This window comes from Nyctibius grandis, chromosome 2, assembly GCF_013368605.1.
Source record: "Nyctibius grandis isolate bNycGra1 chromosome 2, bNycGra1.pri, whole genome shotgun sequence".
Taxonomy (NCBI): domain Eukaryota; kingdom Metazoa; phylum Chordata; class Aves; order Nyctibiiformes; family Nyctibiidae; genus Nyctibius; species Nyctibius grandis.
The window spans coordinates 93,446,463-93,590,641 of record NC_090659.1 but is presented as its reverse complement, the minus strand read 5'-3'; the positions used below and the strand labels follow the sequence as shown (position 1 = coordinate 93,590,641).

Sequence of the window (144,179 nt, the reverse complement as noted above, 5' to 3'; positions counted from 1 at the left end):
GCAACAGCTTTCTGAAGCAAGTATAAATACGGAAGGTCTCGTGGGAAAAGCAAGGAGAGTGCACATACAGCAAAAAGAAAAGCTAGGATGAATGAAAAATAAAACAGTGGGAGTGATTTCCTTACGGCTGGTGAGTACTTGTTTAGTTTAGGACAAAAGGTATTATTGTAAAATGCATTAGCTAGCGTGTTCTAACTGCTACCTCTTAACATTCACATTAAAGAATATTTTTAATTTTAATATATTATCATATATTTAAAGGTACGGCTCAGACTGAAGTGAAGGCTAATGAGGAGCTAACTTTGCTCTAGCTGGCTAATCTGGGCTAAAACAGTTTTCCTTGTCTAGATTAAGGGCACAGGTCCGTGACTGCAAGCTGTTGTAGTAACTGATCAAGTTGCCCCTCATCAGCTGATCTGCAGTACTGGTTGAGCGCCTACTCTTAGCTCATCATGACATTGAACCCACATGATTTCCCAAAGGCGACCCTGATGGAAAACCCGAACCACTGTTTATGTTAAAATGCACAAGACAAGTAGTTGCTGTGGCCCTGGTAGGCACTTTCAGCAGAGGATCTGAGTAACTTTTGTGCCACAGGTACATCTCTTGATGCCATGAGGTCTGGGATCTGGATCACTCATCAGTCCTTTGATGCTTTAAGAGTCACAGCAGCTATGTGAGGCACTGCTGACAGGCAGTCTGAATAAAGCCCCTTTCTCTATCTAATCTGACCAAGCTGATGTAATGCACGATACGAGCCAGCATCTTCACGAGATAGGAATCTAGGAGCTGCTTATGTGGCTAAGCCTTATACCAGACACTGCCCAGTAATGTCAATTGGATGGGGGAATTAACCAGAGGAACAGTCAAAGCTCTTTGATTAAGGGATTGCATCAATTGTCATGAGATATGTTTGCAATAAAGATCTGTGGTTCCTGCTAGTAGGTCGGTATCAGCTGTGGCTAAGAACACTATCTTGCCATCTGTTCTTGGCAGGAATTGTACAATCCTTTCTTTCAAGTCGCAGATATTATTACACTTACTCAGCCTTTGTCAGCTCAGGACTTGACCATTATAATGCTCCCTGCAGGATGCTGCTCACTGTGACCATCTGGAAAGAGAAGCTAGATCAGTACACAGCCGCTTGCTTATTCAGTAGCATTTCATACCGCAAATGTCTTACACATCTGCCTTATCGTCTGTCCCGGCTATTCATTTGTGGGTGTGGTAGGAGGTGTTGCTTTGAATCCATACAATGCTGTGCATGCACACACGAAACTATGCTAAAGGAACATTAGGCTGCAAAGTGGGGTACGCCTGGGAAACATCAATATGAAAGTGGAGTGTGAAATTTCTTGTTTAGAGGCTTTTCAAGAACCCTCTGGACTTTGTTAACTGTATGATAAAGGAATATTCACACCTCCTGTCTTAGGCTACATGGGCACAAACTCTCCCCACCAACTAGTTCCCTAACTTCTTCCTCCGAATTGCCCTCAAGCCAGATTGCTGTGATAGCCTCCAGTCACTGTGAATACACTGGCCACCCACCTGTCACAAGACCTTGCCTCTTTCCTTGCACAGAAAGGATGGTGCCCACCAAGTGAGCAGCTGTTCAGTGTTTTGTTTTTCATTGTTATTCAATGCAGAGCCCAATGCCCCGTTGACCACATGTTATCCAAGCCTTTCTCAGAGGCAGATTTGTTCCTTTTCTCATGGTCCCTTCTGTGCCACTCATCACTACTATCCGTTAGTAACCAATTTATTCTCATAGCCTTGTTTGTGGGGGAGTCGGTGCTTTTATCTTCATCTTGCCTGAATATGGTTGCTAAACTCCCCTAGGGTCTCACCTGCTTTAAGCATGCTTCAAGTCACAGATATTTTACACTTACTCAGCCTTAGTCAGCTCAGCACCCTTTCACAAGCCATCATGTACCAAACACACTGCAGAGCTGTCATCCCTGCGGGCCAGTTCCAGCTCAGGGCCGCAGCTCTTTCCTCCCTGTCACCATGTCTTGCTGCTGGTGGCCAGGGTGGCTCTCAGTGCACGAATGGAGGACATGGCATCTGTCTCTCCTGGCCTTTCGACATTGCCCCATATGGTGTCCAGGTTGCATGGAGAAGGAGGTGCCCACCCCAAAGGTAGAGGAAACAAGCACCGGCACAAAGATGGGAGGTCATGGGGAAAGTACCAGAGGACCATGAGCCTTGCAAGGAGAGGAAGGGAGAGAGGAACAAAGACTGTGACTGAGATAAGGCCACTGGCTCTGTGGGCTGGGATGCTGCAGAGACTGCACCAAGGAGTAGGAGGAGAGGCTGGGCGAAGGATAAATAGCTCACAGGTTGGAAAATAAGAAAGGCTGGAAAGGTTAAGAGACCAGGACAAGAAACCAGGTATAAGAAAAGAAACAGAGCAGACACTGGGAGAGGCTGAAGCATGTTCCCCACCACGGTCTTGGACAAAATCCATCCTGGCACTCCTCTGCTGGCAAGAAACAGCTGTGAAACTCACCCACAAACCATGCTATCATCCTCATCTTCTTGCTGGTCCAAGGATTGGATGGCAACCTATTGCTGCTATCAATTATTGCCTCAGATCAAGTGTCTGAGTCACTTCAAGTCTTGGAGGATCAATCTACCATAGACCACATCTAACCTACTGGCTTTTCAAGGCAGATCTTACCTGTGGAGACAAGGTAGAAGCTAAAATTCAATTCACAGTGGAAAATCTTTGGAGCTACTGCCATACTATGTTCCTGGGTAGCGTTCATGTAAGTTGTAGTAGCAATGAACACGTAGCTCTTCGGTATGCAGTTACAACTGTGTGAGGAAATCACACAGTCTATTTGCACAGCCTGTTAGCTGCATAACTGGTCTTTTGTACACAAAATCTCTGATTCAGCAAGTTCTTTAATCATGTGTCCCACTTTAAGCATGTCTCTGAAAATCGGGCCTTACATCATGTATCTCTGAAAAATCAATTTTTGTAGCAATTTGCAGCTTTTCCTGTCATTTTAACTCTCTTGTTGGATTTGTCTGAAATTCTGTGTCTGAAGCAGAACATCAAGCAAACATAAAAGTTCACAGAAATTATTATGTTTGTCAAACAGTTATCTTTTCATGGCTTAAAGTGACTCTATCGCCGTTTTCCATTTTTCTGCAAAAGAAAGGACTACCACTGTAAAAAAAAAAACCTGCTGCTAAAACTACCCATTGTTTGGGGTTTTTCACCTCATTTTGGTTAATGGGAATAAAACTAGACACCAGAAAAAGACACACTTTACAGGATCTATCTACCTCTATGTCTTCTCTTGAGCTCCATACACTGTATGGGCACACCGTATAGCTTCACACGTTTGTTTGCACTTCTCAAATACGCTAAATTGGCATGATCCCACACAGCCTATCATGTACTACATCCAGCCACACGGTGAGCGATTTGTGCCACTAACAGTTTTATATCTAGTTCATGTGCACAGTACAAGGCTAGTGATTCAATGCTGTCTGCTGAGAAATGGGAAAAATTATCTGTATTATTAAAACCTAGCAGTTTTCCTATGCATTTAGTGATGATATTTTTTGACTGTAGTTATCTAAAATGCATCCTGCCCTCCTGCTCCTTCTTATGTGCATGACAGCCTTCATTGTTGGCTTCCCCAGAGAGGATTGATTGTACTTGGGTATCAGAGAGCACGTTCCCAGGTCTCGGGAAGTTTTTTGAAGGCAGACAGTTCGTGGCTCCCCTGGCGACTCTCAGAGGATGTATATGCCAGTCGTGATGGAAAGAAACAATGACCTCTCTTTTTATCTTCAGAAACTCTACAGATCTGTCCATGGAAAGCCAATTTGGGAATCAAATAACCTTTGCATTTTCTAGGCTGCAGCCTGACTAGGCAGAGAAGGAGGAAACCACTGTCAATAAGTGCAAAGCTAAAAATAGGCAGACCAAAAGCCTCAGCCAGGGCTCTGGAAAAATTCTGAAGGTGGAAGTAAGAGTTATTTATAAGGTTGGGAATTGAGAGGGAGAAAGAGGTCAGTAGAAGACTTTATTTACGTAGTTTGGGTTCCAGAAACTACTTTCCAGTGCACGCAGCATCATTAGGAAGTGTTTCTGCTGAAGGCCTGAGTCCTAGCTACTTTTTGGGCCTACACAACCTGCTGTGCCGTGTCAGGAAGCAGGTTTTTAGGCACTCCTGGTATGCAAGAGGGACAGGACTCAGGAGCTGCAACTCTGCTTTTCAGAGCAGAGATTCTTAGTTGCAGATACATGTTTTGCGAAAGCACTTTTTGGAGTCTGAAAGCAGGTTAAGCTGCCTCCATAGGCATGGTCCTAATTGGTAGGTAGGTAGATAGAATTATAGATAGATGTATAACTAAGGTGGAGTCATCTTCTCTAACCTGAACTGCAAAGAAGTGAGTTTTCTAAGTCAGTTAGCTAGGGTGTATCCAGACATCTGCACGATGGCGGGTGAGCTTTGATGATTAGCATTGACTTAGGCCACGTACACTTAAGCAAGTAGTGCAGTGCAATAGGAGCAGATTGAGAAAGGGAGAAGCGGTGCTGAAAACTTGACATTTACACTATATGTTGGTCTCACTCTAATCTCATCCCATTAGCAGACCAGATGTGTCCCTAGGGCACATCTTTTGCCTTAGTTTCATCAGCAAGGCATCCAGCTGGTGCCTCTGAGACCACTCCGTGGCCCACAGCATGGAAAGTGGGGATGCCTGGGGGATGCATTTCAGAAGCACTCTCGCAGTGCACATGAAAACTCTGTTGTAGACACACCCTTAGATTAATAATTTTTATACACTCAAAATAGCCACCATGATACCTATCCCTCAGTCTGAGTAGTTCAGTGCAAATGTGAGGTCTGAGACAAAAACAAGAAGATTGATCTCATTTACATTTCTAAAATTTGAAAAATGCATAGGTTTTCACCTGACATTTTCGAAGGAAATGTATTCCATATGAGATCACGTATATTTTTTCTATCATCTTTACTCTTATAGGTAACGAAAGTATTTGTCTATTTCGCTTGAGGCAGATAACCAGCATGAACAAATTCTGTATTATAACAACTGTTACAATTTTATTTAATGAGAAGTCTTGGGCAAGGTTAATAACAGATGGAACTCCCAGCCTAATGTAATGTAATAAAGTATAAATGACCAGTAAGTGTGTATTTAAATATCTCCTCTTGGGTGTATTTTAAATTGGCTATTTACATTAATTATGAGTTTGATTGCTAGTGAATTTAATGAGGAATTTAATCTAGTTTGCCATATATGAGAAAGAAGGACAACAGTTATGCAGGTGCAGTGTCCTGCTGGGTGGTTCACAGAATCACAGACAGAATCACAGAATGTTAGGGATTGGAAGGGACCTCGAAAGATCATCTAGTCCAATCCCCCTGCCGGGGCAGGATTGCCTAGACCATATCACACAGGAACGTGTCCAGGCGGGTTTTGAATGTCTCCAGAGAAGGAGACTCCACAACCTCTCTGGGCAGCCTGTTCCAGTGTTCGGTCACCCTCACCGTAAAGAAGTTTTTCCTCATATTTATGTGGAACCTCCTGTGTTCCAGCTTGCACCCATTGCCCCTTGTCCTGTCAAGGGATGTCACTGAGAAGAGCCTGGCTCCATCCTCATGACACTTGCCCTTTACATATTTATAAACATTAATGAGGTCACCCCTCAGTCTCCTCTTCTCCAAGCTAAAGAGACCCAGCTCCCTCAGCCTCTCCTCATAAGGGAGATGTTCCACTCCCTTAATCATCTTCGTGGCTCTGCGCTGGACTCTCTCTAGCAGTTCCCTGTCCTTCTTGAACTGAGGGGCCCAGAACTGGACACAATACTCCAGATGTGGCCTCACCAGGGCAGAGTAGAGGGGGAGGAGAACCTCTCTCGACCTGCTGACCACACCCCTTCTAATACACCCCAGGATGCCATTGGCCTTCTTGGCCACAAAGGCACACTGCTGGCTCATGGTCATCCTGTTGTCCACTAGGACCCCCAGGTCCCTTTCCCCTGCGCTGGTCTCCAACAGGTCTGCCCCCAACTTGTACTGGTACATGGGGTTGTTCTTGCCCAGATGCAGGACTCTACACTTGCCCTTGTTATATTTCATTAAATTTCTCCCCGCCCAACTCTCCAGCCTGTCCAGGTCCCTCTGAATGGCTGCGCAGCCTTCCGTTGTGTCAGCCACTCCTCCCAGTTTTGTGTCATCAGCGAACTTGCTGACAGCGCATTCTAATCCCTCATCCAAGTCATTAATGAATATATTGAATAGAACTGGTCCCAGAACTGACCCTTGAGGGACTCCGCTAGACACAGGCCTCCAACTAGACTCTGTCCCATTGACCACCACTCTCTGGCTTCTTTCCTTCAGCCAGTTCACAATCCACCTCACTACCCGATCATCCAGACCACACTTCCCCAGTTTAGCTGCGAGGATGCGGTGGGAGACCGTGTCAAACGCTTTACTGAAATCGAGATAGACCACATCCACAGCTTTACCATCATCTATCCACCGGGTTACGTCCTCAAGGACGTAGGCTATCAAGTTGGTTAAGCATGACTTCCCCTTGGTGAAGCCATGCTGAGTGCCCCTAATGATCCCCCTATCCTTGATGTGCCTAGAGACAGCACCAAGAACAAGTTGTTCCATCACCTTTATGGGGATGGAGGTGAGGCTGACTGGTCTATAGTTACCCGGGTCCTCCTTCTTGCCCTTTTTGAAGACTGGAGTGACATTCGCTTTCCTCCAGTCCTCAGGCACCTCTCCCATTCCCCACGACTTAGCAAAGATGATGGAGAGTGGCCTAGCAATGACTTCCGCCAGCTCCCTCAGCACCCGCGGGTGCATCCCATCAGGGCCCATGGATTTATGGACGTCCAGGTTGCTTAATTGGTCCCTGACCCAGCCCTCATCAACCAAGACAGATTCCTCCTCTATCTTGACTTCTTCTGAGGTCTCAGGGGTCCAGGGCTCCTCAGGACAGCCTCCAACAGTATATACAGAGGCAAAGAAGGCATTCAGTAACTCCGCCTTCTTTTTATCCTCTGTCTCCAGGGCCCCCACCTCATTCATCAGTGGGCCCACATTGCCTCTAGTGTTGGCTTTACCTGCAATGTATTTGAAGAAGCCCTTTCTGTTGTCCTTGACCTCTCTTGCAAGGTTTAATTCCAAGGAGGCCTTAGCTTTCCTAGTTGCCTCCCTACTTCCTCTGACAACAGACTTATATTCCTCCCAAGTGGCCAGCCCCTCCTTCCACGATCTGTACACCCTCTTCTTCCACTTGAGTTTGCCCAGCAGTTCCCTGTTTAACCATGCAGGTCTCCTGGTACCCTTCCTTGACTTCCTACCTGCTGGGATGCTCGGAAGAAGCAGTCCTTGAATGCTAACCAACTATCTTGGGCCCCCTTACCTTCTAGTACCCTGTCCCATGGCATTTCCCCTAGCAATTGCTTGAAAAGGCCAAAGTTGGCCCTCCTGAAGTTCAGGGTTGTGATTCTGCTAGCTATTCTGTTCCTGCCACATGAGATCCTGAACTCTACCATCTCATGGTCACTACAACCAAGGCTGCCCTCAACCTTCACCTCTTCAACCAGACCCTCCTTGTTAGTGAGGATAAGATCCAGCAGTGCTCCTCTCCTAGTTGGCTCATCCACCATTTGCATCAGAAAGTTATCATCAACGCACTGGAGGAACCTCCTGGACTGGGGATGGCTGGCTGAGTAGGCCTCCCAGCAAATATCAGGGTAGTTGAAATCCCCCACAACAACCAGGCCCTGTAATTGCGAGACTGCTCTCAGCTGCCTGTAGAAGGCCTCATCACCCTCCTCATCCTGATCCGGTGGCCTGTAATAGACAGCCACAACAGTATCACCCCTGCCAGCCTGCCCCTTAATTCGCACCCACAAACTCTCAACTCGCTCCTGATCCGCCCCTGGACAGAACTCAATACATTCTAGCTGCTCACTCACATAAAGAGCAACTCCACCACCTCTCCTTAGCGGCCTGTCTTTCCTGAACAGGACATAGCCATCCATGACCACATTCCAGTCATGCGAGGCATCCCACCAAGTCTCTGTAATTGCCACTAGATCATAGCCCCCCAACCGAACACGGATTTCTAACTCCTCCTGCTTATTCCCCATGCTGCGTGCATTGGTGTACAGGCATTTCAGGGAGCGAGCTGGGCACACCGGTTTCATCCCAGATTCACCCCCTGATTTCACCCCAGAGGGATGGGAGGCCTCCTGGTCTACCTCAACACTAGAGCGTTGCCCCAGTGGTGCAAGCCCAGCTACCACCCCATCCCCCTTCGAATCTAGTTTAAAGATCTCCGAATGAGCCCTGCTAATTCCTGTCCCAGAACCCTTTTGCCCCTACGACATAAACCTTTCCCATGTATCACTGTCACGCACAGTGACACGTGTCACTCACTCACACGAGGTTTGAGTGGACCTCCTTGGCAGTGGAAGGACACCTCTGAGAAGCTGCCTGTGCAGAGGAACATCAGGAGGAAATGCTGGGACAACCAGCTTCTTGCCCAGCTCCTGGATGAAATCATCCACAGCATCCCATGGAGGAGCACTAATATTTCAGTGACCTGATTTACTGCTTGCCCTCACAAAATGATTGCACCGGCACAAGTGAAGGACAGTGGATTGCGGTGTGGAGGTGGGAAGGAGCAGCCAGGGCAGAAATCACTTAAATCAGCTTTGCTGCATGAGGAAATGAGTGAGATAAGGAGCGATGAGGTGGGATTGTCTCTTGCTGAGGCTGGAGCCTGACAAGCAGCAGTAGTCCTTCAGCAGCTAATTTAACAGTCGTCTTGCATATCAAAAGGACTCACAGACTTTTGGAGTGCACAGAATAAATAATTGACACATCGTGAAGGGGACTGCCAGGTCTCAGCCCTCAAGCTGATGGGAATTAGCCTCATTGGAGGGGATGTTTGCAAGGCCAGATCATATGCAATACTGATGCTAAGTGATTTGGCCATGACACAATGCAGAAGTTAACGACATGTCAATATTTTGTTATACCATTTTACACTCTGCTCTTCATTAAACCCTTTCAGTGTCTGAAAAGTCTTTTCTTCCTAGTCATTACTGCACTTGTTAGAGCCCTCCGTCCCCGGCAGCCCGGTTACAAGGGTCGCTTGCTGAGATGGTCTCCCTATTTTCCTGCTGGAACGAAGCAGCTTGCTGGGAAGTGTGTAGGCAAGAGGGACCCAGCAAAGGCCATTTCCACTGTGAAGTTTCTTGGATGTTACAGCGTTTGGGGGTGAAATTATTTTTTAAAATAAAGGCTCAGGCTTTTAAGGGGTAGGATCCTGCAAAGGGCACCTCAGAAACAGGATGGGTTCAGTGGCACTGACTGGTTTGTAGGTAAGGTCATGTCTTTGGAGGGGAAGTCTGGCTGTACAGCCGTTGTGCAGGAAAGCCTGTATCGCAGAGGCTTCATTTGCATTAGCCTGGGGACAAACGCTTCACCGAGAGAAAATCCCATGGCAGACTGTTTGGTCAGAGTCAGTGCCTTGCTGCTTGACTTAGAGCGTAGATGAGGTATGTGAAAATAATCTGTGAGTACAACAGAAACTGCAGGGAACAGCTGTGAACTAGTAAGGCGGTGAGTGAGGCTGGTCTATGAAATTGCTGCGTATCTTGATCCGAGTCTTCACTCCCATGCTCTGGATCTAGCTGCACACACCTGAAATCTAGATGAGAGATTTTGCCAGACACCTGAGCCAGCAGGAAAACAGATTCCAGTGGAAGTAAATCCACAGCCCCCTGTCTTTGTCAACTACCTCTGCATCGGAAAAAGGAGACAAAATTTTAATTTCTCAGGGACAGGCTATTGGATCTGGGAGATCCTGAGTATCACAGTGGTGACTGCTGAGACCAAAAACTTCTAGGGATACAGGGCAAAAGTACCCTCCATCACCAGATCAGGGGGCTGAAAGCTCGTAGCACCTCTTGCTCACATCTCAGCGATGCAAGCCCTCCGAACGCAGCGTGCTGCTGCAGCCAGCTCCCAGCTATGGCCCCAGACTGCAGCTGTTCCTGAAGAAAACAGCCCAAGTCACTGCCTCCACCTGGGACTGGCCGGGAGCATGCCCCAAAGCCTGGCCCTGCATGCCATGCATACCTCAAGCCCCCTGCAATTAATGGCAGAGGCTGCTGTGGGGTCAAGCCTGTCCCATTAACTGCTAACAAACAAGCTGGCAAGGGAGGGGACTGGTTTTTGGCTTCCTTCTGAGAGGGAGCTTAACGTAACTAGATACGAAGACAAAGGTGACAAGGTCATTCCTGCTTTTGGCGGCCCCAGGTCGCAGCTCTTTCCACTGGCGCTGGCTCACAGCCTGTGCTGACCGGGGACCCCGGTGAAGCCGCTGCATGTGCCTGGTGTCCATCAGGGACGGGGCAGGGAAAGACCATGCACTCATTCATGCCATCCCCCGAAGACAGGCCATGCTGCACACCACCTTCAATAACACTTGGGTAGTGCCTGAAGCTTTGGGAAGAGTTTGAAGAGGCTGATGTTTTGGAAATAGGGAGGTCTACTTAAAGAATAGTACCGTAGCTGGAACCTGGATGTGCTCCGCAAGACTTAAACCTCTGGAAATCGCCACGTTGCAGTCTGTACCGCTTTCAAAGTCCTGGAGCTAAGGTCAGAGGTGGTGTTAGAGGTGATGTAGATTACCTGACGTTTGGTTGAGATAAACAAATGATTGGGAAATTGTCACTTTATTAATGAGCAAGCCCACTTTACCAAAGTTTATGGGAACCTAAATACCGTCAGCGAATATATCCTCCCAAAACACGTCTGTATTGTTCCCTGTACAGGTAAAGACCTAAAAAAAGGACATGGGGAGATAAAGTGACTTACTGAAAGTCATACAAAAGACCCACTGCCTTGCTTTTGGCATTCAAGCCAGGTATGCACACTGGGAGCAGTCTCACCCCACGTTCCTTCTGTTATCTGAGATGAACACCCCTGACGCTGAGCTCTCTGGAGGTGTCTGTGTCTCCCCTTTTATTGCAGAGGGAGCCTTATCTGGGTACATGGGAGGAACTGGAGACAACTGAACCTCTACTGAGACTCTGTCCAGTACCCTTATAATGATATTAATCGCCATTCCCAACTGTGCTATTCTGTCTGGGATCAGGATTTAGCCTGTGATGGAGCACGTTTGCATTTCATAATCTGCCTCTGAATTCTAACAATAATCCACTATAACCACTGTAATAGACTCTTCAAATTAAAATGCTGTTTAACAGGAAAATGAAGTTCTAGAAATGTATTGCAAAATTAGAATTACCCACAAAATAAAATAATTTTGACATGACATATCTGGCTGCAAATTTGCCTTGCAACAGAAATACTCATAATTACAGTAATTTGCAGCTCAGCCTCTTACTGTAGTTATATGATCCCGTAATTGCTGAGTTGCCTGCAAAGTGCTGGTTGTGCTAGCTAAACCAGTTTGCTGCTTTGAAGGAACACACTGTGAGCCAGCTCCAGTGCGTCCTGAAGCCATGGAAAACTTCCCAGAGACTGCAGTGAGCAGCGGGCTGGACCTTGAGCTGAAAGGGAAGATATTCAACCTCCTGCAAAACGGTGTTTCTGTAACATTTGTTCAGAAGTGTGGAATACTGGGATGGAGAGAGACATTGGTTCAACTGTGTAAATCAGCCTCTACTATAAATCACTGCATCTTAACTGAGTAGTTTTCGGTTTATACCCATACAAATAGAAAATACCCTAGTCAACATGATGGATAAAACTCTGGCCTGTAGTTAGGATACAAAGCTGTTGGTTTCCTCAAATTCAGAACTGAATGTTCACTTCCTAGAAGACAGAATTAGGAGAGGTATAATTCAATAAATACTACTTCTCGCTTAAGTGAACATACCCCCCAAAAAAACATTGAATATTTGGGCTCTACTGTAAGTAATGACCTTGCGAAGACAGTCTGTTTCTGCTGATCACATCTGAAATGGCATAACCCATGGAGGTATGTTCTTAATAATGCCAATGAGCAAAGAACTTGCATAGGAAAGGAGAGCCCGAGGTTCAGGTCCTTGATCCCAGGGCAGCATCCGCATTTAATGTTGGGTAAAACACAAAATGCATCCTAAGATCCTCTGTTCCCAAACCCTGAGCCTTCAAAGCCATCCTCAGCCTGTCCTACCACCTTGCTTCCATGAACCTGTGTTGCAGAGTGGTTTACATTCAGCAAGAACAGAGACTGCACCGCCTATGGAGCTATGGTTGTCTCCGGGGATGTGGACACTGTGGGTTTGAAGTCCTCTAGATTGAGGTGCAAAGCGATTTTCCACCTCCTAAGTCCTCTTACAACCAAGCTATCAGAGACAATCTGTGCTGCATGGTCAGACCGGACATAATGCTGGTGGAACCATAACTAACAGTTTGGGGTTTTTTTATAAAGAATGAAAACCAGGGTTATTTTGAATAATGAATACCACTGTTTAAGTTATTTTGCTTCTGGGATGTAAAATAAATGTTACACTCCACCTCATATTTTATGATACTAGATAGAAACAGAGAAACTTGCAACAGATAGGTTTTTACATTTACGCCAATGTTATAGCCATGCTTGTTCGGTTATCTTTATTGAGTACAGTGTTTGAACGATAACTCCTCTGTTATCTAATGTACGTCGGTAATGATCACCCACTTATGAAGCACTTACTGCAGCCAACAGTATGAGATTTCTCCAATAAAATTCTGAGACCAAGGTTGGCCAAGTACCAACCTAATTCAGCTAAGAGACATAGGCAGTAAGAACTTTCTGCTGTGCCTGGGGAAGAAGCAATAACAAGCTACTTAAGAGTTTAGGAGAGCAAAAAGGCCCAGTGTCATAACGCCTGTTAGCAGCCTGAATCCTGCTGCTGATGGGATGTCTGCCTGGAAATGCCCCATCCATCCAGGCTCATATGTTATAGCACTTCATTATGTTCACCGTAACTTAATACCTCCTACAGCAAGCAGGCTCCTAGCACATAAAAACGTAACCACCTTGCGTGGACTCATTGCTATGATGAATCCTGAGTAGCGTGCCACAGTATTTTCTACTACAGGTTTTATGGCCGTTGGTTACGAATACTAGTAGTATTACAGAAATTGAATATGGCTATTCAGCTTGTGTAAATCCTTTCAAAATACTATTTCAGTACTATTTCAGACCTCTGGAAGGAGAGTTCAGATGCATGTACTGCACATTTTCCCTTGCAGCGGGCCAAGCAGGGAAGCTGCCCTTCAGGCTTTGCCCAATATGTTCTAGAAGTTTGTTCCTCCTTCTGACCTCGCCCCACCAGGCTTTTCTCATCACTTATGTTTAACTAGGTTTTCTGTCACTGTAGTTTGAACAACGCTGTACATCACTGACCCTCCTGTCCAGGAAGGAGTCCAACTTCAGAAGCCAAGACAGCTGGAGCTGGAATTTGGGGTTGTTCAACCCCACTCTGCAATGAACCCTTTTCCTCCCTGATCCACACCTGGAGCTGCTTGCCCTTCTTCCCCCTCATCTCTAGCAAGCCTTCACCTCCTCCTCGCAAGCCCCAGGGATCAGGTCTAGGATGCTGCGGGTTGGGAGGAGAAAGATGAAGTGAGATTGTAGTTGCTGCCATGCAAGCAGAAGCAGGAGCTGCAGGGACAACTGCTGCTGCTGAGAGGGCCAGCTCCATCCTGGCCAGTCTGTCCTCTACAACACAGTGGCAGCTCATCAGTCCAGCACATGCAGTTAGTCTACGGCAAGCGCTGTGCCACTTTCCTTTCAAGAAACAGGCCGGGGCAAGGGACCTGCAAGCTGTCTTCAACCTGCAAGCCCATGGGCAAATGCCTGCGAACAAGCCCAGTGTTTCATCTGGAAGTAACGGATTGTAGTACAGGAATATGGGGATCCAGAGTGTTCCTGCAAGCTGCAGCAAGCAAAATCGCCCCTCCCTCCTCCCTGCATGCACACTGTCATGAACTAAATGTTGATGCCATCAGTGATCAGAGCAGCGTGCAAGCTAACGGACCAGCAGCAAGAGATGCACCACTACCACCTCAAGAGAGAGACCTTTCGGAGTAGAACTTGATCGAGCTCTGTCTCTATTGTCAAACTTTTTTGTTTCAGGTAGGTCTTTGGGGTGGCAGGAATCCAAGTGCTTCTTTCAGGATGGCTTCTCCATCCTCTGCCCCATCTCTTTTTTATTTTGTAACACCCACCATACCTGCAGTCTTTAATTGCAAGTACCTTTCTCCCACCTGAAGAGCTGTCAGTGCTGATTCCTGGTGTCTAACACAGTGGTTCCTATACAGGGAGACACCGGTGCCTGCAAAGATGGAGTCAGAGCCCACAGACAGGCTCTCCAATGTGTCCCACAGTGACCTGCAGCACGTGATACCAAGGATCCGCCTTCTCAGCAGTTTTCTTGGCTGTATTCCAAACCCTGGCTCAAGTTTATGCTTCTCCATGGACAACCAGCAATCACTGCATTAAGTTATCATCTTGTATCATCTATTTTTTCCCCCTCTCTTTAAAAAAAAAAAGAAGACAGAAAAGAAAATCTACATGACAAGAGGGTTGTTACATCAATAAGAAAAGCAATAAAAACATTGACTTTATGGAGTCTTCTGCCCTGGGCTGTATGTTTTGTAAAGCACTTTTTCAGTCAGTGCCAGGCTGGGTTTACTAAGTAAGTGTGATAACCAGATGCAGATAATCTGCATGTACAACAAGATGAATAGCTGGACAGTGCAAATGGCATTGATTTTTGTCATACTTAATTAAAGTTATTATTCTGACCTTAATGCTTCCTTAACTTTCAAAGCAGTGCATGGTGTTTTAGCTCGATGGCTTCCTGGCCCCATACTGCTCCTGTTCAAGACAACAGGAATTTTATCATTGGTTTCAAAGGGACTGAGCTCAGATCAATGGTGTCAATAGCAATTGCACCATGAGGCTATTCTTTTGGAAAAATGAGCTACCTTATCAGGTTACTTCTGACCATGACATACCACGGTGCATGTGATGGCACCAAATATTTGCCATGTGACATCATACGGCTCTGCATGTTTCCTCAGGGTTTTCACAGGTAGTGTGGCAGCGAGTAGATGCACAGCTGGGCTCATTGTCAGGTGTCCATTTCCTCTAGATCGAAGCCAAAGTCCAAATCTGTTGGCAGTGACTCTGTAAAATGTGGGTAGAACTTACGCTTCTGTGGCCAAAGGTAAATTGAGTCATTCTTTTTAATGAAATGTTCCTTAATTGCCTTTATTCCTTTGAACAGCACAGTAAATAGAATATATATTTCATAAAGAGATTATAGAAAAGGAGAGATGCCAATACAGTTATATAATCTTGCAAACCCTAAACCTGAAATTGCCTTTTGTTTGCTGTTTTACAGCGCATCTTTTCTTCATGCCCTCTATAGCTGACAGAATAGTGTTTGTTTAAAAAAAATATGTGACAGAAAAGACCATGGGAAAAAATGTATTGTTAAATCTCAGGCAACCTGCGGGAAGGCTCAAGCCGGGACTGTCAACACATACAATCCCAGTGCAATGTCTGCTCTTTGCAGCAAAAGAAGGCAGTGCGGAACTAAGCAGAAATTAATTAGAGGACTGAAAGAAAAGAACAGAGCAAATTTTATTTCTTTCTAATCCAAACCCAGTTGGCAAATACCTGTCTACTGTACAGGTGGGAACTTTGTAGTTCCCACCTAGTGAAAGCTACAAACTAATTTACAGTGAAATTATAATTTTGTTTTGAAATCCCAAACAAAACTCCTACTGATTTCAGTGGAGCTAGGCTTTCATTTGATAAGCTTATCTTGTGCTATTTCAGCACTTCAAGAAACCAATACTAGTATTTTTTTCCAAATCATGCGTTTCTTGGTCTGTGTATTTCAAGTAACCCACCATAAACACTGTGAACATACCATGTGATGATATGTATTTCTCAGAGCTGTGGGATGTCATTTTACTGCTTGCCCCTCACCAGAGACACACTAGATAAACCAGGCAAAAGACTTTTGTGCACCTCTCCCATCGTAAAGCAAGACCAGCTCTTAAACTGACCTTTCTGACAGGAGATGTGCCTTGAGATTGCTGAACTGCTCAGGGCTTAAAGGTACCCACAGGCTCTGCCTGCAAATGCCTCTTTGTTTGGCTCAGTTCCATCAGAGAAAAAAAAATTGTGCCACACCCCATCAGATTCACCCAAATCCATTTTGGATGCTTCAGACACTCCACAAATGAAAGCAGCTCATTTTGCTATTGCTAAGCAAAGGTTTGCACCTTTGATTATGAGTTGGAAACATTGATATGGAAGCAAAGCATTAAAAAAACCACCCAGAAACTTAAACTGTGTTTGATAGCTGCTTATGCCCATGCTGTCACTTAAACTTTCTTTGAAGCATGACGTTAACCACAGGAGCCTAAGCCAGAACTGGTCAGCAGCTGGTTTCTGAGGTGCTGTTCTGTTTGGTATCCCAGCCTTCCCAGATTGCCATTGCACTCAACAGTATCAGGGTTTCACTGTGTGCCAATGAACCTTAGAGATCACAGGATCCTTTCTTCTACTAAGCTACTAAGGAACCCTGCGCTAATTTTGCAAGCCTTTAAGCATGCTTTAAAAGTGGCTGGGATGTGGGATGTACAGCCAGTGCCAGGCTTACCTTCCTGCTCCGGAATGAGACTGCCCTTCCCAGATGGCATGACTTGCACAGAGAACTTCTGATAGTGTCATAGCAATGTACACATTGCTTATCACACAGAGAATTACATACAGAGCGTTTTGACAGCCTCTGGATTTGTGGGAGGCTAGCGCTGGCTTTCCATAGAGACGTTACGATGTTATGGTAGGTGTGGGGCTTGGCGTGTCACCTCCCCACCTACCTTACGTCAGTATTATAAAGTCATCATCACATATGCTGCTGTATTAGTAATGGCTATACAACCACCCTCCACAGCTGCTGCACCGCAGGGTTGCAAGCTGGTCTGCAGCAGGACTAGGAGAGCCTGGTACCCTGCAGCTGTGTGTCTGTGAAATGTGGGAGAGCTATGACTATAGGGTTTTTATGCAATATTCTTAGCTTATCTCTGTTTCTCTTACACTCTTCTCTCCATCCTCACGTCATATCAGGAGTGAAAGTTGCACTATAACCTTTCTCCTCTACTTGCACTAAGCTTGAACTAACTAAAGGTGTTTGGGACCTCTAACTTTTTGTCAAATACACTAAAAATCACATATTTTTCAGAAATATATATAGCTGCTGGGGTTTGGAGAAAAAAATGGGAAAAATATGCACTTGCAGAAGTTTCAAATTTTTTGGAAACTAGGTTAAAAAAGTACTACATTAGATGTAGGGCTTCCACTTTCTACCATGCTGCTGAACAAAAGGAGTAAAATGGTCACAGCACTTTATTTATAGACACGGTGCTAGGACAGTGCTGCTGGGCACCTCGCTGGCAGGGGCACTTCTGCTCTGTAGAAAATGCCTTTCATCAGCAGGAACCTGGTCTCCATCGCTTCCCTACAGTAACGTTTCTAGCTACCGGGCATGCTGGAAACAAGAGGCACAGGATTAAATGCTGTCTGTGGTATGTTGCCACCAAAATTTGGGTATAGTTATAGCCACCTTATTAACTCCCTGAAGGTATTCAAGTGACTTGATGGGGTTTTGCACAAGACAGATGGGGTTTTGCACAAGACAGAACAGAGTACTGCTGGGACATGATTTCTTTAGATCAGCTGAGACAGAGGCTCTAAGACATCTGGTATTCCCACAAAACTGAATACCCTGGGATTTGTTGCCCACACTCTTTGTTTATGCTGTCTTTTCTACTAACTTCTTAGGCGAGCAGGTAGTCTGTGTAGTGTCTGCTGCCTTTGAACAAGCAGCATTCCTCTCACAGCACAGAACAGGGACTGGTTTGGGATTTTTTTTTGCTAAATATGCACTTTTGTTGTCCACCAGCAATTTAACAACTGATCATGTGGCTTTCATAGAAACATAGAATGGTTTGGGTTGGAAGGGACCTTAAACACCATCTAGTTCCAACCCCCCTGCCACAGGCAGCGACACCTTCTACTAGACCATGTTGCTTAAAGCCCCATCCAATCTGGCCTTAAACACTGCCAAGGAGGAGGCATCCACAGCTTCTCTGGGCAGCCTGTGCCAGTGTCTCACCACCCTCACAGTCAAGAATTTCTTCCTAATATCTCATCTAAATCTACCCTCTTTCAGTTTAAAACCATTCCCCCTCGTCCTATCACTACATGCCCTTGTAAAAAGCCCCTCTCCAACTTTCCTGTCAGCCCCCTTCAGGTACTGGAAGGCTGCTAGAAGGTCTCCCCGGAGCCTTCTCTTCTCCAGGCTGAACAGCCCCAACTCTCTCAGCCTCTCTTCATAGGAGAGGTGCTCCAGTCCTCTGACCATCTTCGTGGCTCTCCTCTGGACTCGCTCCAACAGCTTCATGTCCTTCTTATGTTGGGGGCCCCAGAGCTGGACGCAGTACTCCAGGTGGGGTCTCACAAGAGCAGAGTAGAGGGGGAGAATCACCTCCCTGGACCTGCTGGCCATGCTTCTTTTGATGCAGCCCAGGCTTTCTAACAAATCACTGGCTTAAAAAATATAGAAAGAAATAACAACAGAGCAGAGAGACTGTAAGTCCTGTAAGACTCTTGTGGAGATCTCTGCCAAAGTAGGTCAATGCGTTTGCACATCAGTTTTAGTAGAACTGCTGGAAGATTCCTGAGAGGGGTAGGAATCTGAAATTGCTTTATTTGTTGCTGGCTTTGCAATCTGCTTGGACGTATTTAAAGAAGTCGTTAAAAATATACTGAAACAATTATTATGGCAACGGAGACAATAGCAGTCATGTTGAGAAGAGAAGCAACATGTTCATATCATTATGCAAAGCTCTAAATGGTTCCTTCAGTAGGCTGCAAATGTTTTTTCATTTAATCCCAGACATTTCTCATACCTATTATAATTTTTAGCCTTAAGAATTAACAAATTATGAGAACTTTCAGAAGCCCACAGCAACATTCATCATCTTAGAAAAAATTAATTTACCCAGGATTTCCTCAAACAGCAGGAGAACAAATAGAAAATTTCTGGGAAGTTTACTGAAAGATCTGCCAGTCCAAATCCTGGTCTGTATCTAGGAGCCATAGCATTTTCTATATCCTAAATATGCATATGACTGGATGTGCAGGTTTTGATAAAATATTGTTATGCTTATACTAACTTACCGTGCAAATTCTTTGGTGCTCTAATATCTTTCTCTCAAACCAGTATGTTTTCTACAAAGATTCCCAAATATACTTCTCTTTTCCCAGTCTCTTGTAACTAAATTTAATTTCTTGGTTTTTCAGCTTTGCTAAACAGCTACAACTGATAGCCAATTATAATTTTTGAGCTGTGTTTTAAGCCAAAGAGCTGGATTTAGGGCTCTGGAATGTAAAAACTCAACCAGGGCATTTGTATCACATGTGATTGCAAGCCTTTCCTATAAATAGCCGGGGCAGGAGAGCACCTGTGCTTTTTCCTCCCCAGCAATTTGATGGATAGCTTTGTTGGCATCTCTGCAATAGACACTACACTAAATTCAAAAAAGAGGCTGAGTCAGTCCTAAGTAATGGAAAGCATCCAAATTCTCCTTGGCTTTGATTCTAACAGAGAAAGACATCATTTTCTTGTCTCCTTCCAGATTAAACTCCATTCCATTTTCTGCTGCCCTCAATGTGCACTCCTGAAAATCCCACAGATGCATTAACATTCAGTCAATGAGATACTTCTAGCAGCCAGACTACTACAATGTTTAGGTTCTTCTGTAGTTGCAAGGCCTTGATTTTAGCCTGCCATTACAATGCATAAACTGTCTTTAATTTTGACAGCCCTGAACAACACCATCTTGACAGCCTGTAATGTCTTGTACCTTTGCTAGCTGCACCATCCTATCTTTAAGGCTGCCACTTTGATCTTCTGTTGTTTCCTGATAGAGAGAAAAAATTCATAATCACCACCCAAATCATGAAGAACCTGGACTTTCACGAGTCCTCATGGAAATTCATGAGGAATCTTTTCCTTTTCAGCGCAGATTGTTTAGAAAGTTCTCAGAATGCGGGTGAAAAACCAACATTCACATGTTCTTTCTTCCCCTTGTGCAGGATAAATAAACCACCCCCAGCTGGTAGCGTAACCCCAATTCCACGTTCAGGCACTGGGGGAGCAGGATGAAGGGAGGGATAGTATATCAAGGGCAGCATGAGAAGCAGGTTCAGGCTGTGAACATAAACTATATCTACTGAAAAGATTAGATGTGAACCAGCTAATGTTGTCGACCTCTTAAACCCTCCTCTTGAAGATTTCACGCTACAGAAAGTACAACCTATTTTCTTGCCACTTGCAACCTTTGGTTCAGTTGCCTGCAGACTCAGGAAGATTTGCTGCCCAAGTTTGTGGCGGATCATGTTTTCAATGTTTTCTTTGCAACCTCAAAGGGCAGGAGTATACTTGAGGCTGGAAATGGACAGCAACAACAGCACAAGCTTTAGACTGTGCAGACTGCTGGCACTATTTGGGTGTAAGTCATTCTGATATATTGTGATATTCTTAACCTAACTTTTATGAGCCACCTTGCATATGCTAACATATGCATTAGCTCAGGACAAGCTCACCAACCAAGAATTTACCCCATCACTCAAGCGGCTTCTACTATCTGTGTCAAGCTTCAGATTACTACACTGCTGAGAGTCCCCAAGCTGGTTTAATGGTAGCTCATGTACATCTGTGCACACCCACAGTTGTAGATTGCTTGCTACACAATATAGTCAAATGTGTTCAAAAAACTACGTGTTAGTTCTCAGTGGCCTTTTTTCTGCTTAAAATTCAGTTCAACTGAAGTAATTCAAGGGGGACCTGAGCAAACATAGAGCTCCAAAGGGCCAGGTTCCCTGAGAAATTACAGCTCACCTTACTTAAACCCCATCAAAACAGCCGAGATTGGTTACAGAGCACGCTCCTCCAGATTTGACCAGTTCGTGTTTGTCCACATTTCTAGCCTGATTTCCTCAGGAAAGGTTTGTGATTGCAGCCTTTATGCAAGCACACGTACATGCACAAATGCGTGTGTACATTTGCATGTCTATGAATTTCCCTTCTCATCACTGTCCATCACCTACTAATAACTTTGAAGCTCTCAGTCACTTCCAGCCAAATCTGACAGCAGGGCAGAGATTTCTAACACACTTATTTCCTATGGGTCTGTATAAATAGGCAGTTAGTTAATGGATAAAAGCTCTATTAGTGTATCAGTAGTCCTGCAGAAAAGGTGTTAACACCTATTAGATACCAGAGACCACGTCTATACTCCTACACTAAATTTTCCAGGACCATTTTCTGCCATTAAAGGCAGCAGACAGTGAATAGCCCATGCCATGTACTACTAAATGCTCTTGCCCTCCAAAACAGGGTGGCCAAATTCAAAGTACCTGCTGGAAAAAGTACCTCCAGTCTTCATAAGGGCAAGAAGGAGGACCCGGGTAACTATAGACCGGTCAGCCTCACCTCCATCCCCATAAAGGTGATGGAACAACTTGTTCTTGGTGCTGTCTCTAGGCACATCAAGGATAGGGGGATCATTAGGGGCACTCAGCATGGCTTCACCAAGGGGAAGTCATGCTTAACCAACTTGATAGCCTTTTATGAGGACGTAACCCGGTGGATAGATGATGGTAAAGCTGTGGATGTGGTCTATCTCGATTTCAGTAAAGCGTTTGACACGGTCTCCCACAGCATCCTCGCAGATAAACTGAGGAAGTGTGGTCTGGATGATCGGGTAGTGAGGTGGATTGTGAACTGGCTGAAGGAAAGAAGCCAGAGAGTGGTGGTCAATGGGACAGAGTCTAGTTGGAGGCCTGTGTCTAGCGGAGTCCCTCAAGGGTCGGTACGGGGACCAGTACTATTCAATATATCCATTAATGACTTGGATGAGGGAATAGAGTGCACTGTCAGCAAGTTCGCTGATGACACAAAACTGGGAGGAGTGGCTGACACAACGGAAGGCTGCGCAGCCATTCAGAGGGACCTGGACAGGCTGGAGAGTTGGGCGGGGAGAAACTTAATGAAATATAACAAGGGCAAGTGTAGAGTCCTGCATCTGGGCAAGAACAACCCCATGTACCAGTACAAGTTGGGGACAGACCTGTTGGAGACCAGCGCAGGGGAAAGGGACCTGGGGGTCCTAGTGGACAACAGGATGACCATGAGCCAGCAGTGTGCCCTTGTGGCCAAGAAGGCCAATGGCATCCTGGGGTTGATTAGAAGGGGTGTGGTTAGTAGGTCGAGAGAGGTTCTCCTCCCCCTCTACTCTGCCCTGGTGAGGCCGCATCTGGAATATTGTGTCCAGTTCTGGGCCCCTCAGTTCAAGAAGGACAGGGAACTGCTAGAGAGAGTCCAGCGCAGAGCCACGAAGATGATTAAGGGAGTGGAACATCTCCCTTATGAGGAGAGGCTGAGGGAGCTGGGTCTCTTTAGCTTAGAGAAGAGGAGACTGAGGGGTGACCTCATTAATGTTTATAAATATGGAAAGGGCAAGTGTCATGAGGATGGAGCCAGGCTCTTCTCAGTGACATCCCTTGACAGGACAAGGGGCAATGGGTGCAAGCTGGAACACAGGAGGTTCCACATAAATATGAGGAAAAACTTCTTTACGGTGAGGGTGACCGAACACTGGAACAGGCTGCCCAGAGAGGTTGTGGAGTCTCCTTCTCTGGAGACATTCAAAACCCTCCTGGACGCGTTCCTGTGTGATATGGTCTAGGCAATCCTGCCCCGGCAGGGGGATTGGACTAGATGATCTTTCGAGGTCCCTTCCAATCCCTAACATTCTGTGATTCTGTGATTCTGTGAAATGGCCTCGGCCAAAGTTCTCTCCCAAACTTTGTTCAGGACCCATTTGTGAGACTGCTATGGGCATAGGCCAGCACCATGCCAAGCACCAATTGGACAATTTGACAGTACAGAGGATCAAATTCAAGTGGCCAGAAATGTTTCCTGGGACTGTTTGATTTAGTACAGCCACAGGCAGAGAAACTCCACAGGAAAAGGGTTAGGAGTGCCCCATCCACAAGAAAAGCTTGGATCAAGGTCACTACCATATCAGACAATGGAGAATCCAAGTATGAAGTGCAAAACCCTGGGAAACAGGCCTCATTAAATCTGTTGCTGACAGAATGATTTGTTTAGCTGATGGCACCTTATTTAGTATTCACTCCCACTAGCAACCCATTTCAGATACGATATAGCAACTCTCAGCCCCGGATGCCAGATGCATGAGTTGTTTTTTTTAGCATTCATTTAGCTGTTCATATTTGGTTCTCTAGTTTGTTTGTATTAGCTGCCACCATGATCGTTTTTTTGAGACACTGTAATTATGTGCACCTTTATTGCTTAACATGTGAATCAGATGATTTACCTTATTTGCTATTAGCGATCATGACAGAATTCAGACCATGACGTGCAGAGCTAAAGCACGGAGATGTTAAAATCTTAGACTATGAATTCTGTTAACCAGCAGCTGCAAAGTCTCATCTTCCACAGCACAAAGAGAGATAGAGGACAAATACTGAGTATCTGGATACTGGATATCTGGAGACCAGCCTCCTGCAAGAATAAACAGCTGAAAATTGTAGCAATGCCGAGAAAAAGATTAAGATTCTGAGGAGATGGAAACTTGAATGCCCAGGAGGACTCTGAAAATTGCAAGCTGTAGGCTCCATCTCTTGGGTACCAAAGTACCCTAACATTCCTGCTGCAATATTATTAACATCTCCTGTTTGTATTTCAGTGGCACCTAGTGACCCAAATCCAAGACTGAGCCACCCAACTAAAAAATGAATGCACACGCACCGTGAGTCTATGATGTGTGTACACTCTTTCCAAGAAGAGAAAGACTCCTGCGAAGGAAACTCTCTTTGCAAGCTTTCTTCTTTCTCATAAGTACACTTGTTCCACAAACAACAGCAATAATGAAACTCGGCTGCCTACAAACTTTTGTCCCCCATACAGAGCACACCTCCTTCCTTCCCACTTCATCAACCCTTTTCTCCTCACTAGAACATCCCTCCCCTTCAAGCTCTTTGCTCACGGGCAGGGACGCAGGGTGGCTGGCCGGAGCCCGCAGGCTGGACTGCGATGCTGTGGCCACTGCCGCCCCTAATGGCCATGGGGATGCCTGTTGTCCCATAACAGCGGTGCGTTAGGACTTTGTCCTCTCCCAAGCTGTAGAAATGGATGAACTTTAGGGCCAGCATACCTTTGCGATCTCTATCCCAGCCTGAAATCAACCAACAGGTTCAAAGTTATCAAAGAGATGCTGACAGACAAGCAGACAGACGGACAGCCAGGCAGAACAGTTGCGTAAGCTTTGTTTCCTTAGGAAAGCATGCTAAAAAAAGAAACAAAATGCAGTATTCACTCATCATTGTCTACAAAAACACTGAAATCAGCTATTTAACACTTTGTAATGAGCATAATGGCTCAGCAGAGTTATTTATTCTGCTTGAAAAACCTGTTTCTAGGCCTCAGAGGATTAGCTGAGAAGCAGCATAACCTCTCTGTGACCCTACCCGAGAAGAAGCTGGTCTAACTGGAAGTCTGAAAGCAGTACTTTGGAAGTGGTGGCAGCTATACATAGATGTGCTAGAGCTGATCTAAGCTAAGGGGAAGTTTTACAGAGAAAGAAAATAATCTAAGCATCAGAAAGGAGAAAGAGTTAAAAAAAAAAGGAGAAGTGAAAAGTAGGATAGAAGACAAATGAAGAAAAAACCCCAGAATCAGAAAAGCAACAAATGCATTTCGGTGTGCTGAGGAACATGGTATATAATTTAAATGACAGGTTAAAGGTATGTTAGGACAGTCAATAGAAGCTGAACAATGAAGAAATTAGTAGAATATAGATTTGGTCTTCTTAACCACTTTTAAAATCAAGATGAAGCACCACCGCCTCCAAATGCAGTGGACGCCAGAGCAAAGAAGAGCAGACAATGTCTGCAACATGAAGCCAGGGCTGAACCCACAGATCTGTTTCAATCTACCTGTCAGCGTTTGGTTTGGGAGGTCATGTTTATGCGCACTGTAGCAAGCTGTCCAGTTTTGTGAGAGTGAAGACAAGAAACACAGGAAGGAGCTCTTGGCTGCCCAAGCCAGGGTGAACCTGGCTCAGAGCACCCTCAGCTAATGGTATCTGACAGCAGGGAGATGCAGAAGGGTCAATTAGCAGACACTGAAAGCACCACCAAGCTTCAGTTAGGAAAAAAAAAATTAAAATCATATATGTAAATAATACAATATTATATCCACATATAAAACCACATATATAAATATTTACATATATGTATATGTTTATACACATAGACATATTTATCTATATGAAGAATGTGATTTTATCCCCCAGCATAATTTTGAGGAATAAAATCACACTCTTTCCTGCACTGGATAATCACCTGTCACTTTAATCCTGGTAAGAGCCTTAAATTATAGATTATTGTCCTTTGCCAGATAAGAGTATTGTATGCATTAATGGTAGGTATAATCTTACAGATTATATGAGCCCTCTCTTGATCAGTATAGGATTACTCTCTACAGGAAATTCTTTAGTATTTTATCCTGGCTAAATTTGAGTGTCCCTGTAATTGATTTTCAATCACTTTCTCATGGGCTGTATTTCACTGTTAGTGTCCAATGTATCTTAAAAACTGTTTGTTCTGATGTTCAGCCTGAATATTCTTTTTCTTAGGCCATTGGCTCACATACCTCCCAACTAGGTCCCACTCTAGGTCCCTACTGAGAGACACATGCTAGACATCTTATTACCCTGGGTTCTCCTAACAGTCAATGGAGAGAAATGAGCAGCTCCAGAGGATGCAGAGGTTGTAGGTGAAGGTTCCTGTTCTCTATGAGAAATTTTACAGCAACACTTCTAATTCAGGTACCTCAATGGGGGTGAGCTGAATCTGCATCTGAAATACCACCCCCCTCCTTTAAATAGTCAGAGATTAGTATTGTTTGATTTAATGCCTCCACCTGCAGACACTTGCAAATCAAACACACATTATGACCGAAACTCCAGCTTTTTCCAACATCATTTTTTTTGCATTTCTCTGGACTATTTCCAGTTCTCCAATATACTTCTAGTTCCAAAGTGTCCTTAAATTATTACAATTCCTAGGGTATACCAGCAACAGCATTGTAACAAATGTCACCAAACATTAAAAATGTTCCATTTTATGTTCCAAAATCATATCTAATTTCGTGTTTACTAAGTGTGTGAACTAAGCAAATGTACTTTTTCTGGAAATACTAAGTCCGCATGTTATTTCCTGGACCTGTCTGGTTTCCACACCACCTCTCATCTTCATGTCTGTGAATTTCATTTGTATCCTATTAACTTCTTCCTCTATGCACAAAGTAAAAAAGTACCGTCTCCTGCAGCCCACGCCAACAGGCAGTTGTTAGAAGTCCTGTCACCAAGGATTCCCCTTTGACCATCCTCGCTAGCTGCTGAGAAGACACCTGTCAATGCGACAGCAAGTGCTCTGGAGGTTTCTGAGCTAGATTTAGCATGTGTGTTGACCATGATTTGTCTATGCTTCCTACAGATGGTTTAAGAGATGACTGAGTCACTGGGGAGACACTGGGCAGGGGGTGTTAGCTACAGGAAGCAATTCCCTTGCTTCCAGCGTCGCTGTATTTTGTCTCACGGGACAGGCACACTGACATACTGCCCCTTATTCAAGTAGGACAGGCTACTTGAGCAGCACAGTCTGAGGTGTCTTTTGACACTATTTCTGCCTGTCCTTGTTTATTATCTAAGAATTCACCTGGCAGTGAGATGTGGCAAGTATCCCCAATGGTTTTAAACTCTCATCGGTGCTTCCATGCCGAACTAATAAAGGTATTAAGACTGAGCAGGAATAAAGCACTTTCTAATCAACAGAAACATGCTTTTTTGTTTGATACCCTATTTAAAATAGGCAATTTTCTGGTCTCTTACTAACAACAGTTAAAATGCCTTAATGACTGGTAAAACTGGAAATGAGGTAATGTGGCTTGATCCTAAAGCAGTGAAATATTGCAGGGCTGGCTTTTAAGCTAAGACACAAAGCTTCTATCAGACAAAAAGTTAGCATCTTTCGAAAAATATTGGGGAATACCTGGTCTGGCAGCACATGGCGTAACTTTCTTCTAGATAAGGACTGAACACTGTTACCAACTAAAGGTTAACATAATCCTAAGGCTCCATAAGACCACACCTCAGCACATACCTCATCTTTTTGTCTTCTGAGCCTACAAATATTTACACATTTAATGTTAAGTTTTTAGGGGTTTAGTGACCAAAAGTTAATAGTCAAAGGGACTATTCACATGACTGAAGTTAAGCCTCTGGCGATGTGTTTGAACTGTCAGGACTTTGCACATCTTTTGTTCTACTGAAATTGATAAAGGCAATTTTCTCTGGTGCTTGAGCTGAAAATCCTAAATCTGTTTCCCCGCTGAATTTTGTCACAAGGACATTTAATTTGACTTTTCAGGGCTTGTCAGTGTATGTGTGCAGAAGCAAAAGTGTCACATACAGTAATTTAAAATACAGAGATAATCAAAGACAAGATGCCTGAAAAATTACAAAGTAGGGAAACAAACCCAAGACGTCACAGAAGTGGAGGAATTAAATTTACTATTACTGTGAATAAGTTTTTATGTCCTTTAGCAGAGAAATAAAATAGTATGGGTGATTTTTATTATTGGAGTTATGGAAAAGCACACCAAGTGACTACTCATAAAAATTGTGCTGTGCTCTTGACCAGTCTGTGCTTGTTTTCAGTAAGCAGTTCAGTTACACTACGACTAATGCATATAAAAACCAACGTTTAAGTTTGCTCAAGTATTGTCCAACAGAAAATTCTGGATTTGTGCAAACAAATATTTGCTTCCACATAATGTTTTAGATGGGAAGAAATACTGTTGACACAGTTGAAAGGGAGATGAAAATTAGATACACAAGATTCAGACAATTAAATGAGTTCAAGAAGGATTTCTCTGTACCCTTCACAACTAGGACAGCCTATCTGCCTCCAGTTACCATGTGATAATATGACAAAAATTGTGTGGCTGTGCTAAATACTAACTAGCTACACATTCTGCTTTTCCAAAGAATTCTGCATCGAACAAACCTGGTGCTTCAGGGGAAAAAAAAATATCCAAAAATCTCCTTATTTATTCCTAGCCTGAGATTTTAAAGATTTGTGCCTCATCACAACAGACACATTCACCCTGATCATTCAAGAAAATCACACATAAATTGCAGAACTCTTAGACACTACAGAATTACCAGTGTAGTCAGGGGACACAAAGTGCATTCTTAAACAAAGCATTTTCCTAAGTGCTTTCCTCTATCAGGGTTAGGATTAGTCAAAAGAAAACCATTCCTCACAATCTTTGGGACTGAGAACTACAAACTAAGAGCTCACATTTCCAACACTATTAAATAGTCCTGTGCAAATGTTTATGATTAATTCATAAAACCTAAAACTAATCTAAAAAACTGGCTGACTTGCTACTTTGCTCATAGATTTTCCAGAGGTAAAAAAGGCAGGGTCTATTTAACAACTGGACCATTTTTCAATGATTTGATCATCTATTTTATTTGATCTTCACCTTAATTATATATACCACTTGGCTGACTAATCAAAGATCAAACAGTTAACAATCTAAGACCTGTACTCTACAAACACTTAATTAAATAAATGATCTCAGACTACAATGGAACTGCATCCATTACAGTTGTAGATTGAGGTATCCGAGGAATACTTTCCAGAACTTGGTGCTTCTGTAAGATGCAATTTCATCAGATGACTGCAAATGCAATTGAAAATGGAGAAGTAAAGGAGAGCAAGATGATAACAGTGATAAAATCATGGTGGTCTTTCAGCTGGTAATCCATCAGTCACCGCTGGTGAAGGATTTACTTTTAACCCTCGCTCCTGCAATACAGTGCACACAGTCTATACACCTATAGTCTATACAGTTTAAAGTGATGATAAAGCTTCTAGAAGTCTTTCATAAAATCTGAATTTGAATGCAATCCCCATTAAAAAAAAAAAAACAGACTACCTACTTGGCCACATTCCCCAGTGCAGGTATAATGAATACTTTAAAACAACTTTTCCAGATGATCTAGAAGGATATGATTTCCTGTATATTGGCATTGGAGTAGACCTGACTAGTCTAAAGGAAGCTGATTTTTTTAAAGATTGCTAGAATTGTTGATTTCTGCAAGCATTTATTTAATAAAAACTTATGAGAAAACTTCCCTTTCCAAGAAGTTCAACATTATTTCATAAGAATTAAAATAAGGACTGAAAAATGTCTCAGTAGGCGTTTTGGAATCAGTCAGTAAACCCAATCAACCAACTAACCAGCCAACTAAAAACAAAACAAGAAAGGAAGATCAAGACTTGACTTGAACTTTCTAAGAAAATGCAGAAGCAGAATTACAGCTTTTTCAGAGCTGAAAGGTGAGAATTTTCTTATGCGTACTTTTCTAAGAAGGAAGAAAAAAATTGCATACATCTTTGCAAATCAACTTTGAGACTACAGTCAGCAATATTAATGAATACAGAAAAGCGTTCTGTCTAAAGTAACAGTGGCAGCTTCATATCATAAAAAAATTCTTTTCATTAAAGTTCTTAAAAAATTATTTATGAAGCAGTCACACGGGATTTAAAACACACATCAGACTGATTTCCCATGATTCTGACTGTCTTGAGTAAAAACCCTGTAGTATTCCTGTTTGTTGGCTTCATAATTACTCTGTACAAAGACATACTACATATGCTAGGATGACCACATACAACTGTGTCAAATAGTAAAGGAGACAAAGAAAGAAAATATTAAAATACTGCTTCTTCTGGTATCCTTGCAGAATCTGTGGTGGCAACAAGGCTTGTTGTTTCCTGTCTGAAGAAACATGTATTTACACTGTGAAGATCATGTTCTCTTGCAGTAACCTGAATGATAAGGTTGAAATAAGAGTTCTTCCAGACACTCACTCTCCCTACCTGGCAGCAAGGGCTGCATCGAGCCCATTGGTGCTCGCTCATTTGGGAAGCATGTAGGAGATGCAATCCAATGGGATTCCTCTATACTGGCAACCTGCCCACAGTCTTCAGTCTCCAGCTGAGGTAATGACGGGATTGCAGGACAGTCTGCCCTGTAGTCATGAGCGGTGAACAAGGTGCTGTATCCATCCAGTGATGCCACAAGCACCTCTGGTTCCAGCTAGTCGATTGACACAGTTCATTAAAAAAGAGCAGGTGGACTTGTTTGGAATAACTATTGGGTAATTTCACTTACCGGCCATACGCGAAGGTGGTCAGTTGTGTTGTGGTTGAATTTTGAAATGTCTAGTGTTTTGTAAATGAGGTATATGATGAAATTTCTTTTCCCACTTTGAACTACAACTAAATAACATAATTAATAACAATTAAATTATCAATTTCAATGGTTTAATTTTAATGTAATAAACCTTAATGGATACAAAAAGGAATGAAAATCTTTAATTTGAGAATCCCATTTTCATGCTTAGACTACGGCTTACAAAAAATGACAGACAAGTGTAAGCATATACCTGATGAAAACAGATAAGCAAAGTAAAAAAGGTGCAACATGATAATGTTCTTTTTTACGAACAGCATTAAAAAATTAATTTCAAACCTGCCATTGCAGATGTGCTTTGTCTAGTCTAGAGCATAATTTGGATTGTTAACTGACCAGTGACCACATTATGCAGATAAGTTAACACTTACCTAAATTTCATTTTTTCTTCAGTTTCTCTTGTATAAGAAGACAACTGCATGGACCCAATTTAAGGAACTGTTTCACATGCTGTATTAAGAAGTTTATAGCCCAAAAGACTACCAACTATTCAAAATTAATATACGTTAGTGTGGGCAAAAGCAAACATTTAACCAATGACAATACTACTGTTTTAATTCTTTTTCAGGCTTGTTGACATCTATTAGGTGCATACAAACTTTATAGCTCAGTCCTTCTTGAGTTATTTTTGCACAGATTTTTAAGGTTAGAAACAGATTCATCTGTATTCATAGCCTATGTCCTTTAAAAGTAGCTGGATTATGTTCAAACCTTCAAAAAATCATCTTTGAGCTGCGATTAATCATAGAAAACTTAATTCCTCAAGAAAATTGTTCTGGGAAAGTTACAAGCAGACAGAACAGGAATTTATAATGGAAGTTGGCTTGCAACCTCGGGCTCTCATCACAAAAATGTTTACACATGTGAGTATCTCACTAAGGACACATATAAGGCCTCAGTGTTGCATCAAGCAACACGACGTAGACAGATTGTAAGCACCTCTGTGATGCTTTCCTGAAATCTGTGAGGGTTACATGAAGGCTCCTTCCTGTAGGGAGCTCACGTTCAGGTAGTATGGTCTTCAAGCTGTTCTATCTGATTATCAGTTTTTAAAAATAATATTGTTCTGCTCTCAGAAAAGGCAAAATCTTATTTAACTACACGTCAATCATTCCACAGTATCTGTATACAGGCAGTGTCCTAGAGCCACGGAAGGAGCAAGGGTTGCAAGTCTACCTTTCAGGTACCTGGAGACCCAAGCTGAATGTCTGCATTCCAGACATAAGAGTAATTAGGCTGCAAAATCTGGGATTTTCTCAAAGCCACCCCTGTCCCCACACCAAGTGAGAGCTAGATAAGCTAGGTTAACAGGGAGTGGCAAGATGGAAGGGTGAAATTCCGGAACAGGCAGCAAAACATCCCCCTGTGTGCGTGACCTTGAATCCTCACCTTTTTCACAAAGTGGAGCTAGAAAACAGCTTTTTTAGTACCTCAGTGATTAAACGCCACACACCGAACATGGGAGCCTCAAATCTCCTCTCTGCCTGAAGGAACTAACATTTACATCTCCCACAAGAACTCTCTAATGACTCAGCTATATGATATAATACCTCAGACTCTCACAACTTTTCTCCCATTAAAGCTCTACTACTCTTCATGATGTGCTTAAATATTCACTGCAGCAAACACCAAGCGTTTTTTTTACCTCGTCCCCTGTTGACTGTCCTAACTAGCAGACTTCACAGTCAGGTTACAGAATTAACCTGAGCCAGTCAAGTCCTGCGAACATTTTATTATTCCATGCAAACAGGAGCAATTTCAAAGCAGCAATGTGAGACACCTCCACCAGCTCATGGATACCTGTGTTTGGAGACAACAATGTGCTGACAGGAGGTAGGAACACAAGCAGCTCTCTGGGCACTGGTGCACACTCTACCACCAGGCTGCTGGAGAAATGGGGGAGAAGGTGCGAACCTGTCACCCTCTCCATAGGAAAGCAGGATGTCCAATTTGTCACGCTCTGAAAGTGCCCCTGGAGAGGGTCCTGCTGATGGGAGAGGTGGAGCAATGCTGATGGTGAGAATCTGCTGGGTTTGTGTGGTCAAGCGATATCTGCCTACCTTTTGGGCAGCTCTGTGCACGCTAACAGCCACCAGGACGCGAACGAAAATCTCCCGGTGGACATGCACGCATGGAGCATCTTCAGAGATCAGATGGTTATTGCTCCACGATGACGAGAAGCTCAGTTTGGGATGGGGGAGAGCTGGAACAGCCCTGCTGTGATGGGTGCATCGAGCTTGGCCGCCTGGCTCCGAGGAAGGCCATGTCGTCTTTCTTCCCAGGCAGGATCTGAAAGAGCGAGGGAGGATTTCACCTCAGTTCTGTTTAGTAACTTAGAACGGCATCATTTTTGGAGCAGCGCTTCAGTGCGTCGCCTCTCAAGCTCTCATCAGAAGCTCTTCCAAGCACACATACACGCGGCCGTGAATGCAAAGCACGCTTTCACCTGATCCAGCCGCCTCCGGGCGTCGTTCCCCCCCGGCACCGGTGATGCCCCCGGCCCCGCCACAGCCCCGCGTCCCTGACACCGTCTCGCCGCCTCAGTGCACGCCCCGACACCGGGCTCGCACCTCCCGCCCTGCCGACGGCGGGTGCCGCGGTGGCAGCACCCGGGGCCTTCGGTCACTGCCCGGTGACACCCTCCTCTCGCCCCGGTGCCCTTCCCGGCCGGCCGGCTGAGCGGGGAGAGCGCCTGGGGGTGTGTGTGGGGGGTTAGGCGGCCATTTCGGGGCGTGAGGGGAGTCACCCGCGGCGACCCCCCGGCGGGAGGGGCAGGGGGGGCGAACCGCCGGGGGCACAAAGGGGAAGGTGGCACCCGAGCGAGGCGCCTCCGCTCTCCCCATGCGCTGGGGTAAGGAACGGCCAGGAATATTCTGGACCGAGGGAGGGGAAGAAAGAGAAGGTGATGAATAACTTGAATAAATCTGCAAGGGAGCTGAGGGGGAGGGAAGGCGGCAGTGGGTCATGTGAAGCACAGTCATGCTGCGGGCCCGATGAACAGGCACAGAGGGGCACCCGGGGGGACGACGCGGCCGGGTGTGTGTGGGGCGCTGCCCGCCATGGCCACAGCCATGCCCCCTCCCCACCCGGAGCGCCGCCATGCGGGGACACCGCCCGCCCTCCGCGGGCTCGGCGCCGCTCGGCAATTTCCGCCACGCGAGCCGAGCCTATTTCCGTTGGCCGGGGCCAGACGGGCTTTATGTCTGCCAGCGGGGCGCGCATGCGCGGCGGCCGCCGCCATCTTACGTTGTCTCTCGCCTGCCCTCCCCTTTGGCGAGCTTTCCCCTCCCCCCCGCAGCCCGGCGCAGCGCCCTCCCTCCAGCGCTCCGTGAGGAGACGGGGCCGGGCCGGGGAGAGACCCGCGGCAGCGGGGAAGCCGGGAGAGACCCGGAGGGAAGAAAAGGACGGGGCAGACGCGCAGGCGGGAGAAGGACGGATCCCAGGCGCGGTTCTGCGGAGGAAGAGCGGGTGCCGCCTGTTATAAAGGGGGAGGAGGCGGAGGGGGAAGGAAGAGCGTGCGGAGCGGAGCCTCCTCCAGAGACAGCCAGACACAGAGGGAGGAGAGAGAGGCTGCCTGGCTGGCTCCCCCTTTTTCCCTCCCTCCTTTTCATGGACTCTCTTGTTGGGCTGCTGCTGCTTTTCTCCCCTCCTTATTCCGTCTCTTTAATACCCAAAATGATTCAGCTCCATGGCTGCCACTGACGGGGATGTCCCTGCCCGGCTCAGCCTGCCGCTGCCGCCCTGCTGTGCGCCAGTCCTGTACGTATCTGCGTTCCTACTACTGCTACTACAGCGGTGATGGCGAGGGGCGCCGGCCGCCTCGCCGGGCTGCCCTGAGGGCCCGCCGGCTGCCCTCCCCCCGCTGAAGAGGTGGAGGAAGCGGTGGCCCGGCGGCGGCGCCCGCCGTGGGGAGGGCGGTTCTGCCGGCGAGCCGCGGCGCCCGGCTGAGCCGCGGAGAGGAAGGGGCTCGCCCCCGGGGCCGGTCGGGTACCGGGGGTATTTCCTCCGCCCGCTGCCCACCCACCCCCCCCGGGAGAGGCGCAGTCGGGGGGCGGGAGGGGGCGGCCGAGGAGGGGGGTGGTGGTGGAAATCAAAAGGGGGTGGGGGGGGGGGGGAGGAGAGAGGGAGAAAGAAAGTGAATGGCGGATGATTGGAAGTGTCACATTCAGAGGCGCTAATCTAGAGGCGGCAGAGGACCGGTCCTCGCCCCCTCCCTGTCTCGGAGGGGAGGAGGAGGAGGAGGGGGGTGGTTAGCGGCGGTGCCGAGGCGCCTCAGCCCGTGCTCTGCGGGAGCCCGGAGGGGGGGGGGGGGGGGGTGTTGTGCGTGGTGTCTCTCTGCCTTACCGTGAGCGCAAAGCTAACCGTGTCTGTCTGTGTGTGTGTCTGTCTCTCTCCATACCGGGGGACTGCACTCTTAAAATACACCCGATACAATGCACCAGACTGACTCAGCCGCAGACATTAGTGCTAGGAAGATGGCGCACCCGGCAATGTTTCCTAGAAGGGGCAGCAGCAGTAGCAGCGGCAGCAGCTGCGTTACTGCTCCCACTGCACCAGGTACCGGCGTTGGGAGCGCTGCCCTCTCCGCCGAGGATTATCAGCCGCCTTTGCTGGTCCAGCCGCCGCCTTCATCTCCTGCAGCATCTTCATCAGCGGGTCCACAGCCGACACCCCCTCCTCCACAAAGCCTGAACCTTCTCTCGCAGTCTCAGCTCCAGCCACAGCCTCTTGCACAGACCGGAGCGCAAATGAAAAAGAAAAGTGGCTTCCAAATTACCAGTGTGACCCCTGCCCAAATATCAGCTAGTATGAGCTCTAATAACAGCATAGCTGAGGATACAGAAAGCTACGATGACTTGGATGAGTCCCACACTGAAGACCTGTCGTCTTCAGAAATCTTGGATGTTTCTTTATCCAGGGCCACTGACTTGGGAGAACCTGAGAGGAGCTCCTCTGAAGAGACTTTAAATAACTTCCAGGAGGCAGAAACTCCTGGGGCTGTTTCTCCCAACCAGCCTCATCTTCCTCAGCAGCATGCTCCTCTGCCTCACCACCTACAGCAGAGTGTTGTGATCAATGGAAGTGTTCACCCCCATCACGTTCATCACCACCACCATCTTCACCACCACCATCATGGACACCATCATCCGTCGCATCCTGGGGTGGGCAGTGCCCCGATTTCTGGAGGACCACCGCCCAGTCCATCATTTAGAAGACTATCAACAACTGGAATCTCTGACAATGCTACATCAACTGCACCAGTTTCTGCTGCATCATCCACTGGTTCCCCGGCATCTGTCGTGACTAATATCCGCACTACAAGTACTCCTGGCAATTTAGGTGTAAGTCCTGCTACTGGAACTAGTACCTTAAATAATATGGGTGGTGGCAGTTCTAGTGTGGCAAGCAGTGTGCTTGGTACTATAAATTTAAGCAACATCACAAGTACTGGTAATGTAAATGCTTTGTCTGGAACTAGCAGCAATGTTAATGTGAATATCTTGAGTGGTGTTGGCAATGGTACGAGTGCTTCCTCTAGTGTCATTAACAATGTTACTAATCCAACTGCAGGAATGGCAGTGGGATCAAGCCAGCAGCAGCCTGCATCTGGCACATCAAGGTTTAGGGTTGTAAAATTAGATTCTAGTTCTGAACCTTTCAAAAAAGGTAGATGGACTTGCACTGAATTCTATGATAAAGAAAACACTGTTGCAGTTTCAGAAGGAGTAGCAGTAAACAAAGCAGTAGAGACGATAAAACAAAACCCGCTTGAAGTGACTTCTGAAAGGGAGAGCACCAGTGGGAGTTCTGTTAGCAGCAATGTAAGCACACTGAGTCACTATACAGAAAGTGTGGGAAGTGGAGAAATGGGAGCACCTACTGTGGTACAGCAGCAAGCGTTTCAAGGTGTGGGTCCGCAGCAGATGGATTTTAGCAGCGCTGCTCCTCCGGCAATTCCAGCATCTAGTATACCACAGAGTGTTTCTCAATCACAGCTTGCACAAGTCCAGCTGCATTCTCAAGAAGTAAACTATCCACAGCAGAAGCCAGGGGTCCAACCTCCTGCACAGGCCAGTCTAACCACTGTTACAGGGGTTCAGCCTGCCCCAGTTAATATACTAGGTGTATCCCCATCTATGGGCCACCAGCAACCTGCCATTCAAAGTATGGCTCAACAGCAGCTACCGTATTCTCAGCCGGCGCAGCCTGTGCAGACTTTGCCAGTTGTACAGCAGCAGCAGTTGCAGTATGGACAACAGCAGCAACAGGCAGTTCCTACGCAGATGGCCACAGGTCACGTTAAGCCGGTGAACCAAAGCTCTGTTACCGGGACTATGCCAGACTACATTCAACATCAGCAGATCCTTCAGTCTCCAGCCCCTGCCATGCAGCCCAGTTCTACGGGAGTAGGAGCAGGGCAGCCAGTTCCCGTTGCTCAGGCACAGAGCATGCAGCCTTCAGTACAAGCACATCCAGCTGCTGCCCCAGCTCAGCCTGTTGCACATGCTCCAGCAGCGATACCAGGTGTTGGTACCAGTGGTCAAATGCTGAATGTTGGGCAGCAAGGAAGCGTAGCCGCTGTGGTGCAACCACCATCTGCTGCAAACCAAATTCCACCTCCAGTTATGCCGTCAACGGCTGCTCCTCCATCTTCACAAGTAGTGCAGCCTGTGCAGACAGGAATAATGCAGCAGGGATTGCAGGCTAGCGCTTCAGGCCTTCCTCAGCAAATGGTCATTGCTCAGCAAAACACCTTGTTACCTGTACAGCCACAGGCACAAGGAGTGGAATCTGTAGTCCAAGGGATGACTGGGCAGCAGCTGCCTGCAGTTAGCCCTATACCTTCTGCTAGTACTGTTCCTGCACCAAGTCAAGCTGGTTCAGCTGTGCCTCCTGGCATACCTTCTGCTTCTATAGGTTTGGGACAGCCACAGAATATAGCACAAGCTTCAGCTGTGCAGAATGGGAATTTGGCTCAAAGTGTTAGTCAGCCTCCCTTGATATCAACAAGTATAGGTATGCCAGTGGCACAGAGTGTGCCCCAGCAGATACCGCTAAGCTCTACCCAGTTCCCCGCACAATCACTAGCTCAGTCAGTTGTAAGCCAAATCGAAGATGGCAGACGCCCTGCAGAACCTTCCTTGGTGGGTTTACCTCAAGCTGCTAGTGGCGAGAGTGGTGTTGGAGCATCAGCCGTTTCAGATGGTGGTAGCAGCAACGTGCCATCCTCTGCTTCCCTCTTTCCGCTGAAGGTGCTACCATTGACAACTCCCCTCGTAGATGGTGAGGACGAGAGGTAAGAGTGCCTGTAACTTTATTAAAAGATAGACTGATAGTTTGATTTGCACTAACTTGCAGGTCTCGTTACAGCTGTTCTGTGAAATGAAGCGGTGTGATGTTTTTCTCTAATAAGAAATACTGTTTCTCAGGTCCCAGCGTGTGTAGGTATTATGTTAAAATACTTGTTTTCTTCTTGAGGGGGTGGGTTGTATTGATTATGCTCTGAAACTACTGTGTGGGTGAATTGTGTTTAACAATCTGTGACAGTGTGTATATTCCCATTGTATAGAGGAAGACAAAAGAATACTGTTGAATGTGGGTATGCTAGTGGTGATTGTAGTTTAGATTATTTATTATAGTATTTATTATACTGAAATAATTAATATTTATTGTTAGGTAGATTTTTTTTTTTTCACAAGCCTAGACTTCATCCTGCCTCAGCTTCTCTTTTTCAAGTACTGACTTTACTCAGGTTGAACCAGTTGCGAGCCTGTGGTGTATGTAGAAGCCTTCTCTTTGACAGCCAAGAGAGGCTTTAGGCAAATGAGTATGGTGGGAAAAGGGAGGTTCACCAACACTGTTGTGGCTCTTTAAATTGAACTTGGGGCACTTTTGGTCTTGGTGGTTTTGCTTCAAAGCATTAATCCATTGTGAGAGCTGCTCAGGCCTGCGAAGGGGTGGTGAGCCTTTCAATCTGGTGCACCCGTTCTGTGCAGTCAGAGTAAGGAACTGCACGTTCTCCCACCTTCACCTTTTCAAATAAATGACCCCTGGCTGGTCTTACTAGTATGTGCGTGTGAATATTCTCATTTCTTTGCCAGTGTGTGCAGAGAAGCTGTATCAGTTGTGAAAGGGTCTTGCGTGTGCAGGCTGAAGCAATCCGAACAGCAGTTTTAAAGTGCAATTGTTTGATACTAATTACACGTGAAAATTCCTCACCGTATTGACCTCTTGTGATATGTGTTTGCAAATGGTCGGGAAGACTGTGGTGGTTCTGCCAAAGAACTTCTTGTCTAAGAAGCAGCAACATTAATTGGAGAAGTAACTTTAAGATAAATAACCTGCCTTGAGATTGTGGGAGAGGACAGAAAGAACACTAGAAAAGAAAAAGTGAGACTCAGATGAGGAGAGAAAATAAAGCACTTAACACTTACGAGGTGGGAAAAATGCCATAGCAATAGGAGGTAAAGTACTTCTTAAATATCTTCTTGGTGCCATAACTTAAATCAGGAGTAATATCAGTGGCCAAACTTTATGTCAAAAAAAAAAAAGGTTGCTGGGAGAGGCTGGATTCTTTTCTTAATACTGAAAATACTAACTCTATCAGCAGTCTCTGATTATGTTGATCAGGAGGTGTTGACTGCCTTAGTGGCTTTCATCACGTCTTTCTAAGATGCCAGAGAGCTATAATGAGTAGCAGCTTGTCTTCCAGGAGTGCTAGAAGACAAGTTCCAACACTGTTTCTGATCATGTTTTTTTAGTCAATAAGTATGTGAAGGTGGTAGAAGACAGATTGAGGTGTTAAAGCCCACAGTGTCACCATGATGCTACTAGCAGTCAATTTTCTCAGAAACGTTTTTTGGTTTTCCTTCCTTCGATCTTTCTAAACCAGGACACTAATCCTTCTCTTCGTGGGTCCCGTTTGTGGTGGTGGTGTGTTGTTTTGTTTTGTTTCTTTTTTTTTGTTTTGTTTCTTTTTTTTTGTTTTGTTTGTTTTTTTTTTTGTGTGTGTTTTTTTTTTTTTTAACCAACCAACTGAAAAAGCCCCCTAAGCTTTCAGGGCATCCTAGCTGAGTAAGAGAATCAAACTCATTGATAGTGTTTTGGAAGATGACATTTGGCACATGACTGTACCCTGATTTTAAGAGCATATGTTAGCTGTTGGTAGTTTTTCCAGAATGTTTAAATCCCTCAGGGTAACAATAGCCAGAAATACCTTCTTCCTCTGTTATTTGGCTAGCCAAAGATCATATCCTTTCTTCCCCCGTGCACATTGCGTCTTTGTTCAATCTGTCATCTCCAGGTAGACTACACTTTTGTTTAGCTGCAGTTGGAAAATCATTTAGATTCTTTACATAGAGCAGGATATGACTCTATTAAATGGAGACCAAAAATAATTGTGTTTTTTTTTGCTTGTCAGTAGTGGTCAGTCACTTTTGTGTACAATTAGATAATTTACAGCAGGACTTCTCCCTGTATATCTGCCTGTAACATTAAAAACTTAGTCATATTGCTTCTGTTTCTGCTTCCAGGGAATTTCAGGGAGAGGTATTATTTGTATTGTCATCTTGACTGGAATTGCTTTTGGTCTGGAGCTCAGACCTCATCCCTCACTAAAGGTAGTGCAAGATATGCTGTTATTGTGCTTGACTCCTCACTTCCCTGGCCATCAGATGTTTGTAACTAGGGTTCTCTTGGGAGTTTTTTGCCTGTTTGTTAGATCATTCCCTCTTTTACAGGAGGTAAAGGGTAGCGTATTGTAAAAGTACATAAATGTTTAAGAAGCAGGTATACTGTAAATATGTGTGTATAAAATCCCCATTTCTCTCTCTCTCATGTGCACACACGTATATCACTGAAGATTTATATCAATACATCCCAAGTGATTCTAAACCTGGCAAGGGAAAAGGTAAGAGAAAGAAGTAAGTGATGACATAATTGGGCCAGTGAAGAAGCTGTAAAATTCCATTTAGTGTGCCTTTGAAAAAACATCTGACCCACGTAATACCTTGTTTAGATTAACACCCAGCTTTCCGTTAAACCTGTATACAATTACGTTTAAAGATGCACCAGTATCTTTAAGTCTTTAGCCCTGTTCAGTTTTTAGAATGCCATTTGCAGCTTTTCCTATGCCTGTTATCAGGGCATGGCCTTTTAAGTATAGACAGTGTGGAGTGTATCTGCTTTGAAAACTGTAACCTTTATTTTCTGATTTTTTTTTTTTAAATCTTCACTATGACTTGAAATAAGAGATGTTAAAAGTGAAAAAACTGGAAAATTAATTTGCAAACTACTGTTTGTTTGTATAGTTATAGTTTCTGTATTTAAAAAACCCCCACAAAACAAAACACCCCTACTCTTAGTTCTTCTGACTAATCTTTCTTCAGCCTGTTGGGTATGCTGTAGATGTTTGTATGTGGGTAAATTCATCATCTCTTCTAATACTTCAATCTACAAAAATGCAGGCTAGTTTTTTTGGATGTTAAGTATCTTTTTTTTTTTTTTTTTTTCCTTAGCTTGAATCATGGTATGCATTCATTTTAGTGCATCATTCTCATAGTTTCTTGGTTTTGCAGCAGTTACCTCAATTTATTCAGTTCAGTTATTAAATCCTGTCAATTTTAGACATGGTCTTCTAAGCTTAGTATTTCATTGCTCAAGCTATAGGAGAGGATTTCTTTTATTTTTATGCTTTTGATACTTAAGTATGGAAAATACATATTTATGTTGCAGTGAATTCTTTTGTATATTTATACTTAGTGTTGCAAAGTCAGTTTTGCATCTTTCTGGACAGTGTTTTATTATGCTTTAGATGCTTGCAGTAATATTTTGTACAGACTTGTATAATTCTTAAATTACCTGTGAAGTGAAAACTTAAAAAATCAATGTATTTTACAGCATTTATAAAGGCTGCTGGAAGTGAATTTAAAAATAACTTAATCGGAAACGTTGTTTACCATTACTCAAAAGCAGATTTTGTGAATGAAGGATAAGAGAACTAATAACTATCTGCCTGTCCTCTACAGGAAATGCTGTCAAGTTGCTTTCATCATTTAGTCTGATGCAAGTTGTTTTGACCTGCTTGTGCATTTCATCCAACAGTGAAGCAAAAGAGAAAGGAGGAAAAGGTGATAATAAATATGTAAAACTGACATAGAGATTTGAAGTGTATTCTTTACTAACTGACAATCTCTCACAATTTTGTTTTTGAAGAGAAATTTTTATTAAAAGATCCCTTTACAACTGGACAGAGGAAAAAAAAAAGTGGAGGAAATGTTTTCTGCATAGGATGTGTGTTTTGGCTTGTTAAGTCTGTGGAGAGGCTGGAAGATTAAAGCTGAATGTGAGAATTAAGAGACTTGTGAACAGCCTTTGAGAATCTCTAGTAGTAGTAACTAGTACTAGCTTGTAAAGCAAGAGTACGGTCAGGAAACTGGATGAATTTTCATCACGTATGCAAGTGTGTAGTACGAAGGTTGATCGGGTACAAATGAGATTTTTAGAGATGTAATTGAATACTTGTTGAAGATGTTAGTAAGCAGTAGTGAATGAACATATTAAAGTAGAACTGGAAGTTTGGATTAAACATTTTTGATGCGGTAACTATTTTGCATACTTATTTTGTAAGCTGTTTTAAAGTTTATATGGGCTTTTTTATTTGCTGTAAGTTTTGCTTCTGTGTATTTGATGAAAAAGGGCAAAGATACTTTTAGAAGATACTTCACAACAAAGGATTTGTGGTGGCTTAGCATAGATTTGTGGTGGTATTTTTTCTAATTGCATCCTAGGGGCAGTGTTGTTATTTTCCAGTTTTTGGATTTTAAACTTGCTTCAGAGTCCTGCCACCAATTTGAAAATTGCATATCTTGAGTTCTAGGAGACTGACTTTTAAAAAAGTCTCTTCGTATCTTCAATTTGGCTATTTATGGACCTTGAAAAAATAGTTACCCTCAGTAATGGCAAGTCACATGAGTAAAAAGAGAGCACTTCGGCAAAGAAAATGTGGTTGCTGTTGTGTCACGCTGAAAAGTCCAGCTTCTCATTTTGTCTGGTGAAATAAAATACCTACTGTTGGCAGAACTGACTGTGTTATCTCTCTGCTCTAAGTACAGAACAATGAGGAATTTAGGGTCTGCATCTTGTATGTCTGCTGGCCAGCTGTAGGTGGCAACACCTGTTTGGATGGACCTTTTTCTGGTATCTTTTATAGACACATTTTCTGCATGCCATGATATGCTTTGAACTAAGGATTGCTGCGGTGCTTGGCATTGTATTGTCTTCAAAGACAGGAAGAACCAACAAATTTCAGGGGGTTGTAAAAGCAGAAATTGAGCACTTAAGGCAGGTTGTTGGAGATGCTGAGAAACATACTTTTTCAAGTTTTGGCTGCTCTTTGGAAACTGTCAGTGTATAGGCAGACTAAATAATCTATGTATGTGTATGTAAAAAGAAACAAAATATTTAAAAATATTTCATGTGGAAAAGCAATCTTTGTTACTATCTCAGGATTTGCATTCTTTACGTTACAGGCTGATCTGCAAATTAGAATTATCCCTTTGTCAGTCTGTGTATTGGCAGTGAAGTGTTTCAGCCTTTACAAGTTACTGTGATCTAGAGAATGCAGCAACAGAGTAATGACTATAACAGTGGTAAGCTAGCAAAGTGATGAGGACGGGAGGGGAAAATAATTAAAAAAACCCCAAACAAACAAAAAAAACCACCCCAAACCTCCCCAAAATGTTAATGTACCTTGCTTAAGCATAAGTAAAAAGACGTATGGATAGTACACCTATGCTATAAAAAAACCCCTATAATAATGCTGTTCACTTTACAGCGGATAATAAACTAAATAAGCCTTTTCAGACCTGTCTCTAACTGCTTAGGAAGTAGATCAAGTTGTGAACAGTAGTATTGGTAGTACAGTCTTTTAGCAGAAGAAACTGCACACATGAGTATCAGTGTAATAATAGGAAGTATATTCTTGGTATGACCTTTTTGGGAATAATTTGTGAACTGGGTTTGCAGTTTGGTGTAGGTGAAACGTAGACAAGAATAGAAAAGAATAGTGTGTCTTTGTTCTCATTGATTTAAAGCACTGGTTCTTTTCTATTCTTGATTAATTTATGAGACTAAAATGTGCTGTGTGTAATATGTATTCTCCTTTAACAAATGTCAGAAAACTTTTTTTTAGAAGTAGGCCTATACCTTTCATTTACTGCACTTAGGCCACCAAAGGCAATGCTATTAAGCAAAAGCGTGCTTTAACAGCATACTAAGCAGGGACTAAGGGTAAGATTATTCAGTAAATTATTTCATGGTAATGATCACCGTAAATAAGGAACTAGTTTATTCTTTATGTGATTGTACAAGAAACCATAGCCTAAAGCTAAGATGGGAAGAGCTCTTGAGTGACTGGAGATACCACTTTATTTATTTTAGCCTGTTCTAAAGCATTTACAGAGTTACGAATAGCATGATGGAAGTGCAGCATAATGATGGCATCAAATTGGAGCTCCTGATCATCCTTCTGGCTTTAATGTCTTGCAACACTTCAGCTCTTGGTCTGTCTTTGGAATTTGCTAACAAAGATAGTAATTGTGCTATAGTCAGTTGTGGTGTAGAAACCATTATCAGTTCGTTTTGTGCAAGCCTCCAAACACCTATTATGCATTATCAGTGCTTGAAGCAGGATTTGGTTTGTGGTTGTAGTTATATGCAAAAGTCTTCATCTTCTACTGAAGCTGGAGAGACTTTCTTGAGGGAGAGATTTAGAGGTTATAAGTGTTTGGCAGGCAGGGATTGTAATGATCCGGTACATGCAGGTGCTAGAGAGTATTGCCTGTGATAGTTTAGGTATTTTGTCATTGTTGGTTACCTTACGGGCTTAATGACTTGCTCGTACCTAATAAATGAAGACTTCTGACTTTGGTGCTGTGCAGAAATTACGAATAGTACTTATCATAGTTCAAATACAACATTATGCTTTAATAACTGAACTTGTTCAATTTTATGAATTTTTTTGCACTTGCAAAGTAGAATCTTGAGCACTTGTTTTGGTAGAGTAGAAAAGTCACAGTAAACTTCTTCACCGTTTTTCTTTGAGCAGGCAATTCATTTGTTCTTACACTTTCTTTAAATTATTTTGGCATTATTTTTTGTAATTCAGAAATGACTCCTGAATTTTTTCTGCTCCACAGTCTTAGGATACACTTAACTGATCTTGACTTCATCTAAGCTGTTTTAATGCTGTTGGTAATTTAACTTTTTTTAACTTCAGTTAGTAACTTTCCAGAATTTCACTAGTGTTTTTATCACAATATTTAAAATTGGAGAAAGTGTACATTAAGCCTAAATATTACTACTGTAGTTTAAAATAATGCTGTATGAATTAGTAAAAAGACATTTAAACTGGGCTGTATAAACATAGGCATATGGTTTTTGTCTGAATGTTGCTCCATATGTATATATGAAGTTAAGCTTTCACTACTGTGCTAAGCATGAAAAATTCACGTGTAGGTATGTCTATATTTGGGCACTTAAGTCAGTGTGTGGTGTCATGTTTTTTTTAAATGTTTTTTCTTTGTGTTAAAGTGTTATACTGCTTTCATGAGGTGTGCAGTGTTGGTGAAGCTTCATATATTGAGTACATTTGACGATCAGGACATATATTTAAGTGCTATAGGCATTCAAGCTTGAAGCTCTTGTCCCAGTTTATGTTTCTCCATGCAGTGCAGGGCTAGCGAAGATCCAGGAGAGTCAATGTTAACTTTTCTTTGTTCAGCAGAGAACTGCTGGCTGAAGAAACTACCCTTTATTATTAGCCTTTCTTGCTGGGGGTTGTAGGTAGTGTACAAGCTGAAATGGGTGCAGAATTTTGAAAGTACGTTAGAATAATAGAGTAGGAAGTAAAGCAGTTTGAGGGTTTTTTGTTATTAAGGATTAAAAGTTTAGCACTTTTTTTGAAGATGACTGTAATCCTTGTAGAGGAACAAATGCAGGTACCACTGATGTTTGTGTTTTCTCAAGGAAACTTTCAGAAAACTGTGCATTGGATTTATTTTAATAAAACTTAAGGAGTATCTTGATCATCTGTTTATATACTTTTGAATAACCCATTCTTTTCAGTATAGTGGAGGAGTACGGTTTTAAAAGTCACTTAAACAGGCAGCAGAAGATCTGTAAGTTTAGGTCTAACAAAGATATGGATGGGCTCACAGTCTGTTAAAAAATTTAGACTATTTCTAGTAAGGTATAGATTTGATAGCAACTGGGAGTTGTTTGTAGAGTGTTTTCTAACCTACTCCTTAAATGTGCTAAACCACTTGGCCAGGCAAATTGTTTGAGCTTGTGTGTGGCTAAAGTACTTGTCCAACTTTCTTTGTATGTCTTTTGGGTTTTTTTTGGTTCTTTTAGCATCGATATCCAGCAGGAACTTTCAGGGCACTGATTTCTTCATGTGTATGAAGATTTGAACTTCAGCAGTTGCTTAAGCAACAGTATCAAAGTAATACTAGGGACAGTACTGAAAGCTGCGGAAAATGTGGATAAGCATTCAACAATAGTCTTAGTTTCTTATTGCATTTAGCGGTAGTTTTTTTTACTACTATACTGAAGTGCTTAAGGATGAGTTACGCAGATAAGGTAATTTCAGCACGCAGTGCTATTAGTGTATACTTATTTCTGTATCTTCAGTGTTACACTTGGTTCATTCCTGTAAGATCAGAAGGTGCAAATCAAATGTAAGTTACACCATTTTTTTTTTCAGACATTCTTTTAGGTGTAATCCATTGTCTCATGGGTCAGTAACAGTCCTAGTTATTGGTAACTGAGTGTTAATCTTTGGTGCCTACATACCTAGTCAGCAGTCCTTTTAATTGCATAAAGTGTTAAGTTTCTGAGCTTAGTATCTGTTGAGAGTTGCTTGTGCTTGGTTTAGAAATGGTATTTTCCTTTAAATCATTGTAAACAAATGTGTGGTATAGAAATACCTTTTAATGTTTTTTTCCAGTAACTTCAAACTCCCTGTGCAGTGTAGAGGGATGACATCGCTCTGTCAAGATGAGAGAAAACTTAAATGCCTTTTAATCTTCATCTGACCTTCACTTCATCCAACTCTCAGTTGTGTGTAGATGAGGGAGAGATGATGACTGGCAGTCATAACTTACATATAAGAAACTGTAGAAATCAAATAATTCCAAATGTAACCATACTAAATTTGTGTTTCTAAATATTTAGTGCTGTTGTAGCTAGTAAAGAAGATTATGATTAAAAATAAAGCCAGTAACTCATGTATGATTGCTTTGACTTCTATTGTGACTGCAATTTTGAAATATTTCTCTTATTTTAAAGAAGAGGAAGTGAAAGCTGCTCAGGCAGGATCTGAATTGTGAGTGAGTTGTTTGGCATATATTGCCTATGAGTTGGGATAAGTGTAGTTTAAAAAAAACCAACCCAGAAACAGGCCCCCCCCCCCCCCCCCCCCCCCCCCAAAAAAAAAAAAAACCCAAAAAACAAACCAACAACAAAACCCTCTCCTCCAAAACTTCTGTAGATTTCCTGGAAGATTATTTTCGGCTTGGTAATTTTACTGGATGTATGTAGATGTGTCAAAGTATCATAATGTGTTTTTATGCCGTGTGAAAAGATTCCGTGTTTCTCTGAGGAAGTCTGTGGACTATAAACTGCATTTTAATTCTTACTTCGAGGTTGAGCTTGACAGAAGTAGGGTGCTTTCGTTTCCTCTAGGATTTTGTGAGGGTTCATGCAGCAGTGCCTGCCCTATAGAAAGGCATGTAAAGGGAAGCAGAACAACTGAGGGTGTTTTGTGATTGTTGTGTGTGTGGAAACTAGTGCACGGTATTAATTGTCATTGTCCCCTGGTGTCACTTGCAGTACAGGATTCTCAAACTCTGAGTGTCTCTGAAATCTAGCAAGGAAGGATTTTTGTAGTAATAATTAGTTTATATTCAGCATTATGGTTTGTTTATGTTACGAACTGTTTAGTGAAAATCCTGACCTGGCCTTAACTTGAAATGTCTACTAAACATCTTGATTAATTTTTTTTTTGGAAATTCTTTGGTGAAAAATTCTGAATGCTGCGTATCTGTACCCATGCATATGAGAACATATAAAGCTTAATTCTTTTTTTTTTAAAAAAGAACCCTAAACAAACCTGCTGGTGAGAGAAGGAGCAATTGCTGCTCTTACGGTTTCATTTATTGCATTCCTACAAAATAAGACCAAGTGAAAATAAAAGGAACCATGAGTTAATGACTACATATTTTAAGTACTTGTTAAATAATTTACTGTAGCACTCAAATGAATTCAAGGTATAAATGTACCTCTTTAATCTGTTGAATGAGGTTATTATGTTAAGAATGGATCAGCATATTGCACTGCCAAGTCTGTCTTTAGCAGGCCTAATATCCTAAATTGGGTGAAATGGCAAGTTACTCATAAATGTTCAGGGAATGGTGCAGGATGTGCATGTGCCTCTATGTTCTTTTCTTTCCAAGTTTGCGAGACTCTTTCCAATTCTGTAATTTCTTGTGAAAGGGAGGAGTTCCTGAGCACGTTATTTCATTGGAGAGAAAGGAGGGAGGAAAGGTGGTATGAAATGTTTATAATGGTGGTTTTGATTTTCTTCTTTCTTTTTGCTGGCGGGCAAAGGAATTTTAATTTTTAAAATGATATCAGGCATGCGTGTGTTACAGCCAAGTATATGCAGTTGTTGGCAATACAGCCTCTTCTTATTTATGGGTTAGTAGCTAGAAGGCCTGTTTGTGAGTTGGGTCTCAGCTTTGCTGGCTGCTTTATAACAAAGAGCAGAAAAGACGATCCTGAAGGACTTGCTGTCTGATGTCCATATAATTTCTGAATTGGTTTTAAAACAGTGATGCTTTAAAGCAGGAAAAATCTTAAAATGTTTTTAGTGCTTCATGAAAAAAACAGCAGCAAAGCAGGTTAGTAATCCATATATTCCTGTAGAGATGTCCCCTGTTAATAATGAAGTACACCATCCCTGGTATACTGCTGCATTGAAAATTGAGTCACCCTTTTGCCATGAAAGCATGGATTAGCGTCTTTTGTAAGGTTTCACTGACTTTGCTCTTGGGATGTGTAGATTCTTAGTGCTGCTTGCTTATGCTGGAGCATAGTGAAGTAATGCAGCAGCCTTTTTGTTTCATTGGAATTTAACATGGAAATGGTAGATCGTGATTTGCATGAAGGTATTTTCAGCTTCTAGAGAGTACTGTGATCTGTGGAAGGGGAAAAATAAATATTAACGTGTTATAGCAGACAGTTGTGGCTAGCAGTAGTTATCTTCACTTTCTGTGTTTGTCTGACCATCAGAATCGGATCTCTGGGTATTTTTAATGTGTACATTTACTGTCCAAATGCTTAAAATATTTAGAACATGCTTTTTAGTGCCTATGAAGCTATTGGATGAAAGTATTTTCTCTGAAAGCATCACAAACAGTCCTCCAAAGAATTCCATAAAGGACATCAAATTGTGTTAAGTGTTCATATGTATTTTCAAATAGAAGATTGTCTTGATATTTACTCACCTAAAAAGTGTTTAAGCAAGCTGTGCAGCCCTCCCTCTTAATATGCTTTAGATGGAGAGATATTTAAGGAAGCTTGCCTTTTTTTAAGGTTTTATTTTTAAAAGGAGTTCCTTCCTACTCCAGCCTCTGAACATGACTAAACCATTCTTAAATGTTTCAGGAACATGTACATTTTATGAATATCTAAAATGTTTTATTAATTTTTATGTTTCAACAACAAAAATCCCCAAAACACTGGGATACCTTTTTGTAAATGATGGGAGTTTGCATATTATATTAGATGGAAGATCAAGTCAGATCAATGTAAGATCCATGCAGTTATCCAAAATCCCAAACACCCTTTCTTTCTTTCTTTTGCTTTGGCTTTTAAAAATCCTATAATTCAATGAATTTATAGGTACTCTGTAGAATTACTTTCTCAAAGTTGCTGTCAGATAGCTCTGGAACAAAAGTGCTTTATGATAGGCACTAGACTTGCTGTCTGTGATTTAAGAGGAAAGTTGATAGCTTCTGGGTTAAGTCTGTAGCCTTTGTGTATGCAGACGAGTCTTCCCATAGTTTTGTTACTGTGATCATTAGAACAGTCATGCTGATTGCATTCGTTGAATAATATTGCCATGTAGCTTTGCACAATTTGGCATAGGCAGCTTGGCAGTGTGAGTCCTGTGTTCAGAAATGTTCAAGTGTAAGTTTCAGTTTTCTGTAGTAAATTGTAATATGTATATGTAGAGCTTCTGTAAATTATATGCTAGAACTTCTTAAACAATGCCTTTTCTACTAAAAACTTCAGCTTTCTTGGACACCATTGTTAAAGATGTAACTATAATATGAAAAATCTTATAATATGAAATGAGTATCTTCTGTAGCATTTTATATACTAAATATATACTCTATCCTAAGGTATACATTTATAATGAAGTTATTAAAATGATTTGACTCTGTGCTAAATACTTCAAGCATGATGGGTGAACACTGAATATTTTGATTTTTGCTCATCTGTTGAATGTTTTCAGCCACTGATTTGTTGTCTGCTTCTAATGAAGAGACAAGATTTAGGAAAAAAAAAAAGCCCTTTCAGAAATCATGAGGTTGCTGGAAAGATCTAAATTTTACTTCAGAAATAAGAGTTAAAAGAAGTAACTACCATTGGTAGTCTAATCTGCCTAAAGTGACCACAAAAGAAATGTACCAAACATAATTGCTGGGAAAAGCAGGCTTTTCCTTTATGAAAGAAGATCCAGCCATGTCTGAGTACTATTTAATTACAGTGTCTGTCAGTGAATGTGACTAGTTTCTGTGAGATTGTCCTTAAGCAGTAAACAAAGGTTGTTTGTAATCTCAAACTGGTAAGAAATGGTTTGAAATGCGGTATCTTGAAAAGAGATTTGCAATTTTTTCCGGTGAAATAAGCAGTTTTTCTCTCTGTAAGTATATTGATGTTAGTGGGTTGAATTAAGATTGCACAGACATGAAACATGAAAATTAAGACTATCTCTTCAGTTCTGGCTTTTCTGAAAACTAAAACTAAATAGAAATTGGGTTTGAAACATGGCAATGAGCACGTAAAATGCCAGGATGGCTGCTGCTGACTGGGCAACTTGGTCTTCTTGAAGGACATACTTGTGTTAATTCATCTAATCGAGTAATTGATAATAGAAGAAAGAGCTGCTGAAGAAGGGAGCTGCATAGAGCCCTGTGAAGAGCTTGAAAATCCTGAATTGAGGTTTGCATTTTGGAGCAGTTTGTAATGGAAATTTCTGAACTTTAGCATTCTACAAGAAAGGTATCTAGAAATGTATGTGCTTCTCTTATCTTCAATACAACTTCTTGGGAAGGAACAGAAGAGTTTCTCTCTACTCCCTCTTGATGGCTTATGGCCAGACGCCTACTGCCATAGGAAGAAGTGACTAGTGGAGAAGCTTTTGGCCAACTAGAGTGGGTTTTGTAGAGTCTGGCTAGTATGGCCAGGTGGTGTGGGAATGCTGTATATCCTTAGAAGTGACTGTTTTAATTGATACTTAACTGTTGAGGCCAGCACCTTCCAGAATTACAAGCAATAGAAGCAATTGGTTGATATTAATTGTAGATTTACCAAGTTAGCATGTTTTATGTGCATGCAGGTTTGTGTGCCGGTAATTCCTTTTGTCAGACTGTGGGAAGACCTACTTTTGTATTATTTTCCCTTCTTTGTTTTCCTAGAGGGTCACTCTTACTTAACCAGGAGCCCTTTGTATTGTCCTGGTCTAGGTTTGCTTGCTCCTAGTGTCTGGTGCCAGCAGGAAGCGGAGCCAGTGTTAGGGCCAGTGGCTTTCCTTTTCTCTTACTTGACACATACATTCTCCAAGTACAAGAGAGTGTCTTATCTGGTCACTTTTGTCTGCCTAAGGATTTACCACTCTTACCCACTATTACTGTGGTGAATTAATATGATTAAGAGTTCCAAATCTGTTGCCAAATGTGCCAAATGGTCATTTGGTTTTGGTGTGGACAGATACAAAGCCCAGAATGTCCATCTTGTAAATGAAATGAGTACTTTAACTTGAGCCTTTGAAAACAAAAAGCTAATGAGTTAAGGCCTACAGTGTTGCCGGAGCTTGTCTTACAACATCTCAGAATTCAATTGTGATGTTGTATTTTTTTAAATGACTAAAGACGGGCTACAGGGATTAGAAAGAATTCAAAATGAAATGACAAAGTAATACCTAAATCAAGAAACAAATCTCTAAAGCTGAATTGTAAACCTACATCAGACTTTTGATTGACACAATGACTTATAAGGAGCCTAAAGCTATGATAACATATCCACTTTTTTGTACTTTAAATTATAAATGAGAACTAGTTTAGAACAAGATCTGGACCTTACTTGCCCTCAAATAATTTGTGAACAAAAGGACACAGGTAAAATGGCCTTGGCTAATTTTGAGAAGGGCTTTGTCTGTGGAGCTCATTGCCACAAGATACTGTGGAGGCTGAGAAGTTAGCAGCACTTGAAGGAAAAAAAAATATATGAGTACAGGTGTGTTATGTATGCTTATGTAGAAAACTATACAGAAATATAATATTACATGGAAAAGTAATTACTTTTGGCTTCAGCTTCTAGGACTACTTCTAGCTAATTCGGGGTAAGCAAGGACATCTTTTTGAGACAGATTTTCTGTATCTACCTCTTTCACTTTTTGCAGTGACTTATGAAGTATTGGGTGCTGGCAACTGTTGAAGGTGGGATACTGCTCCATACCTTCTTATTGCAACCTGGAAATAAACTACAACTTAAAAGATTTTTTTTTTTTTTTAAATTTACACTTTATTGGAAATAGAAGTATGAGGGCAGGAGAGGAAACTAATAGAGTCAAATGGAAAAACACAGGTACAGAAGGCCATACCCTTAACTGTTGTTTGTAGAAATGTGAAATGATCGCAATTGATCCCATGGCTACTAAAGAGCTAGCTGGGATGCAATGATGTGTTACTGACTTTATGGAGTAGCAAAAGTTTAGAGGTTGTTGCATCCTTAAAGTAAGGAAAAGTATAACAACTGCCATACTCTTTCAAAGCATAGGTCAGAAATTAAGATGTCATGTAAGCAGAAGCAAAATATTTACAGTTTCATTAACCGCAAAAACACTTACTCACAATAGTTATTTTTCAGGAAGCTGTTCTCGTGCTTGAAAAATGTAATGGTCGGTGCAGCAATGGCTTAAAATAGCATTTTGGATACTGTAGCGCTGGCATTAGAGCCCCATTGGCAAACATCCAGGAGGCCTGTAAAAGAAGAAAAATGCTTTAAATGTTAAAGCTTCAAAAGGCAACTTCTGATGTTTAAATTTTCTAAAATTTTAAAATTATATGCCTATTTAACAAAATATTAGAGAGTGAGCTTAAAATCCTGTAAAGAGTCACTTGACAGAAACAATTCTTACGGGCAGCACAAAATAATCAACTCTGTTATAGGAGTGAATGACGGGGAGCTACCTGTGAAGAATTACTGAAGTTGTAGAGAGTGAAGTGGTAGCTGCACAAGTGAGGTAAAAAGAAATAAACTTCAGCAGCTGGATTTTTCCGTTCTCCCTGCTTGTGTATTTTTCAAATGCATACTTGTATGTCAGGATACACTGTAGGCCTTTCTATGGTAGTTCTTAACCACTAAACATATTTATATGTTTGTAAATATGTGATGGAATTGAAGTATGTCATTTGTCCTTTTGCAGGACGCTGCAGGTACCAGGAAGAGGGATGGCTTTTAGCAGCCTCCTTCCCTGCTCTTCCCAGAGTCATCCTTGGTAGTTGCATCCTGCCTCAGGGGAGGAAAGATGCTTTCTGTTGTGATAACCTCTCTTAGAGTATCTGTGGATAACTCCATTAGCTGTTGCTAATGAATGAATAGGCAAGTAGCAAGCATTTAAAATTACCGGGTTCTCAATTTTACTGCTGCCTGCAAAGGACTCTGAATAAAAGATGTGAAATGCTTACTGCGCTGCTTCTTCCAATTCTGTCAGGTAAATGCTGTTACCGAAGTTGCTCTGAACTGTCTTCATAGTTAAAAAAAAAAAAAAAGAGAACGTGACAGTTCAGCTTGATTAATGCCCGTGTGGTTGCGTTTGCTACCAGGGCACTAGTAGTAATTTTAAAGAGTGGTACCAAGACTCTGAGATCTGGCATAACTTTTTTCGAAACACTCCCTCATCACAGTGCTGCTTTTTCAAATTCTTTAAGTAAGTACCATTGAGGAGGAATTTGACTTTACGCTACTAATAAATTCTGGAGCACGTTTTTCAGGACTTCCAGGTTTCTGGAGTTGCTGGCATATCAGATGCTCTGCAGATCAGCAAGCATGTCAGAGATCACTAAACCCTGAAGGAGACAAGTAGGCTACTTAGGGTTTTTTTTCTGACTTCATTAGAACTTCTAGTTTGTAATATATTGAAAATAGCTTTCTTTTCATTGTGTTGTATTTGTTTTAATCCATCCAACAGCAGAACACTTACACAGAGTACAATGTGTATATCTTGTCCAGTCTATGGAAATGAATGTTTTACTTAACGAGTTTGTGCTTGGACAAGACCTGAATATGGTCACTAAAAGAGTACCATTGTGGGAAGGACTTAAGAAAAGCCCCAGGTACCTCATCTGCCTGTTTCTCTCCTTATGGTGTGGCTATTTGCTATATATTAATATTGTATTTGATCTACAGCACCTGTTCCTGGAATCCTACTTCAGAAGCTGGAGGAGTCTGCAGACTTTTCAGGGGTTGTTCTTGGTGTTTGGAGAGGATGTTTGATTAGATCTTAAACTGGAGTGTGATGTGGATTATACACAAATAATGCAATTATGTTGCAAGTTAGCAGTAAAATGAGTAACAAATTTAGAAACGCAGGAAGCCTGTTTATCTTGTTTTAAATAGAAAAAGTTTGGCAAAACTTCTTCTTTTTTAATTAATCGCAATTACTAAACCCAATAAATTAAGTTAACATTTTCTAGATATCAAATACAAACTATCTCAAATGTCCCCTGTTGGCTGCAACATCAGGTAGCATTGGAGGGAATTAGTGTGGTTGGCTTAAAATACAACATTCAGAAAACAAGGTAATATACTCCAAGTCATTGTATGGCATGTAACTAATGTATAAGACCAGTTAGCAAATGTGGTTTTGCTTAATGTTAGTGTCTTGGCATGAATTTCTATGCTTAATCCATTTTTTTATCTATAACCTGTTCTATGTTCATCTGGATTATCTTCCCATTGCCTTAATGAAGCATTTTGAATATGAGATTAGAAAGTGCTGTATAACACTAAAATAGGATTAGCCAAATGTTCTGTTTACACTTTGCTGTTCAGGAAATTTATTTCTTCCTCATGCTTGGATAGTCTGTGTTTGAAATTTGCTACATATTATTGTCTAGGTAGTACTGTAAAATGCTGTGTTTATGGGAACGCTACGGTGAGGAATTCTTCAGTTAGTTTTGAATATCTTAAACTTCTCAGGAAATGGGTATAGAGTTGTTGGGAGTGGAATAAAATACCCACAAAGAAACAACAACCATAATCCGTATTATATTAGTGCTTACCACGTGCCACATCTTGCTCAAGTCTACTGGAAGAGGGACAAACATGAGCATTTTACATTCTTGGAAGATAAACTGTGTGCTAAAGATTGGGGAGGGGGATGCAGCCACATGTATAAACTAGTTAGCTGTAGCTTTACTCTTAAGAAAATGTACTTGACCCTCTCTAAAGTAACTTTGTTGATTCCTCTATAAAGCATCCTAGGAGAAAGGGTCTGAAGAGGTTGGTGACTTTATTGGTCTGTGTGTTTTGGACTTGATCTGTATCATGAAGACAGCAATTTGTATATCGCTGAGCAATGCAGGACAGCGGGGTATTTGAAGCTGAGGAGTAGAAGCTTTACTGCAGGGGAAAACTATGCTCATGAAGGTGATTAAGTAGCCAAAATAGAGGACAAAGAAGTGCTGATAATCAGAACTAAAAGGAGTATGTTCTTAAGAAAGAAATCTTCTGGTGGGGAATGTTTATAAACACTGGTGGGTGAGGAGGGGCAGGTAGGAAGACAAACCCAAGTCTATGGACTGTAATATATCCTCTTCTTCCAGACATTACTCTGTAATAGTATATGTCGTTATAGCCCTTTATTTTAAGCTGCTGTACTTACTTAGTATGTTTAGATATATCTAATTAGACTGGCTAGCTCCTCTTTCAGAAGTGCAAGTGTTAATCTTGTCTTTTTATCTTCCATATTTATGGTACTGTGGAAACATTTTTTGAGATGTGTATGTAAGAATTGTATGTGTATGTGCTGCTTCCCACATAAAACAGGCTATGTCTGTGATGAACAGTTCAACAGTGTAAGGGGCTTAACTGCTCTGAACTAGCCAAGTAATTCTGTGGGACACTGGCTGCTGGGTTGGATAAGTTTATAAATCTAATTAGTCTAATATCTTCGTGCCAGTAATTTTAATAGGTGCTTTTTGCAAAAACTTCTGTTATGCAATCAGTTATGATTTCAGCAGAAGTGTTTGCACTATGCAATATTGGTTGTTATGCTGTGGGGATGGTTGGAATGTTATTTCTGCTGGATGAGGACTTAAGGTAAGATGCTCCTGATACTCTTTAGTTAGTTAGAACTAAGAAGTGTAAGTGTTGACTCTGGCCCTTGAAAAGAATTGTCACTGCTGTTTGCGTTTTGGAAATGATCATGCTTTTGTAATTAGGGGTTTGAGACTAATGGAAGAAAATGGTAAAAAGGGATTGCTGAGTTTCTAGTATTGCCAAGTATTTAGGTCCTTCAGTTTGCTTAATTGATGTGGCTTACTTTTTTAAACTGTATACCAAAAATGGTACCAAAGTTCTTTTAAGTTTAAAAAAAAAAATCATGTAAGTAGAGTAAGGATGAAGACAAAGCTCAAAGGAAAAAATAAGGAAGCCAGAACAGCTCAGTGCATAATTTGTACTGTATAAATTGCTTTGAAATAGTGACTCCTGATGTCAGTGACTCCTGATGTCAGTGCCCTTAAAAGAAGCAAAGGGGAATGGAAACACTTGCGTGTTATGTAGATCTCTACTGAAAAACCTGTTACTTTTGTTAGGACTTATTTTAAAATATGAACTGCTAAAATCCAGAAGCTTTAGGAGAACCAGATGCAAAAGAATAGAAGTAGAATTTCAGTGATTGTATTTACTAATAAATGCATTATTCAGTGGAATGAGATGGAAATGCAGTATTTTTACATTGTTTGAAATTCATACAGAAAATACGAACTGTTCTAAGGACTGTGGAACCTGATTCAGATACTTGTGTAATACTGTTTTTCTATTTTGTTTTGGATTATCTGATCCCTCATGTTATTTAAGCTTTTGGAGTTGCTGCACAAAAGAACCTTACATCGCATTCCAGCATCAAAACAAGCTGTTAAATTCTTTTGTTTGTACTAATAGTTTTTGCCCTGTAAAGGTTAATATAATCGGTTCAAATAATTAGCTGTGTAACAGAAAGCCTACTTAATAATTAAAAAAATCCCAACACCCAAGTTTTAATGGATGGAAGTCCCAGCTGCGAAGGGAGATGGACAAGTAAATATTTTCCTTAACTTTTTAATTGATACTTGATCATTCTTGCAATCCTGCATAGATCTAGGAAAAGGATTCCTAAGTTATTTAGCATTTATGATATGATCGTTATTTCTGTGCTGTATCTAGGCAGGATTAATTTCAAAGCCTTTGACAAATGCTTATTGTTTCTAGATATTTGGAACCCTTTTTTCCCTGGAGGAAAAAGAAGGGTGATGTAGCCAGGGAAGAATTTTCATAGCCGTCTAGAAATTCATTGAGATTTTGTACTGCAACTGCTTATTTATGTTGTGTGGGGTTTTTTTTTTTTGACTTAATGGCTCTCTAAAGGAACATTAGCAAGAGGGGGGGAAATGTGAATTGCCATGGTTTAACACAGAGTTGATTATATTAGTTCTTTGGTGCAAGAGATAGATGAGAGGTTCAATGAACCCCCAAAATAGGGATCTGGATACCTTCCCCTTGAGGACTCTGATTTTTCACAACTTTGACTTTTGTTTGAGTAGTTTCTGAAACTTTTTATGTCCTTAAGGTTTTTAATAATGTAGCTTTAGCTGAAAACATGCATGTACTTAAAAGAGTTTTTACTGAAGCCGGTGGGATTATTCATGAGTCATGTTACATCTCTTCTACTGTGTTTGCAGTATAGTGTTTTCTTTATCATTAATATGGCTATTAGTTTCTAAAAACTAGAACAGACGTCATAGCTTTAAAAAAATCTCCAAATCTTTGATGTTTAAAACCTTATTTGATAATACATAATATAGAAATGTAATATGAAATGCCTGTGATAATTTCAAAGTCTTTGGCCCAGTTTAAATAAATCACTGTCTTTAAAGGGTCCCAAGTGACTGTAAATGTTTACTTGATAACTAGGGAGGAGCAATTTAGTCTCCTTATTCTGCTTATGGATTTGAGTTAATACAACTCAACACTTAAAAAAAAAATCCAACCCCAAAACCAACCAAACAAAAAACAACCAACCAAAAAAACTCATGCTAATTTTCATGCTTCAAGAGGGATTACATTATTTACTTTCTTGCTCTGTTGATTTATTTAGTAGTTCTGGCATGTACTCTCTTCAAATACAATGTGTGCCATCTCTTCAAGTCAATAAAAAATAGTGTCCCTGAGTATTACTTGCTATGTTTGCTCTTTTTGGAGCTGGCTCTTTGAAGCTTCTGTTTCTGTTCACACTTTCTTCTTTTCATGTCTTTTGGTGTTTCCTGGGTAAATTCATACAGATAGATAAAAGAAAATTCACACATCTTCTGTAGCTATCTCTTGGCTCTCCAGTGTCAAAACAAGTAGTTATAAATTAAAAAATACAGTTATTGCTCAGATTCAGGACTGTATCAGTTGGAGAAGAATTTACCATCTTTGGTAAACGTTTTACACTCTTGAAACTCAAACTTTAAGATGCAAGCTTTGTATGTGATGCCCTAGTTTTGCTGTATATAGATTTTTTACTTACAAATCAATAATAGACTGTTCCTGTCAGTGAAGGTATGGTATATTGCCTGGAAGAGGTTCTTGACAAATAGAGAAGGGCTTCCCCTAAATTGGGAAATATCAAATTGTGACGCATATATAAACAAGAAAGTTTACTGATTTGATAGTGAGGTGTCAGAATGGTATGTTAAATATAGTTACTTAATGGCCTTGTGGCACATTGTGCTTCACTGAATGTGTGATAGATCCTGTAAAGAAAAAGCCTGCTTTTCCAAAAATTAATATACAGGTCTCTTAAATGCAGCTTCTGTTTCCCATAATGAAGTACAAGTATCATTGCTACCCACCTTATAAAAAAATGTGCAGGAAGAGGGGAAGGTGGTCTGTTAGTTGCTAGCCCTGCTTGCTTCCAAGTCTCGGAAGCTGGTACGCTGGAACATCTCACAGCTTACTATTATTTTGTAGCTTGTTACTCCCTTCTGCTAGCTGACCCTGCATTGAGCAGCAGGGCTGGACTAGGTGATCTCTAGAGATCCCTTCCAACCTCAACTAGTTGGTGATCCTATGATGGTAAAACAGGAACTGAAGGCAGTGCTTCACTAAAACAGAGATAACTTTCTTCCTCCATCACAGAACTGAAACCAAAAACCTTAAATATCTTAAGTTGATGTGTAGACTGCAAGCCGGACTTGTATTAGTCCTCTTGCAGTTAGTTCTTGTTTCTCTAGAACACCTTTAACTTATTTCTGACACACATGTGCATTTTATTTAGATATTTTTTTTTTCTATAAACATTTTTCAGGAAACTTGATGTAGATACTGCTGTAAATTCCAATGGCTGGCTTGTTTCAAGCAGCTTGCTTCCTAAGGTCCCTTTACCTTTCTCTGATTGCTGTCTGTGTCTTTGCCTTCCTCCTCGACCTCTTAGTTTGCTTTATTTGAAAGCTTCAGATGGGATGTTTTGGGAAGGGAAAAGGAAAGGAGGTATGGTGGATTCACCATAGTATTTTGTCTCTGTTAAGCCCACAGTTCTAGCACTGTTTATTGTCCATATTTAGTTTATTCTAATACATTACATGATTGTCAGTTTGACTTAAAAGTAGCAAGTTTTAGCAAGCTATAGAATTTACGTACAGTTTTATATCTTAAGTGTTTCTATGGTGAATTTCTGTTTTGATTAATTTAATTTACTACACTGCAGTTTGAAGCTTTCTGTGAAGTAAAATTTCTAGAAGGACCATAAGGAAACTTACTGTTTCTTCTGCGATCTATAACTAATAGCTTGCCCATAAGACAACAACCCTTTGTTGCCTTACAGGCAGATCATGCCCCATTTCCTGGCTACTTCAGTCTTGGAATCCACAGTGCAATCAGCAAAGCTGCCTTGAGATCAACCATTTGGGATTGAGAGATTTTTAATTTTGTTATGCATATTTTTGGGAGACTTCTAAGGAAAGAAATAGTATTGGTTTGTTCTTGTGTTCCAAATTCCTTTTCACTGGTGCTTGTAGAGGAGGACAGAAACTTGAAGTAAAGAACTATAAAGTTTGACAGAGTATCGCAGGAGAACCTGCTGACCTGCTGTTGTCTGTTTACCAACTCTTCCATTTTTCGTGGAATGCTGTTACCCCATTGCTTTGGGCAGCAGCCTACAAGCTTCGCTGTCAACCTGTGCAGGCTCTGAAACTCCTTCCAGAGGAAGCAGCAGCTAGGTAGGTGTAGATCATCACACAAATAGAGAGGCATATCCATTGGACTTGCTGTATGCATCTTGGTAAGTCTCAAGTGATCAGTCACTAGGCCTAACGAGGTACTTTAGACTTACTGTTTCCAGATATTCTAGCATTGGACAGTTTCTGTTCATCACTTTCCTTTCCTCATTTTGTGTCTTCTGAGCTAGTAGAGAATGTGGCATAAGTGCATGATGGGGTGAAAATAACATGCTCAGACTTTTGTTATACTAGTAATTCAGAACTTGTTAGGTTTTTTGTGGTTGTACTTTGGCCGGTGAGCAGACCAGAGAAAATGGATGTGCTTTTGAATCCTTGTTCAGAATTTATTCAAACTATTTTTTTCCCTGTGTGTTGAATTGCTAAGTGGCTTTGGTAGATAACTTGAGGCAAAACACAGGTGGAGGAATTGGCAACTGCATGTCCCTCTTCAAACACTCTCTCTTGAACCTGATGATTACCTTTTTGTGAGCTTCTCTGAAACTTTTTGAACAAGCTAGGATGTTAAGTGTTAAACAGGAGAGAGCAGGTATCTGTAAGTCTGTCTTCCCCTTGCCAGGCCCTGTATTTTGGGGTCTGATTATATCACCATGACAACAGGAGTTTCACAAATTACAAGCTTGGTTTCCCATGATGCATTTTCAAGACATATTCGTGTTATGGCTGAGAAATTGCCAATATTTCAAATGTCATCCTGAATGTACCTTGATGAAAATGAAAGCAAGTCTAAGGATAAAGTCAGCATGAGAAACAAACCAGTGATTGTAGCCTCCTAATTCAGTTAAATTAACTGACAAATCAGACTCTAAAAGTTTTCTCTGAGGTTGTAAACTATCTGAAAACTGTAGGAAGGTGCTTTTTTAGATCCACAGCATAGGAACTGGGGAAAGCTCAGCAAAACTGTGTAAAGAATTCTGTTGCAGCAGAAATGCAATCTTAGGTTGAGAACTCCTGAATTCTTCAACTAGCCTTTTAGCTAAGATTTTTTTTTTTATGTTGAATTCTTTCTAAGGGAGTATGCACTACCTTTCATAAATGTTTCATAAATGTGGTTTTGCTTCTATGGAAATATTTTGAACTTTGGCTTGTGTTATGTAAACTAAAAATAAGGTAATATATAGTGAAGGGCATTTGTTCCTCCCCAGCCCCAGAGGATTGGGAAGAAACATTTTTTTCCAGTGTAGCGCTCTTGTACTTTTGACTCATCTATTGCATTCCATTTTATTGCAGCTTCATGTTCTAATAAAACCTCTTTGGTTTTAGTTGATTCTTTATTTTATGCTGTCTCTTGGATGGTATTTATTCTAGCACAGACTAGTCTCACTTCGTATTTTTCTAAAACGCACTTGTATTGGTGGTCTCAAGGGAAGAATGCTTCTGAAACTGAGCCAAGGATACTTCAAACTGGGCACTCGAAACCATTTGCAGTTGGAGAACACTTTCAAAACATTCGTCTGTGCTTTGGTTGGTTTAAAGGGGAAGGGATCTCTATAATGTTGGGTACTTAAAAACTGGGAACTTAATGTTCTTCCCCAATACAGGCAATTAAAAGAAGTGTGGGGAAGAACAGTTATATCTATTATATCTATATTCTTGACAGGGCCTAATTTCTGATAAACACTTGATTGCCAGCTCCGCTAAGTGCTAATGTATGCATTGATCATGCAAAAAAAAGTGCATGTACAAATTTCAAGTTAAAATTGCATTAAAGTTTCGAGCTGCAAATTCAACTGATGAAGCTCTTTGAAATACAGCACAAATAAGAATGTGTATGGGTTATAAGTTTTGAAGACTGAAAGTTGTCTTTCTGTGAATCCCTCTACTTTGATTGTTTAAACCTTGATAATCTGATTTTTCAGAATTTCCATTGTAAATTTTCATGCTTTTTATTTGTTTGGTGCGTGCCTCTCTGCTAGAAGAGCTTTGGTTTCAGGGTTTAGTACCCGTGATGCCTTTTAACTTTTTTGCACAGTGATGCCAAACATTTTTATACTGTCCTTCATATAGCCTAAAGTAGTAAAATTGAAGTAATAACAAAAAATGTTTTGCCAGCTTTGCATATTATTTAGAAGGTTAAATTTTAATGTTAGCAGCTCTCTTGTCAAGCATAGCAATCGCTGCTTTTAATAAATGTTCTCACCGGTAGACATTGTTGTATGATATTAGAATGGCTGTTAAATATTTGGCAAATAAAGGTGGTGTGGAACAAACTGTATTTGAACAGTCTTTAAAAACAAAACAAAGAACATATAGGCTTTCATCAGATCGTGAAAGAAAAGCTGAATTGTACTTAAAAATAGCATGGCTGATGCAATAGTCAGGCTAATGTGGAAGCCTAAGTATTACACCCATAACATTGGCTCCAGTCCTGCCAGTGGCTTCATAAATGAAGAAAGTTAATGCTTCAAGAGTGTTCAAGTCAGTAGAGTTCACTCCAGTCAGTGGTTCTACTACAGGGGGAGAGTAGGATGTAGGAACCAACCTTAAAAATTTGACTTTCAAGTCTGTTCCCTGCTCCTGCCATGGGTATTTTTGTTTATTATTTAAGAAACAAACAAGAAGTTCCATGAATACTGGAGTTAAAATAAATAAATAAATAAATAAATGGAGGGGCTGTGTGTAGGGCTTCTAGGGATTTCCATCAGAAGTCTATTTGCCTGTGGCACTGTAGTTATCCTTTTTGTATTGCTATGCTGCCCTTCCCTTTGCACCCAATGATTAAGTTCTCATATCTCTCTTGTCTGCCTTCCCCACTGTAGTTTCCTTTTGTGTCTTTTGGCTGGCTGCCTGCCTGAAAAAAACGGGCTGGGCTGCCGCGCTCTCAGGTTGGGATGTGCTACCTGGATACCTAGTCGTTGTCCTTCAGAATGGGTAGTACTGGGGTGCCTCTTGCCATCCCTTGTCTTTTGCTTGTGGAGGCAGAAATAGGACTGTGCTCATCTACTCCCGTTACTTTCATGACAGTCTCCTATTCTTTGAGGTGTCAAACTGGATTTAAATAGAACAGTGGGCTTCAAAAGTTGTTTTGTAGGGAACATGCAGCAGAAGTACTTGGTTTGTTATGTTCTTTTTCTTTTTTTGTTTTGAAGACCCAATCAAAATTGAAATAGAACTATGTGTAGTGGGCACAAATCTTGTGGAGTCTGAGTGGTTTGTAATTGCAAGCCAGTTAAGTGCAGTAACTAGAAATTTGCAAGTTTATGGATTTTTAAACTGTATATAAACTAAATAAATTTCTAGTGACTTTTAGTCATTTACTAAACTGAATAATTCTAATAAAATATGAAGACGAGTTTATTGTTACAATAGCTATGAGCCCTCTTTTCCTATAACTTGTAGTTTATTGTGTTTAATGTTAGCTGCAATTCTGAAATGGATTGTTAAACTTGTGTGAATTTGGCTTCCTCATAGTAACTGGTTCCTCCCATTGAATCGTGTACTTTTATGACTAGGCCATGTGGAGGTGGATTACTGATGTCCTTGTCCATAGTGTCATGTTTTTACCTCAGATTAACTTTGTTTACGCTATATATTCGTGCTCCAAATGAACGTGTAGTAGTAGTTTAAATTTGCCTTATGATAGACGGAAAACAGGGTAGCCAGATGATACTGACTTCTCTGCTCGCTGATAAATAGACATGATTTTTTTTACATTAATATTTAGGACGCTGCTCAGAATAACCATGTGCTCTGATATAAGTGATGAAGAAGAAGGAAGGAGTATGTGTTGTGTTAATGCATGCTAGGGAATGGGTGGGGAAAGAAGACATGAAGTGGTGGTCTGTAGTGGGAAGAATGTTAAGATTTACATTTTGTCTCTTCACTTTCCTTTTGAAATGCTTACACTTTCTCAATAACATCTTTTACCGCTGTTTATTAAGTTGCAGTTAAAGATTCATCATATGTTTGCATACTTTTTTTTTAGTCTATACTCAGTATTATTTTGCTACAGTTAAAGAGCTCCAGAGACTGTGAAGCTCAAAAATCTGTACAGTCCAGTCAATGATTCATTTCCTTAAAGGCCAAGGTTAAATTATTGGCTCTTTGAGAACAGTCTTTCAATGTACGTGCTGCTAACAGGTGTTCAAGTGATTCCATGGGAGTTGTGGAGTATACCCACCCCCATGCCCTCCTCCTCCTGCAGTGCTCTCTGCCCCCACTTCAGAGATGAGAAGCATCTTCCTTCAGTTTTGTTGAATGCAGAATATATGTTTCATTGCACATTTTGGCAATAAACTGCAGTAAGTGTGAAAACCAATTACTACTCGATTGTAGTAATAAGAAACTATTGATATTTTGTTAGTGCTTTTGGTTTTTCTGCTGCGCCCCTTTTTTCCGTCTATGTATTCGAAATGTAGAAGAGAAAAAATTAATGAAAATATTGAGTCATAATATCAAGGTATATTGCTGGAAAAGGAAACTTTTGATTAGCATAGGCTTGAATATGCCATATTTCTGAAACCTGCATTCAAGTTGTGGGAAAAAAAAAGTTTTAAGGCCATATTGCGGTGTATCATTTTAGTCCTCATCTAAATACTTCTATAACTTCTCTCCAACGAATTTGTGGCGTTGCCTATGGAAGTACCATTAGAATGCATTTTATTGGATACCATATATGATTCTTCTGTCATGCAGGCTCCTTAAATATATATGCATGCTTTATTTTATAAAATAGAATGAAAGAACTTGACTGGTAAATGGCAATTCCCTGATGACTTGAAAAATGGACATTAAAAGATTTCCTGGGCTACCAGACTGTTACAGTAAGTTGCATCTTGAAGTATGAAGTTGGCAGTTCTGTTTGAAGAATTTTTCTGTTGGGCTGGAGTCTACAATAAAAATAGTTGAGAAATAAAAGAATAAAAAATTTCTCGATGTTCACATGTAAAATTATGTACATGAAATATTATATACTTCATGTATACTTCATGAGTATTATATACTCAATATAATGCTTGTCCAGCAAAAAAAAAAGGGGAAAAAAGCAGTTACGCAATATTAAACTCCGGTCTAGTTTGCAAAATGCTTATGGGGATTTCACTTATGCAGATATTAAACTATGAATTAAGAATCATTTAAAACTTGGGGAAATAGCTGTTTGGAAGAGTAACTACGCTTCAAAAATACAGACTCATTCTCAGTTGATTTCTATATAATGTAATGCTTAACTACAGCCTCTAGAGAAAGGATTCTGAACACATGCCAACAATGAAGGACTTTTATTAGGCATCTGCGTTGCAGTTTTCTTTGTTGGCTGTGTCAGGCTTTGTCACATGCACTGTGCTTTCCTTTTTGTATATTTCAGTAAACTAGAAGATGGAGTTTGACTTAAATTAAGAGTGTGTAAGAGAGTTTTCTAATACGAACTTTTTTGCATGTAGGAGTAACGGCAGCATGGAATGCTTGTGAGTTTTTTTTACTTTTTTTGATAGCTAGAGAGCCATTAAGTAGAAAACACAATCATTTGCATATAATATATAGCTAAAATGTGAGAACTTTAATGCAGACCTCTCTTGGTCCTGCTGCAAACTAATTTTAGAATCTTGCCTTAAAAAGAAGATGTGGTGGAAAGGAGCCTTGCTGGTCTTTTAAAGGAGAACTGATCTTAGGAACTTACAGGCTTACATTTTATTAAATATAAGAACTGTTTTGAGGAAACACTGGCCTTTATGTTTTGGCACAGAAATCAGATCAGGCAACTCATTTCATGCTAAAAGAGTTATGTCAAGAACATCTCTGGTGTATGTTGTTGTCAAACTTGCTTCAAAATAAACTATGCACATTGTAGATATTAATCATATACAGAATTGTTCAGTAATGATTCAAATGGTGTTTTTTTCAAGAGGGTTCGTAGTGTCTTGCGTGTTTGCCTGAGTGCGTGGGAAGCTCTTTATCTGACCTGGATTGTGTTTATTTTTGTCAATGAAGTCTTGACTCAAATGAAGGAAGGAGGGTCCTGTGAGATTCAGTGTATGGTTAAACACTCTCCAACCCAGATCAGTCAGTGGGGTAAGTTTCTATTTTGGTACAGATGTTCGATGTCTGTCTTTTTCCCTGTTCCGAATAATTTTGTGAAAGCAGTAAGCCTAGGCTAGAAATAGGTTTTTTTGTTTGTTTGTTTTCGTATGTATTTTTTAATGTATGACTTGATACTGTTGTTTTTCTTCTTGCACGCAATCTAAACCAAGTGCTAATATTTCAACAGATACAGAATGACAGTCAAACACTCACGCTGGTATGCCTGTGAAGAGGCACTGCCAAAGTTAATTGTGTCTAGTGCAAAAGCTGGGAGTTTTGGCTGATCAAAGAAGGTAGGTGTGAAGGTGCTTGCATGGAAAGGAGATACAGGGACAGCTCAGTGCAGTTTTACTTAAGCAGAGCCAAATGATACCTTTCAAATGGCCTTTACCTCAGCTGACTTATGAACATTTTTATTGTAAAACTTGTGGTGGTCTTATTCCAAGTTGTATTTGAGAGAATGACACAATTCTAATTTGATACTAAAAAATGGATGAATTTGAGGCACTAGTCCCATAAGACAGTTAAGTCAGGAAATCTTCAGAAAACATTTAATTAGCTAATTAAAGACAGCATGTTTTGCTTGGTGGTAGCGGTACAAGATAATCTAGAATGCATTTTTCATGTACTGTTAACACCTACTAGGTAAAAATAAAAAATGTAATTCTAATCTAAAACATAAGCGACTGCACATGTTTAAACTTGAATCTTGAACCTCAGAGTCAGACTATATATTGCAGAGGTATCATGGTGTGCTTGCACATCATTTGCAAGTCATGACTCTAAATTGGTTTCTGTCTCCAGTGTCACCAGCTCGTGTTAGACAAAAATAAGCCTTAGTTGCATCACACACTTCTTAGCGCTGGAGAACTAACACAGCTTACAATAGCATTTGACATCAGTTTGTGTCTCAGCAGTAACAGTTATTAGAAAACTCAGTCCAGTTTTGGCTGTAGAGTTCTTATTGCTACTGAAAATGAGGAAAGGATCAAGCCTCTTGGTCAGATTATGCGCTAAATTTGTAAGCTCTAGAGTCAGGAAGTTGTTTAACATAAAAGATGTAGAAATTAGTATTTGATATGGAAAGTAACCTAAGTGCCTAATTCTGAAATGCATGTTTTGAGTACTTTCCAAAGCAGAGCTTCTTAAAACTGGTGGCTTTAAAAAAGCAACTCATTTGTTTAGCTTTTATTTTCCAGTGCATCTGTGATGCCCTTTACTAACATTAATCTATTAAATATATATATTTGAGTAAACATTGTAGGAAATGGGTGTTTTTGCTGTATTTGAGTTCTCCAGAGATCCCAGACACTAGAGGAAAGTCATGAAGGAGATGATTAAGGGTCAGAAACCTACAGAGAAAAGCCTTGAGCTATTCTCACCTGAAAATTCAGTTTGGATCTCACCCCACCCCCACCAAAAAAAACCCAAATCACAGGTGTCCAGTCCGGTGTGACTGTTGAACAGTTCTGGAATCACTCCTCTTAACATTGCTTATGTTTAGTGTTTCAGCTTCCAGATATGCAGATAGACTGGCTGAAAGACCCTGACCAGAGAAGTGTAGGAATTATGTGAAGATTGAGAACTCAGTAAGAAAAATTATGCTTAAAAAAAAAAAAAATGCAAGAAATTTATGTAAGCTAATTGCATGTAAATGGAATTGAATTAAATCAAGCAAGCCATGTATTAAGAGCTCGAACAGAAAGTACAAATACACTTTTAATATTAAGAAACTACAAATTTTATGTAACTTCTTCAAATAAGTACAAGGTAGACATAAGTACTGTAACCTTTGTTGCTATAGTTGGCTTTCTTAAGGAGGAAAAAAGCGAACATCCTGGCATCATATGATGTCTTAAAACCACTGATTTTTTTTAAAAAAATTTAAAATATTGGCTCATGCACTTTGCTCAAAAGCATAGAACTTCCCTGAGGCTGAATGAAGGTCTGTCTTTATGACAGAAATGTGTATTAGTATCAGTAAAGTCAGTTAATCTGATTTAAAATGTGGTTTTGTTAGGCCAGGGAAAAAAAGGCTTGCTCTCAACTGTGCTTGGCATACAAAGGTGACAAGAAGCAAAACGCATGTTAATAAAGACATTTTAAAATATTCTTGCAATGTAAACAGTTTTAAAAATGAAAAGATAATTATAACATTGTTTAACAAATACCCATTTCTTTAATTGTATGAAATTGATGCGTCTATTAGTGGGAATTATTTTTACAAGGTAATATTTTCTATAATCAACAAGTCATTCAGTTTTATACCCCTACTGTTTTCCTGCTGTTATATATATGCCAAGACATACTGGCTGCATTTCTCAAAGGTGTGTTGCTGTGACAGCTATACACAATTCTGGAATTCTCTGTCATTCTGAGTCCAGAAAGCTGTAGCTTTTTCCCGCTCCTAAACTGGCAATAGGAAGACTCTTTCAGGAATTGATACCTGTGTCAGTCTTGAGTACGTATTGTCTGGTGCCTTGTCTGATAATCTAGACAATGCTGTGGTGCGCTCTGGTTTTTAGTAGGCCTTTAAAGAAGTTGAGCACGAAACATTTCCGGAGAGAGGCCAAATGCTTTAAAATAAATTCTGAAATTCAGAAAGTCAAGATTCCTACCATTCTATTTGTCTGCAAGTTTACCTTTTAATGATGGGTTGCATGACACTTAATCTTTCAAAGTCAACACTTTGATCAATGGTTTTGCTGCCTTTTCTCCATCTTGGGACTTGATAACGTTATCTGATATAGCTGTTGTAATGCTCAATGACTTCTTCCCTTCTCTCAGTCAAGTCCCCTCCTCCTCTTCCACCCAAAAAAACCAAACCAGGAAGTTTTGGGAAACTAGTATTTTTTCGTAGTGTCAGTAGCGTGGAATTTGAACAGTCAGCCTTACATCACTCCTGTTGATACTTTAATATGCATGTCATGTTGGTGCTAGTTTCCCGGAGAAAAATGCTGTACTAAAATTTGTGTTCTTACAATGTTTATTTTGAATAACAGTCCAACTGGATGCTGGTGCATAGATCCTGCAGTGGGTTTGCAGCCTGCACGTATTTCTAGAGGTATGGCTAATGGCAGCAGGGCAACAACTACTTAACCTAGAACAAGTTTCATTTTAGGAACTGCAAATAGTCCATATGGCTAGTTGCACTTTAAAATAATTGCATGATGCTTTAAAATTTCAATTTGAGGGTTGGGAAGTAGTTTATCTAGCTGCAGGTAACTTGAATCAGGTGTGGCAGTTTGCATTTTGTTTCTATGTTCTTTCACTTGGATCCTGTAGTTGTTGGAGCTGAAGTATTAAAGAAAAAAAAGTATTATTGCTTATATTCTATACCACTTACCAAATATATAGATTCAGTTTTTTGCTTATTTTGCAGATGGTATTCTGTAGAATTTACTCACAACTGTTTAAATTTTTCTTTACTGGCTATTGAGCTTCTGCTCACTGATGCAGAGAAATGGGGATCACTCTTCACTGGCTCTTTAATTAGTGAGTGACAGTAAATCATGCCATATAGCGAAGGAAGGTGGAAGGAAGCACTGAAGAGAGTTTTCCTCCCAGAATGTCTATCAACAGTTAGGTCACTATGGAGAGACATTGCACAGATTCCTTTCTTTGCCCAAAGGCGATGAGAACGTTGATTATAGGATTCCTTACCATCTTCTGTATGCTCACAAACAACTACCAGTGTCTGTCCTGACTTCATCTATATCTGAAGATCATCAACATACGTTGTTCTTGTGTCATCACAGCCATATCTTCTTCCTGCTCCAACTAGAAGGATCCTATTGCAGCCTGCACTTGAGGTAAATCAGCAAACTCTACGGTACAGTGACTGAGAAGAGTTGTATTTTCAGCTCCTTAAGCTGGCTTAACATCCCATCTCAGTAGTGTGAATCACTTCTGATGATTGATGTGAGGCAATGAAAAAAACCTCTCCCAAAATTCCCATAAGAGGGATTCAGGTATATTCTAGACCTCTTTTCCATTCTTTTAAATCTTTAGAAGAGCAAAGGAGTATTTATTGGCATTTCTCATCTCAAAATGCAGAAAGTTGTACTTGTTTCAGCCTGAAATACATATCTCTATATAGAAATCAATCATGCCAGTATTTTTGATAGCTAGAACTCAAAAATTACCAACCTAATTTTTTCTTTAGAGTTCAAGACAAGTCTGTTCAAGGGAAGAAAGATGTAAGAGGATAAAAATTGGAAGTAAAGGGTTCTCCTTTTCTTGGAAAGGAGAGATACTATGACCTAAACATAAGGAAAGGAATTTAAAAACAAGTTATTCCTAACAGCATGTTTCAGACTGATCTTCCAAAAACTGTTTTGTTGCTCAGCTATTTCCATGAGGAAAACATCAATGGACAAAGTCCTCATAAATACATTTTTTTTTTTTCCTTAAATTTTACATTGGATCTTTGTCTCTTCTACTGAACTGCTACATGAATAGAATAAGACCAAGTAATCCTCTCTTCTACACCCCTGAAATGTCAACAGGTGATTTCATACTGTGCAGTATATTGAAGGTGATCTGGAGTCTTTTTTCCAGTGAATAGGATCTTTCCCTGGTGAAAGAGGATTTCTCAAAGGCAGCCTTATCTTGATACTACCTAGGCCCTAGGCAGATTCCTGTTTGAAAGGAACCTGTAATAAGCAGGGTCATGCTGCTTCATCTGGGTTGATGTGCTCTGATACCTTCTATTGCTTTGAGCTGGAAAAGAATATTGATTTCGGAAGTGTTAGTAGTGTTTGTAGGCTTCAACACATCACCTGAAATTAAGCCTATAATGCTGTATATGTCATTGTAGTTATGAATTGTAAATAAGTATTAGCAACTTGAAAAGTTCCTGAGATTCAAAGTATGGCAAGTTATCTGGTAAAAAAAACATTCTATTCACAAGGGAATCGTAAGAAGAAAAGAGCTTTTAATTATACTGCCCTTTAATGATAGTTTCTTAGCCTGAAAATACAGAGCAGTAGAAATTTGCATTGGACATGTTGTTTATTGTATTTTCTCTTATTTTTATCTTGTATCCTCTACCTTAGCGGAAGAGGAGAGTATAAACGTCATCATGGAGACATCTGTTGGCCAAGTACATTTATGTGTGTGCTGTTCAGTTTTCTTTCCAAACAGAGAGACCTTCTTTCACAAAAACTTGCATATAGGATGAAAAGACTGAACCTGACTATCTAACCTTTGAAAGTTGATCTGAAATAATCAAAAAGGTAGTGTTTTGTTAAATTGAAAGGTATAGGAACACATCTTGGTCTTATGTTTTTAAAAAGTAATGAAATTCCACTAAAAGACAATTCATCCTATTATTTCTATGAAATGGTCTTGCTATTTAGAGCAAAACCTCTTACTTAGATTGAGATACTATCACCATATTCAATGTCCTCAAAGTAACCAAGAAACAGAGTATCTTTCTGCATGCCCAAGCAGTTTCTCTGGAAGAAACTTGCTGATTTTTCTGTTTTAATTACTGTAGGATCAGGTTCTGTCCTTGATGGCTTTATCTGTCACCTGTTTAAAAAAGAAAGGAAATTTTCCTGCCAGCTAACTGCAAAACTCAAAGGTGCTTTTTTAAAAATATATTATTGCTGTGGTTTTAATGACAAAACCTAGCTTTTTTTTCCAGCTTCTTGTATTATTTGGAGCACAATGAAGAAAGTTTCTTTGAGGAGGGGAAAGCTTATAATTGAAGGACAGATGAAATACCTAACCATATAAAGCTTTTTGTTTAGATGTGTGCTCTAAAGGAGAGGATGAAGAAACACCACCAAAATTGCCCCAAAATGAATTAAGTGAAATTGCATCAAACATAATGAGTAGCATACCTTCTTGATTAACTATTGGATCATCTTCTACCTGCTGTCTTGAGAGCAATGAAGAGCACTGCAGATAAAATGAGTGCCTCGTCAGAGGCACACAGCTCAATGGTTACCCTACATGCAAATACGAGACACTGTGGCTGTTGTGTAAAAGGTATTGCAATGGATAATAGCCAGTAAACGTATACATGAGCGGCTATGCATATAATTGTGTTTTAAGTCCAGTGACTTCTGGCTCTGTTCTGTTGCGTGTTGGCTTCATGCTACTGATAAAATTCCACAGGAGTCTTACCAGCTCTCAGGATTTGTGAAGAAGAAAATTTGATCTTATGCATTATATTTTTGTTGTTCACGTAATGACAATCAACTCTAGGACATCTAGGTTTTCAGGAAAAAAGAGGAATATTCTAGAAATCAGGAACTTGGTTAGGTTCTTAGCTTCCACAGCGATCATGATGTGCCTAGGTTAAGTCAAGAGGTTGTCACAAGATCATTAAGCTGTTGTCAGTGTTTGATCGATCTGATTTTGCAAATAGAGTAGAAGACTTGAGATTGGAGTAAAGCCTTTACAGAGGAGTTGGGGTGGGGTTAGGAAGTGGCTGGTGAGGAAAACATTCGGGTAAGTATGATCGTTTCTTCTTAAAGAGATTATGGGGAGACATTCACTGCATTGCAGGGGATGCTATTTTTAATTCACTTGAGAGAAAGTGAACAGAGGAGAGATTTGGAAATTTTTTCCAAGAAATGAGCACTTAAATGTGTTGGGTTTGTTCCCCCCCCCACCCCCACCTACATCTACTTGTAACAAACTGCGAGAACTTTCTGGACAAAACATCTTATGATTTATCTCATCTATTGGTAGATGTCTTAAAAGTCTTGAAAGTTCACAGCTCAGCACTTTGGGTGGTTTTTTTTTTTGGCATCAGCATGAAAAACTGCATGTCTAGTACTCATCTCTTGTCATCCCTCCCCTATTGCAGTGACTGTGTATGTCTCTGTGGCAGAAAATGAGGGAATGCAGATCATTATTCAAGAAGTTACCAACTAGCACTTTTCCTTCCCCTCCAGTCTTTCTGCCTCCCTATCCTGGAAGTATGGAGTCCCTGCCTCAGCCTACGGCTTCATTCTTTTTCCAGCTGCCCACAAAAGTAAAGAACCAGTGTGAGAGTTTGAAGAAAGAATCTGCTCAGAGGACTGAGTCTCAAGCAAAAGCTCCAGGTTGCAGACTCAGAAAGAAACTTCCTTTGGGGAAGGATCTGCTTCCAGGATTTGCTCGTCTCTTTTTCCTTGGGCAAACAGAGTTCTTGAAGCAAACAACAGGGTTGCAGGTAGGTAGGGCCCCTTTGAACTGCCATCCGCTCAGGTGTGGAGGATGGACTTTATGCTGTTTCTCTATGCTTTTTTTTTTGGTTGATGTTGTCTTCCACTTCTGTAGGCTGAGAGGGAAAGAGTGTGAGCAGTTTAAAGAAAAAATGTGGGGGAGAGAGAGAGGAGAAAAAAATATCCTGGGCACTTGGAAAGAATATTTTTATGCGTCTGTATAAGCTTCCTGTCTGTGGGTCATATTTGTACTTCAGTTCTTTGAAGCACTAATTGTATTCTTCGTCTGACCCTTTTCTAGATGGGAAACTAAGTCAAGAGCAGAAACTGGTGGCTGGGGCCAAGATAAGGCCAGTGATTGTATATGGCCCATAGCCACACAATATTCATCTCCTCCCTGTCTCTTTACACCAGTGCTAGGTTTGAATGCGCAGTAAGGTGAAAGCTGCCGATGGGTTTGAAATCTAACTTGATTCCCAGCACTGAGAAGTTCCTCAGTTCTAAATGTGTAAATATGTTCTTCCTTCAGAGGAGCCTGTGGCTGCTGGGTTTGTTAAGTCTTGTTTCTTTGTCCACGTGAAGGAAATAGACTGGGATGCCCTGACTAAGGGGGTGTGCTTACTAACCCACATGATCGTCAGTCCCTCAGGTGCAGACAAGGGGAATCAGTAGAATCAGCTCAGGTAAATTCTGCCTTCCTTGCTTCACGCTGTGCAGAGCAACAGCGTCTTCCTTGCAAACATCGGTAGCCCACAGTCAGACCTTTCTTTCTCCAGCTATGTCATTGCTGGCACAGGAAGCTTATTCTAAATTTCCTTTTGATTTTTAGCAAAAGGAATCACTTGAAAACTGGCAATGAAATTTTAAGGAGATTTTACCAGTTCCTCTTTCATGCTGAGTTGAAGTCATTTGGAACTATGTTACATGCATTATTACTTTGGTGCATCTTGTGACTCTTCTCTCCCTCTTCATTCCCTCCAAATTGCTTCAGGACACCTTCTAACCTTTACACTGCATCACAAGCCTTCAGCAGAAGATCTTGAAGAGCCATTTGTGTTGCTGGAAGATGACTGGGTTTGGATCTTGGCCTTCCTTAAGCAGGATCTCCTGACAAAAATGGGATTGGGAAAGAAATGACTCCTTTTTCCATCACACAGAGCCACCCTAGAAATGGAGGCCTAGGCAGAAAATTACTTCTAATGCATCATTTTTAAGGAATTCGTTTGGCCTCCCATGGTCCTTTTATTACAATGTCATAAAGATGTCTTTTATAAACCTAAACCTGGTATCTTCCTGTTGGAAGATCAAGTCAATAAATCCAAGTTTAAGAGCTTACAGGTCTAATAATGTGATAGGATCTTGCTGTCCCCTGCATAGGAGGTGCCACATGAATCTGTGAAACAGGGTTCTGCTGTAGTTCAGACTGTTATATTTATAAAGCCTTTTCTACTTATAGTTCATTTATATGATTAGAAATCATATTAATAAAGCTTCTTTTGAAAATGGTATTTAATCAGGCTTCTACCTCTCCAAGTTTACTTAAAAATAAATTTGAACCAAAAATGTCACAATGGCAATATGGGAAGTAGTGCATCTTTCCTGTGGTTTTGTGTCAAGAAAAGGTACGTTGGAAGTGTTGAGAGCTATGAAAGTGGAAAACCATTAGATTTTTTTTTAAAGAGTGAAAAGTTGTTTGTTAGAAAGCAGAAAGCTTTAATTGTTTTCCCCCTAAGGGAAACTTAGTATAGTCAAACTTAATTAAATGTCTTCCAAGATCTCAAATAAAAACCTTATGTTTGGCAGTAGCGAACAACACACGCGCATGCCCATGTACTTTTGTCCTTTTCGCTATAGGAAATTAGTTTTGAAGAACAGGACTTATTTTTAATGTTCAGATTAGGAAAGGGGAAAGCTTTGTTCTGAAGCTGAGTGTGAGAAGGGGTGGCAGGAGGGTGAACCGAACCCCCTGGCAGTAGGTAAAGAGCACTTTTATTTTTCCTGTTTTCTGCTTCTGGCAGTTGGAGTAAGCTACTCAGATGCTTGTGCTTGAATCCAATTAATTTCTTAAATCAGTTACCACAAAACATTGTTTTTTGACTAATGCCTAGATCTTTCATTAAATTCACCACCGTATTTGAATTGTTGAACAGTCTTAACACAGCCCTGAGGCTACTGCTTCATGGCAGTTGTGACTTCTTACTATGCTGGAATGCATTGCAGTCTTTGTACATTCTAAAAATAATTGTTCAGATGGTGCTGTTTAAGTACATACTTATGTAGTGAGCCTTTTTCACTGGACTTTCTGAAATTTGGCTCTGTGATGGCTTTTTAATATCCTTTTTTTTTTTTTTTTGCTGTGAATATCAAACTTCTTTGTCTTGCTGCTTCTGTGGTTATCAAGTAAAATGCTAAATTTATAACCTGGTATTTTTAGAAAACTGATAGATATGTATGTTAAACTATGCAACCACAGAAACTCTTGTGAACTTTGAAGTTTAAAGAGAATTAGTTTAACTCTAATGTATCAAATTCAATATGGTTTTTTAATATGTGGAAATATATATGTGATGACCTTAAAATTGAGTAGTTGTTACAGGTGCAGGCATGAATTGTGTGCTGAACAGGAGTAATCTAGAAGTTATAAGCTGAAGATCTGTAAGTCTCAGAAATAAATACTAACATCTGTGGTGAGAGATCTGTCCCAGCAGTGCTTTTAGTTGAAAATACCTGTTTTTCTAACTTCTAGTCCATTTAAGGTTTGGTATGTTTTGTGCCTTCCTTAATAGGTATACTTGCCTCAGTCACAGTTTTTAGTCATTTGTTTCTGCAGTGTAAGGTAAATTTAAGACCATCAAATACTTATGAACGCAAAATACTTAGTGAAATAACAGGGGCACTGAGAGCTGTTTCTAATGTTACTGTCTCAGTTGCTTTACTCCCCCCCGTCACAATTAGGGGGAAAAAGAAAACAGCAACCCAAAAAACCTGTTGCTTTTCTACAGTCAGTATTTTGATACTTCTTGTCTGTCAGCCTTGTGTTAGCGTGTTATTATCATGCTCTGAGTTTTGCAGCTGGAATCCTGGGTTCTTGATACATCTTTAGAGCAATAGCTCCTGTCTTTGTGTTACTAAATAATAAAGATTTCTAAAACCATTTTCTTGTTTATATTGTACTTAACATAATTATATGAGTATCTTCTGACTGACGCCAGAATGCCAGGAAACATGGAGAAACATATGATTTTAGAGGTTTTTAATCCCCAATACTAACGGAATTTCACAAGGTAGACTTGTAGTGTTCCTATTTTTCCTCTTACTCCTTTTGAGATTCCTTGAGCATTTGAGCTACCTAACTCACTTTACGTAATCCTGTACATCATCTTGACCAGATGCCAGCTCCTCCTAATTGTTTCATAGCCAGTCAATAAAATCCTGGCTGTTGACAGCTCCTTTTTCCTGTCCCAGAAGGGTGCTCTCATTTAACCTGAAAGATTTGCTTTATTCTTTCCACCTTCTAGCCACTCTCTGTGGCTTATGTTGCAACTAACTCTGTTACAGGATGCTTTGGGAGTGAGGAAGCCGCCTGTAAAGATCAGGAAATTAGGGGGAAGATTTTGCTACTTCAACCAGAGCTAAACCATTTGTGTGGGATGCTTTGTCAGTTCAGAGTAGTTTAAGGAAGGGAGATGTATCCAAAAATGTGTTCCTGTTATAAATCAGAAAATAGTCTTCATTTTATAAAGAAGAAAATGAGAATAAAGAACATAGGTTCTGGGGTGTTTGTATGCTTGGCAGTGAGTGAGATGGGTAACAAAACATCAGCAGTTTACTATGAAGTTCTGAAAGTCAGACTGGTTCTATCAGCAGTGGCGTGCTGTAAGTTGGATTTCATTTCTCCAGTCATATTTGCTGGATGTTGGGATTTGAGTGGGTAGCAGTGACAGATTGATACCTTGGTTTGCCAGACCTCTCTTATCAATCCCTGAAGGAATGAATGTGATTTAAGGGTTAGTTTAGAAAAGTATTTTTAGTTGGAAACTGGAAAAAGGCATTCTCTGAAAGCAATGGTAACAAATGGTTGAACCCTTCCAGTTTTGTTTCTTGCATGGACTCTCTGAAGAATTGGTGGCTGCAGAACTCCTAAGCCAAGTCCATAAGTTGCTATCAGGAACATGAGGTGAGTTGGTGGGTTGTTTCAGGAGTTGGTGGGTTTTGCTACTTAAGAAGCTGGATTTGTTAAATGGCATGGAAGGCATTATGAATTAATTATTTAAAAATGGTTTTGAAGACCATATTAAGTTCGTGTTTCTTTTACTGATGAGAGTGGCATTTCCCTGATCACTTGCTAATTATATTTGAAGAATATAAAATTACTGTTCTAATAAACAGTCCTATGTTTCATTTCCTTGCTCCACTCTCATACATGGGTGGCTTTCCTTTTCTCTCTCCCTGGTAGAAACTGATGTTTCTTGCTTTTTCTATGTACTGATTGAGTGGAGGTGAGGAAAATGTGTGGGTTTTGGGCTTCTGTTACAGAACATTAAGTGAAGAAATCTGTTTTGTGCAAATGCGTATTACTTTTATGGGGGCAAAATAATTTTATTTATCCTGATGGATGGTTGTAGAAGATCGCAGAAGCAGAGAGGCTTATGGCTTGGGGTGGTTTTCTTCTTAGTAACTACTTCAACAATTTCAACTTTACCAGTATCTGACCCCCTCTTGCCAAATTCAGATAAAGATATCATCTGTAATTCTGAAGTAAATAGCATTTGAACAAATAACGAAACTTTTATGATTTTGTGATGATATATTTAATGGGATCATAATTGCCTTATGAAGATTGAAATGTGATTTAGGTATATTTCCCCAAAATTTAGCTTTGTGCTGACTTGAACTGAGGTTTATTCATCGGCTGGAATTCTCATTTAGAGCCCACATTGAAGTCATGATAACATTAAAGCAGAAAGGTTGCCAGCAAATGTATGCTGCTATTCAGGGTATGCAGTTCTTAGGAATTAATATAACTTTAAGTAATCTTCAGAATTATTGGCATGACATAGGGGGAAATTAATTATCTCTCTCTTTGGTTTTAGCTTTTTTGGTGAAAAATGAAAAGACTTGTCAAACAGTGCTATAGCGAAGCTGTAGGTTAAACAGCAGATAAGCATATTTTTGTAGCTTTAATACTAGTAAAAATATGATGGAATTTTCTGCAGCTTATGCACTTTTTTCAGGATGTTACCTTGATTAAAATTGGTTTAACTGCCTAGGCAGCATGAGCTCGCAAACTTTTTACTTCTTTTTTGGTAGGAGACCTTTGTTAAAAACACAAGGTAAAATACACTGTTCTGTACCCCTTGTGTGGGGCTACAGAAAGAATGGAAAGACTGTTTGGACGTGTAATTTTGCAGAAATTACTGACAAATAACAGATTCTTGCCAATTTTTCCAAAGCTTGGTTCCCCATGGTTAAGGGAAGGCTTAAGTCATAAAATCAGGAAATCTCAGCTCCTTAAGGTAGAAGTTTAATTCTGTTCTCTTTTGTTAAGTTATCCCACAGCTGTATATCCTGGCATTTACCAGGGAGGGAGGGTATTACAAAAGGTTAGGAAATACCATTTAATGTGGAGTATTAAGTGAAGTAGCATGTGAATGTGAAACATGGATCTCTGAGACATGGTGGAAATGACCTTGAATGCACATAAGCTGTGACTTGGGAAAGCATCCTTATCCGTTCAAGCGTTTCAGGGGAGGTTTCACACACCTGCTGCTGGCATGTGTTTAGAACTTTTCAGAATAGTAGAATTTGAAATACCTTTTAAAATGCCTTCCTGATCTCTGGTAGTACTATGCATTAGAAGGGAATGCATGAAAAATTAATTTGCAAAATGTTTTTTGAGTATTTGTATAAGTAATGGAGAGATGAAATCGGACTGAAGCACGTAATAGTAAATGAAGAACAGCTGACTTCAGCACAGTTGCTGTGTCCAGATGGGATGTTCCTGGGTGACTTCAGCACTGCAGAGAGATTGAGACTGAGTCAGATACTGGAACAGCGCAGGAACTGGAATAACAAGCAGCCAGCTAGTGCAGAAACTCTCCCTTAACAGGCAGTGGGCTTGACAGAAAATCACTTGCAGCGACTAAGCTTTCCCCCCACCTTGTAAGCAATGAAACTAGTAAAGTCTGGACTCTAAAGATCTGTAGTTCATGTGGTTAGTTTCTCTGGTGTCTAATAAAGTACAAGCACTGATTTGAAGCTTTGTTATGCCTTGGGCACTGGCTATGTTTATCACCTAATAGTGTCTAAAACAGCTGAGTTAATGCTGCAGCTTTTTTTAAGGGGAAAGTAGGGACAAGTTAGAAGGGCTCCTGGATTTGTCCACTCTTAAAAAGCTCTTAAAAAGTTACATAAAGGTATCTTTGGAAGCTGTTAACCCTCTGTTGGATCTAGTTTAAATTAGAAATAGGTTAAAAAAATGATAGGGACATAAGAATAGGGACATTCACAGAAAGACCTTACATTAGTTCCTTTCCTAATAAATTAAGAATCGTTGTAAAAATGAGAATGTGCTGTAACAAACTTTTTAGCTTTTCATGTGTTAATTTCTTCTAGGATACTATAGAGGTAAAACTAAGAACACAACTAATACTTTTCCTACATTGCTTAATTGGTCTCTGAACTTTTTTAAACAGTATTTACAAAGCACCTGATGAAATGATTTTCTTTGAGTATTTTAGGGAACAGTAGTGCTTTCTTCTGTTTTGTATTATGCTGAGGAGTGTTCCAAGAAATTATTTCTGTATTGACATTTTTGTTCCATTTATACTTATATGGGTGATACCTTTGAAGTATCTGTTCCCTTGTATTCATGCTAAATTTTATCTTTTTTTTTTTAGCTATTCTTCCCTATACTTGCATTCACTTTGGAGACTTCTCCTAGACTTCTCCTTGTTGAAAGAGTGCATGAGTCAGGTCTGTGTAATTATTCCTTTTTAACTAGCTCAGATCTCATTTTTTAATAAAGCACTTTTGCAGATGAGAAAGATGAACAGTAATATAAGTTTGTTCAGAGAATAAATGTTTAAGAAAAATGAAGGAAACTTTTGTGCCCATATATCAGTCCTCATGTTCTCCAAAAATACATACTACTTGGAAGACTTGAATATATCTCTGTGGCTAGCAGTCAAACCAGTGCTTCCAGTGTGGCAGTACTTCAGCTGCAGGGCATTTTGCTTGCTCTCCAGGTAATCTTAACACCCAAATTCTTGCTTGTAGTTGAACGTAAGTTGTTGTCTCAGATTAATTTTCTGCCTCCTTCAAAGACACTTCAAAGATGTAATCTTGGAGGCAATATAATAATGATACAAAGGACGATGTTCCTTGCCCATTCCTTACAACTTTGCACATTAAACATTTTTCTAAGGGCTTTAAGCCATGTATGAATGGATGAGATAAATCTAGGATCTTCACTTGCCTTTACACTTCAGCAGTGAATGGTTTATATTGCCACATTTTGTCACCTTGAACTACCATCTGTTTTGTGTCCCTCTTGGAGCGCCTACTGCTTCAAAATCTGGCTTGCTCTGTGATTCAGTGTGCTGAATCTCCGTTCTGCCTTTATGTCAATACTGAAGTGCATGCAAGATGTTGTGACTTGATGAGCTGTTTGTATTTGTTTCCTTGCACAGAGTGCAGAATTTTAGATTGGAGATACTTGAGAACCACATTGTATAAGGCCTTGGTTCAGTGAATAGTCTCACGAATTCGACTGGCATGCGAGACTCGGTTATTCTCAGGACACTTCTTGGAACGTTTTTTTGGGGACTGCACTGGAGTAGATCACGTAGTGACTGGCTTTCTGCAAGGCGGGTGTTTTTGTGCCTAAACGAGCTTTTTTCTGATCTAGCTAAAAGCAAATGCAATAAAACTGCCAGAGTCCCATATTTCTTCTCCCCTTCTTCGCTCCTGTGTTTCCTCTTTGATTTCTGGCACAATGAAGAGATCTTGTTTACTTAGCAAACTCCCCCCACCCATTGGAGAAACCTTGCATTTTACATAAATCTGAAAAATTCCATTTATTTCAATACGATCCATAACCAAATTTATGAAATACACTAATCTTGATTTTTTTAAAAAAAAAACCCTCGACCTGTATAAAAATACAGGAATTTACCTTTTAATCTGGAATTATAGTGACTGTAATGTGTTATGAATGCTTTTTCCACCTCTCTCCTCAAATCTATACTTCACTTTAGTCTGTATAAAATAATTCAGGATGTAATTCTTTTCCCCTTTTTTTTTTTGATGCCAAGAAGGAGACTTTCCTCATTAGATGAGACACATGGATGATATTTCAGTACAAACATTAATTAATTTGGTTTATAAGGCAAAGGTTTTTATCTACACCCCAAATGAACTTGAATTTCCTCATTCGCACCCAAAGTTGAAAATTGTTCCCTCAAAATTCTGACTTAAGCACAGGCTGTCATACAAGGATTTCATTAAGACAAAACTGCCACCAAGGTGGAGTTTGAGACCTATAATATGAAGTACGATATATGATACAATATTTCTTTTTCTTAATGTGACACACTAATTGTCTTCAAAGACTGAGGATTCTACTTTTTTTTTTTCCCCCTACAACTTGAGGTTTAAAAAGGAATCATTCGTACTTGAGAGCAGTGTGAAGCTTTGCTAGTGATGACCTTCTAATAAGCCCTCTGCCCTTGTTGCCTGTCTTATTTAGCACACTGACCTTATTTTTTTGACTGGGTTTGTAGTAGTGTCTTCCTCTTGTAAAGGTAGTAGAAAGATTTTTAGTTAAACCTTTAAAAGTTTGGGTTTTTTCTCTACTGTGCTGTTAGTGACAGCTTCAGCTGTGAGTTTGTGTTAGCCTTTGGCTAAATTAAAGCATTCTTAATGGTAAGGGAACTAAATATGTATATTTTAGTGTGTTATATACAATTTTATGCTCTTGTATATAGAAGAAATCAAAATAATGTCTTTCCAACCCATGAGTATTATCTGTGTGAGGATTTGCATGTATATACACAAATATGTATATATCAGGTTACAAAGGGATCTGTAGTTGAGTAACACTACATTGTGTATTTTTTTTACACTGAAGAGTTTTGGAGGTGGTACTGTATATTGTGTGACATATTGAAGGGTGAAAGAAAAGTGCTAAACTACACTCTGTTGTCTAAACTTATTTAAAGAGCTGTTTCTAGCACTAGACACTCATACTGACCTTTAAAAATGAAAACTAAAGCCAAAATAAGCTCAAACTAAAGCAGCTAACATGTGATTGCCTGCAGAAGAGAGTCTTAAGAGTTCTGTGAGGATCCAGGGGAAGCTATTCCTCTGGTTACAAGGAGGGCAGGTTAAGGATGCAGATGACATTTTAAAGTGAGGACGTTCAGTGAGAGAGGATATTGTTTTCTACAGCTTCAAAAACCGTTACTCTTGATGTCTTTTTAAGTGCTCAGTAAGTTGAAAGCATGAATTTATATCAACTTCAAACTCCTGCAGCCTGTAAGAGCATGTTGGAGTAACAGGTATATTTTTCTGTGCAAGTGAGATTATATGTCTTTATCTGTTTATTTCTATATAAATAGATATGTCTATTTCTATAGATAGACACAGTGTGTTGGTGCAGAATATCACTTTTGTAAACAGCTTTGAGGACTCAGAACTTTAATTTCTTCATTTTGACTTTAAAGTCCACCAAACCCAGCATCTAATCATTAAATAGGTAAGGGCTTGAAAATAATTTTTCCCCAGCCTTTCAAAACAATATTAGACTACATTTATCTAGTTATTGATGATTCAGCACTAATGTGTAGCTTGAATGGTTTTAGCCCCACAAGGAGTGGTGATTGGTCACTGCAGTGGTGGTGTTCCTGTCACTAGGCAGGACTGTAGGAAGCTTTTTTTTGCCCTCTGTTACTCCCATGTGCTGCTTTTTTGGCTTGACCTGAATGCTCTTGCCCTGTAAGAGAAGTGAGGTTTAAATGCTGAGCACAGACTGATTAACAAGGCGTTGTCAGTTAATTATTTAATTTTAAAATAAAGTATTACCATGGTTTTGATGGTCACTGATTTGCATTTTAAATAAAAGATGGCTTATGTAAGCAGTATGGATTTTTAAACCACTTGGGGTATTTGATGGTTTTAGTTCTTGATCTTAACTTGTGAAGTTTAAAGAAGTAAGTTGCTGAATCTGCTTGCTCATGGTAGCTGTTGCAGTGATGAAGAACAGATACGTTACTAATGTGTTTAAAGATGAAGGCTGTAAATGAATATGAAGAGTGTGCAAGCCTGGTTCAGAACAAGTATTTGTAAATGAGTCTTTTTAGAAGGGATTTCCTTGTGTTACAAAACAACATTAGATTTACTTACCAGGGGGTGGCTTTGCTACTCCTATGGCTTAGTACGTGAGTGAGCTAGCTTAGTGAAACCTGGAATAAAGTGGGGTAGGGCTTGAGGAAGGTGGAATCATGTCCTCTTGGAATGGTAATGAAATAACATGACCTGCAACTTAAATTTTTCTTGATTTTTAGATATCTACGTGTATCTAAAGATAACTTTTCTAAACTTCAGATATGGTGGACTTGAGTATTTCTCAATCACAACTGTAACAGTATATAAGACCAAGATCAAAGGTCTCACTGGAGGGAAAAAATTATTGAAATCCTTTTGCTTTAGAAGTGTATTCGAACGCTGAAGTGGCTCTCCTGCTTTTGTGTTGTACTTACAAGAGCATCAACTCAAGATTTCTGTCGAGTCCTGAGGCCATCTATAAAAAGATTTTTCATAAAAAGATCTTTCATTCATCTAAGAACTCAAGAGGATTCATTAATACTACTTTAATTTCCTGTTTGTGGGGAGGGCATAAGAACTCTGTATGGCGTTAACAGAGGACCTGTTACTGCACTGCAGCCTCCCTGAGAGGTGGTTACTGAGTTTCTGTAAGGATGTTGCGGTCCTTCTGGATAGCCAGGTACTGTCTAACACTGTTACCTTACCACTCGTGGTACCTTACCTTTTAGGGATCTTTGTCTTGACTTACGCTCTGTGAGCTGATGTGCCCTTGAAGGGCATGTCGGTATTTCTCGTAGACAGAGTTGCCTGTTGTATTTGTCTTACAGATTATGAGGTACCTTCTGACTCTAAGTATGTGCTTTTTTGACATCACTGTTGCTTGGAAGGATGACAGTGCATAGAGCAGCTCTTTTTCCCCAAATGCTGTGTTAAGCAGTCCTGCTAGTGCTGTTAAGAGGGTCTGTTCTAACATCTCAGCGGGAGATCTGGGGGGCTCTCCTGCTCTCTTCCTGGGACATATCAACAGCTTTTGGATTATACTAAACCTGTTTGTTAAGCAGGTCAGAATAGGTGGTGTAGTTTGGGGCATGTGTAAGGAGAAGGGAGACACAGGCTTCCAGGAGAGGCCTGGGAACTCTCAATGATTGTGTAGGACTTAGTACAGTAAACACAAGTACTCCAGGTTTATCTTGGCACCCCCTCCAGCTGTGTATCTTTTGTGTGAAAGGCTGTTATTCATGTTCCTGGAGGCCAGAATAAGATAGAGAAGTTTATTGCTTGCAGATGGTGCTTTGCATGCAGAAATATGTGCTTTCTGCTTGTACAGATGCATGACTTAAAGAACATCTTGCACAGCTTGGTCATAACTTTTTAATTGTGCTAACACAAATCTGAGGCTGGAGTTCTTGTTTTCTACCAATCCTTTTTCTAGAGCTTATTTTGATGTTACGTAGATCAAATAAAAGTTCTTAGCAGATTAGTTGTTACAATAACGGAACCACAATTTACTGAAGTAATTTACTGAAGTCTTGTTGACTGTTTTTTAAAATAGGACTGAAAGTGTAAGTGAGAATAGGAAATGGTCTTTGCTGAGCCATAAAGATTTTGTTGTCCTTCCATCATACATATACTTTGAACTAAGTATTGTACTCGTGACTACATGGAAGGAGAATCTGCACAAAGAACAGTTAAAATAATGTTCATGTAAGTATAACAGATACTTGGTGATGTTAAGTTAGTAATTTCCTCTGTAACCTGAAGGGTGTAACCATAACACTTTGACTAGGGATGTTTAAATTTGTGTTTCTCTGATCAACAACACTGAAATTTATGAAATTCTCTTAATTCTTTAATATTTCCTTCTGAGAATTTTGGGCCATGTGTAACTTATGTGTATCTAAAGATACCTTCTTGAAAGGCCTCTTCATGCCTTCATGTTGTTATCACCATGATATCCAAGTTCCAGCATAATAAGATGTGCCAGGACTTAGCATTAAATTTGGTCCAACTTGTTATTTTATTAGTGGAATTAAACCAGTACAAATTTGACACTATGTTATTCTAATACTAAAATTATCCCAGTATATCAGTACGTGAGTAATTCTTCATTGACACTGATGGTGCATGCTTTGTTTCCTTTCTCTTTCTTTTATTTTTATATTGAAAAATAATGTGGTTTTATGATATGATTGAAAAACCTACGACTATTGTCTGAGTAAGCATAAGTAATGTATTTAAAAAGATCTGTCTTATACCACTTCCTCCTGTATTCCCTGACTCTCCCTGGAAAAATTCAGAGATGTAATCTCCAGAATACCTTACATTAACATGAAGATGGAGTTGATGTGTAGTCCGTTATCCACAGAGACTTCAGGCCTCTATGATGCCAGGTGCTGCCATTGTATAAATGTTAAATGTATATTGTTTCATAAAACTATTTAACCTGAGGAAGCGATTATTTAAGTTAATTATTCTACTGGGAACATGTTTTTACTAATATGGTGCATGTTAAATAGACATTGTAGGGCTGGAGAGGTAGGGAGTTGTGTCCTTTCTCCTCAGCCTTACTCTGTCTACTTCTAATTCTTGCTATTAGCCATATGCTTTAAAATTTTAAGAGTGTTGCCTTAGAAGGTCTTTTTTTTTTTTTTTTTTTTTTCCTTTTTAAGAGGGTAGCAATATTCTTCTGTTTTGGCTACCCACTTCCACTTGGTGGGTAGGACATCCTTGTTGCCACTTCTTCCTCCTTCTACCCCAGCTGTTGTAATGTGGACTTTACAAGCAAACTGAAGCTTGCTCTCTCATGTTCAATACAGAAAAGATATTCTCTGTTCTGGAAACTTCAAAAACAGTGCTAACAAGTCAGTGTTGTGCAAAAGCGGCTTAAATCCGTTGTATATTCTCTTGCGTGGTCTTTGTTGTATATCCTCTTGTGTGTGATTCTTTGTGCTTATGTCCACGTTGAGCTGTAGGCTGCTAACAGTGATGCCACAGCTTCCCTGGTAATAGTACAGGTGAGAAATCAATAATGATGAGGGAAGGATCAAACCAAAAAATAGGGCAATTTATGTTGGGAATGTCTGGTATAACCTAAGCATATGGTTGTGTGGGTGACCATATACTTTCTGAAGCACCATGCTTAGAAAACCTGCCTAATTAATATTTGGGTTAATCTCTAACTAGTAGAGCATTCAATTCCGGATGCTTGGTAATCAGAATTTTTGTAGTCCCACCCATCACTCCAAATTCATATCATTCATCTGTCTATTTTAAAAGTCTCTCTTGTGGAGCAGTTGTGAAATTACCCACTGTTTTGACCTGACAGTAACAGGAATATGTGAGCTCCTCCTGTTGCTGTTCAACCGGTGTGTGGCTGCTTGCACCGTTCAACAGAGATGATGCTTCTGCATGGAAGAATGGGGCATTTAAAATGTTATGCTGACTCTTACTGTATATTTGACCTTTCCATAGCAGTGACCAACAGCGTTTCAGTTCATCATTGCAGTGATGAGAGCACGACTTGTTTGTTAGGTCAGATGTTCAGAGCCCCTCATTGAAATTCAGCTGTTAAATGGTGCTCCCTGTATAAACCCTGCAAGAACCTGGTTTGCTTGCCCTTAATGGGGTTGCCCAGCCATGTGCCCTCACTCAGCTTGTCAGGCCAAACTCACTGCTCTCTTGGAATATGAATTGTTGTATGATTTCTTGCACAAGGGAATGCACCATTTAACATCAATGAAACTTGTGGAGGTGGTGTTAGCGTATAATTCAGTAATAGCAGCTGTTTTGCCAGATTGTAAATTACATCATTGGGATCAAATAATTTGGAAACGTTGAGGTTTTAATTCAAATAAAAGTAAAACTCTGCTTTTTAGAGAAAATGGAAATGAAAAGGGATCTGAAAGAGCTATCGCATCATGTATTGGTAGAGAAGGACAGAATTAGGGTTACTGGCAAAGGTAATATGTGGGAGGTGATGGAAGAGAGCAGCTTTTCAGTTGTAACATAAGAAACACAGCCCTGGTTCCTCTTTGTTCCGCTTCCATTTTCTGACTAACTAGCTTTTTCTTATATGCATGAACAGATTTGCATCTTGGCAACTGCTGTGACAACTAGTAAGGAGAGAGAGCTGAGTTCCCTCAGCTTCTAAGTCATAAACTGGTACTTGGCAAATTCCAGTTAAAGTCTTTAGTTTTTCTTCCTCTACCTTGCTGTATAATTAAAACCTCAGCTTTCTTGTCATCTCCTGTACAACCAAACCTCCCATACTTTTTAATCTCTTTACAGTTCCAGTCTTTGACATGCTAGTGGTGAACGAGTATTTTGTCATCCGATGATTTGGATAATTTATCAAAGGTTAAAAAATCTGTTCAGTGTTAGTTACGTGTGTAATTCTGTGACTTGTGAAGTAAAAGAGTTCAAAATCATTTGTTTGCTGATAGTGCTACGCAAATACTGTATGGTAGATAGTCTAGTTGCTTAGCAATAACATTAACAGTCATGAGTGTTTATAAAACAAATATAATATGATATGGTCAACAAGGTATGTGGTGCTTTTTGTATTACTTAAGTGTCCTGATAAACGTTTTCCAACAGTTATTAGGATTACACATGAGCAAGCACCTGACACTTAAAAGCAACAGCTTGAGTAAGTAAATCTGATAAATGATGTGCTTGTGTTTTTTAATCTAAAACCCCACAACTTAAAACAAGTGGTGAACATGATGATTTTCCAAACACATTAGCTTTGAACTTTGAAATGTTATTTTCATGGCTTTGATAAATACTCTTGGAATGGCTTTGGATGTTCAGTCTGGAAATACTAAGGGTGATAGGTTATGTGATGAAAAGGCTTGTCTCTGTGTGCACAGAGAAGCCCTGAGGCACAGCGGCAGGCAGGGGAACCCCGGTAACCTCGTCAGAGAAATGAGCCCCCTGACATGGCTCTTGCCAGGGCTGTCACTGGAGATCAGCCCCGGGGACCTGGTTGACAGACACTTGATGAGTAAATGGAGAGGCTCTGTGGGGTCAGCTTGCAGATTGGGAAGGGGGGGATAGGGTCACCATGTGACTTATTATGGGATGCAGGGAAGATCATTTTGGAATTGTACACAACTCAGCATGGGATACTTAGAGGAGGGACCAAGGCTGTGGAGAAAGGAGGGATCAGGGTGATTTTGAGGTAGGGACCAAGGCTGGAGAAAGGAGGGATCAGGATGATTTTAGGGGAAGGAACAACTGTGGGGAAAATAGAGGGGCAAAGGGATCAAGTAGGCTGGTTTTGTGTAAGCAGGTAGCTGGACAGTATGTTTGTCTGGACATGCCCTGTCTTCATCGGTGCAGTCTGGCCTGTCACTTCATTAAACTCTGTTTCTAATTGTTTTCTTGGGTAAGGTGCTACCTGCTGCATGTGCCTCTGGGCATCTTCATGCCAGCAGCTAGAGTCAGACCATGGGTGACAGGGGCCCGTGTCGCTGGGGTGACTGAGGGTGATTGTGTCGGTGTGTGATTGCTAGGGACTGTGAAGCAGGACTAGCCAGGGAGTAGGAGAAGAGACTTGGGAGCAGCTGTGAAATCCAGGCAAAACATGCATGCATCTGCAAGAGACAGCTGGAGAAGCTGGCTACTGGGGGAACTGGGGGTCCAGGCCAACTGGTGGGGACACTGTTGGGTCTGGGGTGTGGCTGAGACCCCCATTTGTGTGTGTATCTGTGCATGAAGTAACCGGAGGCAAGAGGCTCTGGGAGCTGGCTGATGGGTAGACCAAGAGTCCAAGGCCAGATCCTAGAGAGATCTATAGTGAGTGTGTCTACATGTTTGTGAGGGGGTCTGAGTACCAGCAACTGGGAGTGGGGCTATGGGGGCTCGTGTGCTGCACACTGGCAGCTGGGGAGGCCGAGGGTCTGGGGACAGCTGCTAGGGAGACTGAGAGCGAGCCCAAGGCCAGTTACAGGGCTGTCCATATCCTCTGCGCGCGTGTGTGTGTGCGTACCTACGTATGTGTTCTCCTAATGGACTTTCACCCTGATCAGAGAGGAGCAGGAGGTGGCTGTTGGTGCTGCTTGTGTTTACCGAAGTGCTGAGTTTGTGTGGACCTGTGTGGCCAGCCGTGTACGTATGTGCTGTGCACGTGTTTTTGTGTGTACACCTATGGGGAACATGTGCTCGGCCTCGCTGCTGGGCTGCACCTTGGGGCAGGGAGTTGGGGCTGTGTCGCCTCTGTTTGGGCTGCTGCATTGGGCAGCTACTAATAGAGGGATGTGGGTCTGAGAAGAGATGCTGACGGTCTTTGAAAAATATCTCCTTATTAAAGCTCAGACTGAACATCTGAGACCACTTCAGGAGATACTGACTCTGGTTTTGAAATGTACTCTGGTGATGAAAAGCATAAGAAACTTAGTACTATAATGGAAAATTATTTTAATGTAAAGATTTACAGATGCTGTGGCTTACAGAAAGTCAGAAGTTTGAGATTCCACCATTTATAACTAACTTTGAACATATATCATTTGGAAAATAAGATTTGGTTTAAAATACAACTTTAAGTGGGCATACTGTGTGTGACAGCATTGTTCCCCTGCTAGACCTCTACTAAGTGGATTTTCAGAGTGTTAATGAAATCTTTTTGGTACCATATTGTCATTTATTATTATTACACTTCGCTTTTAGACTATTTAGGCAAAATTCAGGGTCCTAAATCTGACCTTGAAGCCTTCTCCCCACCATGCGTCCCCTAAAGGAATATCCAGACAAGCAGCATGTAATTAAGTGTCTCTAGTTCCTGGGATAAGTCCTCTATTTTGATTTAGTGGCAGCTGCAAATCATATTAAACCGATAAGTTTCTCCATAATGACGTAAAAAACTTAATCTGAACAAAAAGCATCATTCATAAAACCTTCTAGATACTTAAACTGTTCTTTAGTAATATTGTCTAGTGTTATGTAAGTTGACAGCTTTTAAAAAATACTTTGGTGAATTCTCTCAGCCACCTATTTGGCTGGAGGAAATAACCAACAGACAAAAAAAAAAAACCACACACACAGGAAGAGTGGAAAGCTGCTTGCAGTAAGCACGTGGATAAATGTTTGATGCTGTTGTGCTCAATGGAGCCTCTGATATTTTGCTTCAAGACTGTTCCAGAATGTCACAAGCTATTGTTTTCAGCCATATTCCTGTACCCAATACAGACATACTTGTGACTTTTTTTTTTTATTTTTAAAATATGGCCGGACGTCTGGAGAAGCTCACATTAGACACTCAGCATCATTCTAAGGTCTCATCTACTTTAAAGCAGCTGATGCAGGGGAAAAATGGGGAATGGTTTGCTTCGTGTGTACGTACTGCTGAAAAATCTGAATGGCTTGTGCTGTTTGAGGAACGGTATGCAGCTTAGTAGCTGAAGACTGATGTAACACACTAGAAAAGAGAGTTAAAGATCTCTGATATCTTAATGTGCAATGGGGAATAAATAAATCAATGCAATATATAAAAGCTGAGGGGGTTACTGAATCTGGAAAGAACTGGTTTCAGTTAAAATCTGTAGGGCGGAAAGCTGTGTTTGCCTGCCTCATGAACATGGAAGGAAGAGTCCTCTGCTGAATTTAAGCTTAAAAAAAGTTTAGATTGAGTTTTTGAGACTAGAACTGCCTCATATTTAATAAAAGAAAAAAAACATATATTAGTTTCAGCAGAGAAGTCTTTTGGAAAGAGTGTGTTATGCAAACCAAGTTTCCAAGGAGTCTGTAGACAAAACAGACTTCAAGGCTTGATATGCAAAATGACTTGTGTTCTAGTGCAATTATTGGGGTGTGTATGTATTATCATTAAACTAGTGTAAAAGATTATATGAATCTTTGAAAAAATCTTTTTGTGAGTGTTTAGAAAGATTGACAGCCAGTCTTGTGTGACACCAGTGTATTGGAAACAAGATTTTGTAGTTCAGATGACCTGTGAAGTTCTGGATCTGGCCTTTGAATATGGGTCAGATTTGAGAGCTGCGGGAAGGTCTCAATTCTGGACAATAATGAACTGATGAAATAGTTCTGGTACCTGATTTTGGGTTTTGTTTGTTTGCTGAGGGATCTTAGTGGGCACGTGTCCTTTCAGTCTTTGTACATTCTCCCACTACAGATACACAGCGCTTTTTATGTTTGTATTGTTTCGTGGCTTGCTTAGCAGGTGACTTGCTGAGATGAATCCTGCTCATTGTTGGCAACTGAAGGCAGTGGCTCCATTATAGGATTAAATCTTTGATTCAGAAGTCATTAGGTTCATCCTCTTTTACCACTAAGTACTGAAATAAGTGTTTTCCATTTTATATTCTGTTAGCTTCTACAAGACACAACTTGACTTCTAATGCATGTTAGTATTTAATAATAATAAAAGAAGGATCAGTCCCTTACCTGAATATTTAGATAAGGACTTTTTTTTGTCTGTGTAGTGTCTGCTTACTGATTGCTCACTTTAAAATGCAAAACATGGAGTATGGGAACAATTGTTTGCGATGATTCTGGATTCAGTTTCATGATAATATTTTCCCATTTACTTGTTAACATACTTGCATGCCTATTCCTGCCTTCACTTATCTTATAAAAGCTATCGGTTCTTTCCTATTCTTGTTTGCCAAAGTGTCTTAAGCTAAATTAGTTGATGAAAATGTCTCTATTCTGCTGATGCTGAGTCAGAAGTGTTTATTTAAAGATGATGAATTTAGTAATCATCAAACCATGTTTAAATCATCAGGAATGCTAATTATAGATAGGCTAACCTGTATTTCTGAAATACTTAATGACTTGAAGCCCAAATCCTTCTCACTTAAGTTAATAAATGCATTGGTTTCAGTTGGAAATGGATGACACTACAATTCACAAAAGACAAAAGTAGTAATTATGGAGACAAAAACATGAAACTTTTATCCCACGACGTGGTGGGAGAGAAGCTGAATAAGATTCTCACTCTTTTCTATGCTCTTTAGGGCAAGAGAGGAATAAAAATCCTTGAGATTCTTTATGCTATATATATAATTTTGACTATTTTGTGTTGATGATGCTTTCTTGTGTTTTGGTGTATGTTGAATATTTGTAGCTCTGCCTTTCTGACTCTGCTCACTCTTTTCTTAATTCTCATGTTTTATGTTGGCATTTTTATTAGCTAATGTTTGAGGATTGTACTGTTGATTATGGCTGGTGTGTTTGAGAGTGAATCTGAGGAAGAAAACAAATCTTCCATTTAGCTTAGCAATTCATTCAACACTTCATTTCCAGTAACTATTTATAGTGGTAGCGTCCATCACTAGCTAGAGTAACTTTCCATTGAAAGCCAATTCCGAGATGCAGCTATTTTAGAGAAAAAATGAAGAGTCTTTGATTTCTTCTGTGTGCAGACAGGGAAACAGTTATTGAGGTAAAGCTTGAGTTTAAAATTGTGACCATTTAATTTTTGTCCATTACATGTGATGAGGGAATATCCAGATTGTTGTGTCTGCCCTTTGTTAATCTGGAAGTTCTGTTTTCTTAATGATTGTGAAATGTAACGACAGTGTAATGGTCTTGCATACTGATGTGAAGCAGCGCTATTTTACTGAAAATAGAACCTTCTTGTATTTTCAGAGACTAAAATGCCATTGTTTCTGGTTCTGCTTTTGAAATTAATGGAAACCTGAGTACTTCCTCGTAAGAATCTATGAAAAAAAGGGAAGATGATGAAAGAATTTTAATGTCTGACTAATTTAGGTGAAGAGTTTGTCCTGTTGTGCTGATATACGTTCAGAAACTGATCACTAATTCTAGGGACAAGTCCTGTTTAATTACAACCAGTTGAAAAATGATTCAGTACAACTTTCTAATATGGAAGCATTTGAACTTAATAGACCCTTATTTATGGTAATAAGTAAAATTAAGGCAGAGCAGAGAGGTACAATTACTCTCACTTAAGTTACTGTTAGTGTGTCTGTATTCAGGGTGTTTATAAACATTCTTACATCAAGTTTTAAATAGAAATAAGTCTGGGCTCTACTGGTACATACAAGGCCTTAAGTATAGTTTATTTTTGAAAGTGAAATATAAAATGAAAAAAATACGCATTTCACTGTGAACAAAATGAATGTGTTTTTTGGGCTGAGGGAATTCTTTTATTGCTGCCATGACTTTAAGTTGTTTTTCCAGTAACTATAGGATTATGGTGGCTTCAGGAGAAATGGTATAGATGGCATGTGAGATCAAATAATGCTAAATTTGCAAAATTGGTATTTCCCATGAATGCCATGGGGAATTCTGTGATGTTACTAAAGATAGATTCAATATGCCACTCTTGCTGATGAAAGACGGACTTACTCAATCGACATGGAGAACATTATGTGTGTTGTTACTGTCTCTTTTCCCTGCAAACCTACCCTCCAAGTTTAGCTTTAATATGGATGCATATAAAGGTAAGACTGTGTGAAGATGTTTCAAGTTTCTGAGAGCTTTGGGAAACAAATGATTGTGAATGGTGACTCCTCTGAAAAGAAAAGAGCTTATTAGAGGTTTTCTTTAAATTCTTCCCCACATTCAAGGATCAAATATACACACATTTTGTGATACCAAGTGTGATCCTTCTCTTTTAATGTTGGGGGAAAAAAAATAGGATTTTTATTTTGATGATGCGGAAAACCCCAACTCTCCTAGCACCTATTATCTAATTTTCTTCAGTGAGCTCCTGTTGTGTCAAATTACCCATGTTTTTTTGTTTTTTTTTTTTTTTCCTGTGACCCATGGATTTTGTTTTTGTGTTGTTTTTTGTTGTTGTTGTTGTTTTGTTGGGTTTGTGGTTTTTTGTTTTTTGGTTTGTGTGGTTTTTTTTTTTTTTTTTTTCTCTGACCTGAATCTCTCTAAACTCTGACAGCAGGGGATTGTCACTTCATTAAACTTCTGTATGGCTTTAGAGCCTGGACAGCCAGTGTTTGAGAACAAATGAGTCTGAGCATCAGAAGAATGTTTTGTGCCTGTGTAGAGTCCCAGTTCGTTACTGCCAAGTTTAGGCAACTGCTTATCTTTGGGCTGTTCTTAACCTCAGCAAATGTGTATTGCAAACGTTTCTAGCATGTCTCTAACCATGCTGTTAGAGCTCAGTCCAGAGTACAACTTCTAGCATAAAAAAAAAAGAAAAATTCCATCGTAACTTTGTGACCATCAAGTTATCGAAACAGTGGAAGTATCAGTCTTTAACTTACAGAAGCTATAGAAGGACATTTGGTGAAGTGTGTGGTTACTCTTGGCAGTCAGTGCAGGCAAGAGTGCTTGGGAGTCAAAAAGTAACTGGCTCTTAATAGACTTCAGAAACACTTAAAATTGTAAGTCTGTGCGACACATTTTGAGAGTAATGTTAAATGGGATGATACAAGGTTAAGATATGTCTTCGGTTCATTTATATAGTCTTAACACTTCATGTACTCTATTCTGTGGTTTTTCTCTTAACTATAGACATTGGCAGCATTCTTTTATACATCTCTTAAAGTAATTTCTACATCTCTTTAATTTCAATGTTTCTGTTCACCTTTTCTGCTTTATTTTGCTTTTGAGTTCCAGAAGTGACTGTAGAGACCGGTACCGACAGAGTTATTAATTAAATATATATCTCTGCACTTCAACAAACTGTTCTAGGTGGTTCCATTCAGGCATCCTTCATCTAAACATTTGGACTGAGACAGTGGTTCATTAAGTGACATGTTATGAAGGAAATAGACCCAAGATACGCAGGTGTTGGACTTTGTAAAAGTCGTCATTTGTGTGTTACAGAGCAGCAGCAAAGTGCATAGCACTAAGGCAGATTCATAGGCAGGTTTTTAACATGAAGTTAAGACCAAAGGATTCTAACTTTTGCCTGCCTTTTTTGATATTACCTATAGCTGCCTGCTAAACAGACTTCACATTTTTTAAAATGAATTCTACTTAGTTGTAAGTCTGCAGTCTTCAGAGCATTAATGTTTTGGATTGGTCTCTTGGGGTTGTTTTTTAGCTAGGATCTCTCTTGCCAGTTTGGATATAGCCACCTTTCAGTGCTGTCTGCACCCCAGGTCATAACATCATACGTCATTACAACATAATTGTTTGTGACCGTTGTTTTTAAATACGTAATTGGATCTTAACTAGCATGATCTGGTGGTATAGTTACACTGTCTTGAGTTCTTGAGGTTTCTGGGTGGTTCGGAGCTAGAACTTAGTTGTGTTTACATTTGCAAGGCATGTGAGCGCAGGGTTTCATCTGGGACACTACTATAAAACCGGTTGCCTTCTGTGTGACTGATGTATTTGGTCATCGTTTCACTGTCACTCTTCACTTTGTTATCCCTCCCCCCGCAGTGCAAATTTAACTTGGGCACTTCTGAAAACGCTTCATGTACTGAGTTTCTTGTTCTCTTCAGGTGCTGCCTTGTTTACCTTCACCAGTGGAAGACTGAGAGAATGTGACTTTTCTCTGTAAAAACATCCAGGACAGAGAAGAGTTATTTATACTTTTTATTTTTCAGCCTAGTATGATCTCTTAGCTTAAACTGTTGCAAGAAAATGGGTATGACATACCAAAGGCTACTGCTGTTGGAGAGCTGAGATTCTGGTTTGGCCTCCCACCAGGAGTGCAGAAGCCAAAAAGGTGAAGTAATTTTTAAAATACAGCTTAATATAAGGTATGTTCTGAGGAGTTGCCTGCTGTACTTTTGTAACTGTACTTCTGATGAGCCATGCAGTTTGTCCTGGTTTTCATATCCTGGAACTGTAATATTTTGGGAACTGATTGCTAGTTCTTCCGATGCTCTGTTCTTTTCCTTTCTGCTGTTTCAGAAAATAACTCGTGCTGTTTTAGTTGGGGGTGGGGGATCACAAACACGTGGCCTTTGCTGATCTGAATTGCAAGGTCTGTATGAAGTCTGCACCATTTTTGTTTACTACTCTTTAGCATTCCTACAGCTGTGTCTTTCAGATGATGCCTTCCAACGTGTGGTGGTCTGTCAGGGTAGTAGTGCTCATGAACTTTAAGCTCTGTCTATTCTTGTTCAATTGCTTCAGAAGGCAACCTGATGTAATTTTGAACTTAGCCCTCATTTGAGCAGGAGATTGGTCTAGCTGAACTCCAAAGAACCCTTCCAATGTAAATTTTTCTGTTATTCAGTGGTTGATAGCATCCACTAAGTGGTTTCCAAGGCTTCCATTTTAGCTACTTTTCTTGATTGCTTTTTTCTTTTTATTGGACCTGCCGTGTCATTACTTGCTCTTATATCTTGAAGGTATAAACTTAAATTCTCTAACTTGTAGAACCTATAGCAAAACACATTTGGTCAATTAAGAATATTTGCCCTTCAGTGTTCCTCTTTCTGTGTATCCTCGTCACGGTCCATTTTCAGAGAGTTTTCTCATAATTTCATATGAAGTAGACAGTAGTAAGAACTGAGTTACTTGAGAAAGTAACCAGGAAAACGAAGCCAATTGACTAAAATAATTGGATAAAATACTGCTTTGCTAATTAAAAGTGTAAATGTGGTTTTGATCAGATAACTCGTGGAGTCTACGTGCAGCATTGAAACTACAGTAGTAGACAAAACTCTGGCTTGGCACAGTAACAAAAGATTCAGACTCTTGTGTCAAATCCTGTTATGACAGTTGATTCATTACTAAATTGGGGAGGGTAGACAGCATAAAATGCCTGTTTTTCATTGAGTTCACAGTCTTGCAGGCAGATCTTTTTCTGCACAATACTCTGGGTCCAGTGCATGTGTAGGTAAGTCAGCGGGAGGGTGAGGTGGAGGAGCTCAAAAAAGTTAAGGCTTAATCCCTTTTTTGTGATCACCTCTGCCATGTCTTCAGTTGTTCGGGTTTCTGAGCCTGTGGATCTTCAGAAGTGAGTTGGAGTCATTAAGTTTGAGGTGATCCCACATCTTTTTTGATGATGTCGTCTTGCCTTACAAGCTTTCACGCTGCTGGACTAAGTGAACTAACAATAGTTTCCATTAATGCTTGACCTGGCAATGTGTATGTTCTGCCTCTTCAGAGGGAAGGCCAACTTTACTAACAAAACGGTGCTGACAACACTTTTATACTAGTGATGTTTTTGGCAGTTGAAGAACAAGTCTTTGCCATGTTGGCTGATGCTCTGTTAAAACAAACAAGCAGAAAAAAACAAGGAAGGAAAAAAACAAAATACAATACCTTTAAGTGTTTGGGTGTTCATAAAAAGGAAAAACACTGAATTGGTATTCACCAGCACTGAAAATGATTGCATGGTGGAGTACTCTCTGTATTTTTTTTAAACTTCCCATATTTCATAAAGAAAACACTTTCAAAAATATTTCTGTTCATATTCTAGCAGTAACAAGTCTTGGGAATTAAGATTGTCTAAAATCTGTGTTCTGACATACCAACCTCACGTGTGTGCCTGTGTCACTCACATGCACTTGTGTGTATTTTCTTAAGCTAGGCTCAGCAAGGACTTGTTTTTTCGTCAGTTTCCCTGGGAATAGTGGCAGAATTCGAGTGTACGACGTGTTGCTGCTTTAGTATTTGCTCAAAGGTAACTAAGTGCCAGTGAGCAAAGTCGGATTGGTTTGGAGGGGGAAGAGTGCAATGACCCTTTGGCATCTTCAGTTAAAACAACTTTTGGGTTGTGGTGTTTTTTTTTCCCGTCATATGTTGTGAGGCTGGCACAAAGGATAAGGGTCATCTCTCAATAAAGCTGCAATGGTGTGGGCATGTGTTTGTTGCGGGCAGGCTAATGACCTCCTAGCAATGGAGAGCAGTAAATTTAGGGGAGTTTGCAGGAGGACACTGGAGGGAATCTAGTAATCCAATTAATATAAGGATTACTTTAATCTGAGAAGTGACATTGGCTTTATGGTGGGGAAAGGAGAAGGATTTTAAAATAATTGTCAGTTCAGTGTTTTGAAAGGGGAAAAAAAAAGCCTCATACATTATGCCTCTATAAATTGAAATGCCCTTTTTTTTTTTTTTTCTTTTTCATCAAGTGTGGATGTTCTGGTGTGACACCAGTAACTTGCTACCCTTGTTTGCGGCTTTGTTGCAGATGAGAAGACTGAGGGAAGGGAGGGCGTTGTTTTAGCTTGAGCTGAGTTGGCAAGTGTGGTGTCCTGCAGCCTATCTGCAGTGGCGTTTTGGAGGTTAACTCTCCCTAGAAAAACACATTTGGTGGTGTGCTCTGTCTGATTCAGATCACTGTCTCTTTCTGCCCCCATTCACAAGCAGGCTCCAGCAATCAGAGCTGCGCTGGCTTCCTGTAAGGAGAGATTTACCTGGGCTCCTCCTGCACATGCAGAGCCTTAAATATTTAGTCAGAGGGAAAACCAACACACGTTTTGGCCCTGAGCTCTGTTTAGATGTGAAAGCATAGTGAGTGACTTGGTGGATGCCCTGGGGAAGGGGCTGGCTGGTGGGGTTGATACTGCATCCTGGAGGCAGCCCTTGGCTGGGGCAGCCAATGAGAGGAGACGCTGATGGGAAATTGGCCCAGGGCAAAGATTTACTTTCTCAGGTTTTCTCCAGAACTCTGTCCTTGCGAGCTTCCCCTTGGCATTTTCTTCAGGTGTGGACTCTGTAGTGCAGAAAATTACTAGGGGAGGATATAAAAACAGGTAGGAGGTGTGTGACCCGGGCCTGGGGGATGCACAGCAGCTGGGGACAGATGTGCCCAGCAGGTCCCAGTTTCCACCTTGGGGTATGCTCCACTGTCATCAGAGAAGCCGCTTTTTGCTGTAAAGTCGGGTTTTGTCTGCAGCACCTCCGAGTGCTGTCGCTGGGGTCGGATGCTCTAATTTATACACCCGGCGTCTGTGTAAAACTGTGCCCTTCCCATTTAGCCACGATCTGTGCACATGTGGGCAAAATTGGTCTGTTGTGTCACTGCTTTCAGGGAGATACAACAGTTTGCTGGAGGAATGAAGGCGAGTTGAACTGCTCCGTCCCGTTTGATCTGGGTATCTCATGATTTCTTTTCTTTTTTTATTTTCTTTTTTTGTACAGCAAGTTTTCAGTGGCGGTAAGAGCCGTTCAGAGCCTGCAGGTCGCCGCCGAGGGACCCCCCCGCAGGTGGCGTGGGGTGCCCGGGGACACCCCCCCCCCCCTCCCGCCGCAGGAGGCGTGCGCTGCCCGGCCCGCCGGGGAGGGCTGCGGCGGGGAGGAGGCGGCCGGGCGGGCGGGCACACAGCGCCCCCTGGCGGCCGTGGCGGGCCCCCGGTCAGGCCGGCGGCGGGGCCGCCTTGCCCGCGGCCGGCCGGGCTCTCTCAGCAGCTCCCCGCCCCCGGGAGGGTTATTTCCACCCCCAAAATCCGTAGCGGTGCAGAGGGCGGTGCGGCGGGCGACCACCCCCGCACGGTGTGGAAGAGGGAGGAGGCGGGGGTAGCAAGAGCGTGCCGCGGCGGAGGGTCGGAGCGGCGGCCGGGAGCGCGGCTTCGCTCCGGCAGCGGCCACGAGGTGGCGGGGTTGTGTCGGCGCTGCCGCCCGCCGGGCTCCGCCGCTGCCGGCAGCTGATGCGCTGGAGGATTTCGGCAGTGGAAGGCACGCGCTGGCCTTAGGCTTTGCTGCTCTGCGTTTTGTGGAGTTAACGTGAACAGGGTAAACGACCCCGTTAGACAGAAGCGGTGCTTGTGCGGGGAAGTAGCATCCTCGGGAATCGTCAGAAACCGCCCGTAACGTGAGGTTTTTCTTAGCAGAAGCTTTGTCTCGGGAGAGCAGCTGCAACCAAATGCAGTATTGGAGGAAAGGCCTTGCAAAGGGGAAGAAGGCAGAGTCCTCATTTCCTTGAAGAAAAGGCGATGGAGTTCAGTGTTGACAGTGCAGAGTGAACGAAATGGGCAGAATATGAGGAATTTGTACCGTCTGGGGTCTTGATTTCCCCCATGAGATATTAATGTTCTGAACTATTGATTTGGATTTTACTCTTATGTAGCATGTTTTGCTAGAAGCAGGATTCAGTCTGAACACCATGTGATAGCCACTAAAAAGCAGCACTGCTTTGGTCAAGAGTACCTCGTGCCTGCACGTACTGGCAGTTGGAAACCCAGCTGTATGCGCATCTGACGAAACTAACAGCAGTTAGAGTTAGTGGGGAGTGGGCTGGGGGAGGAACGGTGACATGTCACTCTGATCTGCAAGAATGCAGACTGCTGGCATATGACAGTCATGAAGTGGTACTCACGAAGTCTGGCAGAGCTTTCCACTGACCTTATATATGGGCTTTGGGGGGTTGATGGAGGTAGCTAATAGTATTATGGTTGCTTTTTCCAACACCATATCTGGCTATTTTGCATTTCTGTATGATTGTGATTATTTCACCTTATAGATTGATTCTGCAGAGTCCTGATTGGGGGGTTCCTATTTAAACTTTGTTTCTATTCAGCTTCTAACTTAGCAGATGTTTAGAGCTAGGCTTCTGGGGAGAAGTTGTCAGTAGGGGCTTGCCTGACTTCTGCAAGCCAGCTGTGTATGTCTGGCTGTAGGAGTGTCTGCCTCTGCAAGCCCACAGACCCCCAACAGGAGGGAAGCATCAAAGGAAGGAAGGGCAGAAAAAGCTTTAAAGCTGCCAGGGCTGGGTTATGTTCAGCTGAGATTGTGGTGTCAGTAATGTGTATTGGAACAGAGTTTGCTCAGATGTGGTACTCTGAAGGCATCCTTAATTATTGTTCTGATTGAATAACCCCCAAATTGTATGATGCTTGGGAGAAAAAGTGAGTGGTCTATACCTGTACTTAACACTTTATATCTTTCTTATTCAAGCTCCCAGTTTTAAAGAGAGAGGCTTTTCTGTCTTACCGTGACTGTAAAAGTTAATTCCACACATAAGGAGCCCTCCGGGGGCAGGGTTGGTGTAGATAACGTTGAGCCTTCCTGCAGTGAGGCTGTGGACTTTCTGGTTACGCATTGTGCACTTCTGATTCCTATTTTTGAGTGCAGTGTGCTGTATGGGAAGTTTAAAAATATGCATGACCTCTTTGGTTTTCCTCAAACATTATATACATGGTCAAAGGATAGGGTGTTTTTTTTGCCCCCCTTTTTTTTAAAAAAAAAAAAAAAGCTGCATTGCTATTTTAGGTGCCTATTTCTAGTACTGATATCAGTGGCAGTTTCATCTTGTTATACATTGGTGCAGAATAAAACCAGAAAAAGTTGGGTTTTGTGCATTTAGAGGAGTGTTTGTAGCAAAAATGGATAATTTGTCTTTCATGCATGTTGTATGGGGATGTAGGAGTGTTTTATAGGCAACTGAGCTATTATACAACAGGAGTCTTGAAGAAGAAAAAAGCAGGCACCTAACTGGTGAGTGAAAGGAGGCTCAAGTCCACATGAGTAACCACTTCCTTTAAAAACTGAAATGAGCTATGTGGAATACCTTTTATTGGTAGTAGAAACTTTTCTATGCATGAGCAGCAATTTGAGACTGAAAACTGCCTAATTGTCTTTTAATTCAGGTTGGCAAGAAAATAATTGAGACAAACGGTAAACCAGAATTAAGACAGTAATGTTCCAGTTTCTTCAGATACCTTTTGCTGTGCAATTGAACGAAGGTTCAGGTCTTTAAAAAACGTAGTCCAGCTATTTGTCTCGAGATTAATGGGATTTGCTAGATTTTGAACACTTTCTTGGAGCTGTTGAGCTAAATGTAAAAATATCTGAACCTAAAATGGTTTTAGGGTTAGTCTGTGAACTTTAGGATAACATATAATGATTTTTTTTCTTGTGTGTGTTTTTTTTTTTCCTGTTACCTTTGGCTTTGTTAAAGGTGCCAGTTTGATCTTTTTTGTGTGTGCTGTGGATGATCTCAGCTTTCTTTACAGTGTGGTGTGCTAGAAGAAACAATTTTTCTCTGTTCTCTACAGAGACAGCTGTAGTTCAGATGAATTATGCATGGTTGATATCCATTGCCTTCACCCTCTACCCATCTTCTTACCCTTCCCTGTTGCTTGGAACTTGATTGCCAACTGTGTCTTTGGGGTTGGGGGAGAACACCTGGAAGGCTTACTGTGTGTCAGCTTACTAAACCAAAGGGAAAAGTACCAGAAAGGACAGAGAAGAGAATACAGGAGAGGTGGATGGGTTCAGAAGCCAGGAGAATGTACACAGGAACAGAAAAGGTGCTGCTAAGCTCCTTCACAGCAAGGGCCTTGGCTTGAATAACCTTGTGAAGTCAGAGAGACATTACGTCCTGTGCCTAATGGCTTTTAGCTACCAGAATTCTCTTAGTCCACTGCATTGATTTTTTTTTCTGTTTGATTTGTTTGTTTTATGAGCTTCCCTTTTAGAGTTTGGCTTATGCTGGCCACTGGAGAAAACTGCTTTATAAGAGGGGAGGATATTTACAAAGGCTTATATTAGGATATTCAGGATATTCATTGTGTTGGACTGTTTCTGTGATTAGTGCAGAGAAAGGCAGGGACAGCGGGCCTTATCTTGAGGGGTTACTTTTAATGGACCAGACAGTGTCACAGGTGACAAATCCATAACTTCAATTATTTTATTCAAAAAAATATGATTGATAATGCTATATGTGTCAATACCTCTTTGCTTCTAGGCACAAATGATTCAGTCATTTCTCAAGTAACCTTGAAGTAACAGGCTTAATGTTAATTGTAGTTGCTGTTGTGTATCTCTTAATATGATAGCTTTGATTATAATTTAGGTCGTCTTCTCTTTTCTGCTGTCCTTTCTGCCTGCCTGCTTATCTTCTTTGGAATGTGGTTCTTCAATTGTTCTGATGAACTTCTGACACAGGTAAATATCAGTCTGTTTGTATCTGTATTTACTGAGCATGCCCTCTGCTTGGCAGCGTGCAATAAATCTTTAATCAGGTGTGCCACACACTTAGCTGTAGACTGGGGAAAGAAAATTCTACTGCCATGATGGGTATCATTAGAAAAGATGATGTTTTCTTCCTTACCTGCTTTTCTTATTCCTTCCTCACCCTTTAAAACAACAACAAAAAACATCAGATAGGCAATAACAAAAAAAATTCACGTTTGCTTTTTGGTGGTAGCACTTCCTGTCTGGTGTTTCCTGGAAGACCTTATGCTGATAGTGGAGTTGGCGTGTGTGTGTGTGTGTGTGTGTGTAAGAAAGGGAAGAGCAGCCTAGAATGGAAAATGTTTATATATTCTCACTCTTTCTTCTCTGCCAGTCACTCATTTCTGCCTACACTTTTACATTGTTCTCATGGTGTAGCAGGTTATAATTTTTGGTTTTACATCAGATCCAGTGCAAAGAAGGCAAGAACACGTGGGCAGCATGAAGTAGGAGAACCTTTCATGGCAATTAGTTGGAGCCCATTGTGATATACAAAAGTGGAATACGTATAATGGAGTGAGAGGAAAAGCATGTTATTTAACTTGTCTTGTTAGCTGCGCTTGTGCCTTTTATTAAAACATGGAAAGTTTAGCCTTTGTCAATGGAAAGCCTGTTGCCATGAATGCCTGAGCAGATTACTTACATCTTTGGACTTAGATCGGTATGTATGTACCAATAGGGATCACCGCACATGTTTAATGGGATATTGAACTGTTCACTGAAGGAGAAAGTAATAAACTTTTTTTTTCACACACCTTGGAAACAAGAACTCTCAGTTCTTATAACTTGATAAATTGATATCCAGAAGCCAGAAGTACGGAGACTTTTTGGAATACACTTAGAACCCATCATCCTTACTGCTTCTGGTGCATTTTTCAGTGAGCAGTATGAAGTGTTAGCCATTATTAACTACAGTTGAAATGCAGATAGGTCAGTAAACTAGCTTTGTGTCCGACCGTCTGTCCTCCCCACTCAAAACGCCTGCTTGCTCTCCCTTCCTCCCTGTGCTCTGAAGAGACACAAAAATAGCACTGTACTGTTTGGAGCTCACACAGAGCGCTGCTCACTTAAAAAATCCTCGTGCTTGTGGTGACTGATTCAGTTGTGATTGTCAAAAGACTGGTGTAGGCTGTTTTTTTGCTTTTAATTGCTCCACTGTTTAACCCACCTGCACGGAAGGGCAGCTTCCGCGGTGGTTAAACCAAGGGCTGCTGGCGTGATACTGAACTGCAGTGCTCCTGGCAGGAGAATTTGCGTGGTGGAGAGGCTTTGTGCACGGCTACAAAATGCAGGACAGCACAGTTCAGGGCTGTATGAGTCGTTTCAGAATGAGCTACCCTAGCATTGCCACCTTAGCCCTTTCCTGTCAGGTAAGCTGAGCCACATAAAGATCTTGGCTAACATATCTGTTTTACTTCTGGTACCTTAGGTTAAGGTATTTCTCTAGTACATTGTATTTGGAGCATCTACTAAGGAGAGAGTCGTCATAGGCTGGATGTTTTTGCTCATGTATGCAGAGAAGAGAGATTGAGAGTCTGAATTCTGATATTTTTTTTTCTCTTTTTACTCTTTTCCAAAAGCTGTCATTGTAAGACAGTGATGTCATGGCACTGGGTTATGAATCAAAGTGCTGATCTGCCAAGGGAGATTGCAGGGCTTTGGCAGCTGCTCGCTGTAGATTTAGTTTCTTAATCCTTCCCTTCCTATATTTCTCTTTTTCCAGAAAAATCTGGCGTTTCCAGAAATGCTCTTTCTGGTTTTCAAATATTGTATTAAATGTACTAAAAAAATAACATCTGCTGTTACCTTTTTGGGTATTTTTAGCCTGTAATTCCTTTATCCTCTTTACTCCCTCGTAGGGTTCCTGACCCTTCTCTCTTCAATGCCTTGCTCTCGTTGCTATTTTCTCTGACTACTTTTTCTCCCTGTTCCTTTCCTGCTTCCACTTGCCTTTTTGTTTCTGTTCTTTTCTTCTCATTGTGATACCTTTCTTTAGTTCAGACATGTTTTATTAGTTTCCAAATATGTAGTTAGATGTTTTTCCTATGATTCTGTTATTTAATATTTAATTTAATGATAAATACATTTCTCAGTCTCATTAATAATAGCGTATATAAAAATAATCTCTCTTCCTCTGTGAGATGCAACAATACTCTTCCAAACCTCTATTATGGTCTCCCAAATAACCTCCATAGCTTTTACTTACCTGATTAGAGCAATTAATTTCAAGAAAACGACTGATAATTACTGGTTATGGAACTGAAGTCCCAATTTCTGGTTTAAAAGAGGGGCATTTCAGCACATCTGCAATGTTGTCACATTCTGTGCTCCTTACTGATAAGGGAAGACGTGAAAATATAGTCAGAAGGTGTCTGAAGAAAATGCTTTGTCAGAAGCAGCTAATTTCAGAATGGCTTGCTGTTGTTATGTAGCCTGATAAGAAAATTGAAGGTTGTGACTTTCAGTCTTTTCTGAAATAAACGTTGCCAAACACAACCAGTTTAGAAGAATACCAAAACAGATACAGGGTAAGAGTTAAATGTTCACAGCAAAAATAAAGTATAGGATTACTGCCGTCTTCCAATGCCTGCTATAGGAACTAATGCTTAATATTAGGGTATTATTGAACTAACGTGGCTTAATCATTTGCGGTGGGCCACTGATGGGATTCATTGCAGGAAGAAAAACTGTAGTGTCAGTGGCTCAAAATGGCAAGGTATTTAGTTTGCTACCTGCAGTGTTATTTTGTTGCTGCTGTTTTTCTGTCAAACCTCTCGAAGCACTTGTTACGTGTTCACAGAAATGAGCAGGTTTGAGTAGGTTTGACAGCACCGTGAAAGTTATTTGTATGAGAAGTGAGCATGCACAGAATACTTGTCAGACCCTGAAGTTTCAGTTTCAGCAGCAAGTTACATCCTTCTTCCTTCTGCGCGCGCAGTGCCTGCGTTGTTCAGCTCGTGAGAGGTCCTGCTGCAGTACCCCCAGTCCTCACAGTCCAGGAGCTGAATGCTTGGGCCTGGCGGAGTGACCTTGCAGTTGGTAGCTATGGGTTCCTGGAGGGCTTTATTCTGGTTTAAACAGCAGAGAATCACTTTTTAGCTAAATCTCGCCTCCCAGAGTGTCTAGGCCTGATTGAAGAAGAGAATCAGCATGGCAAAGTGTTGCTCCCTCCATAGGAAAATGTTGGGCATGGCAGAGAAACCCAACCTCTCTGGTGTCTGCAGCTTGCTTTAGAGCATCGAAGGTCCTGTTACAACGGCTGTGCTCATGATACCAAAAGGGCTTGGTTACTCCTGTATGAATTTGTGCTTGTGTAGTGTCTCAGAGGTGATGCTGCATCATTCTGCTACTACTTGCCTTCTTTTCAAGACAGGTTGACTTCTTAAAAATAAGACGCTATCTTCGCAGAGCCCAAAGCTTTTTGGGCCTGAACTGCTGCTTGAGTGCAGGCTGCTCTCTGGAATCTGAAAGAAAGGAGAAGTGTGGGGGAAGAGAGCTGTAGAGTTAAAAATTCTTCCTATCTTGATAATGGTTAGAACTACACTGTTGTAAATGTTTAACGTACTCCTTTAATATGGATGTCACCAAATGCCCAAGGAATGTCAGCTGTAATTTACTCTCATAAAGTTACTGAGGAGTTTCTGGTATCCAAGAAAAGCTGTAACTGGTTCCTGTTAGCCCATACCTAGTGATGACTCTCAGTTTGGAGGTTTGAGCAGGACACAGATTTGTTTTGGAATTGTCCTGTAAAGGTTTTGGATGGCCCTTCTCAATACGAAGGCTTGTGAGTCCTGCTTTGTGCTGCATTTTGCTCCTTGTTAATCAGAGATTCTGCTGGTTTGCATTTCACAGGTGCTACAGTGAAGGAAAGGAGCACTTGCTTTAGACTAGGATAGCGTAGAATAGCCAGGGTAAAGATGTGCCTTAGCTGTGGAAGTAGAAGAGATACTAGGCTTGTCTCCTGTAGGTTTAATCTGATTTTATGGATCTCCACAACACAAAAAGCAGTAACCAGTAAATATTCTATTTGGCAATACATATTCAGTACCAATGCTCATAATTACTTCTCCCTCAAGGTATTTTGCTCAATTTTTTTAACGTGTTTCTTTGTCTGGATACTAACATAGTTCCACAGCTTGAATACGCTTTGAGGACATTTGTTCTTCTGTATGATTAAATGATAGAAATTCAGTGACTTCCAGTTAGTGGAATGTAAAGCATTCGCTTGCAGATTGCTCGCTGTGGGTCTTGGGGAAGATGAACTCCTGTAGCTGCTCCTTCATGCTTGTGGGGGCTTCCAGGTATTCGTAACGTGTGTTCTTAAATCATGTCTGCTCTTGAGATTCAAGTTCACATCTCTTTAGCAGCCAGGGTGGTTGATGCTTCATATTTGGTAGTTTGAAAACTGTCTCTTCCCTGGGTAGTTAACTCTGAATTAACCAACCAGAGTTTTAGAGAGTCTCAGAACTACATGGTGCATGATTTCTTTAAAAGAAAACAACTGGACCAGCTCTATGAATAAAATTCTCTTGAGTTATTAAACACTAAGTTACTCCTTGTGCAGGAACTCCTCAAGCTGCTGGTTGCTGACGGGTAGGAGGATACTGAGGAAAGTTGCATTTATCTGCCTGCCTTTTTGGGTTTTCCCCCAGGGCTCTGCCTCTGGCCATACCTACAGGTGCCTCCCAGGCTGGATGGGTGTTTCAGACTCAGTGAGATCTTTCACACAGAGAGGATTTGCTTTTTGGAAGTATATGTAGTGGTACCAAGATGAAAATAAAAATTAAGTGTAAAACAACAGGCTAATTCTGTGCAATTGTAATGCTTATCTTTGTGTAACTGAAAGCTTTACCTTACATATCGCTTGGTGATGACTATGAAGGACATATAGGAATATTCCTCAGATGTTCAATTAGGATGTTAATAGCTAAAGACACTTTTTTTGAGTTGCTTAATGATCAACAGAAATAAAGCTGTCTTTTCGAACTGCACTTCATTACATCTGTTCAAAATATGACGATAACAAAGATACAGCAGTGATCTCTGCTGCTAGCATTTGCGAATGAGATACTTCCCAACTTGGCATCCATGCACTTGTCTTTCACTTCAGTGCTTTGGTTTTCATTAGGGTGCAGAAGTCTTTGTACAGGTTTTTGTACTTTTTACCTTTTCTCATTGTCAGTTTTATTTCCTTTGATAATCCAGCGTGCGTTGATTCACTGATGAGTTCTAATGAATATTTTCTGAAGTCAGATTTTTTTTGTGTCTGCGCTGCTGTTGCTGACTAGCAGCCTTGCAAAACACTTTGTGCTGAAGTACTCCTTAAAGATTGATTTAAGATGGGAGGGTAGGGGGTTGTGAAGCACTAAAAAACCCGTAAGTTATGATGCAAATGGTATATGGGGCATCTCCCATAACAATAAGCAGCGCAACTCGTATAAATGTTTGTTTGCTGGTTTTGAACCCCTAAAGTAGTAGTCTTGGAGACAGTGCTGTAATCACAAAAACAACTTTGGAAATCCTGAGTACTAGTGGCTTATATGAATCTCAGATCACTATTTTAGTAATTTTTTTAACCCTGAAATGTCTTAAGGTTTGCATGTTTGTAACTTTAAAGCTTCCAGAGTAGCTTGAATGCTTGTCTGGTATGTTTTCTGCTTTATCAAGCACTCATATGCACATCAGAATTTTAAATTTATTTTTTGTTCGTTGCATCACATCAAAATTGACATTGTTACCATAGGGCTTTTTATGTCGGTAGTCGAAAGGTTGGCTTGTGCTTTATTTTCTGCTTTTTCATATGGTAAAGTCTGGATTATTCAAGCTGTCTCTGAAGTCCTCTATAGTATGCGGAAAATGAACCTGCTAAGTGTTTACCCCATGAAGGTAAGGCAGCTCACTCAGTGATGTGTGACACGCTGAGGAATTTGGGCTCAAGTGCTGCACTTCATTCAGACTGACATAAACAGTAAATTCTGTTGGCTGAATGCCAGATTCATTCACTTACCAGATTAAATCTAAATATGGGCTTATGTGTATATATGTATTTTTTTTTAAAAGCAAAACTGTCACGGTGTACTGCAAGTTAAATATCTTGAAATATGCTCTCTCTTCCCCTTTGGACATAAGAGCTATGGGCAGTGGGGGAGAACCTAGGTACCCTGATGCTATCATGCATGAAATCGTGTTGTTTTTTGTTTCATTAAATGCTAAACTTACCCGTATCTGACATCCTAGTGTACCCACAGTGATAATTCATCTGTGCGCAATCTGTCACTTTATATAACAGCCAGAATGGTTCAGGACAAAGGAAGGAAAGCATAGCTTGGTGCTGAATTCTTGAATGTGACAGGAGAAGAAAGATCCTTGTACTTCAGGCGTTTTTCCGTTGCAGCTAGAGGCTATTTTTCAAAGCAGTAAAAACGTTCCATCGCTTGGTTAATCCAGTTGACTTGCAAGTTCTTTGTGGTTTCTATTACCTGTAAGTTGTTGACCTACACATAACTGAGTAATACTTATAATTACTTGAATGCACTGTAATCAGAAATGTAAAATTTATGGGAATGCTTATGAGAAAAGTCACGTAGTTATTGGAATATCTGCCCCTGCAGAGGTTATGTTTTAACATTTAATTTTATTTCAGTCTGGTAACTGATAAAGCAAATCCTTTGCTGTTTTTCATGAAGGTGATAAATGGAACTGATAAAGACTCCCCTGGGGCACAAAACCCCCAAATAAAAAGGTGATGGATTGGAATTAGGTGCTTTTAGATCAGTGGTGTAGAAACCATTTTACTTGGCATAACTGGAGAATTAGGATCCATTGAAGCCTGTGAGTGTTGCCTTACTGTAAATTCATCACCAGGATTGGGGCTCAAGCATGAAGAAAGGTGATTAGTGTTACCAGAGATGGAGCTACCTATGGCTTCTCTTCGTGGGCCCAGCAGTACACTTGCATCTCTGCAGAATGAAGCAGCTGAATATATTCAGTAGTCCTGCATCATACGTGTGCATAAGTATATATATGTTTGACTTTCACTTTTAAACTGACTCTGACATGATTTTTTTTATAAGCAGAGCAAATTATGAGGATTTTGGCACAAGTTTATGAGGAGGATGCTGGAAAGAGAACTATTTTTACAGTATCTTTTTATTTGTGTGTGGGCAGGTGTTGATAGTACAGTTATTTGTCTTTCATAATTATATTCAGTGCTTAGATTTGTGTCTCTTAAGAAATTGACACACCACCCCCCCCCCCCCACCATGTAATCTAACATATAATGATCCTTCTGGCTATAAAGGAAACCCAGATTTGAGTCAGAGCAGCATTGGAGCTGAGCGATGTATTGGTAAGATGTGCACAAGTTACTGGACCTTGTTTTTGAGTGTCTTGACATAGCCCCTAGAGTGATGGAGCTCCTGTTCAGAGGACATCTTGGAATAGGAAAGGAGAAAGTAAAAACTGTCCACAGGAAAGGTTAAGATCACTGCCTTCATCCCTTTCCCACTCCAGCATACTTCAACTTGTATTCATTGTTTTAGGCATCCTGGAAAACACCTGTGACCAGTGCATGTACTGTATGCACAACAGTTGTGGAGAAAGAGTGTCCTCCTAGCTAATGTCAACTGTGCAGCTTTACAGAGGGAATACAGGCAACAGAGGTGGCAAGAAGGATGTTAAAGAGAAGGGCAGCTTAAAATCTGAAGCCATCAGCTCGGTTGATGCAGTTCAGTGGGATACAGAGTCAGCTGAGCCTGACCGCCACGTGTCAGCTGTGTAGTTTATAGAATGGCCAACAGAGGTTATAGGATATGTGATATTTAAGATAATGTTACCAATAGGATTCATTAGGGATCGTTGTTGTACTAAGTCTCTGACTATGAAAGGATATGTAAGGATGCCACTCAGATTATAATTTCTGTCTTGGTTCAGCTTTCTGGAGTTGGTTTTGAGCATTTCTCTAGTCAGCCTGATGCTTTAGCTCTTTAAAATAAGCGAGACTCCTTGCTGTAAGTAATATTTCATCTTGAATATTGAAGTTAGTCAATACTGAGTCAAACTTTCTCATCTTAATAGCTGTTCATTGCTATAATTGTTGATCCCTTTGTTCCTAGATTATAGTTCCTTGAAAGCCCAGTGGAAATCCACTTCCTTCTACAAATCACCACACCACCCCTCCCCCGGCTTTTATATGTGGTTGTACCATGTTAGTCTCCACTTGAAGCTTTAAAGAGTAGCTCTGCTTTCAGAGCAAGCGTCCCTGTCTTAGGGCCATTATACCTGTCTGCCTCTTCTACAAGGACCGAGATCCTGGAGTACAACTGCTCTGCCGTCTGAGTGGTCGCACCTCCATGGCTTTTCAGTGGGAGTGAGGGGAGAGTGCTCAAATGAGCCATGACTGTTACCTGTTTCCATGCTGTGCTGAGGGGGATGGACTTGATATAATGAGAGAAATATACATTGTAAAGTGTAATTTGTCTGCTTCAATCTCCCTGGTGTGCTTTAAAATGAGTGTGATGCTCTGTTCTTACAAGCCAGGCATACCAGGCTCTGGGAGGACCATTTAGAAATATTCTGCACTTCTTCACAGTTAGTAGCTCTGATGCCCAGTTTAAATTACCTGAATTCCCTCTTAGCTCTGTGAATGGGGAACTAATCCCGCTGCACCCCCAACTCCCAGAAAAAAATACAATTATTGTGTTATTTCTTTTTGGTTGCTTCCTTTCTACCTCCTAACCAAAATATTCCCTTTGTGTCATGGTAGACTTCTTGGCTCTAATAAGTGAGGTTGGTTTTACCCCTCCTTCCCTGAACCCAGACTATTTTACTTTTATCATGTAATACCTGCTTCTCTTGCCATCAGTCACCTCTTCAGTGCCTTGGCGCAAGGTACCATGGAAATGCAGCAAAATAGATGACCGTGCTCTGAGCCAACTTGTTTGGCCCTTCCATTTGGCTTCTTTCCTATATAGTCTTACAAGTCAAATCTACTTGAGGAAACACATCTGACATCGCTTTAGCAGTTAGTGGTAAGCCCAAGTAACATTTGCTAGGTTTGATTTCTGGTTTTGTTTCTGCATTTTTGTGGTCTCAGTCTGATGGAAGAGTGTAACATTGGCGCCCATGCTCTCTTGTGCGGTGGGGGTTCCTGCACACGTGCCACAAGTAGCGGGGTATTTCCAATGTGAGGGGTTATCTTCAGCTCACGTGTAGACTAGGAAAGTGAATCTTGTTTACTTCTCTACGATGTACTGTGGGCAGTCAACTTCTGTTTGCACTGGAGAGTGTTCACCATGATAGAGGAAGGAATATGTTCACGTTGAAGCACCTTTGGATAATGGTATCTATGCAAGTAGGCTTGTAGTTACATGGTATAGAGGTACTACTACAATGCATCAAAAATTTCTTAGTGATCTGTGTTTCTATGAGGAAGAATATGCAATATTTGATTGAACCGTGGCTTGATACCTGATGAGTTATATCTTCATCTGGTCTGCAGAAGACTCTAACCACAATGCATGTCTGTAAGTCTCGTCTTGGTTCTTGTTACAATAGCAGTCAGGCATAGGATTTGCCTGTGTAAAATGTTTTTTGGCAAACTGGGTACTGTCGATTCTGGGTCTAATTACAGTTGCCATTAAGCACTAGAACTTTGATTTGAGAAATGGTACGACACAGTTGCCTTTGTCTAAACAGAATTAGCTACCTGTAGTGATTAACATGTCCTTTACAACAAGTGGGAGCAGGCTGAATCAGCTTAAGAGTTGGTGAATTTGGCACTGCTGAAAGAAGATGCATTTGTTTGAGATCTGAAAACCCGATCATGAAGATTTTAATCTCTCTTGATGCTTTATGTAACAGAACACCATGTGGTCTCAGGATCTGTAGTGTCGTCACTGTTTGCCCTTCTTGTTCTTGTTTATCATGACCAAACACTATTAAACTCGGCAAACTTTGAATAGAAGCCAGTGGATAATCTTTAACGGGCAAGGCTTTGTGATTCTTGAAAGTGCTGTGGAGTTCAGGACCCGTGGTTAGTAGTGGAATGCTAATGCTAATCTTACGGCTGCCAAGGACCAAGGGATATTTCTTCTGACTCTCCATCTGGGGGAAACTAATCGGCAGGTACTAAATAGATACATCAATGAAAGTGACGCTTCTCCAGAAACAAGGCTCTGACCAAATAACCATGCAAGTGTTATTCTTGGAACTGGAACAGCATTTAAAGAGGTAATTGTAAAGTTTGTAATTTTTAGATACTTGATTTACTTGTCTTACTCTTTTTTTTTTTTTTTTTCAGTCGTTTCGTGAACTATTTTGTTTGAGCAAGTACTTAAAAATGCTTCTCCTAAACCAAGGTGCTTGTCACTTGTTAAAACTACTTCAAACTATTTCAGGCTAGGAGTTTCATACTGGTTGAGAGTACTGTGTCATGCAGAGTGGTTTACTTATTCACTGGAAGTCTACATGTCTTGAAATGTCTTTACTGCAGTATTTAAAATAATGCATGTTATGTTTGCCATTACAGTAGTTTTCATTCCACTTTTCAAAAAAAGTTATTCCAATTATTCCAAATCTTAAGTGACATAATGCTAAACCAAAAGTGAGAATTTTAACATGATTTGAAACTTATCAAACAAGTTCATATTCATTCAAATATTTTTCATACATAATATATACTATCAATATATGTCTTGTCACATGTTTAAAGAAAAATTTAGTTAATCAGTCTTCTTAAATGTTTGGAGAGGCATTGAAACACAGCTTAGTCTTCTCCAAGTTACATTTATTAACCTCGTTTTCCATATAAACAGTGAAATATGAAATGCATGTTTTTGATCTGGTTCCTTTCTAGTGTTTAAAAGAAATACCAAGTAACTTGGTGAACGGGAAGTGTTATTTTACTGAGTTAAAAACATATGACAGTGGGGGAAAAAATTGCCCCAGCTCTTCATGTTGCAGAGTTGTTCTGTGTACAGAAGGCAAATACCCTTCTGTGGGAGGGAGCACAGAATGTGTTCTTCATAACAAAAGCACCAGTTCAGAGATCAGAAGTTATGCCACACCCTTAAAATCCAAAAACCTTGCTCTTATATAAATTTTGACAAATACCAATGAATACATTTCACTTGATATTCTTGTCACATTATGTTTGTGGTATTGCCTGTGGAGAATAGCTTTCCTCTGTGAATGGTGCCTCTTTAAAGAATATAAATTTTATACATTGCTGAAGAAATTAAAAATGAGTTTTTAAAAAAAGTTTTCCAGTCTAGAGTTTCTGGATACATACTTAAACTTTCAAATGAATGTTAAAAATTATATTAAATTAATTCATCAGAACGCCTAAGGAACCAGTGTAATGGAACTATTTTATAGTAGCTATTAAAATACAATGACAACAGGTATGTTACTCTTGAGCAATGTATGTATACAGCAATGACCTATGTCATTATATGTTACTGAACAAGAAAGGTAGTATTGAGAAGATTGTTTCCTACCGTGAACTGATCTATCCCACAAAATGTATAATGAAAAAAGTGTGATGGAGTAGACAGGTGATTTTCTTTAACCTTTCTGCATTATTAAGAGGTTTTGCTGTAACTGATTTTTACTGATACACATAGCAGCATGATATAGCATCTCTAGTCATAAACCAACATCTACATCTGTTAACATTGTACAGAGGATTTGGATGATTTCTCCTGTATTCTTACTCAGCAAGCTGCTTCCTGTTTACTTCGCATTTGCTTTTGTTTCCTCTAGTTGCTCTTGCAGAGATGCTGGTTTTGCTCTGGTTGTTTTTCTGTGAATTAAGGCTGGCTGGCTGTCACATCACCATAAATTGCAAACGAAGGAGAAACTTTAACCTCTCTTTCAGCTGTTCTTGGCTAGCGTTGCATATGGTTATATTTTCTTTCCAAAACTGACCCTACTGAATGTGGGGGGCAAATCCAAAGAAGCATTTGGCTTTCTCCATGTTAGACACAGAATCTCTTTTGAGAGAGAGTGAAGTTATGTGCAGCTTCCTGGAGGAAAGAGGAAGACCCGGTTCCCAGGTCAGGCATCTTACTTAAAACTTTCAGGATATTGACACAGTTGGTGGATCTTTTCCCACTTGCAGTCCTTGGTCAAGGGCAGTTTACAGCATACTGAGAAAGGCTTTTACTCTTAATAAAATTAAATACTCTCTACTTTTTCATCTTAAGTTTGGCTGCCAGAATGAAGTCCAAGATCTAGAGTTCAGGCACTGGAGCTCTGCCAAGGTGCTTTGGAAAAGTGATCCCCAATGTCTGTGTGCTACTGGGTAGCTATCTAGCACTAGGCAGCTGGAAATGGTGATTTTAGGGGTGTGCAGGAGCTCCTACTTCTCTTGTAGTGCAGACAGCAGACAAGTGGCTGTGTCCACTGGAGATCAGGTGTATATCACCACCTCTCCATATTCATACTGAACGAATGGTGTTGTGGCATCCTCCGTATTTCTTTTTGGAAATGCAGATGATGGGAGCCTGGGGGAAAAAAAAAAAGTCAGAAGATGCATCAGCCTCTGGTTATGGTATCAGCTGGAAGAAGGGAGTGCTGGGTGCATGTGTTAACTCTTGGGATGGTTAAGGTGGGCTGTATGTAGCTGGTTAAAATACACGAACAATACTGCAGGAAGGGACAAGAACTTCTGTGTCTTGCACTGTTATGTTTAGGTCATCCCTATCTGAACTTCAGTGACTTCAGTTTGTTTAATGCATACCTTAGTGAAGGGCATCTATTCTTTATCTGATGATATCAAGGGGTAGAAAACCCACTATAGTTATGAGCTAGTCTGTCTCACTGTTTCTAAAAGGCAAGCTTTAATTAATCATTAGATAACTATTAAATAGATGCACTCTAATGTGAAAAAATAAAATAAAAATCTGGCAGCCCCTGAAAACTAGTATTTTCTCTATTTAAAGGTTCACTCTAGTTAAATCAGGTCTCGGTCCTTCAAAGGATTTTGAGGATCCTTTCAAGTACCTTGACATTTTTCAGTCTTATCAGCGTAAGTAAATTCCCCCAAGCCCAATCTCTGAATCGGTTTGACGATTCTTTCCTACCCATTTCAGTTTATCAACAGCTTGTTTTAAAATGCTGAGTTCTTCAGAAATGGGGCTGAAAAACAGGTTTGGGCAAACTAATTCAATGCAGGAGCCTATCTCAGTTGCACCAGTGCTACCCTGTGACTCAGACATTCACTTACGAATATTTTTGTTTATAGCTGTCGTGATTGCTTGTACTTGAACTGCTGACTGATGTTACTGTCTACCTGCTCAGGGCCTCTAGCAATTAGTAGTGGCCAGGAAGAGTCAGAGAGGAATTCCCCTGTTCAGTACCTTGTGTGGGAGCAGGCAATGCCTCCCCAGATGGGAGGCTGCCTAGGGTTGTTTTTGTAAGAGGTGACTTGTCCTCTGTGCTTGGTGGGACACTGCAGCAGTGGTTCCCTGGCTCTGCCAGCGAAGCTGGAAGAGGGGCTTTAAATCCTATGTCGCAACTGGGGTTTTCTTTCCTTCCTATAACTTGACAGCAGTGTGGCAGCTCACCGCATTGACGCTGTAGAAGAGCGGCCACTGGGCATCTGGGCTAACACCCTGCGTGAGAATGAGGAAATGTACCTGGGAGCTGTTTTGAACTCCCATGCGTTACTAAGTGGGTTACTCATCTCAGACTTCTGATACTGAAGTTGGTTGGATTTTGTTTTTATGGGGGTTTTGTTTTGTTTTGAGGTTTGTTGTTTTTTAAGCCACAAAGGTTCAAGGTGTCATCTTAATGACAGTGGTTTCTGGAGGGTGAAGTAATTGTTTTCAAGAAGTGTTAGGTGCCTGACACAGCATATACCTGAGCTCAGACCTTGTTTTGTACAAAAGACTCTTGGAACAACAAATGAAACATATTTTAGGTGGATATCCACCAGAAGACGGGCATCAGCAGTATTAGAGAGTGGACAGGACTGCTTCATAAACAAGATGCCACTCATAAATTTAGCTAACTCTGCATAAAGATGATTACCCAGATATTGAATAGGCATGAAATAATATGCTGTCATCTTTCTTTCCCAAGTTGTATATTAAAAGATGAAAAGTACATCTTCTGCTGTTTGCAGAATGACTGGCTCAAGGGTGGCTAAATGTCAGTGGTGTCTGCCCTGCATGGCCACCACTGATCCAACAGTCTGGAGGTACTTGCTATTTATAATCTAGAAGATGCAATCCTGTGGAAAATGAGGGCTTTCTACTACCTGGGGTTCCTTTAGAGGAGCAGTAGGGTGCTGAGGAAGGATGAATCCCACTTGAAGGAGAACTAGGACTTCAGGATATACAGGCCTTCTGTAGATGACATGGACCTATGCCAGCCGTTTGCAGTCTCTGCCCTAGAAGGTGCTCCAGGGACATGTTCAAAATATGCTGAGTCGGCACAGCTGTGTTCTGACTGTTCTCTTTCGTTTGCAGTGTGGCAGGATTACAGGAGAGAAGCATTGAGCTAAAGTGGGTAATACATCTCTAAAGCCATAAGGTGCAATCAGGTCACATTAAAATATCTGTCTTTAGGTAATTTTTCAAGTAATTTTTAAGCATAGATCATTTCATAGTCTTACATACTTTCCCAGGTATCTTGCATTCTACTTCAAATCAGTATTGTTTTACAATTTCTTCCTTCAGCGAGGAGAGTGTAAATTTTTTTTTTTTTTTTATGTGGAGATACTCTGTTGGGATTTCTGCGATTGTGAGTCAGCAGGATTTGTGTCTCTTGAGTCACTGAAGCTATTCCTGGATTAAGAGGCCTGGGAGTAATTTCCCACTCCAGGGTCTAGCTGTACTTGTTTCTCAGTGCTGTACTGAGTTGAAGTATAGGTACACACCAGATTCCTCTCATATCCTCGTTTCCACAGGAAAGGGGGGGAAAAAAAACAAAGCACCGGCTGGGCGGGAAACCATCGAGCAAATGCCTGTCTTGGTGGTTGATAAAGGGGAGCAAGACTTCGGGATACACCACACTGTGCAATAGATCTGGTAAATCAGGTCACATTCTTACGTGTTTCTGGAAATCCCCCCCCCACGCTTCCTGAATGGGTGGAGGTACATGGGGTTTGATTTATATAAGTGAAAGTTTCCATTCAGGTATAAAAATACCTTTAAAAACATTAGAGTGAATTCAGCCCGTTAAAGTGTACTTCTGCTTGGATGGAACAGCAGGTCGTGAATTTTCTCTAATTTTTTTTTTTTAGGAAGCCACCAAAAGATGATAAATTGTAGGTTCAGGCACAACTGAAGTAGAGTGTTTTGACCCCTCAGAAATTAGGCAATACGGTGTGTAATATACACCTATTAGAGCCAAGGGAGTTAATCTGAAAGCTATTCACCTACTTGTTCATTGATATTGCTGATACCTTTGAAGCCATTGGCCAGGGATTGCAAAGAGGCTGAAATTGTAGGAGCGTAAATGGGCAACTGGATTGTTGTCTTAGTGTATTTGCTGAGGAAGAAAAGTGGCATTGAACTCTTATCTTACTGTCTTTAATACACGTGTAACTGAGTTGCAGTGTTTGGGGTTTATTTAACAGAATGGCCTTAAAAATGGTTCTGCACAACAGGGTGGTAACGAGCGATCTGTCACGTCAAAAGCTGAGCAGTTGAGGACCTTCATCCTCATTCAGAGCAGATTAGATTCCATGTTCTGGGTGCTCCATTCCCACACTGCAGTCTTACCTTATGTTTTATTTCCATACTTTTCTCCTTTGATCATCAACTGTTTTTAATAATTTCTGTAGAAGCCAGAATAGGGAACTTCATTCCAAACTTCCTGAAGACCATAGGACAACACTGGTTAATTGCAGGGGTTTTGGCTTTGTTCCTAGCAACTTTGAATTGGCTTCTAGTGTGATACACTTCAGTGGGAAATACAGGCTTAATTTCAAGTGTTGAATTGAAAAGTGGCCATCAAAGGGAAAACGATATTCAGTGAGAAGTGTAGGCCAGCTGTTATGTCATACAAATAATTTCTTAATAAGTGTGACTAAATTATTAGCTGATCCAAGATTTTCAATATAGTTTCAAGGGGAACAATTAGAAAAAGGAGGAGGAGATGGGAAAAAAGGAAGGAAGTGATTAAGTAGTTTAAAAAAAAAAAAGCATAACGGACATAGGCTTTACAGGGGGCTGGGGCATGCTCCCCTTCCACAATTAGCACCACTCAGTAAGACGTAGTATTCCCATTTCATTTGACTTGGTGTGACTTTTCCACAGCCTTCAGGAAATAGAGTTTAAAAAATAATAAAAGATGACCCCTCTCAGCTACAGGTTAAATTGGCTGGTTTTTAATTTGATGACTAAATCCCACTCTGTGCTATCAGGGTAGGGTAGGGTGGGGTGGGTGGGTGTCAGCCACTGTCCCGGAGTCATTGCTGACCCCCTGGGTCAGAGATGCTGTTTAATATAGAGAATTTTAGCTTTCCAAATGCTCATCGTGTCACTGTGCCAAACCACTTCGTATACTTGCAGTGTTTCTTATGTTAGGTGTAACTTGAAATGCTCCAGTGACTCTTTCCTCCCCTCTCCATTTAATTTTGGAGTACATGGTTGAAAAATCTGTTGTTGTACAGTTAGAACAAGTGCGATTAAATGCTAGTGTAAGTGGTTTTTACTCCGAGGTATTCTCCTTGCATTGCATGTGAAAGCTATGCGTAAGAGCAGGGAATTGAGTGCTTTTTTTACGAGTTAAATCTAAAATTATTAAAACCAAATTTAACAGAAAGGAAAAATGAATTTCAGCTCCATGCTTTGGGTAGTGAAACTTAAATATTGTTAACACTTTATCACTTTTCTACATATGCTGCTTTATGGCACTAAGTGTTTTTTTTCTCCCCTTCCATCCTGGGGACAGTGACAGCATGCAGAGTGACATTGTGTGCAGCTTTCTGGAGGACAGAAAATCAATTCCCGGCTTAGATGTCTCACTTAAAACTTTCAGGATGCTAACATGGTTGGTGGATCTTTTCCCACTTGCAGTCCTTGGTCAAGGGCACTTTATGGGATACTGAGGAGGGCTTTCACCTTTAATGAAGTCAAATATGTTGCACTTACTCATGTTAAGCTTGCATATGAAATTAGGGAAGCCTGTGATTCCCAAAGTAGATGTTACTGCAAATGTATAACTCTTTAAATTTAGGCGGTGTAGCATCTGGATGCAATTTCAGGTTTTGAGTTGTGATAGACCTCATTTGACTCTGTGAGGAGACTTTGAAACTCAATGGATGTGCACAGAACAGGGTCCTTCATCCCAACCGCATTGCTAGATGGTCATCTATGGATGATCTCAGGAAAGGGGATGCCACATGTCCCTCTCCAAGCATCAAAATTGCTTTAAGATGGCTCATATTTCTTTGCAGAGTTCTCTCTGACCAATAAAGAGTGGATTCTCTCTGTGCTTGTCTATATCCAGGTACTTGATACAGACCTTATGTTTTATTTTGTCAGCATTGAATTTGGTGGAATCATTATAATGCTCATTAAAAAGAACTGGGGTTGACTTAGCAATTAGTTGCCTGGAAAAGAGCGAGCATATCCTCTGAGGAGCCTGTGAGAACCACTCCTTGTTTGTCTTTTGATCTTACATGGTTATCTTCTTGCTGTTAAATGCAGCCTTCTGTCTCCTGCGCACAGCGCACAGCATGATACTTCTGTGTAGGCACTGCGATTAGAGATTCTGTCAGGTTATTTCTAGAACCCCAGTAGGGTTTATGTACTCTTTCTGCTGAATATTTATTTAGTTATGCTTGCACATCTGGCAAAAAACAAAGATTTACAAATATAGTACTTCATTTCACTAGCATCTTGCATAGCTTTCCCTTTTATCTGTTGTTCATGGAACTAAAAACCCCTTCCTAGCAAAACAAATTATAGATGCAAATAACTTTGCTATGGGGGAGGAAAAGCACACATTTAGGAAAACTGATAGAGTAATATCTGGTAAGCAAGAGGTTTGGCAATTTAGCAGAGGTACATAAATTGAAATCTGCAGAATTCAATCTAGAAATAAAATACGTGTTAGCCTTTGGAGCTCAGCAAAAAGTTCTAATGGCTTTAAATCAAAATCCTAGCTACAAGTTTGGGACTGGAAAAGGAAGTTGGCTGAGATTCTGTGATCTTTATTTAGACTATCTGAATGTGGGTTTTGTTTTTTGGGGTTTTTTTTTTTGGTCCTTAGTATGTTAAAAAAGCAATTATTACTTACTGTGGGGAAAAAAATTAATTGGGCAGCTTCTCCAGCCTATCTTGTACCTTTACTGAGATGAAGAAACAAATCATGGCCTATTGAAATAAATAACCCTTTAATCCTTGAGGTCAGCTGCAGACAGAGTTTTCTCTTTAGGTTATTAGCTTGGAGCGATTTTGCGTAAGTTTGATACTGCGGGGGTTGCTGTCAATACACACATAGTTTTGAATTTATGAATTTTAAGGCAGAATAGTACTTTTGCCATTTATTGACCATTTTTAGATGCCAAGTGAAATGTAAAGTTAGATGTCATGTAGAATCTAATTATGGTAGTCTTTTCTTGAGTGAGTAAGCAGATTAGTTTTTTCTAACCTCTTCAGTACTTCTAGTTTGTAGTTGAAAACTGTAGGTGAAGTCCACGGGATCTGAGCCTGTCTATAGTGTAAGATGAAGGTGTGCTGTGACAGAAATTGCTGTTTTCTAATACTGTTTCTGGTGTGGTCTCTTTGCAACCTAGTCAAAAGACAAGATTTATTTCAGCTTCAGGAGATGCATGCCTACTGCTTTCAATGTTGGCCTCTACAGGGAGCATACATGGACAAGGTACTTGAAAGAGAAATTGTTTAAGTGAAAGAACTTTTTTAACACACACACAGAAATATGCCAAAACAGACTTGCATAGAGACAAAATGATTCTGTGCTGCAGCTTACCTCATTATGTGCTTAAGATGAAAAGCACTTTTTTCAAGTGCTTAGCATGATTAAATTGAGACGAGGAAATTATTTATTGGGAGAAACAGTGTGTAAGAACTGAAACACTACAAAAGGTGAAGTGTGCTAAAAAGTCTGACTACCATATATGTTTCAACTTAAGCAGTTAATTTATTTGAGGATTGAAGATGCTGGTGAGCTACTTGTTTAGCAGTGTATTGTATCGTGCCCCGCTCATTTCTCAGTAACCCGTCTCGAGTCTTTTCCTATTACTTCATGCAGTTTGTGAACAACTGAGGTGCTCCGTAGACATGCAGGCTTCCAAAGCGTGTGATCCTTGGTCTTGGGGGACTTTCAACAAATGTCCCTCTTCACATATCTAGGGCAAACAGGGGCATGAATTAGTCCAGCCCAGTGCAGACCCAGGGTGGCTGTACAGAAATGAGGAATTCTGCAGCCTTTCTCACCTCTGCTCCCAGGAATGTGAAATTGTAAGCTTTTTTTCAGGGGTCTAATATCATGTAGCATCTGTTAATGAGGTGTTAAAAGAGGTGGTTAGAAGGTTTTGAGTAACACAGTAGTCATCTTGACTTCCTTCTAGTGCTGTAAGGGAGGGTGAGTGAGTCAAAACAACATAATCTGAGTGAAGAGCATGTTGAATGTCATGGTAGAGGAGGCAGGAGGGGAGACAATGCAATGAGCAAGCGAGGGGAAAGGGAGTTTGGAGGATTATTTTCCTTAGACCTTCCATATATTTCATAAAAGATATATATTTAAACAAAGCAACAGCAAAACCTCAACCTTTAAATATGGAGTTTAGTCTGTCCTCGCCAGGCAGATGGATGGGAGTGTTGAGGTGAGAACATCAGAGATTAGTGGTGCTCTCCCCTCCCACCCCCCAGTTTTGTGTGTGAAAGCAGTACATGTCATGTTTTTATTTCCTAGATGATCTGAGAGCTCAGGGCTTTCTCAGCCATAAAGGGATACTTTTATGGTTTGCTTTTTTTATAGGGTGGGCAAAGCAGAACATGCATATTAATATGCAGTCCTGCTTACGCAGCTGACAGCTTTCTGTTGAATCACAACTCAGCTTGTAGGTATCTAAAAATAAATGAAGGAATTTGCTAAAAGCCCACTGAATTTAATGGAAGATGGTTAATGAGTTTAGTGGGAAATGGATTTAGGATCATATCTGTATCTCTTCTTCATGAAGATATATTAATATAGATTAAAAAGGGCAATGTTTATTGTTAAATTAGTCTGAGAATCATATAATTTTTCTGTCATAAGTGGAATGATGGCATTTAATAATTATCAGTCATTAGGGCAGCACCAACAATCATCTTGGGATGCATCTGTGACTTTATTTTTACATGTACAAATAAAAATACGTACAGATGTCTGCTGTCTATCCTGCAAGAGCAAAGCAGGCATTTCAAGGGTACGTCTGTTCAGGCATGCGGGTTTGCTATCTTCAAGCAAGTTACTTTACAAGGATTAATTAGCAGAGATAGGACTTCCCTGTTTTTACGCCTACTCTGCCCTTTCCTGATGAAGAGCTTCAGGGGATGGAGATTGCCCTGGAACTTGTGTCCAGCTGCAATTTTGTTAATTCTAATGTCCTGAGTAACTGCCTTGACAAGGAGACATTTCAGACATTACTGATTTTCAAGCCCAACCCTTCATGGAACATTAATTTAGATCAAGTTTAGGACAGGAGTTGATACAGGTTCCGGTACAGATGATGTGCTTTTGGAGATGTTTATTAAATGGCTTGCTTGATCGCTGAATACGATGAGTACCCTCGTGTGTAGTAAGTAACCTCTGCAAAGAAAGTGGTTTGTTGAAGTGTCCCTACAATGTGTGGTTACTGCTGTTTCTCTGTTGGGAGATGGGAAGCTGGAGCCTGATGTACACATTTTAGTGTGTTGCTTCTAATTTACTTGCTATTAAATTTGCAGGTCAATACAGGAAAGGGTTTTTCGTTGTTTTTTGGTGTGGGTTTTTTTTTGTTTTGTTTTGTTGTTTTTTTTTAAAAAAACACTTCCTTTAATTTTCAGCCCGTTGGGCACTATTCTGTGCAACTTCCCCAGGTACCCGAAAGGCAAGATGAGAGCTGTGCCCTTGCAGGGTGTGCATCGTATGTGGTACTGGGAAGGCGGCTGTGAGGAACTTTTATTCTTAAATGTGACCTCTCTTGTGAATAGGATTACTTTGTACTACTCTGCTGGCATTACTGAATGAAAGAATAGTAGACTAGGACAGCATAAGTAAACTAAGAAGATTGATGCAGATACGTAAATGCTAAATTTAGCTTTAAGATGATTATTCAGTGTCTTCTGGCTTTCTTGCTTCTCTGGGAGCAACACCTGTGACATATGTGACTTTTAGTTCTTGGAGAAGTTTGCTATAGAGAATTGAAGAGGTTTTTTGCTTTATTTTTGCGCCTTTAAGTCCTGTAATGCCTGATGAAAGTGCAGATCTAGAAAATAGTGGTTTTAGAGGTCGGCTGTGTCTTGTGGGAGTTGTTTTGTGGTAGTTTAATTCAGCCTTGAGTCTCCTTCTAAACTGTTAGTGGTTGAGAGTATCACCTGGACAGAATGGGACGGTAGTGGCCGCGGCCATGACACACGGGAGCGTAACATTTGTTGAGAAATACACGACGGTTACGTGGGAGAAGAATTTTTCCTAAATTCTTAGTGCATGTGCTGCAACTTTTAAGACCGTAAGTGCTGTATGGTACTATCTAAAAATGAGTGAATAGGTATTTTCCCTGTTATTGTAGAAGAGCTGGCTTGCTAGAAAACGGCAGGTTTGTGCTGTGCGCTTTTTGTGGATGATCTGATGGCTGAGTATTTTTTTCATAAGCGTTTTTTCAGGCTAGTAAGGCCTGTGTAAGGGAGAAAAGAGGGATGGTTGCTGCTTTAGCAGATCTGTAGGAGCCTGGAACGGTTTTATCTGCAGCGTGCATCGCTACGTGCGTGTGGATCTTGCTTTCGCCGCCTTTCGCGGGCGAAGCGGGCAGACGTGTCGGGGATGAACCCATCGTTCTCTGGGGCTAACATTTGCGGGGCCGGGGCGGCGGTAGAGGCCGGCGGATCTCGCCCCGGGAGCCAGCGGATCTCGGCCCGGAGCCGGGCAGCCTCGGGGGCCGCTCGGCGGGACCGCCCCCGGGTGCGGCAGGGCCCGGCCCGGCCCGGCCCGGCGGCGCTGCCGTCTGCCAATAGGTGGCGGTGTCGGCGCGGCAACGGGCGACCCCTGAGCGGCGCGGCGGGCAGCCCGCCGGGCCGCGCTGGGCTTCCCCGCCGCTCCCCAGCGCCTTTAATTGTTGTTGTTATTATTATTTTTAATTCCTCCTCCACTCTTGCAGGTAGAAATGGGCACGGGGAGCCGCGCTGCGGCACCCTGCGTGTCAGGATTTCACAGGTCGGGGTGGGGGTGGGGGGGGGGCAGTCTCCCCCCAACGCGTGCGGGGCCGTCCCGCGTGGGCGCTGCGGAGCGGGCAGGGCGCTGCCGGCCCGGGGGGCTGCGCGGCGGCGGGGAGAACGCTCCTAATGAGATGCGATGAAGCGGGGGGGCGGGGCCCTGGCGGCGGCGCAGCCAATGGGCGGCGGCGCCGCCGCATAAATTATAGGGGGGGCCGGGATGGCCAGGTTTTGTGCGGCGCGGCGGAGCGCTGACCTGGGAGCTGGCCGAGCGCAGCCCCGCGCCCCGCAGGGTCCCGCCGCCTGGCCCCGCTCCCGCTGCCGCCGCCCGGCGCTCGCACACGCGCGCTCGTCCGGAGAGAGTGAGACCTGATTTCTGCGGGGAGCGTTTCTGGCCGCGATTGCATGAATGCCCAATGTTGTAGACCAGTGGCAATGGATCTAGGAGTTTATCAACTAAGACACTTCTCAATTTCTTTCTTATCGTCCTTGCTGGGCACCGACAACTCGACCCTGAGGCTCGACAGTAGGTAAATAAGTGTTGTGTCCGAGGGGCTCTGCAGCGCGGCGGCAGCGGGGCAGGTGAACGCCGGGCTGGCTCCTTTGTCCGGGGGAGCCGCAGCGGCGGCACCGGGCACCCGCCTCGCCTCGCCTCGCCTCCCCTCCCCGGAGGGGCTGCCCTCCCCGGCGCGGAGCGCTTCTGCCGCAGCCTGCAATTAAGCTCCATCTTTGTGTGGTTTGCTGGGGAGGGCGGGGGGGGGATTTCGGGATATCTGATCCGGCTGCAGGCGGGGGGCTCGGGGCGGCTTCACAGGTTGCTTTGCTGCATTGGAGCATCCCGGTGAGGCGACGGCGGCGGCAGGGCAGCGTGAGGATGACTTTCTCAGCCAACTGGCTACCAGTGCTCGCGTCTCTTGTCTCTTAAATAATTCAGCCGCTGCTAATGTTATTTTTTTTCTCTCCTCTGTTTCTTTCTCTCTTGTAGCTCCTCTGGTGCAAGCGTGGTAGCTATCGACAACAAAATCGAGCAAGCGATGGTATGTACCGATTGGGGCATAAAACCTTGTTCGTGTTTAAAGCAGTAAACAATATGGGGATGCGGCGGGCGATGGTTAACCCGTGCGCCGCCGCGGTTTTATAGCGGGGCCAGGGAGGGAGGGGGAGGCACGGGTTTGGTTTGGGGGCTTTTTTTTTTTAGTGGTGGTTGTTGTTTTACTGATCAAAGGCTTCCGGGGAGGGCGGGGGGGGGATGCGCACGTTTCTCTATCGATGCCGGGGGGGGGGGGGGGGGAATGACGGCATCGCCGTTGGCTCCTGCCTCCCCGAGCGATTGATCCCGGCTCCGTGCGGCGGGGGAGGGGCGCTGCTGGGGCAGAAAGCGGCATTTGTTTGGGGGGATGTGTGTGTGTTTTACAACCCCCTCCCCCAAGGGGGGCTGTTTTGGGGTGCTTTTAATTTAATTTTTTTAACTCTCCTCCTAGCGCATCCCGCTCCGGGCCGCCCCAGCCAAAGGGGTTGCATCCTCTGCGGGCTGCAGCCGCGGCACCCTACGCCGCTGTGCCCTCCTGCCGGCGGGCGGCGCGGTGCCCGGGGCCGGCGGCTCCCCCGCGCTGGGCCCGGGGCCCGGCCGCCCTTTGTTAGGGGAGCGCTGCCTGGAGCCGTTCTCACGGGAGCCTCTGCCGACTGTTGCTAGGCAAACTCCGAGCCTTTAACTCCCGGCTATAAATAACTCGGCCGCTCATTGGCCGAGGCGCGCTCTGACGTCACCCGCGGCCGCGCAGGGCCGGCGGGAGGGAGGGAAATGCGGCAACCTGCGCTGAGAACTGGCTGCAGCCGGTGCGCGGGGGGCGGGGCCTGGCGGCGGGGCGGGGCCGGGCTCGGGGGGGCGGGGCTAGCCGCCTGTCCCGGGTCCGCACGTGTGCGGCGGGGCCGGAGGCAGCGGGTTGTGACACCCCCCAGTCACCCGTCACTGTCCCCCGCGGGGGTGGCCGAGCCCTGGCACGGCTTGGCTGCTGCGAGGGAGAGCTTTGCCCGCCCGACTCCCTCTGCCAAAGGGCTGCTGGCCGTGGGTCTGGCCCTGCCGGCATGAGCAAGGGGCTGGTGGCCCTCGCTGGGACGCTCTTCTGCACCCGAGCAGAGCTGGGTTTGCACCGGCTCTCTGTGTAGGTGGATCTGCTGCGTGTCCAGCTGGGCTGGGTGGGAACCCGGGCCTGGCACTGGGCTGCTTTCCTAACGCACATGCTCTCTTCTGCGTTGCAGGATCTGGTAAAGAGTCACTTGATGTATGCAGTAAGGGAGGAGGTGGAAGTCCTCAAGGAGCAAATCAAAGAGCTGATAGAGAAGAACTCCCAGCTGGAGCAAGAAAACACTCTGCTAAAAACACTTGCCAGCCCGGAGCAGCTCGCCCAGTTCCAAGCACAGCTGCAGACTGGTTCACCGCCTGCCTCTTCCCAGTCACAAGGGACAACACAGCAGCCTGCTCAGCCGGCATCACAGGGGTCAGGGCCTTCAGCGTAGTTCAAGATCTCATTGCCATCATGATCACTGGCCTCTGGACTGCCCAGAGTGAGGAGGACTAGCGGGAATCTGCCACAGCCACCCTTCATCCATTTCAATGCACATTGCAACCCAGACTGAGGACTCCATGCCCTGCGCACATCAGGAGAGGCTTCTCCCTGTATTACGTACTCGTCAGTCTCTCTCTTCCCTCCCTTCCCTTTTTGGCTTGAAGGAGTCTTTGTTCTTAGGTTGATTGAATAAAACAAACTTCTTCCAGAGAATTAGCACAAGTACACTGGGGACTTGAGCAGCTTCTGCAAATGGCTGAGAAACGAAGCTGCATGCCTGAATTTTTTGGTTTGTTTTTAAATCTTCCACTCATCCAGTGATGTAACTGATACAAGTGCTTTTCGAGCTTGGAAATGTGAAGAAATAGACTGGAGTAAAAAGTGATGGCTCAATCCCCCATAGTGCACTGGGGTTCCAAAGTGAGGACTGGTGCATAGGATCTAAGAGGAAGAGGGAGAAAGGTAAATTCAGTGTTTTAACACTTAACTGTCACCTGAAACCTTAAGTGCAAATATTTGCACCGTTTTCTGAAGCAGTGGACAGGTGCATAAAGCTGTATTATATATAGAAAGCACGTAGGTGACATACAGTTGGGTCATAGGATAATTACAATGAAGGTTGTTTGCCTACTGTATATTTGTGTATTTAGTGTAAGTACTTTGTAAAATAGGAAACTGTATTTAGGTTGTACAGATTGAAGTTTAGTTGTTTCATTGGCTGATCTGAAGAAGTTTGGAAAGTTGTTTGTTTTTTTTTTTTTAATGCTACATAAATAAGAATGCACCTACGCAACTGTTCAGAATTTTGCAGATTTATGCTGTTTGTGTAACTTCTGAAGTTCCCTGGCTGCTGATTTATCTTGAAGTAAATCTTTGTTCATTGTAGTTTGGTTCAAGACAGGAAAAAACACTCCAAAAATTATCAAACCCTGCTAGCAAAGAATTTAAAAAAAAAAAATTGGATTTCCCGGTATGGATTTTTTGCATATGATCTGTATAGTAGTATGCATATGTTTTTGTGCATGTTCTCTAAAGAGTTGTAACACGTCAATGTATTTAACTGTTGCACTTGTCAACTTTCAATAAAGCATACGATGTTGATAAATCACTGTTTGTATATTGTACTAACTGTTAACTGCAAATCACTTCCAACATGGTGCAGTGCAGTTCTACATGAGCAGTGAGGTCGGGAAGCACAGGTCTTGGGTGCGAGATCTTGTCTGTCGGCTTCAGAGCTTCCTCAAAGTTTCAGCTAAAAAGGCACCTCCTGCTTTCCACAGTTGCTTAAAAATGCAGCGAGTGTGAAGTCACGTGAAGGAGGGAGGAGTAGGGGGCCTGACTAGGAGCAAAGCTCCATGTTTTGAACCGATCCTATACAGTCAGGACTGTTGGGTGTCTAATATACATTGGGTAGCAGGTAAGCAGGAGCACAGACTTCTGCTGTACGATCAGCCATAAACATATAAATCTTGTGCAACAGTTGTTCCCTGGTGGCAAATTGCGCCCTTGCCTGGGCATGGGTCACCCCATGCTGGCAGCAGCTCCAATACCCTTAATTTGGGGTGACGAAGGCAGAGTGGGCATTACAGCTTCCCCAGCAGGTCAGCCATAGTGTCACCTTCTCTCAAACTTTAGTGATGAGACCAGGCTGAAACCTCCACGTCCAAGAATTTCTCACTTTGACCTCTACCACTCTTAACTTGATTATTTCATATTTTTTTTGAGTTGAAATCTTGTAAACTTGTATTAATTCTGCCTTGTGAAAGTGTTGAGAGGAATTTCCAGTAATGTGCGAAGATAAAACTTTTTCCCTTCAGTCTGAAAAAATATTTTTTTCCTCTTGAGTCATGATAGTTAAATATAACTGAATCTAAACCTACAGATTTCTAGGTGAAAGACTATAGATGGAGTCTGCAACTGGGGGAGCGAAGGAATTTGCAGTTTTACGGTGGATTCTGTTTACTGAAGTTAAGGATGTGAATCTTGGATTCTTATTAAAATAGTCAGTCCTTTTGAGGAGTAGTAGGACAGTACTTTGACCATGAAAGTGGTGTCCTAAAATCTGAATACAAGGATTTAATCTGACTTAAAATGTATGAGTTAATTACAAAGATTTTTATGTGGTCTTACATGACTGCTTACTCCATATAATGAAAATCGGGAGGTACCATTCTAGCGGGACTTCATATTACTGAGAATAGTCAGGTGTAGCAGAGGGAACGAGAAGGCTGGGGGCTCAAGGCAGGACAGATCACCTTTTTGTGTGATTTATAGAGAAATCCTTGCTTCTGAGTACTCATCATGCAGCAATTCAGGCACTGCTTAGCTGTATCACGGCACAAGCAGTTGGCGTTACCTCTGCTGGGATTAGTACATCAAAGTCTGTGCGTGAGTGTGTCTCTGTGGGAGTGTGAACTTTAATTCATAGTTTGTGTTTTTGAGATTTCAATATATAATTTAAGAGTGTTTCTTAATGAGGAAACGCCAGAGAGAAATGCGAGATCCTTTTTTTTTGATGGATTAAGCTAAAATTAGAAATTGATGATAGCTTTTGTGGCAGAACAGCACTTGAATTATCTGGATCTGACAAAAGGAATGCTAATTTCAGTGCCTTTTAAATGGCTTAATTGTCACCAGTTGCCTTTATGTTCTGAATGTCTCTTTAGCACTTCCAGGCCATGACATTGAGTATATAAAAAAAGTCCATCTTGACATGCAGATAGGCTTTTTCACCCGCTTCACTGACCAAAATTGGCAAAGAATTATTTTTTGTTTAAAAAAGAAATTGACCTCTGGGTTTATTTCTTTCACTTTGTTTAAAGAAGAGCCTGTGCATATTCTAAATCAGAGATTTTTTTTTTTTTTAAACTGTTCTTTAATACAGTATCTGGAAGTCTAAAGGATTTCGGTTAGGTAATACATTGGTAATTTTAGTACACTGTGCTTCAATGTTGGCAAATCTGGTAATTTAGTCTTAGGTACCGAATAGTTTTGAAACTATGGAGCCGATTTTTGGAGCCGTTTATTAACGGCTAAAGTTAGAGCAACGTTTTGTTGCTGAGATGATTTTAGCAATAGCTCTGTCAAAACTGCAGCCTCTCTCCCATGAAATGGATTAAAATTGACTGAAATGGCACTTGAGACCTAAACAAAGAGTAGACGTTTCAGTCAGTTGTAATACTTCTGGAATTAATTGTTTTGATTTTTGCTTCTGCTCTAGAACAAATAATTTTTCAGAGCACTTTAAATCAAATGTTGTCAATAGTGAAGAATATCATCTTTTTTCCACTGGAGTTTTAATTTGTACAAACTCTCAGATGCTCCGGTTTTCATCCACAGTGAGAATCAAATTAAATGTAATATGTCTTTTATATGTCAGGCTCTTTATTCTCTGCATATCTCCAGTTCAGTAATTCTTCAGGCTGTATTCAAGCTGTTTGTCATTTAACTTCTTGTTGACATTTATCTGCACACTTGCTTTATTTTTAACAGTGATATGATAAACTGATCTAAGCGAATTATCATGGAGACCAAGTTGCTATTTTTTTCCTTTTGTAGCTTTTTTTTTTAAAAAAAAGCAATAATTTTTGGCAAAAAGTTCTAAGGCAAGTCCAGATTGTCCAGATTCTGAGGGCTTTATAAATACTTGGGGAAGAGAAATATGCTTCAACAACAAGCCTGAAAACTGTCTGGAGAAGCACCCAGGCAAAACCTCCCAGCAGCAGTGGAGTAAACGCAGTGCCTTAGAGATGCCTCTCCCTAATTCTAATGGAATAAATCAATGCCTCGGAGGCAGCTTCCCGTCTTTCAACTGGAGAAAGAACCCAGCGAGGCTATTTGGGAATTACCACCCTTGATTTCTGTAGTTACAGTGAATGTATTAATCTCAATACAAAGAACTTCAATTATTATTTATTCCTTATAGGGTGACATAGCACTACTCGAGCTCGCTGGCTGTACGCATACTTGTTTAGCTTAATATATGCCATTCACACAACCTCTCGTTAAGCATCTCAGTAACTGTTCACATATTACAGACGTTCCATTATTTCTTGCTTTTCTCCTCTCTCTTTGGCATTATGCATTTTAACTTTCTGGAGAGTTTTCTGCTGGGGTGAGCCTGCAACAAGTTATAAATCCAATTTACCTAAGCTGGAGATCAGCCTGATTCCAACCATTGGTCAGTGTAACTTCAGAAAACAAAACGGAGAATGATTGCTGGAGTGAGCTCCTGGAAAGTCTGGAAGGAGCTTTGGTGTTTGAAATGCTTGTTTGAGGATACTCTGAAAAACACCTGCCACTGGCCCGATCCGTTTCCTGTGTTGAGTAAGCAGACTCTTTCGACTGCGTTGAGTATGTGCTGAGCTAGGCCAACAAATGGCGTGCTTGAAAATCCCCATGGCAAGGAGTTTCCAGCAGACACTGGCAACTGCCCTCCTGTATCGGGGTCCAATTTCCAAGAGGAGCAAAGCCAAGCTCAACAATGAAGTGAAAAGCCAAACCATGAATAAACTAACTTCCTTACATTGTAAATACATCGGAAAAGGGCAGCAGTTCGAAAGGGAAAATGAGCAAAACTGCGATGACTTTCGTTGAAACGAATGACTGACTTAGTTTCAGGCGGTGGTTGTTGATTGAGATGCCCCCAGGAGAGTTGTGCTGGGCCAAGAGGCAAGGGAGTTTGGGTAGGACGTGGCCAAGAGGTCCCCAAAATGTAGCACAATGGCAATTTGGGTACAGTGTAACGGCCAGCTGAGGAAAGGGAAAACAGTTCTCAAAAGCCTTGTTCCTGAGCTAAGCCAGGTTCTTAGGTCATCTTGAAGCTTAACTTTGATTCTTCAGCTGCGTTGGGTGGGGGTGGCTTTTCAGTTATGTGTGTGTGGTAATAGATGTTGGATGTGGTTCAAGTTGTCATGAGAAAGTGGCTACAGGCAAAGAAAAAAGAAAAGGTTGTAGAACTCCGATTTACAGTCTCCTAGTCTGGGTGGACTGAGAACTCGGTTCTCCCTCTTTGGAGCTCTTAGGGCAGCGTAAAACATTGACAGGTTGAGATCTGGCGAGTGCAAGCTCAGGGCAAATCCGCCTGAATCTTGGAAGTACTGAAAGGGCAGAAAATAAAATTTGTCAGCCTTTAGAAAACAAAGTCATGCAGAACAAACCTATATGGCTGCCCAAAAGGAAAGCAGATCTGTTGTTCATCAGGGACTATGGCAAGGGAGGGAGATGAGCTTATTTGTGGATTATTTAAATTACTGTCAGCTGCTTTCCAGTCCGACATACATTCAGGATCTCTAGGAGCTGGAAGCTGGGTAGCTTTGCTGAGCTCTCAGATCTCCCCCCAAAATCTTGTTTAAAGTATCTGCCTGCATTATGCTCCCCATGGAGGCTGCAGTAAATGGTCGTTCTTTCTTCTATTAGTTTTATTACTGGGAACCAGCCTGTTCTGCCTCTCTGCTGCTGCTTTAATCAAAGCTTTGCTACCAGATAGCAATCAGAAAAGACATCTGCAATTCAATTAGATATGTGCTTAAACTCATGATCTCTCTGAAACCGGACGCTGCCAGAACACAGTGCTCTCCACGCCGTGGGCTCACCAGGGCCATGGGGCTCTGCTTCAGCACTTCTGCCACCGCTCATCCCCCTCCTGCCCCTCTGGCCCTGCGGTGGCATGGTGACAGCTTACAGATGCTTGAAATGCACTAGAGACTGGTAGGTGTTTATTTCTTCTTCCTTGCAAAGCAGGAGAGAAGCTGGAAACTTGCCGCGCTGCTCAGGAGCCACAAAATCTGCTTTATAATGTATTGAAAGCAGTTGCTGCAGAGTAGCATCTTTCTGCCTCGGGAGGTAGGATGAAGAAGCTCCAAAGGTGCTCCAAGGGTAAATTATTGCACCTTTTACATGGGCATGAAAGCATGATGAATTGATGGGAATGTCCATACCAAAAGAAGTGGAACTTCTTTATTTTCACAGACTTCAGTCTCCAGTGCTGTAAGTGCATATCCCCTGGTGCTGGCTGCTTCAGGGCCACCGTTATTGCTTGCAGTGACCCTATGAGGTGACCAAGGCGAGATCCAAACACCTTCTGGGCAGGCCAGACCACCGAGCCTCTGCAAGGAACAGCGCTTTGGAAATATTTCCATGACCCTAGAGGTGAAGGTGCCCTCCAAGTGATGCCAGGCTGGTCCCTGACACGTACCACAACCTTGTTTAAAAATGATCTAGAAGGATGTTACAAAGTGCTTTAGTGGTCTTGATTAAAGCATTTCTAAGAACTGATTATAAAGGCTCACAAATTCACAAGTGAAAGCGGTCAGAAGGGAGGTTTATGTGGGCTTCTTTGTAGAAAAGATGCAGTTGACAAAAACCCCAAACCCAAAGAGAAGTGAAAAGCGAAGGTGAGCACGGGGAGTGGATGTGGCTTGCAGCTCACTGAAAGCTTTCCTGCCTTCAGAGAACAGCGGCCCCCAGTTGACAGAGAGGCAGATTTAATGCTTACCAGAGATGGGAGAAAAGCAAACGGGGATCAGAACAATGCAGCTGAGTGCAGCCCCAACGGGCCAGGGTGCTGTACCTGTCCATACCCCCTGAGTGCAGGATTTAGCAAAGCCTTGCTAAGCGCCCTGCAGCCATGGGCTTTCTCCATCTGCCATTCACAAGGTGACAATAACAGCCCTGCAAGTCTGTCAGGGTGAGGTGAGAGGAGGATGGAAGTGTAAGTACTCATAGGCGGTGCAGGAAAAAGTCCCCTAGCCCTTCTCCCCATCTCCATCGGCTTTAACTTTAGATCCAGTGAGCAATGGTGGTGGATCAAGTTCAGTCACGCTCTTAATGAGCAGCAGCTCCCTGTTTAATGGGTTCGTGTGGAGGATCTGAGCCAGGACAGCCTATTTGCTCAGAAGGCAGTTACTCCTATTTACTACTTAAGTGCCATAAACACACTTGGGCTTTCTAAGGCATGGCAGTAGCTGTGTTTCCAGGGCATGTGGAGAAAACTGAAGCAGCTCCAACCAACAATAGGACACAGATAAGTCAGGGCTGGGACTGCTCAGGTATATCTAAGATAGGGGGAGATGATGGGAGAGACCGTATTCTCATGTGACCTGTTGGATGCCAGTATCGGTATCGGAAATGTCGGAGCTGGGCAGTGATTTTACTCCAGCTCTGGGCTGCTTTGATGGCCTTGGTGGCCTTGGTAGCCCACGAGGTCTGGGAGCAGATACCAGGGCCAAGCTGCCATGATGACCCCCATACAGAGCAAGGGAAATTTGAAAAGGCTTGAAGAGAGCGCCCTTATTTTTTCTCCTGTCTCACAATATTGATGTTCTTAATATATTTTTAATAAGTGAAGTGAAATCTTACAGGGGAAGGGAAGTCTAGCCTGGGCCCTTATCTGTTTTAAAGGGTTGCTAGTGGAGGAGGTTTGGGGCTATTTTTCTACTGGAGTATCCTCAATGCCTGCAGTGCTTAAACTTGCTCCTGGACCCTCTCGGTTTTGGCAGAGCATATGTATGTGCTCAGACCCCCCCAGGCCATCCATGCTGAGCCCGTTGGATCAGGAGGTGGAGGGCTTGTAAGATCAGGCGACACTGGATGGGGGCTTTCAGCCGTCTATTGCCCGCCCACCCTTCGCTCGAGGAGCTGCAGTGCTCCTCGTGAGGGTTAATGCCCCCAGCGAGTGCTGAGGCAGACAGGGCAAGGAGAGGGCTGCACCTCTGCACCCCATAGCCCAGGGGAAAATACTCCAGTTTTCCATGGCACTCTTATTTCATCTTAGCGTGGCTACTCACAGTCAGCCCAGAGGTAAAATCAACCTGTGCCACAACTCTGTTTGCGTTTCACCATGCTGCTTCAGTGGCAAACGCCCCTTTCTTTAAAATAAAGTTTCCTTTCGGGGATATGAAAATACAAGTATCAGTTATTAGTAATTTAGAGAGGAAAAAACTCTCATATCTGTAGTCTGTTGTTTACAGGAGGGTTAGACCCTTTGCCTTTTCTCAAGATAAAGGTGGGCATTTGAATTAATCAAGATGAATGAGCAATGCAAAAAGCCCCCAACCCACACTAATATAAACAAAAAACACGCTGCAGAAGGTGAGGGTGATTTTGCACATGGTGATTTTTGGTGGTTTTGGTCATGAAAATCTTACCCCAGTCCATCCTAGGGGGAAGAAAGTGTGATTACAGCATGGCCTGGCAGTTCATCGCCATTCCAGCTCCCGACCGATCAAGTGTGTGCTGCAACACCCAGGGCATGAGTAGAAAACACACCGCTTAGTGAAGTGCCTGGCATAAAAATAGCGCACCCCAATACTGGAACACTGCCTGCCGACTCATCCCTTAAAAGCCATTGCCAAAGTACTGCCCAAAAAATTGCGGTTATGTTCTTAACGGTAGGGGTTTCTATTAGGGATCAAGCCCATTGCTGGGGTCATGGGACCTCCTAGTGTGAGCGTGGTTGTATTTTAGTGGTGTCTATTTCTACTAATCTGTCTATCTACTCACTACAAGAAAGACATTGAGGTGCTGGAGCGAGTCCAAAGAAGGGCAATGAAGCTGGTGAAGGGTCTAGAGCACGAGTCTTATGAGGAGCGGCTGAGGGAACTGGGGTTGTTTAGCCTGGAGAAAAGGAGGCTCAGGGGAGACCTTATCGCTCTCTACAACTACCTGAAAGGAGGTTGTAGGGAGGTGGGTGTTGGTCTTTTCTCCCAGGTAACAAGCGATAGGACAAGAGGAAAGGGCCTCAGGTTGTGCCAGAGGAGGTTTAGATTGGATATCAGGAAAATTGTCTTCACTGAAAGGGTTGTCAAACATTGGAACAGGCTGCCCAGGGAAGTGGTGGAGTCACCATCCCTGGAGGTATTTAAAAGGCGTGTAGATGTGGTGCTTAGGGACATGGTTTAGTGGTGGACTTGGCAGTGCTAGGTTAATGGTTGGACTCGATGATCTTAAAGGTCCTTTCCAACCAAAACAATTCTGTGATTCTGTGATGCTATCCTTTTCCTCACTTTGCAAGAGCAGTTGTTCCCCAGTTGTCCCTTTCCAGCCTGTCTCCCCAGGCTCCTCATTGCTCATGCTTGCCCCGCAGCGTAGCAGCACGCCTGGGGCCTGGCACTGGCCCAGATCTGTGCTGTTAGCCATGGGCATGTCTTCAGATGTGGAGTTTTCTGCTCTGGATGTGTTGCCTGGCACTCAGTGTTGTGAACTCCTCTGCAAGTCCTCACCCTTGAAGTTTCAGGTAGGCTCGCATGGCTAACGTAGCGTCCTCTGCAGACCTTGTCTCCTCACCTTCACCACCCTTGCCTGCCCACTTGGGTACTTAAAAGAAGTAATTCTCGGCTTTCAGAAAAGGAGAGGACTTTCAGTATTGTCATCCCTTATTAGCATTGATTTTATTTGCTTTTGTGGGTGAATCATTAGACAAAACATTGTTAAATGGCTCACTTTCATTCCTGTGCAAACTTTCACTTTCCCTTTCTGTGGCAAGGATGTCATCCTGACAGGGCTGAGGCCAGCCCAGCTATGAGAAGGTTTACATGAAAGAGCTTCCACCCTTTTGAGATGTTGCATATGAAAACTCAGAGTTTTCATTTTCCTTTTTCTTTTTAAAATGATGGAAAAGAAAAATAACCTTTACTTTTGGTCTAAATTTTCACAAAACTCCATTTCTAGCTATACTTAACTCCAAAGTTTGTCAATAAGGCTACTTGGCAACATCAGTACAGACATATATATATATGTATATATGTATCAGCTACGTTCTATGTTAGAAGCACACCCAGGATATACCTTCAGTGTTGCTAATTTCTGATGACCTTATTGTAAGGCCAGATAGATTTGATGTTCTCATTAAAGTCTGAGCTCCTGGAATCATGCAGCCCCTATGAGACTTGCACCTTCTATTAAGAATGAGTCAGCTTCTAGCCTTCAGTTTCTGAGGAAAAGAGCTGAAAATATCAACGAGCTGCAATGCATCGAGCCAGAAATCAGAAAAGAAATAAGAGGATAAAAAATCCCAGATTATTTCTTAAGATTAAATGACACATTCAGGCCTGACTTAGGAGGTATTTGGATGCTTTGACACCTCTGAAACCGTGTTGGAGCAAAGTTGCTGTGCCTTGTTCTCGTGCTCTGACCGTAGCACAAGCTGCCTTTGGTGTTACAGTGCCCTGATCCTGCAACGAATTAATTAAGGGATTGGGGTTAAACAGAAATACAGGAACAATCTTCCCAGTTCATGAAGTGGGGCTGAAATTTTTTTCTTGGTGTGTGACAGTTTCATGATATTTAAGCATATGTTGGAACTTTAATCTTAAATACCTTTTATCGATTTCTTTATTAGGGACCATTTTTGTATCCACAGTATTTTGTCCAGTGACTCATACTATATGCAAATAATCAAGCTGAAATACTAATTGCTTTTGGAGAGAGCATAAATGGTGACATTGTTCTGGATCATCAAAAGCGATTCAATCTGTTCCTTAAGGCAGGAATAAAGGTTGCAACCTTGTTTACAAAAGAGGAGGAGACGAGCGGCTGCTCGCTTTTAGCTGCACAGACAGGTGAGGAGAAGCAGCGTTCAGATCGGGGTCGCACTGATGCTGCAGCTGTACTGAGCCTCTCAAAAGGAGGGCGGCAGGAGAAAGCACTGACTTTTTTCGCTCTCCATAAACCGCTGGCTGAATCAACCAGACTGAAGAATAGCAAGGGCCATTTCCAACAAAAATAACCAGCCACAGTAACGATCCTATCTCCAGTCCCTGACGTGTGCTGTCATCTTTGCAGAGCTGCATCAGGAGCATAGCAGAGGAGAAGAGAGCTGTTCTTTGAAAAATTAGAAGTTCAACCCTTTTCTCCCCCAGCCCCCATGAAACTATATCCGTCTGTCCTGAGCCTGCTGAGATTTGATTTATCCTCAGTGTCCTAAAATGTGTGGGAGGTTCACTGCCCTAGTGAGGCCACACCTGGAGTATTGTGTCCAGTTCTGGGCCCAGTGGTTCAAGAAAGACAAGGAACTACTGGAGAGAGTCCAGCGGAGGGCTACAAAGATGATCAGAGGACTGGAGCATCTCTCTTATGAGGAGAGGCTGAGAGAGCTGGGTCTGTTCAGCTTGGAGAAGACTGAGGGGGGATCTTATCGATACTTACAAATACCTTAAGGGTGGGTGTCAAGAGGAGGGGACCAGACTGTTCTCAGTGGTGCCCAGTGACAGGACAAGGGGCAACGGGCACAAACTGAAACATGGGAAGTTCCATCTAAATGTGAGGAAAAACTTCTTTAGTTTGAGGATGCCAGAGCACTGGAACAAGCTGCCCAGGGAGGCTGTGGAGTCTCCTTCTCTGGAGATATTCAAAACCCGCATGGACACGACCCTGTGCAACCTGCTCTGAGTGAACCTGCTTTGGCAGGGGGTTGGACTAGATGATCTCCAGAGGTCCCTTCCAACCCTAACCATTCTGTGATTCTGTATTTCCAGGGGGACAATTCCTTCAACAGCTGTATTCTACTGTCAGCCAAACAATTAAGCAAAACACCGCAGCCCTATAATTACACGTAAAGTGTTTCTCACGTACCGCATACGTCTGGCAATGGCTAACAAAGGTCTGGATGCGTATGGGACCGCTCCATCTGGAAGATGGCTGTGCAGGCAGCCTGTTTCCTTGACCCATGCAAATAGAGAGACAGAACATACAGTACGTTGCCGCTCCGGGAGATGCATCCTGACAAGGTTAAACCAAAGGGCTTTGCTGGAGCAGGTAAATACGAAGGGTTTCCTGCACTGTTTGCTTAATGGGGGGCAAGGCACTTCAAAGAGGGGCAGCAGGATAATAGATCAGTCCTTCCGAAGATATCTTTGGTGCTGGGAGAGGCATGAATGTCTTACGAAAACGTGTTTAAATGACACATTTGGAACCTGGAGTATTAGTGTATAGTGCACCTCAGCGTGGTACCCTGGCAATCCTCAAATTCTTCCTGCTGGCGAGGGGTGGGGTGTTTGCTACCTGCTGTACTGGCAGCACCGACACGGCAGGAGCTGCCAGGCACAGCGAAGTGAGCTGTCAAATGCTGTGATTGAAAGCTGTGCTGCGCTTCTCCAAGGGTCTCTGCTGTGGCCTATGAACTCTGTTTATCCTGGTGTGCATCACCCGTACCCCCTTTGCTAGCCCAAATCACAGTCTTTCTTCACTGAGATGAACAGGCATGGCTGATAGAGCCTTCTGCGGCCGGACAGGCTCACAGTGCCACGTGGCGTTCATCTGCTTCTGGGCACCAGGTGGTCCTCACGCTGGACCGGAGGGGAGATTTTTGTAGATGTTTCTGACTTGTTGGCAAACAACTCTATTATTTAGACCACAGCTCCAAAATATTTTCATTTGGGAAGAAATGGGCTCTTTGGGAATTGTGGTTGTTGCTCCTCATTGGTTTCCCTCTCTTGGTGAGGAGGGAAGCCCTCGGGCATGCTGGGCTGTGAGGTCAGTTGGGTTGTCCACAACATGGGGTGCAGAGGAATGGCACAAGCTAATTGCTAACCCCGTGGGGTACTAAAACATCACAGGTGGTAGGAAAGGCTTCCATTTTTGCCTGGGGAGGGTGGGAAAGGGGAAGAGATGCTGACAGACAATAATAATAAACAATAACAGTAATAATAAGCAATAAACAACCTGTGGAAAGCAGATTCTCTTCTTATAGGGGAGAAAATACCGAATTCTCAGCTTTCCAGGATAAACCAACTTTGCCTTGTGCTGACACACTCTGTATGTGGTCTTTCAGGAGGAAAAGCACGAAAGCTGTGAATTTTGGAGGAGCCCTAGGGAATGAAACTTGTATTCCTGTCAGTTGGTTTGCAACACCCAACCCACCCCTCTAGCCTCCCAGGCTCCAGATTTCTGACCTTTTCTCTCAATAATGATTTATTGCATGTTAAAATACTAACTGCTGGGTTGAAATGACAAATGTACACAATCCTACAGCTTTTGTTTCTAAACAGCCTGCGTTTAAAAGGAGAGAAGATGAGCTAAGCCTCAATCGTTTGTTGAGCAGCCTTTGCTCCACTGATGCTGGAAAGTCATTCATAGGACAGTGACACTCGCTGACCCAAAGCATCAGGGGAGGAAAGCAGACGTAAAAGTGAAGTGGCCCACGCTTGTCGTGTTTGTACTGCGCATACTGACACAAAACCCCGGTGTGCGGCAGCCTGGGCTGTGCTTGGACGTGCTCCACGTGTTGATGCTGCAACAGCATGTGGTTCTTCTGCTACAAACATCTCCCCATGCTGAAACGCCCGCAGACCCGCACTGCCTCGGGTCTCCTCCTGACCTTGGGCAGCGTGATACAAGTTCTTCAACCCCAGACTGGTTCAAATGCATGTTTTGAAATGAAGTTATTCGGGAAGGCAAGGACTTTCTCTTGGAAGCATTGAGTGCTGTGCATGAAATGGCACACTCTGGGTGTGGGAGATGGTGATCTGCACCACTGCCAACTCAGCAAACATCATTGATGCAGAAAGTTGTGGGTAAGGACACGAGGCCAAGTTCAGGCAAACCTGAGACTTGTTACCTCTGAGCTGGGATTCATCCCATGTAATTGTAGGGATGTCATAGCATGGATGTAGAATGGCTGAATCTTTAAAGGGCCTGTGGAGGTCATCTGATCCAATTGGCCACCCAAAGCGGGGCTAATTTTGGCATTAGAGCAGGTCACCGAGGGCCATGTCCAGCTGAGTTTTGGAAACCTCCAAGGACAAAAATCCCACAGCCTCTCTGGGCAACCTCTTCCAGGTTTTGTGACTGTTTTTTCCCTAATGCTCAATCAGACTTTTCTTTGATGCAATTTTTGTCTGATTTCTATAACAGAGTCATCCTTGATTCCTTTATAATCATTGTAGAGAACCAAATTTCAGGCCCTTGAAATTTCTTACCTCTTTTAGAGTGAGATACATTGCAAGTTTCAAATGAGGAGTGCCCATCTTTGTCTGCTGGTGAAACAGGCTCCCCTCGTGCATGCTGCTGCTGTTCTCCTACCAGTTTTTCTGGGCTGCAGACAGCCTTTCCAGCTGCTGTGCCCATTGGAGAGAGCTGTCCCTTTCTTGGCTGTGGTTGTCCACCTGGAAAGCTAGAATAGCTTTTCTCGACAAAGCAGGAGTAGACCCACTTTTAGGGGGAGGAAGAAGGTCTGGTTGCGTTCACCTTCTCCATCTGCAGCTCCTGTGTTCAGGGACCACACGTCCACACTCATGCCCAGCCCCTCTTCGGTGCGCAGGCACTTGGTGTAGATGACTATGGAAGAGCCCTTCTTCTCTTCAGCATGTGAATTAAGACAGAAATGACAATGTGCATGTTTTTTTTCCCCAGCGTGTAGCTGCAGTATTTGTGTTATTGGAAAGTCGGGGGCTCTCCATGGAGGCATCCTGCATCCTGGGATAAAAGGCAAACATGTGTACGGGGGGGGCTGGTGGGAGCGGTGCGGAGCGGCACATTTGGGAAACATGGATGAAGTAATAGTCCTTGAGCAATTAATTTATTTAGGAAAGACAAAAAAGCCAGCAGGTAATTCTTTTGTTCTCTGACAAGGACAATAATCTTTTGTGTATAAAAAAGGCTTTCAAGAAAAACTTTTCAAGTTGACTCCATCAGAATTTTTTCAATGGAGCGTTTTTGACAGAAGATACCAATTTGTTGAAAAGTATTACAAAAAAAATATTCAAAAAATGCTACAAAAGGGTCACCGTTTCGTAGAGAAAAATATACAAGGAATGCTTTCAATTCATAAATTGTTCATTTTTTTAAAAATCTGGAATTTCACACTGATATTTTGAATGTTATATGTTATGTAGGGTGGTTTTTTTAACATTACGGCTGACATGTCGTGAAATCATCAGGGCGCATAATAACTTCTTATCATTTCTAGCTCTGAGTGTTGCCTGTTTGTTGTAGTGAAACAGTTTGGCACCTGATCAAAGTGTCTCCTGCCTGTCTTGTAAAAAAAATAATGTCAAACTTCCATTACAACACAGACAGGAGACACTTTGATCTAGAAAAGAAAGTATGTTAGTGTTTACTAAGTGGCAGATGGTTTTAATAGTTTTAAAATGAAACAGAATTAAAAAATAGTAAGATATTCTTATATAATAGCAGCACTAATGAAATGCCATGAAAAGATATAAAAAAAAAACACGGAGAAAAAGTGAAGCGAAAGTAGAAAAAAGCATTTCTAGAGAGTGACTTTTTTTTTTGGTGGGGGTTTTTCCTTTGCCATTTGCTTTTGCCCGGGCTGGTTTTGCCGGGTGCTGAGCCTGTCCCACACGCTGCCATTGGGATGGGGGCACGGAGCTGACAGGGCTGTGAGCTGGACATGCCTGGTTTGTTTAAAAAGAGATGTGAGGCTGCCCAGTCCAACAAGGATGACTCTTGCTTTGTGGCTGTTGGCTTGTTTGATGTCCAAAAAAAATTCCAGATGAGCAAGAGCATATTTTTGGTGAATACATTTCTTAAACAAAACTGAAAGCCAAAACAGCTGCCTGGTCTGGTGTTTACGAGTGTAAACTTGAGACGGTTAA

At 41.7% G+C, this 144,179-nt stretch overlaps 1 protein-coding gene across 4 annotated transcripts; it reads left to right on the top strand.

The window, feature by feature from the left end:
- Positions 1–33,832: 33,832 nt before the first annotated feature.
- On the top strand, positions 33,833–129,733 carry TSC22D1 (TSC22 domain family member 1). 4 transcript variants are annotated; one of them, XM_068425027.1, is made up of 4 exons: positions 33,833–34,288; positions 34,972–37,826; positions 127,044–127,095; positions 128,318–129,733. In XM_068425027.1, exons 2-4 carry the CDS (start codon positions 35,005–35,007, stop codon positions 128,573–128,575), a joined length of 3,132 nt encoding a protein of 1,043 aa, XP_068281128.1. In that variant the 5' UTR covers positions 33,833–34,288; positions 34,972–35,004; the 3' UTR covers positions 128,576–129,733. The 4 variants fall into 4 exon arrangements, with proteins under 4 accessions (XP_068281128.1, XP_068281127.1, XP_068281130.1 ...); XM_068425026.1 differs by lacking the exon at positions 33,833–34,288 and having other exon boundaries at positions 34,963–37,826; XM_068425029.1 differs by lacking the exons at positions 33,833–34,288; positions 34,972–37,826 and adding an exon at positions 126,307–126,588.
- Positions 129,734–144,179: the final 14,446 nt, after the last annotated feature.

Coding starts and splice junctions, on each gene's coding strand:
- TSC22D1 (XM_068425026.1), top strand. CDS start 34,963: ATGCACCAGACTGACTCAGCCGCAGACATTAGTGCTAGGAAGATGGCG. Junction 37,827..127,043: donor GTAGATGGTGAGGACGAGAG/GTAAGAGTGCCT, acceptor TCTCTCTTGTAG/CTCCTCTGGTGCAAGCGTGG. Junction 127,096..128,317: donor ACAAAATCGAGCAAGCGATG/GTATGTACCGAT, acceptor TCTGCGTTGCAG/GATCTGGTAAAGAGTCACTT.